The sequence below is a fragment of the Hydra vulgaris genome, chromosome 15 (assembly GCF_038396675.1).
Source record: "Hydra vulgaris chromosome 15, alternate assembly HydraT2T_AEP".
In the NCBI taxonomy this organism is placed as follows: domain Eukaryota; kingdom Metazoa; phylum Cnidaria; class Hydrozoa; order Anthoathecata; family Hydridae; genus Hydra; species Hydra vulgaris.
In genome coordinates, this window is record NC_088934.1 from 51,647,501 (window position 1) to 51,790,000 (window position 142,500).

At 28.0% G+C, this 142,500-nt stretch overlaps 6 protein-coding genes, 2 long non-coding RNA genes and 1 pseudogene across 8 annotated transcripts; 2 read left to right on the top strand and 7 right to left on the bottom strand.

Moving 5' to 3' along the window:
- Positions 1 to 10,813: 10,813 nt before the first annotated feature.
- On the bottom strand, positions 10,814 to 11,443 carry LOC136092048 (uncharacterized). The gene has a single exon (XM_065819767.1). It carries the CDS (start codon positions 11,441 to 11,443, stop codon positions 10,814 to 10,816), a length of 630 nt encoding a protein of 209 aa, XP_065675839.1.
- Positions 11,444 to 23,208: 11,765 nt separating this feature from the next.
- Positions 23,209 to 23,369, bottom strand: LOC136092499 (U2 spliceosomal RNA; annotated as a pseudogene).
- Positions 23,370 to 27,716: 4,347 nt separating this feature from the next.
- On the top strand, positions 27,717 to 35,738 carry LOC136091417 (uncharacterized). Its single transcript, XR_010643977.1, has 8 exons — positions 27,717 to 28,223; positions 28,373 to 28,555; positions 28,756 to 29,235; positions 29,319 to 29,511; positions 29,610 to 29,751; positions 29,937 to 30,126; positions 33,250 to 33,346; positions 35,542 to 35,738. It is a non-coding gene; the product is annotated as an uncharacterized LOC136091417 (long non-coding RNA).
- A 2,751-nt stretch (positions 35,739 to 38,489) lies between these two features.
- LOC100198645 (uncharacterized) lies at positions 38,490 to 39,068 on the bottom strand. Its single transcript, XM_065820163.1, has one exon. It carries the CDS (start codon positions 39,042 to 39,044, stop codon positions 38,550 to 38,552), a length of 495 nt encoding a protein of 164 aa, XP_065676235.1. The 5' UTR covers positions 39,045 to 39,068; the 3' UTR covers positions 38,490 to 38,549.
- A 6,649-nt stretch (positions 39,069 to 45,717) lies between these two features.
- LOC136092049 (tigger transposable element-derived protein 2-like) lies at positions 45,718 to 47,344 on the bottom strand. Its single transcript, XM_065819768.1, has 4 exons — positions 47,234 to 47,344; positions 46,744 to 47,062; positions 46,294 to 46,689; positions 45,718 to 46,028 (listed from the first exon to the last, which is right to left on the bottom strand). Exons 1-4 carry the CDS (start codon positions 47,342 to 47,344, stop codon positions 45,718 to 45,720), a joined length of 1,137 nt encoding a protein of 378 aa, XP_065675840.1.
- A 5,106-nt stretch (positions 47,345 to 52,450) lies between these two features.
- On the bottom strand, positions 52,451 to 58,243 carry LOC136092397 (uncharacterized). The gene is made up of 2 exons (XR_010644387.1): positions 57,824 to 58,243; positions 52,451 to 52,677 (listed from the first exon to the last, which is right to left on the bottom strand). It is a non-coding gene; the product is annotated as an uncharacterized LOC136092397 (long non-coding RNA).
- A 1,998-nt stretch (positions 58,244 to 60,241) lies between these two features.
- LOC100202201 (enhancer of mRNA-decapping protein 3) lies at positions 60,242 to 61,845 on the bottom strand. Its single transcript, XM_065820563.1, has one exon. It carries the CDS (start codon positions 61,573 to 61,575, stop codon positions 60,292 to 60,294), a length of 1,284 nt encoding a protein of 427 aa, XP_065676635.1. The 5' UTR covers positions 61,576 to 61,845; the 3' UTR covers positions 60,242 to 60,291.
- Positions 61,846 to 69,231: 7,386 nt separating this feature from the next.
- LOC100211366 (charged multivesicular body protein 4c) lies at positions 69,232 to 100,030 on the bottom strand. Its single transcript, XM_065820536.1, has 5 exons — positions 99,750 to 100,030; positions 72,562 to 72,739; positions 69,923 to 70,034; positions 69,662 to 69,785; positions 69,232 to 69,577 (listed from the first exon to the last, which is right to left on the bottom strand). Exons 1-5 carry the CDS (start codon positions 99,928 to 99,930, stop codon positions 69,510 to 69,512), a joined length of 663 nt encoding a protein of 220 aa, XP_065676608.1. The 5' UTR covers positions 99,931 to 100,030; the 3' UTR covers positions 69,232 to 69,509.
- Positions 100,031 to 124,701: 24,671 nt separating this feature from the next.
- On the top strand, positions 124,702 to 126,336 carry LOC136092050 (tigger transposable element-derived protein 4-like). Its single transcript, XM_065819769.1, has one exon. The coding sequence runs from the start codon at positions 124,702 to 124,704 to the stop codon at positions 126,334 to 126,336; it is 1,635 nt and encodes a 544-aa protein (XP_065675841.1).
- The last annotated feature ends 16,164 nt before the right edge of the window (positions 126,337 to 142,500 follow it).

The window sequence follows — 142,500 nt, forward strand, 5'->3', positions numbered from 1 at the left end:
TATGTTACTAAAATAAAAATCGAAGATACGAAAGTTCATTCTATAAAAACCATAAACTTACAATGAGAAAACAAAACTAAATTAAGGAAATGCTAACGACGTGTTATAGATAACGTATTTATATCACTCCATTTGTACATTTTGTAATGCATTTATTTACATATATAGATATACTTAAAGCATTTTAAAATATGCAATTGAATACATGTATTTAATGCATCTAAAATGCATTTAAATGCATTTTTATTCTCTAATCTATTTTAATATCTATTTATTTTTTATCACAATCCGTAATTGATTTCTAATATACATAAAATTTTGAAATAATCATACTATTGCAAAATAAGAGTGTTTTGCAAAAAATTGCGACGATCGGAGACTGGAAACAATGTTAAACCTAAAATTTGGGTCCTTGTGCCCCATGTATGGTTTCAATAAAAAAAAAAAAAAAAATTTCATAATATCTTTAACTAGGTTAAAATTAATCGACAGATTTAAAATTTCATACAATAATCTCTTCTTGTTAAAAAGTTCTTATTGTTTTTAGTTTTTTATTCAGCAACTAACTGCAAAAAATAACTTTAAAAGGTCACAACTTTTAAACGGCATATTTTTTTGGAATAGTATTTAAAATTTGCGGATAAATTTTGATTCTAATAATATGAAAAGAAAAATAATTCATAAACGTTTTAAGGGCGTTACGTTAGGGGCGTGTTCTTAGAGTTTTAATATAATTGGGTCCGATCAATGGGACACAAATAAAAAGAAAGTTTAAGTTTTTTTGTTGTGGTTTTTAGTGATATTTAACATAACAAGTTAATAATAACTGTTTCATGTTTTACAAACTAAACTTTTTACAATAAATTATATATATAGTTAATCAGTATGACTTTTAGAAAAGAAAGTATAACGAGAGTTATATGCAACAATAACTTTATGCAGTCTTTTCGAATAATTTTTGAAAACCTATTAAATTATTTTCCCAGAGCTGAGTAAAATTATGATGAAAAATTCAGAGGCTTGTTAGCTTCATTGTGGATAATTACTTTTTAACTTTTTTAAATATTCTTATGTTTGTTTTACTAAATCGTGTTTATAAAATGTTACATGTTTTACTTTTACAAACTACTGTTTTAATTTGAATCACGTCAACTTAAATAACCCTCAAAAGCATTCTTTATTGCTATTATAATTGAAATCAGTTAATTAAAAACCACTTTTAGTTTTAACGAGTTTTGAATTTTATGCATTATTGTAATTTGTGTTTTGTTACGTGTTGCGTTTGTAATACCGTTGTACTTTGAAAGTTTAAACATTAATAATTATTTTATCTTTGAAATGCCGTATTCAATGCTAAGTCACAGTCAAAGTACGAGTAAAGTTTGCTTAATTTGTTTTGAAATCGGAAAAAATTAAAGTAAAATACAAGAAGGAAGTGTAGTTTTATTGGGAATTAAAAAATATTTCATTGACAATATTAATTTAAATGATAACCGTTTTCCAAATGGAGTTTGTGGAAGATGTCGAATTAATTTAGTAAAAATAGAAAAAGGTAATACCAATACAGTTTTATGTAAACCATTTGATTTCTCTAAGATCAAAGAAACTATTCTTACTAAAAACCAACATTTTTGCCAACGTGATATTTGCCTTACTGCTAGGAGTAATCTAATACGTGGATTAAATATTAAAAAAAAGGAAGACCTAAACTCAACATGAACGTTTTACCCTATTCAGGACCAGGTAAAGTTTGTAAAAGATGTTTAAATGTTATTGGACCAGGATTAGCCCACATCTGTTGTATTACAAAGGGAAGGGAAAACCTAATGAAGCAATTAGATGAAGATAAAAAAATAGTAATTTTATTATCAATTTCTTATTAAAACTAAATTATAATAATAATTCTAAAGTAATAAAAAATTTTATATTGTTGATTTTTATATAGACGATAGAGGTGCTGCATTGCAATGTTCCAAAACACTTAAACAAAAGTTTGAAAATAAGGGAATTTAATTAAGGTTACGAGACGCAGATTTTCTATTAGTTTATAAAGACCAAAAACTTCTTCTAAAGCTTTGTTTACTGATTCACCGATACATATAAGTGAAGTGAACAAATTAAAAAATGCCTGTGGTCTCAGTAACACACAAGGGGCAAAGTTTTGAGCATTTTTAGAAGTTGGAAAGGTCGCAAATCATTTGAAAAAAATACAAGAAACAAACTGATTGAATATGACACCATTTTAAATAAATACTTTAACGTAAGGTTTGTTAATACTTGATAAGGGTGAAAAGGTGATGGCTTATTGCAAAGATATTTTAGGACTGGTGGAAAATGTTGTCAAAAAAAAGAAATATTTCAAGAGAGAACATTTTAAAAGTTGGCATTGATGGAGGAGCTGGATTTTTGAAAATTTGTTTAAATATCTTAGATTGTTGCGAGGTATCTATAAAAAAGATAAAAAAATTTAGTTATGAAGAATGTAAAGAAAAATAGAAAGATGGTTAAAAAACTCATTATTATTGCACTTCTAGAAATTTTGCAAAAATCTTACGAAAATATAAAAATAATAATCGATTTTATTAATTTAAACAGTATTAAATATTTTTGTGCTTCTGATATAAAGTTGGTCAATTTTTTTTTTGAATTTGAAACAACAGCTTCAACTCATCCTTGCCCTTGGTGTATGGCTAGCGAAGATAAGTTTCAAAATTTTGCATTTCAAGGTGAACATAGAACACTTAGAATGATTAGATCATCATCTAATAATTACAAAAATGCCTCCAGAAATAAAATTAAATAATCAAATTTATCTGCTGTACCATATCATAACTGTGTAAACCAACCAATTATCGATTTACCAGATGAAACAAAGGTTATAAAACTTCTTGCTCCGATAGAGCTACACCTACTCAGTGGATACACCAACAAACTTTTTAATTATCTTGATTCAAATTCAAAATCTAAAAAATTTTGTTGTAAAGCAGAGGAGTGGAATAAAAAAAAGATCAAAGTTTCATGATGGGCGATTTAAGGGAGGGCAGTGTTCAAAACTTCTTGATAATATAGATATTTTGAACGATTTGATCAAGTCTTTTTCACTAGATAATGATGAACATCTTTCTTTCATACTACAGGCATTTAAAGGCTTGAGAGAAGTTATATTTAGTTGTTTAGCAATGACTTTATAACCCGACTACGAAATGAAAAATTATCAAGAGGCCTACTATAAACTTGAATTAAGAGTATTACCTAAAGTACACACTAAAGAAAAACATACAGTAGAATTTCTGAAAATGATGTCAAGTGATTATCCAAAAAGAGTTCTAGGCTATTGGAGCGAAAAAGCCTCTAAATTTGTTCATCAAATTTTAGTCAGTTCTGGGAAAACAGTTACAAGGTATCCAATTGTACAAAAATTATTCGAAAAGATTGCATAAAGCTATTGTTGCATATATCTCTCGTTATACTTTCTTTTCTAAAACTCATACTGATTAACTATATATATAATTTATTGTAATATACTCTCGTCATACTCCACAAAGAAGCTAACAAGCCTCTAAATTTTTTATCATAATTTTACTCAGCTCTGGGAAAATGGTTTACTAGGTTTTCAAAAATTATTCGAAAAGATTGCATAAAGCTATTGTTGCATATAACTCTCGTTTACTTTCTTTTCTAAAACTCATACTGATTAACTATATATATAATTTATTGTAAAAAGTTTAGTTTGTAAAACATGAAACAGTTATTATTAACTTGTTATGTTAAACGGCATTATACCGCTATGGTAGTATCACGGTATCACCGTGATGTTCCACTATACGAAAAATAAAGATTTAAATTTTTTAACTTTTTTTTTTACATATTTTTTCAGTATTTAATATGCTAGCATGTGAATCACATGATAACATAACACTGTAATTAAATCATAGTTGCATTTCAATGTTATTACTTTAGTTATTTAAAAACTAATTTTTTATTCACTTATGATTTTTATTCTCTTAAAATGTGTTTTGTAATTTATTTTTTTTAATTCTAATTTCTAAATTTAATATAGGAACTTTTGTGCAATTAACTATTTTCAACGTGTTGCTACAGCTATTAATATTTATAATATTGTTAATGTTGAATTTTATTAAAGCAAACACTTAAGTATGGCATTAGTTCCATTAAATATCTATCCATTTAATCATAAAAGTACCTTCCCTCTAAAATCAAGACAACATATCTAAAAAAAGAATAGAGCTCTCTTCATCAAAAAAGTTAAAAAATTTATCCAAGATAAAAACAATAAAGTAAAGTTTCTGTTGTCTTATTGATCTCTATAACTAATTTTCGTGTCATTTTGACCTTATCCTTTATACCTCAAAATTTTTGCCTTTTTTTGCCATTCTTGATGTTCTTGTTACTAATAATATTGATATTGTTCTATATAATTTTGTTTTACTTTTTGATTCACATAGTAGAGACTGTCATGGTTTTTTGACCAGTGAAGGTACTGCGGTGGTCATAAAATTTTTGTTTCTTTCAGATTTGTACATTTGTTTAAAACAGTATAGTAGATCTTTAACCGGTTCTAAGGAAGTTCGCTTGGAGTTAACATCTATAAACATTGAAGTGATTGACATTGGTAGTACCAATGCGTTTAGTACAAAAAATAGTTTATCTGTTTATTCTAAAGTCAATTATGCACAATTAACTCCACATGAAAGTTGTTATAAAAATTTAGAGTTAAAGTGTCATGTATGTGGTTTATGATTAAAATCATTATTAGCTTATGTTATTCATTAACCACTGTCATGATGCAAATATTTGTTTTCTTTGCATCAACAACTGCTAAAGAAATTTTAAAAGCTACTCTTCTTTCAAAAGACATGCAAGGACTGTTCATTATAATCAAACAGTTAGTACGCTTGCTCTGTCAAAATTTAAAGACAGTGATATATCTTTTACATGTGCAAATAAGTTATGCAAACAAGTATGTAAGGGATTAATTCAATTTCTTATTTATCTAAAAATTCATAGTGACTCACATGATAAAATTATGTGTCTATTTATAAAATGCAATGAAACTTTCAATAATCCAAGTTCATTAGCATCCCACTGGACAAGAAAACACAAAAATTGGGATGCACGTTATATAAAATCATTCTATTTAACATTTGTTCCAGATTTCCCAGGGAGTATTAATGATGAAGATCATGAAACAATTTTAGAAAATTACAGTCCCCTTGAGTTGTGTGCTACAGAATGTTTTAAAAAAAGTAAAATTATTAAGTTTGAAGATTATATATATATATATATATATATATATATATATATATATATATATATACATACATATATTTATATATATATATATATATATATATATATATATATATATATATATATATATATATATATATATATATATATAATTTTAGGTGCTCTAAGAAGTCCTAATGGTCTTATCACAGAGCACCGCCGCATGGAGAATAAAATTTAATAGATTGGCATATATATAGCATATGTTGAAACATATGCTGTATGATCAGAGCTCAAATGTATCAGGGTTAGTCAGTTTAAAAAAAAAGAAGTGATTTTGTAATTTCAGATTTTGTTAACTTTATTGTTATTATAACCACTTTAAAAAAAATTATTATAATCTTTATAGTATAATAATTCAATTATTATTTAGATGTTAAAAGGTTTGCACTGAACCTGAAACTGCATGTTTAAGTGAAATCATCTTTTGATACTGGTATATGTAAGCTGGTAAAGGCACGTTAGACCAGGCAGTGCAAGGCAAAGAATTTTATCTGTAGAACCAAAAATTTCATATAAACCAAGTTCATGGACAAACTCAGTCCTTTGAATTGCGACAACAACCCGAGGGATGTTACAGCTTGGATCTATTAAAAGAACTAATGTTTTTCCGAAAATTGGAAACTCGAAATCTTTTGAAAATTCACACAATAAAAAAAGATTTTTCTTGTAGTGTGTGCCACGAAAAACAGCGTGCATTAAAGCATCATGCGGAAACTGACCACATGTACTTAGTATTACACCGTTTATTAAAGAATTGAAATTTGTTCTATTAAACGGAAAGAAATCAATAAAAAAAATATTCCTGGGTTGTAATGCTTGAATTGTTGTATGCTTGCAGCAATTGATAGGTGTTAGTCAAAGTTTTGCATAGGTGTTTATAATTATGATAATTTCGAGCACATCGTCTCGAAATTATGCTTTGAATGCATGATACTGGTAGAATGTGTTTGACTTGCAATTTCAAAAAAACATAGCTCGGCATTGCACATATATGTATATATATATATATATATATATATATATATATATATATATATATATATATATATATATATATATATATATATATATATATATATATATATATATATACAGGGCCGCCGCGTGGGTAAGAGGCGCCTTTGTGCCAGATTATTTTCAGCGCCCTTCCCAAAACTAAACCCCAATGTCAAAAACTATGACTTGTTATGAATTTAATCATTAAAATATTTCCAATGAATTCTTTTTTTTTATAAAATAATTACAGGTTATATAATACGATAATATACAGGTTATATACATACAATATACAATACTAAATCTAAGCAATCAATAAAATTTGCTTGTCTCAAACATATTAAGAATTAGATTACTTTATAATTATTCATCACTCAAAAATCAAAATACTTTTTACATATTTACTCTTCTAGCTTTAGCAGCTACAAAGTTCTTTATGAGATCGTTAATATCTATGGAATCCAAAGTATCGCTTTCTATAGATATTATGGATAAGTCCGTTAATCGTTCTTCTTTCATGGTAGACCGTAAATAGTTTTTAATTAGTTTTAACTTAGAGAAACTTCTTCTCCAGAAGCAACAGACACAGGTAATGTTAAAAAAATGCGTAATACAATATATTCAGGAAGATCTCATTTAATGCATTTTTAAAAATGTAATTTAAAACTTCGTGAGGAGACAAGTTAGGTTTTATAAAAAATTGAATGGTTTTTTATTCTTCGTTTAGAGCTATATCTATATCATCAATATCTTCATCGTTTAAGTTTGCATCGTCGGTTAATTTTATATGCAAATTTTTGCAGCGTTTCAATAAATCCTCATTATCCCAATGTTTTAGTTGGTTGATGTTGTGTATTATTTTAAAATCTTCCTTGTGTTGTTGCAGTTGTTGAAATCGTTCTGAAATTGACGATATAGTGGTGTCCAGAATCGCGAAGTAGAAATTAATTTTAAAATCATGTTTTGCATTGTTCACTGTATCATCTGATGCTTCGTAATCGAATAACTTCCTTTGTTTTCGCTTTCGAGTTTCAGGGAAATCAGGCTCAATATCAAGTTCTCTAGATTTAGCCATTGCAGACGTCATAAGTTTTTCAAATTTCTCATCAGTTCTAAGACTTATTAAGATTTTCTGTTACTAAGATTTTCTGTTACTAATTGTAAATCGAATGTGGGCTTTTGCATTATTTTGCTGACAATATTGACAAGATTCAATATATCATAGCAAATTGAGACGGAACACAAAAATTTAAAAGAACACATTTTTGAAATTATATTATTTGCTTGAGCTCTAGAATCCATGTCTTTTGTGTGGTCATTAGTGATATCTAATAAAGCTTGATAAATTTCTGACCATTACATTTTTAGAGGTTTCAGGGCTTCTATCCGACTTTCCCATCTAGTTGCAGAAAGTGGTTTTAGGGTTAAGTTTTTAACGTATTTTTTTAATACATCCCACCGATTCACACTGATTGAAAAATAATTATATAGTTCTTGAATCACACTAAAAAAATATACCGTCTCAAATGAAATTTTAACAGCATCGTTCACTACTAAATTTAATGAGCAGCGCATGGAACGAAAGAAGCTCGTGAATTTATTTCAAGAATTTTTTGTTGGAGTCCATTATGTCTCCCACGCATATTAGCTCCGTTATCGTACGACTGTCCGCGTAAATCTGATATATTAATGTTCATTAATTTCAAATGGTGGATGATGAACTCGAATAAACCTACACCGGTTGTATCAATTACACTTTGGAATCCTAAAAAATGCTCACGTATTTTTGCAACATTTCTAGATTTATTGTGATAAACAAATCTTATGACAATGGTTAACTGTTCAGTATGGCTTATGTCTTGTGTTGTATCAAGAATGATTGAATAATATTTTCAAGAGTGGAGCATTTCTAAAATCTTTTTCTTAATAGCATCACTTATAATGCTAATTATTTCGTTTTGAATCTGATCACCTAAATAATGACTAATATTCTTTTTCTCAGACGTTTGAACGCGATGTAAATGTTCAGACATTATTGGATCGAATTTGGCTATGGTTTCTATTAATTTCAAAAAGTTTCCATTGTCGTTTTGAAAAAGATTTTTAGATGAACCTCTAAATGCCAAGCATTGTCTTGATAAATACTGTATTATATGAATAATTCGTTCCACGACCGATCGCCAATTTTTTTTTCGGTTTCGTAGAGTCGTTGCTGCATTGCATCAATAGTACAATTTTTTTTGCGCGCCTGATAATTTTGATTTTTTTTGATTCCAGACATCTAAGGATTTTAAGTTAAAATTTATTAAACATTAATATTTTAAAATTCATTTATATTTTGTGCCATAAAAAATTCTATACACGAATTTAATGCACTGGTAAAAAAGTTTATTGTTCTCAAATATAATAGAAAATACAATATTGGGTTTCATAAATCAGAAAGTATTCGTTTTTTGTAATTGTCAAGTATTTAAAAATATTTCTTAAGAGAAAAATTTCACGCGTTTATTCTTTTGTGACAATAATTTAATATTGTAAATTATACTTACGTTGAAATTTTATAATGAATGCCTGATGAAAATCAATAAATATTTGTTTTACACAGAAGACAAATGCAGTCCCAGGACAAAAATTCTATAGAATTCCTATAGAATTTCTATAAACTTTTGAAACATATTGCCTATAGAAATTCTATAGCATTCTATAGAATTTCTATAGAATGTTTATTAATTTCTATAGAAAATGCCATAAAACTTTTTTTTATATAGAAAAAAAAGAAGAAAAATAAGTTCTATAGGAATTTTTATAGAAATTAACAGAGATTCTATAGAAGTTCTATAGAATTCTATAGAATTTCTATAGGCCATATGTTTCAAAAGTTTATAGAAATTCTTTAGAACTTTTTTTCCTGGGGTGGAGGTCTTGACTAGACGTAAACATCATAATTAACCTATATGTTACATTTTACGCAAACGTCGTACATGAGCATGTGTGTGTATATGTGAAATGCCGCGCGTCGCGGTGACGCCATTATCGAACGAAGTTCGATCTTCACCGATCTTCACCGATCGCATCGCACGAAGTCACGAGCGCGCTTTCATAGCGAAGTAGAATAAGGTATACGTTGCGCCCGCGTTTCCAGTATCTCTCTAATAAATTCATGTCACTTTTGTTTTTTTATATATTTTTTTATTATTTTTTTTTTATTATTTTATTTTTTATTTTTATTTTATTTTTTTTTTACTTTTATTTTTATTTAATTTTTTATTTTTATTTATTTTTTTTATTTTTATTTTATTTTATTTTATTTCTTTTTTATTTTTATTTTTATTTTTATTTTAATTTTTATTATTATTTTATTTTTAATTCATTATATTTTATATAATGTCATTTAATTTTTTTATATTCAATTTTAATTTTTTTTATTTAGTGAGGTAGCGCCGAGTGAAAGAGGCGCCTGACGGCGTCTTTTTCACTCGGCGCCCTTGAGCGGGGCACAATATGAACAACAGTAAGCGTCGGCCCTGTATATAAAGAGAGAGAGAGAGAGAGATTAAATCATCGAAGATTAAATCATTGAAGAATAAACCATTGTTGTAGCAGTGTTGTTTATTTGTATAAGTAATGGAATTTATTAAAGCCAGCATCATTAGAATCCATCCCTATATAGATGCAACTTTATTAGAGCAACTAGCAAGGACTTTAGAGCTGGACGTTGGAGTGGAGACTGAAGCAGATCATCATTTGGTTACATTAAAAGACTTGTTTGGGCTAAAGCCAATACAAAAACAAAAACTAATTCAATCATGGTTATCAAATAACATAGGTAGGTGGTCAAAATTTCTTTTTAAAATTGTATCAAGTTTAGTCTTTATAAAATAATGTTATATACTTTGTAATATCGTACTGTTACACAACTATACTAAGTAAAAATATAATTATGTATATATTACTTAGTATACATGCTTGGGCGCTAATTTACATCTCTACCCCCTATTTTATTTTTGATTATGATAGAGAATTTTATCTTGATTAAGAATCGTATAAAAACATAGACCTGAAAACCAAAGGAAAGTTCTCTAACTTGATGTTGAAGTGTCAAAAAATTATACCAAAAACGCTAATATTCGCCATCTTTTTTGAAACATGACTAAGTTATAATTAAGGCGGTAAACATTATGAACTTAATCATTAAAAAAACTTGATAGCCCGGTTTTTATTCCGCTAAAACATTCTATAGGTAAATTTATTGTGCATTTTCTTTTTATTTTAGTATTTTTTTCTTTAAAAAACTTCGAATTTCAATAAGTTTTATTTTTTATTTTCAGATTGAATACATATTTTTTTAAATATAATAATAATTTAGATAGACAAATGTTACTATATACAAAAATAATAATCAAACGGGATATTCATCTACAACTTGGTTTCAAAAGTGAAAATAAGAATGTTCTTTAAAACGTTGCGCCCACATGAATTCTGACAAATAATCATGAATCATTCCTCAATTTGTGGGTCCAAACATAGCTTTAAATTTGGCTTTGCTTCTTTGCCACATTACCTCAACCCTGTTTGTTGTAACATTTGTTGCAGGATCAACAAAATGTAAAGTATGATTTACTGTACCATGTTGAAAACCTTGCGCTGCTAAACCTTGGTATGCTGCCCACATATCGCTCCATATTTCAGTTCCAGGACGAATCCATCGTATAATGATGGGTAATATGGTTGCTGCATCGCGGTGTGCTACAGGAATGAGTAACCCTTCTTTAGTTGCTATATCGTACGCACCAAAAATCCATTGATCTTCTTTAGTTCTACCTCGGTTGTATTTCCTTTTTGAAAAAAGTGATTCATCTATTTCCACTATTGAGCCTGGCCCTCCTAATTGCACACGGTTGTTAAGGAAATAAGTAACAGCAATGTCTCTACAAAATTGATTCCAATCAACTACAGTTTTATTGCTACCAATTTTTAAATCCTTTTGTATGTCTTCTACTGAAAGGCCACGACTTTTTCCGGCGCTACGAGTCCAAATATAAGTAATACCTATTATTTGCCAAAGTTTCAGTTGAGATCTTTCAAAAAAACTTCCAACACGAATACTTATTTTCTTTTTGCATTGTTTTTGCATGCATCTCCAAATCTTTCCATCGACAATTGGATGTTACATCGAGGACAGTTCATATTTATAGCAAGTAAATCAAACTCTCTGCACCACCGGATGCACTCGGTATCATTGTTTTTAAACCTGCGACCAATTTCCGGTAAATTAATCCTACCAAATTCGATAATAGTTGGTCGTCTAACGTTCGCCATTTTAATTTTAAAACTGAAATACAGAAACATTTCTTATTATAACTACATTTTATTTTTTGCAAATTTTTTGCATCGGAATTTTTATGAATACATTCGGAATTTTCATGAGTATTTTAATTACTTTCAAACTACAGAAACCTGGTGGCGTAATTAAATAGTGAAATTTAAAAGTGTTATAAAAAAAGATGGTAAACATTAGCGTTTTTGGTATATTTTTTTGACACTTTAACATTAAATTAGAGAACTTTCCTTTGGTTTTCAGGTCTATGTTTTTATACGATTCTTAATCAGGATAAAATTCTCTATCATAATCAAAAATAAAAATAGGGGGTAGAGATGTAAATTAGCGCCGGTAACTTACATAATTACAATCACTTTCCATATTTCATTTTATGAAAGTTAATTTTATAATAACTGTTAAATTTAATCTTAACTGAAACGATTATTTCAAATTACAAATTAAGTTGTATTTCATTTTCATTAAATTGAATTATAGCAACATCGAATTATTTTAGACCTTCTGATTGGTGCATGTCATTTAATGTACCAAGGGAAAAAATAGAAAAGAAAACAATTGAAAAACTAGAAACAGGTGAACGTCTTTGTACAACAGAAAAAACTGCAATGGTGCCGATTTTATTGGATGAATGTCGAACAGTTTGAAGAAAGCCGTTGAAGAATCACTTGGATATTATTGCATCCATAATTGTTTTAAAATATTAAGAAGCATTGAAGGATGAATACAATGGTATTTTAATATGTTGTGGTCATGACAGTTTGACATTACAATCAGTAAATCGGTATGATTATCTTCAACGCCCACATGGCGCTTTGCCAGAAGTAGATTTTAAAGAAGAAAAAACATCTGCTCAAAAAGATGAAACTAGACAACCTTCTATGAAAAGAAAGCGAGACAGTTATGGATGTCTCAATGGGAATCCGAAGGACTACTAAGCTCACAGTCTACTCCAGCTGAAAAGTTGTACAGATTGCAGTGAAGTGTTATTTAATAATATTAAAGTATGCTGCTACCAGAATTGATGCAACAGTTTCCAGAGCTGTTTACGGTAATTCTTGATGATGTTTTATCTATCTCAATTCCATATCACAGTGGACCAGAGAGACCGCCAGGTTTTATGTCGTGTCAATTGAGTCAAACTGTTTTTATTCAAGAGTATTTTTAGTTTATTTGTAGAAAAAAGGGTTTTTGAAATTAAAATAAAGTGCTAAGGGCCAAAAATGGGCCAAAACAGGGTGTTAAGATAGTTTCCACCTACCCATTTTTTCAATTGATTATGATTGAAAATATTATACTGATTAGAAATCATATAAAAACATAGGTCTGAAAGTTACTAAAAAGTGGTCTTTTTTACATTAGAAGTTAAAAATATATGAATTAAAATATAAAAAACCAACTTCTTTTAAAAAATTCCTTTTTGCGCCTTTAAAAATTTAATAGAAATAAAATAACTATTTACGGTGTGAAAAAACTGGTTTTTATTATCATCAATTGCTGAAAAATGTTTAAATAATTATTATATAGAAATAACACGAAATTATAAAAATATAAAATAAATGATAATTTTTATTTATAAACAAACGTTAACTAAAAATAACAAACTAGGCAACATTAAAAGTATAATTCTTTCGCATAGCAAATAAAATCCAGGGTGCGCGATTATATAAAGAAATTTATATAATCGCAAAAAAGATAACTTAAAAAGGGTTTTATATGTGGATATTGTGCTTTTATATTACTTTTCTTAAATATATATATATATATATATATATATATATATATATATATATATATATATATATATATATATATATATATATATATATATATATATATATATATATATATGTATATATATATATATATATATATATATTTAATTTTTTTTTTATTATCTTAAAGATACCTATAAATTTATATTTTATTATTTATAGTATAATATCTTATATTGCAGATTATAAAAAATATAGCTTATCTAGTTCTTTTTTAACTTGTTTAAATGGAAAATATTGTTTTTCAACGAGATGCTGTATGCTGCTGTTGTTGGCAAATGTTTGGAGCCAGATCAAAGTCTTTAAGTAGTGTAAATTGAACTGTAGAAGAAATGATGAAGTTGTTTGTTTATTCAGGATATTCTCTGGATGTGTGCAGCTATCCTAATGATATATGTTCTGGTTGTCACAGAAATCTCTACCTACTAAAGGCTGGAAAACCTCATCGAGGTTTATGGGGAGAAAAGATTGCTAAAGTAAAATAACCGTTAACTGAAAATAACCGTTTTTTTAACACTTGCCTATTAATTACAGCTGCATGGTTCAATGATACTTCCTTGATTTCTTTTCTTAATACGAACCATTACTCTTTGACTTTTTAAAATTATTTAACAACAAACATTAAAATTTTAAAAAGTTTCATTACTGTAATAAATAGTATAGTTTAATATATAAACATTTATTATAGAAATTATCTATTATTCAAATTCTAATTCTAATAATAATACATTCAAGAAAAAAACTGTATTCACTGTAATAAATAGATATAATTGAAATTTTTTTTTTCCAAGCATAAAAAAACATACTGTGTTGCTTATGTGAAAAGACCTCAGAAATATCTGATTGGCTACCACCAGCACCTAAAATTTATCATTAATAGAATTAAGCTATAACATTAAATATCTAAATTTAAAGATACACAAAGCTTTCTCCAATACTTACCTTAAGAAGAGTTATCAGCTGAATCTTCTTACAGTTTAGCTTTATACCTCTTGCATTTTGTTTTTCTTGCAGTATAGATACATGTCAGATGTCATAAATAGATAATTAGCTGTATCCCTAGTATTTTCGGCAAAAGAAGTTAAACGTGCATGATCTACTCGTGCAGTTTTGTTGGCTTTGTTTCTGGCTTCAATGGCACTCTCAGGCAAAGAACCTATTGGATACTTAAAATATTCGATGAAAGAAACACCATGAACTATCATTCTATGCACAGACTGGAATGGCTTTTAAAAACTGATCGTAAGAAATGAGATTAAACAGACGTTCAGATTTCTGCTTAAAAATTTTTACATCTGGTCTTGTGGTTGTACTGTTCATATCAATGAGCAGGTCCCTAAATAGATTGATCATATTGGTATTCAAATTTAAAATTTAAGGGACTTTTAAGGGACTTCACTTGAAGAGCTTCAAGTGAAGTCCCTTAAAAGCAGGATTTAAGTAGTTTGCTGCAGCACTCAATAAGCTTCCAATGTGACAAAGAGGAAATCTTTTCTCAATGCAGCTTTTCAAGTTTTTTGCATACAAGACACCGTAGCCATTTTTTCCATCCGTCTCAATAAATTGATCATTGATTTCCACTGTGATGCACTGATGGTCTTTGAAGAAAAAATATCTTCATTTGCACATAAGCTGATAATTGCACTCTTTAGATGTAGGACAGATGCCATGCAATCCAGTTCACTATTCCATCTTGTGTCAACAGATTGTCGTAACTGTCTAAAATTGATTCCTTGAGCGTCTGATTCTGATTTAAGAAACTCAGCTGCAACTGTTGACTGGTGAGTTAAAGAAGCCAAATCTTTGCATGTTTGCAACGCATCATCCATTCCAGCAGTCATTCCAAATGAGTCTCGAACTGCACATTGCAAAATATAATTTTTGCACAAGTATTGGTCAAGGCGCATTGACAATTTGACTGCAAGTTTTATGTTTTTTGCCTGGTCGTTCACGCAGTACATTGACAAATCAGCAGGCAAATTTAGTTCTTCTAAGAAAGAATCCAGCTTTCCTTCAATTAAGATACCTGTGTGTCTGCCTGGGAACTGTTGGACATGGGGTGTCCAGTGATGTAGTCTCCAATTTTCGTCAAAAGCATGAAAAGTCCAAGAGATGTAGCAGTCCTGAGCTCTAGAAGTCCAAAAGTCAGAAGTAAATGCAGCACTTTTTAGATTTGGCGTAATCTCCGTTATTATGCTCTTCATTCCAGCTTGATCTTCTCTTGACCGAATGGAATGCTTTCTTAAATATGTTGTTCTGTGATGAAGGCTCAGTTTAGGGTTTGGAATGTCAAACCATTTCTTGAAACCTCTTCTTTCGACTGCTGAAAAGGATGCCAGATCAATGCAAAAGTAATCCAGCGTTGCAGAGTCAAACTGTTTTTGAATGGAATTGTCTTTTTCATATTTGGACTTTGTTTCAAGCATTTCGACCATGGTTCGTTGTTTCTTCTTAGGAGGAGGAAGAAGAGAGTCGTCAGTTTTTTTCAGAATACTCAACGTAATCTTGGCTGTGTTTTTTTTCGAGGTGACATCGTCACCTCGAAAAAAAACGAAGTCTTTTGTTTTCAAAGACTTTTTGCACGCCTTGCATTCAGCACCGTCACTTGTTTTTTGAAAATATCTCCAGATTTTGTTTTTTCTTGGTGACATTTTTGATCGTTGAAATGAGACAAGAATATTTCTTTTCAATATGAAAAATATGTGTCAAGTTGAATTCCACTGGTAAACTAATGAAATTAAGTCCAAAGTGCTCAATTTTATACAAAAAGTTTTTTGTATTTAAAATCTAATTAAAAATATTTAAAATCTAATTAAAAATTTAATTTGTCAAAATATTAATTAATTAAAAAAACAAATTATTAAGCATTTTGTAAACTATAATAATTTTTAATTTGGAAAATAATATAATATTTAAGTCTCGTTCTATTTCTCGCGAGAATTTTCTATTTCTCGTTTCTCACGATAAGTCCCATTTCTCACGAGAAACGAGAACGAGAAAAGATCTCGCTCATGGTTATTATTTTACTGTACAGAAACGGAATAGATTCACAGTAGAAAATCGGGAATTTATATATAAATTCACGGAATTCTACCGTAAATGTTTTCCGTTTCTGTACCGTGAAATCACGGTATAGTATTGGCGTTTATGGGTATTATACCGTGAAATTCACGGTATAATACCGTGAATTTCAAGGTAAAGTTTTACAGTGTATGTCATAATAGAACAAGGAACGGTGGTTTCGAAAATGCAATCCGTTTCTGGTGTATTTTTTTTTTTTCGTAAGAAATATTTCCACTAGGGTGTGTCAACTATCCAATTAAATAAAAAAAACATTATTATGTAAAGTATTGTGGTTAATATATTTACTATTTAGTTAAAAAATATTCTATATATTTAATTTCGCTTGTATAACTCCTGTATAACAAAACTATATAAAAAAAGGTTTTTAAAAAAAATTTGAATACCAAAAAGTACCAAAACAAAGTTGTGAGACAAAAAACGATTTGATTTCCGTTAAAAAAAGAGAAGTTACAATGTTTGAGACCGTCCATAAAGTGCGTACACTCGGAGGGGAAGAGGGGTTCTGTAAAATGGCGTATAGGAGATGGGAGGGCAGTGGGTCAATTAAAAAAGAAAGGAGACACTAAATTAAAAAAATATCGTAAAATGTCAGATAAATAGGTTAAAAGCGTAGGTACTTTTAGGGAGGTGGAGGGTACTCAAAAAAGCGTATTGCAAAATGCGGCGGGGGAGGGACCCCTTTAAGAGATTAGCGAAGTTTAAATATAGGAAGTGTGGCCAACAATCTCTTGTTCAATCTATAAATGATCTAAAGGCTACATAGAAAATTCTTTTTACTTATTCATTTTTACTCATTCATACTTTTATAATATTCATTTTAGTATCACATATTGTATCTTTACAAAAATATTATTTTTGGCGTCAAAGTTTTTTTTACAAATAAATTATTATTAAATAAACTTTCAAATCAATGAAAATATTTACTATCACACGAAACACTTTTAATTATAAAAAATGCATTTATATTTCCCAAATGTTAGTGTTTTACGGGTAATAAAATGTTTACAAAAAGAAGTTTGCGAAGCAAAAATGTCGGCTTAATTATTTGAAAAAATGATGCTAAAAATTCAAACCCGCATAGAATTTCAATAACTGGGCGGCGCATTTGGTCTATAACAATGCGTTAAACGTCCTTCTATTTATAGTCTAGTAAATAGAGACCTTAAAATTGGTCGAATGGAAACTAAGTAGTGCAGAAGCAGTTTTTAGCCTAAAAGCCTCTACTACCTTTCAATTGTAGAAATCCAAAACCCCCTTGAGCGTTTTTCACAATCTGATGTCAAAGTGAGGTACCTAATGCAATAAATTTCAAAAACATGGTTTTCTTAGGAAATACTAAAACAGCACCTCTATTCAAATTAAAAATATGAACTTGTCAGTTACTAATTTGATCACGCTTAAGTTTATATTTATCAAATGTAAATGTAAGTTAACAAAAATATAAATTTGTTAGAAAAAATTACTTCATTTTGCCTAAATACAAAGGTTATAAAATATTATTAATGACTATTATTTGTCTATCTTTTCCTGATTTCTCATAATTAAAAGAAAATCGAACATCAAGGATGAAATTTAATACTGCTATTAATTTTCAGGGGGTAAAATTAATTAAATAATGGTGTATTTTAAGCCAATTTTGCCTAAATTAGGCTTTTTACAAACTGTAAAATGTTATTAATGATCTTATTCTCATTTTTGACGAATAAAAGAAAAGTGAACCTGAACGATTAAATTTAGAACTGTTATGTATTTTCAGTGGTAAACATATTTAAAAATGGTGGATTTTTGGCCAATTTTGCCCAAATAATGCAATTTCTTGGTTTTCTTTTTATCTTAAAAATATAAAAATCATATAAAAAGTATAATCTGTATATATATTTTACTATATATAGATATATATTTTACTATATATTTATCTATATATATAATAGTGATAATCATTAACAATAATGCAAAATAAAAATATAAAAATCATAATAATATCAATAACAAAATATATAACAGGTTAAAAGAAGGAAAGAAAATGAAAAGAAGTTTAACAACTTGGAAAGAAAAGTCAAAGAAGGAGAAGTCCTTGGAGAGTTTTGTTGTGTACCAGAATTTTTTAAGCACAGTATTTATAGGGAAATAGAAATATTGAATATGCATTAAAATATAATAAAAAGAATTATTAAAAAAAAAAAAAAAATTTTTTTAAAGAATTAAGCATAGAAAATATTGCATAGAAATTAGTTTATTGTTTATTTACTACATGTTACATGGTTTAGTAACAATGCCACAAATTTTGGTGGTGATTAGTTCATTGATTATTTTTATTGAGGATAAACTTTTTCACATGGGTTATGAAGGCATTTTTATTTGTCATTTTGGAGAACCTTTTTTTAGTTTTAACAGGAAGAGAGTTCCATCAGTGAATTGATTGATACTTGATTGACTTTATGCCATACTTATGTGTTTGTTTTAAAGGTATAGAAAGACTACAATAAGATACAGACCTAAGTTTATAACTATGAATATCATTTGTGAATTTAAAGTAGCTAGTGAAGCAGCTGGGCGTTTTATTGTGGACAATGTCCCATACAAGAACACAGTTTGATAATTAGATAAGTTCGTCAAGCTTTAAAATTTTAGAAAGATTATATAGTATGTCAGAACTAAAACTGTTAGGTTGAAAGTGAATTATTCTTAAAGATTTATTCTGGAGATTTATAAGTTTTTCTTTTTAAAATGGATGAGCTTTGTCTCCATATCTGACAACCATAGCGTAGATGAAAGTTAAAAATAGCATGCCAAATATTCACAAGGGTTTCGTAATTCACAAAATGCCTTATTTTGGTAAGCATTCCATTTGCTCGACTTAGTTTGTTTGATATGGATTTAATTTGTTGAATGAACACAAGATTTTCATCTAAATAATATGCCCAGATATTTTATTTTATCTACAATATTTAGTTTTTAACCACTAATTCTAAAATTAAGTTTTTTGGTAATTTTTTTGCCTTGAGGTTTAAATAGAACTAATTCAATTTTTTTGACATTCAAAAATATTTTGTTTGATCGCAACCAGTGATCTCAGGTCATAATTTAGGTACTTATTTAGCTTTTTTAAAGACTTATCTACAATCAGAAGGTTAGTGTCATCAGCAAAATGATACACCTTTGAGTATTTAATACAAATGTTTAAATTATTTATAAAGATAAGGAAAAGAAGGGGACCCAGAGTTGAACCCTGAGGAACACCTATAGACGTAAACTTAGTAGTGGATGAGATATTATCAATAGTAACACTTTGTGGACGATGGTTTAGATGTGACTTAAACCAGTTCAGAGCAAATCCCCAACACCATAATGATACAACTTTAATAATAGAATTTCATGGTTGACAGTATCAAAAGCTTTTTGCAGATCAACAAACACTCCATCAGCAAATTGTTTTTGACCCAAAGCCTCGCGTATGGTTTCAGTTATATCTATGAGTGCTTGGTTAGTAGAGTGTTTCTTTCGGAATCTAAATTGCAGACTATATAAGCTATCTGATAGATTTAAAAAACTAAGTAACCTATTATACATGAGCTTTTTAATTAGTTTACCTACATTTGAGAGTAAGGATATAGGCCAATAGTTACAAGGATCTTGTTTACAGCCGCTTTTAAAAATTGGAACAACTTCTGCAACTTTAAACAAGTCAGGGAATATCCCTGATTCAAAAAATTAATTTATTATAATACTCAAGGGGAAGCTCAATTCTTGAGATGCTAAGGTCATTATTTTTGAAAAAATGATATTGGGTCCGGTGCTTTTTTGTGGATTCAAGAGGAAGATATAGTCATTTACTTCTTGAGAAGTAACTGGAGTTATAAAATATCAGGATTTTGGTTTTTTAGATAGTGGCTGAAGTGAAATCTAGGAGGTATAATTTCTTTAGCAAGATTATCTGTAATTGAAGAGAAGTAATCATTAAATGTGTTTACAATTATTTTCTTGTTAGTTATAGTTTTATTATTAATATTTAAACTATCTATATTATTGTTGTTCTTTGATTTAATATAAATAATACTCCTTATTCCTTTCCAGGTGTTTTTAAGGTTATTTAGATTTTCATTAAAGTAGGTTGAATAATATGTTTTTTTTGAGTATCGCAGTAGGTAACTAGTTTGATTTCTATAATATTTGAATTTTTGAAAGTATTGTAGCTTTAAATTCTCATTTTTACATTTTATAAACTTCTTGTGCAACTTATTTTTAATTTGTATTGACATAATGATTTTATTAGTAACCCATGGCTTTGATAAAGGTTTATTAGCTTTTTTGGTAGACATTTTGAAAGGGGCATGATTATCAAGTAAACTTTTAAGTGCATCCAAAAACTTAGAAGTAGAGTTATTGGCACAATAGTTCCCTTGTTGTTTCATTGAAAGCCAATCAGTTTTTGTAAGGTCTTTAAGAAAACTTTTTTCATCAAAATTTTAAAAACATCTACAATATAGTTTGGAATGAGACTGTTTTAAGTTCTTGCATGGAAAGGATATGAACTGAATAAGATGGTCAGCAAGGTATACTGTATAACTAAACGGTATAACTTGTCGAGTAGTTTTGTATATAAGTGATATTGAACTCACTAGTGTTCATACATGGGTGACGATTAATGCAACCTACAATAATATTTTTTTCTGATGGCATTAAAATTTCAATAAAGGTTGATTCTAGTTCTTTTTTTTTTCTGAATTTTGAGGTCAGATCTCAAGTTATAATTTAGTTCAGATTTTATAAATATAATAGTTCCTTCTTTATTAGAATGAGAATCAGTTTTTTTTTTTTTTTTTTTTTACCAACCAACTAGAGTGACCTACAGCTGAAACCAGACTTACACAGGGCCCTAGAAAGCGGTGTTATTAAGGAGCCGAGACTCCATATTTTGGCCCATTTAAGGGTTTTTTGGCCCATTTAAGGCTTTGGTTAGGCCCACTTAAGGGTTTAGTTGCCACTCAGCCGAAACTGAACAGCGCCAACTTAATGGCTTATCTCCATTTTACGTCCGGAGTGGACGGATCGCCTTGAGGTTTCCGGCTGTAAAAGGAGACACCGAAAAAGAGACTACGCCAAGAACCTCTTTCGACAGTCACGGTTTCGATCATGTGCTGTTTATGCTATCTAACAACACCGTAACCAATGCACGAGTTCAAGCGAACTTCTGCCATTATTAATATCGCGCATGAAAAAGTCCTGGAACGAATTTAGAAGGGTAAATATTTATTTTCTCAGTCGCGAATTAGTAATAAAATATATAAGATGAAAGTTAACTGTGCTGTTATAGGATGTACCAATAGTTCCTATAAGCTAGAAAAGTTAAATTTTGATGAAGAGATTTCATCACTTCAAAAAACTGCTTTGCTGCTTCAATTTCCATTGCTCTCCCATACTTTAATGCAGGTATATCTGGGTTCACAAATGTTAGCCCTGAAATACTTTGGTGTAATGACCACATATCAACTTTAATGCCCATGTTAATTTTTTCATTTTTTTTAGAACATCATGAGCTTTTGAAGCAGTTATAACTCGCTTTCGAAAATTAAACCATAGCTCATTTGTGCTTTGACCTACAGTCATATGCTCTATATCAGTAACAATTATTTGAGTCATACTTGTTTTCATGTTTTCACTGAAGGAAAAATTATTGTCTAACATAACAATAATATCATCCATGGTCAAAATTGTAGGTTTGATAACATTTGAAGACACAATAAGTTCTTCCATATAATAAATGTCAGGTTTAGGTACAACAGAAGTTATGATACTATGAGGAGCAACGGTTTCAATTGCTTTTGCTATGTCTGTTAAATTTAAATTTTTTAAGCCACAGTTAACTAATGGGTTGTAATTACGCTTTTCATTTGATACTAGGGAACACTTTTTTCTTCCACGCCTACCAAATTCATCACGATCAAATTTTAAGTCACATATTTTTGATGGTGCTACTATGCTGCGGTTGGGAAGCCACTCTGATTTTGAACTAGTACAAGCTACATTCGTCAAACCATTACTAACAGCAGCCTCAATTCGAAAGAGGGTTGCAGCAACATGATTACATGTCTGCGATAAACCAGCTAGACAAGTACAATGTGCAGAAACTATTTTAGCAGTTTTTTTATTAAAAATAATCCATAGCTTGTTCCCTTTTAAATAACAGTATTCACTTTCTATTCCAACTTGATGGTAAAATAAAGGTTCAAGCCAGCCACATTTAAAGTAACTATAGGTTTTACACGTTTTGTAGTTACTTAAGTCTTTACTGGCTATTTCAGCAGAGTTAAATAATAAATAATTGTGTATATCAGGATATAATAATATTGGCCAACAAGTTAGGCCTTCGTCTTCTGATAGCCAGGCATTACTGAGCTTAAAAGGATCAAGTAATTCAACACCGTTAATAAAAAGTTTTTTTTTGTACTCAGTATTTATATCATGTTCCACCTCTTTAGCTGTTTTAATAGGCATAACATTATTTTCCATTGCACAATATACTCGAGCTGCAAGAATTTCTTTCTTTCCAGATATCTTCAAGCCACGAAGACGTAAATAAGACTTCAATTCTTCAACTTTCATACTACATACTATATCATAATCCATTTTGATCTATATATGTTTTATATTTGTTTAAAAGATTATTGACTTAGTTTATGTTGTTTGTTTATACTTCGTTTACTCAAGAATTAAAAGCTGACTTGATTTATTTCCCTCATAAACTCGATCCAGTTTTTTTTTTAAATTCTCCGTAACGCGGCTTGAATTGGTGTATTGAGAGATGTTCCGAAGCCGAAATAAGAACAGATACTACACTTGATCTTAGCCATTAGCCGAGAAGCGATACCTTCAAAGACATAGCCATTTAAAGTGATATCAGTTCTAAGTGTTTTGTTGTGATTTAAGCGAGTTTCAGATATAGCAATGATATTGGGTTTATTATTCATAAGGGAAAGCAGATGTTTTAGATCATTAAGGTAATATGCCAGGGATGATATATTAACATGTAAATAGGTTATGGAATTAATACTAATAGCTTTGTTATACTCTGTTGTATCATAGACTATGATACAACAGAGTTACAATACAACAAATACTTTTACTTATAATTTATTTTATGACACTTTATCTAACCTAAATAATCTTTTTCAAAATAAACTTGACAATGATAATATTAATTGTAAATACTATGACATAGTATTTACAATTAATATTATCATTGTCAAGTTTGTTTTGAAAAAGATTATTTAGGTTAGATAAAGTGTCATAAAATAAATTATAAGTAAAAGTATTTGCACCATTTATAGTGACCTTAATATCCTTATCTGTAAGAGAAGAGTATGGTAGAGTGTTTTCCAAGCAATTAAAACAGTACCAATAGCCAGTTTCAGTCATCAAAGAGTTGTAGAATTTTTTATCAACATTATTACACCTAATGTGAATTCACTTATTGCAAGAGTCGCATTGTATAGCTTTTTGATTACATGTTACGATCTTATAACAAACACCACAAGGAGACTTAACAACCATATTATCCACTTCAGCATTTAGGATAATGAAGATGAGAAAAGGGTATTTGGTTGAACTAAACTTATATTTGTATTTTTATTAGGTTTTTATTTTTAATTTATGAGATTTATATTTTCATTCCTAATTTAAGAGTTTTATATTTTCATATAATTGTATATTAATATTAATTGTAAATACTATGACATAGTATTTACAATTAATATTATCATTGTCAAGTTTATTTTGAAAAAGATTATTTAGGTTAGATAAAGTGTCATAAAATAAATTATAAGTAAAAGTATTTGCACCATTTATAGTGACCTTAAAATCCTTATCTGTAAGAGAAGAGTATGGTAGAGTGTTTTCCAAGCAATTAAAACAGTACCAATAGCCAGTTTCAGTCATCAAAGAGTTGTAGAATTTTTTATCAACATTATTACACCTAATGTGGATTCACTTATTGCAAGAGTCGCATTGTATAGCTTTTTGATTACATGTTACGGTCTTATAACAAACACCACAAGGAGACTTAACAACCATATTATCCACTTCAGCATTTAGGATAATGAAGATGAGAAAAGGGTATTTGGTTGAACTAAACTTATATTTGTATTTTTATTAGGTTTTTATTTTTATTTTTAATTTATGAGATTTATATTTTCATTCCTAATTTAAGAGTTTTATATTTTCATTTCTATTTTTTTAATTTTATATTTTCATTTATGACTTTTATATTTTTATTTTATTAGTTTTATTGTATTTTTGGTTTCAAATTTTAGTCTATATATTATATTTTATATACTAGTGAACACTATGCATTACCGTGTTTGAGTATTTTGATGAAAAGTAAGAATGTAACAAAATTTTAAAAATAAAGAATGTAACACTTTTGAAATTTATAAATTCTAACAGAGATAAGTGTAAATTCTAACAGAGATAATTGTAGTCTAAAATATAGTTACTTATAAGAGTCAGATAATAATAAATAATATGATAGATATATTTATAAATACTATATAAGTTTTATGATACTGTATAAATAATCTTTATATTTAAATAATAAGTATAAATAATTTTAAGATAATAGAGTATATAGTATTGGTATAAATATAAGTATATAAGTTTTAAATATAAATAAGATTTATAATATAACTAAACTGCTTTAGTGTAAGTATAAGTTATAAAATAAGATAAATATAAATGATAAAATAAGGTATATATGACAAGATAAAACTTATATATACATATAAATATGTACATATATACATACACACACACATATATATACACACATGTGTATATATATATATATATTTATATATATATATATATATATATATATATATATATATATATATATATATATATATATATATACATAAATATGCAAATATATATATATATATATATATATATATAAAACATACATGCAATTCAAAATATATACATATAATATAGACAATTTATATACTATGGAGTAATATATAAATCAAATTATGGGTATTTAAGCAGAACTAACAAAAGTTAATAATGAACAACAACAACAAAAAATTAAAACTGGAGTAATTTTCAGTCAACGGTAGCTTTGACTAATTGAAGGAAATTATTAGTCGCCACAAGATTAGCTCTTTGACTAATAAGACTGATAAAAAGTCTATAACTTGATGTCTACAACTGTGTTTTGATAAAGTTAATTGATTACTAAAAAGGAATAACTCTTAACTTACCACACCTTTACAAAGAACTAAGTGTAGGCAGAAACAGGAAAACTACATGTTGTAGTTTATTTCAATTTTAAAATTCAATACATATAAAACATGTTTGTTGATATTTAGCTGTTAACCTGAAAAAAAAGGTTATTTTATTCTATAATTGGTAAAAAATGTTTACCCCCTAATAGCAACTGATGGTAAATAATATTAAATAAAAAAACAAATTTTGATAAATTACATGTTTATTAAGCTATTAATTTATTTTACATTAAATACTCCTGAAGAAAAAAAAAATCTGTCTGCTCTAAAAAAATGAAAAAGAAAATTTTTTTATAAAATGTATTTCATACTTTTAAATTTTATAAATAGTTTCTTGATGTTATTTTTGGTATAACCAATGATATAATCAATGAAATCAAGTGTGCTTTTTTTGAATTTCTGTGAATACCTCTGTATGATATAAAAAAATTCAATACTCTTTGCTGGCTTGAATATTAAAGCTTATATGTAACTGTACAAAAAAACTGTTCTGTAGAAAAACAAATATCACTTCTTTTGCTAAATTTTCAAATTGCATATAATTTTGTATTGAGTATGCTTCATAGAATAGGGACATTCCATTTGACAAGAAACACATTTAGAAATCTTTTCACATTTACAATTTAGTTTTAAACGCAGGATTATCTAGTAATTAACAGATTACAAAATGTTGTACCACATCTTATTGGAGAACCAAGAGTAAAGAGGTAGAAAAAAGAAACTTCTTCTTTCTTTTCTTTTCTTGATTACTCTTTTTCTATTATATATTAAATTTTTACCACTAAATTTTTTTTTAATCTATTTTTTTCAATTATTACAATAAAAACAAATGCTATAATCATTTGCATTTTTTTGATGCCACAATCCACTTTTATTTGGTCAAATTATTTGACATCAATACTTGTTCTTGCTTTTAATGCAAGTGTTTATATGTAACAGTACAAAAAATTACTGCTCACTAGACAAACATAAACTTTTCTTTTTTTGTTAAAAATTTCAAATAGAGTAAAAATATCCAATTGTCATCTTTTATATATAAGTTAATCTGCCAAACTTTTTTTTAAACCTTCAAAAAGTGTTTAATGGTTTCAGGAAGAGGTTTTATTAGAGTTATGTAATAAAAAAAATATCAGTTCCCTCAAAACTAAGGATGAAACAAAACATTAAAACAAAATCTCATTAGAGTTTATATATTGACATGAAACATGTTAGCTAGTTTTGCAATCAGTACAAATTTCTTTTTTAAAAAATTTAATGTTTAACTCTTTGTAATTAACATATAAATCAGTTAATAAATAAAGTTCTTCACCAGTAGTCTCGTGCAACTGCATATAAACTTTGTGTTTGAGTATGTTTTAAAGCCAAGAACATTATATTTTATGAGAAACACATTTATAGATCTTTTCGAATTTTCAATAACAGATTGTTTTTTTCCATTTCTTTAAATTAACAACAGATAAAATCCCGATCACCAAGATAAACTTTATTGACATTTTGAGATTTTTACAAGTGAAAATTTTCTTGTATTTAGATACCTTTTAAATGCTTTGAAGTGAACTAAAATAAAATTATAGGTTATTGAATTAATACTAATAGCTTTGTTATACTCTGTTGTATCATAGTATTTACAATTAATATTATCATTGTCAAGTTTATTTTGAAAAAGATTATTTAGGTCATTTGTTTTTATAATTTTTTAAAATTTTTAAAAATTAAAAAAAAAATTTTTATGTTAAGACATTCTTCCTGATGAACCTACTGATGGTGAAACACAGTGTTGAAGTAATCAAAAATTAGATAAGTGTTTTAACTAATTTATTATTGCTCTGTTCTTTTAGAACATTGAGCACTCTGTTTGTAGAATACACTAACATAATTTATATATATATATATATATATATATATATATATATATATATATATATATATATATATATATATATATTACCTATATTATCAAATGATCTAAATTCATTACAATAATACAAAAATGCCTCCTGTAAGAAGAACTAGACGGTGCAATTTATATGGTGGTAGTCCTTTCCATCTTCCTATTACAGACCTAGCAACTTATTGCGATGTAGCAAGATTTTTCTACCAATTGAGAGATTTAGAAGGCATCAAAGACAAAAATGTCATTATTCAAAGAACACTTTGTAGTTTAAAAGAAGTTTGGTTCAATTGTAATTTCAAATTAGTTTTATTAACTGAAAAAAGTTTGATTGTTAAACTGTTAAGATTTTATAACAATGTTATTTCTTGGAATGGAAATAAGATTAAACCTTTGGCCAAAAAGTTATCGGAAAAAAATAAAAATTAACTTTTGACCTGCTAGCATGTAACTGCAAGCTTGAAGCTCTTCCCTGTTATGACAGGAATATCAAATGCTTAGGTTGTTCAGATGTGCATCTTTACTGTAGTTGTGTTGGCAGTAAAAAAGTAAGTTGTGAAAATTGAAAGTAATTTCGAATTGGACTTTGCATAACTTATTTAATTTTTATTTGATTGATTAGTTTATTTTTTATATAAAATTATGTGTTCCATGAGTTATTTTTAAATAGTATTTAGAACCACAAAATATTATTTAGATTCCTATAGAAGAGTGCTCCTATATAAAAGACCAAAGGGAGAAAATTGGTACTAAAGAAAAGTTTCAAATAGGAGGTATTGATAACTCTATTTTATCATCTACCTCAAATAAAAAGTAAACTAAAGCATCTGATGAAGAAATTTATATTAAGGAGTTTGACACAATCATGAATTCAGATCAGGTAATAAAATTTGATGTTTAAACTTTGATTGTACGATACAAACTGTATATTATTTATATAGAAATTACAGCATATTTTAAATAAATAACTGATAAATAATTCTTTAAAGTATAATGTTATAAAATCAATTCTTAAATGGTAATGCATTTAAATGTAAAATTTGCATTATTGTGAATTTCGATTTCCTTTTTTTTTTGTAGAGTGAAACTTCCTTATCAAGTCACACTAGATCCAAGCACTATAACACTACCCACTATCTCAAATTTGCATTAGAGGTAATTAGATATGGAATATCAGATAAAGCGGGGGCCGCCATAGCTAATGCTCTACTTCAAGATATTGGTTCATATTAGCAATACATTAATTAAAGCTTTGTGCCCAACATCCCTTTCAAGTATTTATTGTCCTACCTACTAAAGTTAATACTTTTAATGATAAAGTTTGATAAATACAAGTCCATCTAAATGAGGTTATTGATCCAAGTAAAATGAAGAGAGAAAGAACGAGTGTGTTTGCACGCTAGTTTTGAACAATCTAAGTTTTCAAATATAAAGGCAATTGGTATAGATAGTAAACGTAATAAAAACTCATTGGTTTATGAAGAGAGAGATATTGATGGTGAAATAAAATTTACAAATCCACCAGCACTGTAGACCACTTGACATTTACAATTGAATCAGGTAAAGGCCAATGTTATCTCTTTAGTTATGATTTTTTTTTTAATTTTTTTTTTTCACTAAAAATATATCTTATTTTAATCAAGGCAAGTTGCAAGGTCAGTACCTAAAACACATAGATATACCTAAAGGAAAAGGAAAAGATCTTGCTGAATTTACCTGTGATGTTCTCAAGGAGTTTAAAAGCGATGTATCAAGGCAATAATTTTGTATCAAGTAACCCTAACCCTGACCGAAGTATCAAGGCAATAATTTTGGACAATACAAATGTTAATACAGGTATTTTTTTTTTCAAAACACCTGCCTGAAGTATCAAAAAAGTTAGTATATAAAACTTTAGTTAAGTTTTATATTTGCATAATAATATATCATTTTAGGTAAAGACAATGGTTTGTCTTGAGAAAATGTTGCAAAGAAGAATTCATTTAGTTGACTGTCTTCTACATGTTAATGAGTTACCATTGCGTCATTTAATTTCTAAACTCGATGGTTCTTCCAATAACCCAAATAATTATTTGGGTAATAATAACACTATTTTAAGTTCTTGTTTGTGATCATATTAATAGTAACATTATTTATCACATTTTTATTGCTGCTTTACTTTACTTTATTCTAATGTATTTTATTATAAATTAACATTTTTAATAAAATATTTTTTATAATATTAATATATTTGATTAAATAATATTACTAATATTTTAAAGGACCAGTCGCAAAATATTTGACAGATCCATTTCATTTAAATTTAACTGTTGACTTCATATAAGTTGAGACATTGAATATCCTCCTCCATCTGTTATTAAAGAACTCTCTAAGGATCAAAGAATGTTACTAGAATACAGTATTGGAATTTCTAGAGGGTTTTCAAACGAAAAGTATCTGGGAGAAAAAAAGGTGTGTTGTTTTGTTAATTATTTGTTCTTGATATTTTTTCTATTATTTAGTTTGTTAGAAGTTTATGTATATGTGTATTTATTAAAAAGCTATATAATTAACTATTTAAAGTCTAAAAATAATTAATTTTTATATATGAAAGATTAAAATTATAGGCCTTATTTGTCATAAAAGGTAGCTGACAACAGCAGTGCGGATAATGGCACTATATGCAAGAACAATCAATCCCAGTAAAGAGCCTAAAATCTTTGTTGAATATATTCAAACAGTATACTCCAATGTGGTTCAATATCAAAAAGTCGAAGAGTTTCACCGAGGGACCTAAACTAATTTTCCAATTTGTTCAGCGAATTTTGAAGCTGGATACTGAAGTTCGAGATATTACATTGCCTATTATTTATAGAAACTCTTTTTGTCTCTAGCCTGAGAATTTTATTGCTGCTCTACTTTATTCTGAAGAACAAGTTTATAGAACAATTGCTGTTATAAAAATTTTAGAAACAAGAAAAACTTCTATGAAGGAACCTAAAAATGGGTTAAATGATGGTATTAGGGTTAATTCTATTCCAATTATTGATTGTAAATGCAAAAACTGGTCAAAATTAATAAATTTGTATGATATAGACTGTTTTGAGCCCCCTTGTGTTGAAAATATATATTAAATGAGGAGCTTTTACAGATGATTCCTAATCGAGGAAAGGCTCCCAACTTTTAGTGCCACTCACAAACAGTTGAAAGAGCCGTGAAATTGACTTCTGAAGCTAGCCAAAGTCCATCAACCTCAAGAAAAGAAATGCTATTATTCTAGCGAAATGCAAAAGTCGAAACAAGCGTAAAATTTTTAAAACAAAAAAAGATTATGTGTTGTAGTTGTTAATATATTTTTTTGATATTGATATCGATTTGGTTAAGCATTAAAGTTTTAATATATTTAGTAGTTTACTTAAAATAAAATGTGTGCTTAATCCAAAGAAGCATAATAAAATGTTGTCTTTTTGGGTGAGGGGGAGAGAAGGATTGTAAACACCTGACACACCATTTAGTCGCCACCCATAATAATAATTTTTTTCTTTTGCTTCCGTAATTTAGAATAAACCCTGATAAATAGTGCTAAGTTATAGCACTATAGTATAACAACAGTGTTGTTTATGTTTAAATCCGTTCTTCAGTTAGCGGCTAATGTTTATTGAAAACCGTTTGTTTAAATTATGATAACAATTGTTTTCTAACGCCCTACAAACACCCTTAAACACACCTTTAAAAACTAAAAATATTTTAAAATACTTTTGGTTCATATTAGCAATACATTAATTAAAGCTTTGTGCCCAACATCCCTTTCAAGTATTTATTGTCCTACCTACTAAAGTTAATACTTTTAATGATAAAGTTTGATAAATACAAGTCCAAATAAGATAGAATCCGTAATACCTGAAGCTTTTATATTTTGGGTATAATGTTTTTATGGTCTAATGAAGGTACTCCAGCTTGAAAAAAATTTCATTTTCCAAAAAAAGTTGAAAATCACTGGTGTCTACTGTAAAGGGTTTCAAAATATGCTACCTGATTTTGATCAAATATCAACATATAATGGAAAAACGAAAATCTTTGCTTTAAAGCGCATATTTAAACTGAAATTGCGAAAGCAAAATTTAAATTAAAAAGGTTTCTTTTGAGAAATTTAATAATAAGCTTTAGTAAAAAACTTTTCTTTTTTTTTTTAATTTCTATAAACTTCAATTTTCTTTAATTACTATAAATTACTATTTAGAAAGTTCTATCGTTATAATTCAAGTTTAATTTACAAAGTCAATATTCAAAAAAATATTTATTTAAATAGTATATAATTGATAAAATTAATAAAAATTCACCAGAAGAAACTTGTTGGTGATTACATACCCGAAAAAATGATATACCCAATAAGTTCAAATATAAGTTTACTTATTTGCATTTATATTTTGTTATCTTTTATCAATAAATATAGTATTAGGTTTGTTATTGATATGTATAATATGAAATACTAAAATTTCTGATAATAATTGTATTGATATGTATAATTGTATTAAACAAAAATTTTTTGCAATTTTAAGATTACTATTAATCTTTGTTTTGATATAACTAGTTAGTATTTAAAAAAATAATAAGTTCTTTGGTGTTTGTCTTTCTTATTGTGGTTATGAAAGGAAAATGAGCAAATAAAGAAAATAGTATAAAATGTATCTATTGTGTATATAAATATTATATGAGATGTTTATATATGATATATAAAGTTAAATAAATATATTGTGTTTTATAGTTAGTATATATGTTTATATCATGTTGTTTCCATGTTTTCAAAGTGTGTGATTTGGCAAACGTGTTGAGCAAGATTTTACATAAAGTTGTTATTTATGTTACTAATGTTGTTACATTTGGCTTACCTTTACGTTGGTGTCTATTGTTAAAAATTATAAGTGGTTTATTATTGAAACTCACTGTTTTTAATCATTCACTAAAAGCCACTCAAGAAAAATCATTTTGCTGTATATACATTTTGTTTATATCTCAATTTGAATTTTTAGAACCATGGCGTACCAACATGAATTGTTTTCTAAAAGCTAAAATGAAATAACAACATTTAACAACTTCTACTCTCTTATCATGGCATCTTATCTGTATCAGATATATATTGATTTTCGATTCATATATGATGTTGTTCTTTGTATTTACTTATTAATGTATCCATTACATTTTTTCATTTCAGATTTATCATATGATGGATTTATATGATATAAAAGAATGAATATATGTAAATTTTTATGAAACTTTTAAAAACATCTTCTAAAATTAGTCAAGTCAATGTTCAAACTTCAATGTTGCATATGTCATTTTTAAGTAGTTTCTAGGCTTTTCTAAATGTGTTTCTTATTCAAATGGTTTTACAAGCAAGGTCTGCAAGTAAATTTGAGCTGAAAATTTTTTTTAGCCTTTAAGGAGAATTGGCGTTATTCTTTGTTTAATTTAATCTGTTTAAGTATAGTAGTTCTAATAAATAAATGTTTGTTTGTTCTTAGTTTTTTACTTATCTGTTTTCAGATTCTTATAAACTAGGCAACTCAGCTAAGCAAACTTTGTTTTATTTTTTAGTGCAATTGGAAAGAGCTGAAAATTATTTTTTAGAGCAATGGAAAAGAACTGAAGTGTTGTTTAGTTACTTCACACGGTATAACTGATAATGATTTGAGTAAGTTTACTATTTTGTTTTATTTTATATTGGATTTATTTTATAAGTAATTCTAAAGTAATTATGTATATATATATATATATATATATATATATATATATATATATATATATATATATATATATATATATATATATATATATATATATATATATATATATATATATATAATTAGTTTAGAGTAAAATATACTAACTGACATTGCTTCAATTTTTTATACAAGATTGTGCATTTATTAATTTTGTGCATTAAGGTAAAAATAATTATGTGCATTGTAGTCTAGATTCTTTGTTAAATTAAAAATAATTGATGTAAATATTGTTTAATATTTTTGATAAACAGCTTATGTATATAAACATATAAAAAGATATGGATTTCAATCAATCTTAAGTTTAAATAAAGTCTTTGATTAGAAAAGATCACAATTTGTAAGATTCTTTTACGTTCATTTATTCAGTTGTAACAATAGTAAGATTGCTGGTAATATGTTTAATGATAATAGTGAAATTGAAATAGATAGTCTAAGGCTCAACGAAGTTAATAATGTAAATGCTGATAGGCAACTTGAAAATAGTTGTCAAATGAAAAAAATAGATCTTGGCAGGATGAAATTAATCGTTGTTGAAGTGTAAGAAATGCAACTCGGCGTGCAGAAAACTTACTTGACAGAATTCAGTGTCAAGCAGTGTTAATGTCTGTTAATTTGATTTTACTTTAGACACTTTAGAATAAAGCAAAGTATGAGTTTAACTATTTATAGTAACAATTAACACTTTTAATTTTAACTAATATAAATTTTTTTTATAATTTCTATCATAATTATGTTCTTTTTTTCATTTTTTTTATTTTAGTTTGTCTTTCCTTTGTCATCTCTTGATTAGTTAGCTTACTGTTGAAACATGGTTTTAATTTTATAAATTTAGTATGATGTGAAATTTACTCTATTAATCATTAATCAACAGAGAGAAGCTGGAGCTTAATTAAGAAATGCTGGAAATTAGCTTTTAATCAAGCTTGATTAAAAGCTAGGTAAAAATAATTTTGTTTACTGGTAACATAATAAAACCAGTTACTACTATTTATTCCGTGTTTTTTTACTTTTGTTAACATGCTGCTTTGCAAACACTTTCTTTCTCTCTCTCTTAGATGAGAGGGAGATTTAATAAAACTTATGTAATTACTGAGGTCTTATGTATTTATTAATACCGCAAATGATAATGACCATTTATAAGAAATATTTTACGAGTTGCTTGCTTTTTTAAGATATAGTGGTTCAAATAGTTTAACTATAATTGTCCCTTGATTGTTTAAATATTGTAATAAATAAAATCTTTTTAGTCCGAGTATAGTAATAGTAATAGGTGCTGTAACGACTATACTATGCGGAGCATAAAGTTTAACATTTATACTTTAACAGCCGTTAACAAATGTTAATCTAGACTAGCTTTAAAAGAATTTACTGTCATTGCAGAAATCACTTTTTCAGGTAAAGCATTCCAATGAGGTATCACTCTGTTCGTAAAGAAATTGTGTCTCAGGGTTGTTTTTGCAAATTCTCTTTCAAATTTTATTGAATGACCTCTTAGACTTTGGGAAGAAGCTTTATGAAGCTCTTTATACCAAAATATCTTATCAATCCCAGTTGTTATTTTGAAAAACTCAATAAGATCACCTCTTGTACGTCTTGTTTCCAGAGTTGTGAGACCCAACTTTGCCAATCTTTCAGTATAACTTAAATGTTTGAGTTCAGGTGCTAGCTTTGCTGCTCATCTTTGAGTTTTTCCTAGGTCATTGATATCGTTTTTATTACCTGAACTCCACACTGGAACTGAAAATTCCAGATGTGGTCTAACCAGCGATGTGTATAGTTGCTTTACCATTTCAGTATTACGATAAGTAAAGCTTTTTCTTATTAAACATAAGATTCTTTGTGCTTTACTTGTAGCTGCTTGAACCTGATGATTTTATTTCATATTGGATGAAACTGTAAGTTAATAAAATATCTTATTAAGTTGTGGTGTTATTTGCCAGTGTTACTACATTATGTTGTCTATCCTTTTTATAATCTTTTTTAATTATTCTGTAGCCAGAATATATATTTTCTGTTATTATTATCCTAATTCTACTAACAATAAAATGCAAATAGTACTTTTTTAATTAAAAATTGTAATTTTTTTTTTAATTTCTTTTTTTAGGTATTTTCAGGCTTTACTTTACTTTCCTTTTCTGGTACCTGTGTTGTGAAAGATTTTAAAAAGAACTCAACTGATGTTAATGCGGTCTTTATGTCGTTGACTATAAGCAATGACGTTGCTGATGGGAGTCAAAGTTAAAATATTTATAGATAAATTTGTATTTAATTTTTTAGATAATATATCTAGTTATTAATGTATTTTTATTGTTATTAATGCTTTAATAACTCATAACCCGTATTACGGGTTGCTTACTGCTAGTCATTATCATTATGTTATGAATTCATATTAGTTAATAAAATTGTATTGAATATTCTCTGGTTATCGTGTTTTATACGTGTTTAAATGCGAGTTTGATACTCAGTAGGCGTCGTATTGTATACCTGCCGTTATACGCATCTGATGTCTATTTTTAATATGCGTTCGACACGATAAAATGGCTAACAAATATTCGTAAATAACGCGTATTCTGGAAAGTTTTAAATGCGCGTTTAATACCAGGAAAATATCGTATTGAATATTCTCTGGTTATCGTGTTTTATACGTGTTTACAAAAGCTTCAAATGCGAGTTTGATAATCAGTAGGCATCGTATTGTATGCCTGTCTTTTTACGCATCTAATGCGTGTTCGACACGATAAAATGGCTTCATACATACCACAACAATACGTAATTAAACAAGTTTCTAATGCGCATTTACAACTAAATTTGCCCACTGGGTAGGAAGAATCCATTAAACGGAAATAAATAAAATACTGACTGTGGTATTAAAATATTTAGTGGTATTAAAATTTTATAACTATAATTTATTGTTCTTGGTCGTAACTCTTCATTTTTATTTTTTTAATTTGTTTTTATTTAGGTGCCCTAAGAAGTCCTTACGGTCTTATCACAGAGCACCGCGGATGAGCATTTAATTGGAAGTTGAATCACGGAAACTTTGTTTCTGAGGCAAGTGCGCCACGGCTGCTCAAAGCATTTTGAAATTCATTGAGTTTTTGAGAATAGTTTTAAAACGTTATCTTCAGTCTCATCCCAGCTCTTCTCATACTTTCAACAACATCTTTTATCCTAAAATCATCTGGATTCTTCATCTAATATTCTATTAAAAAAAAACATAATTTTCCCCCCTGTTTTTAAGTAGCTAAATTTACTAAAAAACTAACCTTATTGAGGTCAACCTTTCCTGGCTCTCCCTCATCCCCATAGTCAAAAAATTTCAGTTCCTCCCACTCCCTCCTATTTTGTTGACATAGTTAACAGACAGCTCTTCGGAAGACGTAATTATTTGAGTAATTTGTAAAAATAGTAGTAACAAAGTCATATTGTTTTCTGACAAAGTATAGAAAAAATGTCAATCAATTTTGAAACTGCAACTAACACATTGCCTCAAATACAAGGACATTTTACTTGGGGAATTTATTTACAATGGTTCGAAATCACAGAGAGTGATATTAGTAATTTACAGGAGTCATGAAAAAAAATTTGATTTTAATATTGAGTATCAAAATTCTAAAAAAATTTAGGATACAGTCAAATAAAAAAAATAAAAATTGTTTAAAATGTTAATAATATAGTCTAGTTTTTATATTTGCTGTTAAAATATAAATTATACAGTCTAGTTTTTATCTTTGCAGTTAAAATATAAATTATACAGTCTAGTTCTTATCTTTGCTGTTGCAATAAATTTTTTATTAATAGTTTATACAAAATTTCATATTATTAATTGTACTACCTTATATATTTAAAGTGTACTTCTAAATGTATTTATAATTTTAAACATGTCGACTAAATTAAATAGAGATTGGCGCATTGGAGCCAATCTAATTATTTTAAATTTTTAAACTTTTTTTGTCTTATTCCCTAAAAGTTTTTAAAACTATTTTCTTCAGAATTATCACAATTATTGCCATTGTTTGTTTTTTTTTGTTGTTGTTTTGAAAAAAAAAATATCAAAATTATCCTTTTTTCATTTTTATTACATTTTTCGTCTTAGATTTTAGCAGTTATTAAATGCTTTAGTTAAAAAACTATTAAATGCGTTAAAAATATTAAATGCGTTAGTTAAAAAACCAGGAATTTTTTTACGCAATTAAACAGCAATTATTTACAGTTAAATTTCGTAACTAAGGTTTTCGCTCAATCGTTTTTACATATATAACCAAAGTCATACAACACAATCCCAGACCTCTGTCGTTATGACTATGATAAAACTAGCAATATTGCCAACATATATGTATGTCTGCTTTGCCTGCTTCAATAGTTGCTGCTAATTTGGTCTACGAGTATATATTATTTATTCATAATAAAGGATAAATCATATTAATATGATATGGTATATATTGTAGCTATTTATCATAAAAGTAAACTTATTTGTTTACGCTCGTTTTAATTAGATACCATTTTTTATTATTTTCAATATAACTGAAAATTCCTCCGACAGCAGTTTTAACTGTAGGGTATAACAGAGATAGATTTTGGCGTTAACAGCTTTACGATAACTAAATTTGCTCCTACCGTTAAGCAAATGGAGAACATAAAAATACAAGTTTATTTTAACGCTGGCGTTAAAAACTGCCGAATAACCTTTAATCAGTCGTAGGCTTAACGTTGGGTTTATCGAAGAGAAGTGGATATGGCTGCAGGGCTAAATAAATCTTTAGAACTATGCTTTTTTTTATTGAATTAAAATTGTTTATTGCGCATCAAGCTGGGTTCAATGTCTTAAAATTGCTTTAAAGATTGTGTAGTTATTGTATATTATAAATTTATTACATGTAATGAGTTTTTGATTCAAATAAAAAAAAAGTCATGCGAAAAAAAAAAGGAAAAAAAACCATTATCACGATTTTTAAAAAAGTTCTAAAGAATAAAAATATTCTAAAGAATAAAAATAATAAAAGTTTTAAAGAATAAAGAATATTTAAATAAACAAGAATGAAACCTAAAAATAAGACATGGTAATATTACACATGAATAAATAAAATAGATGGGTTGAAATAATTAAAATGTTTATAAAAGAGTATTTGGAGGAACGACTATAACAGGAACTTCGGAATGATGAAGTACATAGTCACTAGTACTGCCTAATAAGGTTCTTGACCATTCTCCTAAACCTCTTTGTCCCAATACTATTATATCTGCGGCTTTGTTCCTCGCTAACTCACAAATCATACAACCGACAGATTTTGAGTTATCATCCACAACCGCCTCAGTAAATTCAATATCGTTTTCTTTGCAAAGACATCTGAACTTCTCGACAACATTTTCACTGTCTTTAATACTTTCATCTATTTGATTTCGGTTTTCTTCGCTTGTTGGACAGTAACCAGATAAAATTGCTGCTATTGGCAATTGAGGCATCTGGTGTATATGAAGTAGTATTAAAGTATCACCTTTTCGATGGTAATTATTTGCGTACCATTCAAATGCAAGCTCGCAAGGTTTACTGCCATCAATAGCCAAACAATTCATTCTGCTAGTTTCCAGTTTTTTTCCAGTTTCCATTTTTATAAACTTCACTTCTTTTTATTACTTTACATATAAAAAAATAATTTTTTTTATGATTATTTAATAATATTATCAAAAAACTAGCGTAATTATAAATAAAAAATAAAGCAAGTAAACATAATGCTTAACTATAATTTTGTTTATATACCCACATTAGTCCATTTACGGTAACAGCAAGTATATGTACGTGTAATGCTTAATATAATATTATATAAAGTTGTTTTTCTGGGTTAGAAATTTTTTTCAATGTCACCTATGAGAAACAAAAAACTTTATAACCAATTATAATAATAGATTTACCTCCTCCATTTTCGATTTTTATTACTTTGTTTAATTTGAACAGATATTTTTTCCAAAAATAATGCACGATGAAGAGTTGTCAAACTTGAGTATTTTCTAAAGCTACATTAACGTCGTAAATTATGTGGTTATTGCCATTTAATGGCGGTTTTGAAAAAAACACTTTTTTTTTTATCATTTTCCTTATTATTATTATTATTATTATTATTATTATTATTATTATTATTATTATTATTATTATTGTTGTTGTTGTTGTTGTTGTTGTTGTTGTTATTTTATGTTGTTTTATATTTTTAGAGTTCCTAAAATAACCCGCACTTATTCGTGCAATTCTTTCTTGAAATAGTTGTTGGTATTGTGGTACGGAAGAACTTTAAAGGAGAAAAAAACAATTAACTGAATGACGTATGAAAATAATATTACGAAAAAATATTAATTAAAAAAGTATTATTTATAAATAATAATAATTTAAAGAATCAAATTATATTTCAAAATTTCTATAACTAGGAATAATTTTAGCATAATATAAATTTGTTTTTTATTTTTTTAATCAGTAAGGTGCTCCAAAATGTCATTACGATTTTATTACAGAGCACCGCTGATTTTGTATTAAAGGCTATGATTTTTAGCAATAAACTAAAAATTACGCCATAAAAACAAACAAAAATAGTTTTAAACCGATAAAAGGTGTAAAACTAAATAGTAGAAAAGTAAACTATTCATTACTGAAATAATTTATTACTTCTATTTATTTATTTTTAAATTTCGAATTGTCCAATAAAGCAATAAAGTCAATTAAGTGAGATACCAATTAAGTAGAAATATATCTTTTTACGTTAAAATCAACAGTATATAACAATTTAATGATGTATAACTTATAAATAACTTTAATGATGTGTTAAGAAAAAAATTCAATGATATATTATACATATAATAATATACAATGGTGTTTTAAGAATAACTGAAGGGTTAAAGAAAACAACGGGGAATGTCAGTTTTTCGCAAACTGAGATAAATCAATTTTAATTTTCAAAGACTTCCCTAACCTTTTTTTTTTTACAAGAAACAGCCTGGCCTAGATTTATTGTTTTCAATTGACCTTACAAAGAAAGAAAAAATGTACTAGTTTTGATTTTTTTTTCAAAAACTGTTGTTTTGCTATAGAATTTTGCAGCTTTTATCTAAAATTAAGCTTTCCGGTTTTTGAGTTGCAAAATGTATTTCTTTACTAAGGCTAGCTTTGAGCAAATTTAAGCTGTAGTTTCTTTTTACAAGCCTTGACTTTTTTTATCCCAGCAGCCTTTTGGTCCAAAGAAATCGTTTTTTAAACGTCATGAACGTACGTTGTGAACTTCTTTAAACGTACAAAATAGGGGAAAGGCGCCTATGATGGCATACTTAACTTTGAAGCTTCATTATTCAGTATCCTGAAGACCAATAATAAAAGTTTTGATATGGATACATTCCTTGTTACATCTAGAACAATAATTACCTTGGGAGTTTTCATCAGTTTTATTTTTTTTATAAGTTATTCTTATTGTAAAAAAAAGCACAAGTATGCCATCATAGGCAACCACTGCTCCTATGATGGCATAGGGGAGGATGGGGCTAGTTAGGATCGAGGGTAACTTAATGATTTCATTTAACCTTAGAGTCTTCCCTCAGAAAAGCCAGAAATTACTCGAAACCATCCTAATTTACCATTTCATGCTACACACCAGCATTGTAAAATTTTGCGCATGCGCATAGGATATATTGCGTTTTACGTATTTTTTTGACCAAAAAAAATGTTGAAGCATCGCTTTTTTTTAACTTTACTTAAAAATAAGTTTTTCTTATAAAAAAAAAAAGGCTTTCCTAACTCGTCAATATTTCAACACCCCCAACTCGTCAGTATGCCATCATGGGTAAAAGTCATCATTTTTCATTAAAACAAGCTGTGTCTGCTTTGTTCAAAAGATAAAATTAAAGTAACTATTCCACTAAATGCACAAAACTTGAATATAAAATGCAAGAAAATTTCATTTTTGCACAGTTAATAGTAAAATCACAATCTTAAATATATAAAGGAAATAAAACTACAACAGCACATCCCAAAATCGATTTTTGTTGATTATAAAAACAATATTTGTGCATAAGGGACGTTTTTTCACTAAAACTAATGTAAAGTCAGTATAGTCATGTAGGTCTAATCATTTTTTTACCAAAACCAATTTTAATGGAAATATGACCGGTATGCCATCATAGGCGCTATGCCATCATAGGCGCCTTTCCCCTACGTGTTTTGCGGACCAAATGCGCGCTCGGATAGTTTAATTGATTTTTAATGTTAAAAATTATCATTATCCTGCTGCACACTGAGTCAGAAAGGTGAAAAAACGGCAAAAATTATATAACTATCATACATTAACATGTGATACATCAATATTATTGTATTTAGGGTTAAAAAATTTAAATTTACTGATGAAAATAATTTTTACGCGTACGTATGACGCGTACAAAGCGCGCTTACGCGTGTAAGTGTCTTTTACGCGCTCAAAATATGCCTTAAATAAAAAAACCGGATTCCTTGATCTAAAATACCATATTAAAGGATACCACATATTTTTTAACATAAATTTTTCTTGTGCCTAAGGTTCGTATTTTATGACACATTTTTGAGATCTCAGTAATGAAAATCTAAAATTAAAATTTATTGTCAAAAATGTTGTTAATAGTTACCGAACATATAAACATATGACTTTAAATTAAATTTTGAACAGTTTTTACCCATATCTTAAAAGAGTGACACTGAAGCGATACTTTTTTAAACGAGTTTTCCGATAAATAAAATAAAATAAATAAGTCTAGGAAAAAGGCATATAAATTGGTGAAATCTTAAAAATTATTCACAAAAAAATTAATTAATGTATTTTAGTGGTATTTAACTAAAATTATAATTTAATTAATTTTTTTCTATCAATAGTTTATGCCGTTTTTTATGGATTTTGACTCACTGTGCACTGAGATAGTAATAATTTTTATTTTATCAAACATTAAGAAAAATCCACTACATAATGTAATTACCATGATATATTATAAAAACTAGATGTCCAACTTTGATTCAAAAATAACGCCGCTTTTGCCCTTTTTATAAATGACGGATCAAAAAGAAGGAAAGGAGTTAAAGTTTTGAATAGAAAAGTAAAACGACAGTCGCTTTTGAAATATTTTTTATAAATTATAATACATTTTAGCAAACCTTATTTAGACTTATTAAAACTTTTATAAGTGTTTTATAATTATAAAAAGATGTTTTTGAATTATCTTTAACTTATTAAGCACTTTTGACGCTCTAAAATTGCATCTTTAACTTTAATTCCACACATTGGCTTCAGTTTTTGTCCTTTTTACAAATGGCGGACTATATTTATAAACAAAAAAAAGCGGTTTCATTTTTTATCCAATAAAACCCCGCAAGTTAGATATCTAGTTTATATAACATATTATTGTGTAATTAAAGAGCAAGTCAACATCGACAAATATTAAGAAGAAACCAAATAATATAAATAATTAGCATATGTATAAAATTCATTTAAAGAAATACATTGTCAAAAAATGATAAACTAGTTTAAATTTCAAAATTCAATTTCCGCTTCATCATCAAATTCAAGGAAGTAATTTACGGGAGGTTATTAATTATCTCTTTGATATGGAAGATAGCCGTAAAAATCCTGTTAGTCTTGCTTTCAAAATAGTCTTAATTTGAGGGGGGTGTAAACTTTATAAGGTCATAAAAACCGATCAACAAAAGGTTATTAAATCAAACTTGAAATTTATCAATGAACATAAATAAAGTTTAAGATTGGAAAAAAAATGCAAATTTGATTCGTTGCCCTCCTATTTGGAGCTGGAGGGGGGGAGGGGGGGAGAGGGCTAAAGTTTTGGGGTTTTTGTTGTTCCTAGCAATCACCGCAATTTTTACACAGCACCCTCATTCCTCATATATATAAACATACTTAAATATGGAGTTTTCTTCATGTTTCAAAGTTGCTTAGCTCAAACATCAAAAAAAGTTGTCTACGGCCTTGCTTAATTACAAAGTATTGAATTATAAAAAATTTTAAGGGGGATGGTAAATTTTATTAATAATAAAACAATAAAAGCACATTAAGTATACACTCTAAAAATTAGAAGAAATAACATTGTCGAACTTGTATGAATATACTTAAACAAAAAAAAATTTGCAAAAAAAATTACTAGTTAATCGGTAAGATGAGGTTTTACCATCTTTGGAACCTACTTATCTTATTTAACCATCCCCTTTATAATTTAGTATCTCGTTAATAACTAATGATAATTTTATTAGTTATAATTATAATAAAAAAATGTTTAATGCATCTCTATTTCTCGTTTATTCTATTACTTTTTTGCAATTACTGTCTGGGGAAGTACAGGTTAATATAAGCTACAACGTCTCTACCGCCGTCAGAAACACGTTATACTTTGAATATAATTTTGCTGATCAGTTTTCTCATTCAAAAATATTTTCATGAAAATGAGAAACGAAATAAATGTTTATAATGTTTTATATTTTATTTATATGTGGAAACTCGATTTATGCCCATCAGTTTATCAAGATTTATTTATACTGAAACCCACAAACGCCTTAAAAAATAATAGTTTAATAAATAAACCATTCTGTATAACAAAGTTCAACCAATTCTGTTTTTCATATTGCGCACAATATCACTGGAAGAGGACTGTATTACCTCATTTTGATTTGGTTACTTTTTAGTGTTATTACGACTTTGAAATAATTTGTCTGTTAACTAAATCGAATAATATATTTTTCAAAGTCGACCAAAGTCTACTAATATATTTTGGAAGTCGACTATGTCGACTAAAAGTAAATTTTGTCGAAATATTTAAATAATTTTTTTTTATTATAATCATTTATTTGACAATTTATTTTTTATGCGCTAAAAAATCTTCTATTATATTATGAAATAAATAATACATTATGAGAGTAAACAAAAAACTAGGTGGTATGTAATACTTTTTTAATTGATAGTGTTGTTAAACGAGAGCGTGTATTTTTTTTGATTTTAATTAATTTATTTAGGTCAATTTAAATCGATTAACAAACAAAACAAAAAAGAAACTACAATCATAAAGTAAAGAAGAAAAATCAATGATGATTTTATATTCATATTATATTTCTTGGTTTAACAAAACACATCGTTCAGCTGGTTTAAGTCTATTTTGCCGTTCTGTAATGATTTCTGCAGCACTTGAAAATAGCTCTTCCGAAGGTGTTTATGAAGCAGTTTTACAAAAGAGTATTTTCGCTATCTTTGACAAAACAGGAATTTAATTACTTCTATAAAATTTAAAGGGACATGAATTTTATATTCATATAAAAAATCACTATGATTTTCTTTAACAATTAAATTTAATATATGACAAAAACAAAGTATGTGTAAATATTAGTTAGGTCTTCAAGACAATGTTTGATATTCGCAGCAGTATCATTACTTAATGAAAGCGTTTTATCATTTATTTAGAATTAGCTTGATTTGCTCTGTTAAATATAGGCTGTATGAGCTTTTCGGGTTATGCCTTTATGCAATGCAAATCAATTTCAAAAAAAAATTGATTAACAAAGTGGCGCCTGTGTACAAATGCGAGGCTAGTGAATATAACTAATTAAACTAAGGAAACATGACATATTAAAGAGAAAAAAATATTAAAAAAAAAATCTTTATAAAATGTTTATAAATTTTTTATAAATGTTTATAAATCTTTATAAATTCAATGTAAAATATGTTGAAATATATGAAAATGTCACATATAGGGGTTTTTGCGAAGGTTGTTTTTAGAAAAATTAGTCAATTTTTTAATATTTTAGACAGTGAATGTTTGTGCCGTCTTTTACTGTTTATATTAAGTTTCGAAAATTAGCGAAGTTAATTTTTGTAAAGAATTTTACAAGGAATGCGAATATTTAAATAAAAAATAGATCTGCATATGTGTTGCTTGAAGGATCCGCTTTTTTTAATAGAAAAATGAATTCAATAAGACTAATAATGAGGAAGAATTATAATTGTTATAACTATATATAATAATTATAACTATTTTGTTTGATAGTAGGAAAGACATTACATAAGTAAAAATAGAAGTAGAATGATTCAGCTGTTTTTTTCTTTGGTATACAGTAGTCTCTCGCTTAATTGCGCAAATTGAAACAGGCACTGCAGTGCGCAATTAACTAGGAGTGCGCAAATAAAAAAAAGATAAGAAAAATTTAGCAAACTAAATTATTAACTATATAAACAAATCTTTATTAAGAAATATATTATGCATGACGGAAAAAGTCATGAATTGTAGACTAGTATGCATTCTGCAGCTTTTCTCGTTTAATTTTCATAATTACTGATCGTATGTTTGATGATAGTTGTTCATAGCTATTCATTAATTTGTCGTTGTTGTCTTTTAAAATTGCTTTAGCTTTTTGACATTTTAATTGCTTGCCAATATTGATCAAAGATATATAATGTATAAATTCAATACCTAAGAAGTCTGTACCATCGTCTATCTCATCATTATTAGCTTCTTCTTCATCATTATTGTTATCCATAGCAACTGCCTTATCATTATTTTCTTGGAGAGACAAACAATCTTCAACATCTTCCTTGATTGCTTCAATACACGTTGAAGAATTCATTAACAGTCAATTGATTCAAAATTGCTGATATCTTCTGAACTGATCATATTCCCTATTCCTTCAATTTCGTTCAGCAGCAACAGCATGTTAAAAGATGCGAAGTCAGCCTCCTCAGAGCATAGTTCAGTGTTAACGGGACTGGAAATCTGAAATAATTCTGCCTTGTCTTAGCAGCGTCAAGAAGATGTGCGGGCTTCCCGTATTTAAATCCTGCTGCACCTCTTTTGCACAAAAAACTACTTTCTTTCAGACATTCCTTTGTATTTACATCGAGGCTGTAATATGAAAATGTGTCTGAGAGATATATATATTGATATCGCTTCTTGAGAGAGACAGTAATCCCCATATCAAATGGTTGCTTCCAATTTGTGCAATTTGGAGGGAAGAAAACAACTTTTATAAGATTTCGCTCAAACGTCTCAAAATGTCCAGGTGCATTGTCTAATAATAAAAGAATAGGCAAGCCAGTTTTGCGTTTAACTTCAGGATAAGAGACTTCATTGAACCATTTCCAACATATAGAGACATCCATCCATGGATTTTTCTGACAAAAATACGGTATAGGCCATGTTCTACCGACTATACAAGCAGGTCGTGCAGCTTTTCCAATCATAGAACAGGGTATTTTGTGAGATCCTGTTGCGTTGCAGCAAACAACTAAAGTCACTCTTTCTGTAGATTATTTTTTACCTCTTGTAGTTACTAAGCTTTCAGTAGGCATTAACAGATAATATCTAGGCAGTAAGCAAAAAAAAAGTCCAGTTTCGTCCATATTATATACATTTTCGGGTCTGTACATTTTAATAACTGAGTAAAGGTCCTCAAGTTGCAAAAGAAGAAAAGGATCATCTTTGTCAACTTCAGCTCCTTCTCCAAAGAGATGCATTGATTTTAAGCCTCGACGACGATGAAAATTTGCGAGCCAAGAAGCTTGAAATTCTTCTTTTATATTTAATTTTCGCGCTATTTCTTTTGCTTTCATAATTGCTAACGATGGAGGCACTTCAATCTACGAACGACGCAATGCATCAATTCAAATATATAGCTCATTTTCTATTGCTTCAAATTTTCCAGACAATAATCGAAACACTTTTTTTCTAGCTTCTTCTGTCATTAGTAAACTTCTTTTTTCTATTTGATCTCGATTATTTCAGAGAGATCTAATTGAATTTTCAGTTACATTATATTCTCTTGCAATCGCTCGTTTGCTTGGCGCATCACTTTTTTTAAGTTTAGCTATAATTCTGACTCGTTGATCTTCTGATAATCTTTTTCCTTTGCCTTTAGCCATAAGAAGTAAGGATAAAAAAGTTGAAATAAGAGAACTGTGAATAGACGGCTAAATTTAAAATAAGTTTTTTATTAAAGTTTTTTTAATGAGACTTGACTGATAAATCGTTAAAACTTATTATTATCTGTTTAAAACAAGATTTATCATTTACTTCGATTCGAATTCGAATTCGAATTATTTATCTATTTACATTCTGATAAAATCATTATCTCAAAATATTTATGATAAAAACTAGTTTTTAACTTAACACAGGAAAATAATAGTTACGTTTTCTGATCTAATAACACTTTCAATAAAAAACTCAGTAAAAAATTGAAACAAATATTTTGGGCCTAAACGCGCAATTAACTGGGATGCGCAACTAATTGGGTGCGCAATTAAGCGAGAGACTACTGTAAAAATAACATTACGCTACATTCATGGAGCCACTAAAAAAATCAACTGAAGAAGGAAAAAATTTCAAAATAATTGCCAATTATATGGTCGAATGAATGATTTAACCTGGTGTTGATTTCAAACAGTAAACAAAGAACTTGAAAAATTAACTGGAGGGACCACATAGGTCTAATTGAAAATAAAATATCAAAAAATATAGGTGTTTTGTATAAAGCCAAGCAGTTTTTAAATCTATCTTGTTTAAAAAACTTATATTTTTCTTTAATTCATTGCTACTTAAATTATGCAAACGTTGCTTGGTGCAGCACAAACGCAACAAAAGTAAAAAAACTGTTTAGTAAACAAAAACAGGCTATAAGGATAATTACAAACGTAGACCGTTTCTCTCACACTCAAACATTATTTAATAAACTTAATATTCTAAATGTATATAAACTAAACCTTTACCATATTCTTATCTTCATGTTTAAACTTGATAAAAAAATATCACCAATGTTATTTAATTCACTTTTTGAAAAAATAAACCACATATACCCTACCAGATTTTCAAAAAACAATTACATTCAATCCAAAACACATTATTCAGCAACCAAATTCTCAATTGCTAACCGAGGTCCTAAGCTGTGGAATACAATATTAAATAATGAGCTGAAATCTAATTATTCTTTAAACCAGTTTAAAACAAAACTTAAGCAATTACTGATGATACATGAAAATGAATTAAAGTTCTTCTAAAAAGCTTTTTAAACTAGCAAACAAAAACAAAAATTAACCTACTAATTACTCTTTAATATTATATTTAATATTCTAAACAATAGTCTGCTATTGAAAATGTATTTCTTATCTTATAAGTTTTGAATTTACAAACGATTTTTTTAAGTTTTATTATTTGAAATACTAATTAGTAAAAATATTGTAAAATTTTATAATTTCAATTTTTATTAAAAAAAGTTATTGTAAATTCTTTTTGTAATATTAATACTTATATATCATCTTATTTTACTAATCAGTTCTTAAATATAAATACTCTTTGAATTACTAAATATTTTAAACGTTATATATTTTATTTTTTGCATTTTGTTAAAACATTTTATTTGATGAATATGCATTTTTTTAGGGGGGGGGGGCTTAATGATAAGATGAATTTTGTCTTCTTCAAGCCCCAGTCATGTAAATATTTGTTTTTATAAATTACGAGTGTAAATTATTTTCAATCGGCAAATACAATACTAAAAAAAAAAAAAAAAAAAAAAGATGAATCGATACAAGCATTGCAATGCTTGTATCGCCCAATTGTAAACGCCCAATTGGGCGTTGTTTCTAAAAACGTTGATACTGGATGGGATAAAGGTGTCATAAAATTTGTTGAATTAATACTTAATAAAAAATTGAACTGGCTTATATACGCTCTTTATACTAATGAAATACCCCTCAGAAATCTAATAATTAAATCAGATGGAAAAACACATCTAAACAATAAGTGATCGCGAGAATTAGGAAAACTGCTCGAAGCGGTTACATGCGGTTGCAGACAAAAACATTGAAAAAGTAACTTAAGGTAAACCATCTATTGTTATTGTCAGACAAATTACTTAAGGATCTTTTGGTAACCAAGCTCACGGATGCAGAGCTGTAACAGCAATAAGATTTGGAGTGTTATGTATGTAAAAAATATGTTATTTGTATTATGTATGTAACAAAAAGTGTTATGTTTGTAACAAACTCTATGTAAGAAATTTTCACTTTTGTTCTGTTCCTGGATTGAAAGTGTTTTCCAAATCCGTTAGCTCTAGAAAAGAAAGAAAATTGCTATAATTTCAGAATAACTTTGCTTCTGTGACCAGGATAATAAAATTGTGAAAATCGCTTGTTTTTGAAAAAATTATTGAATTGCTTTCAATATTCCTGAACTGCTAGAGTTGTCCAGATGTGTCTATAATACTTCTAAACACTCTAGAACGTTCAAGAAACTTCCAGAACTTTTGAGAAACTCTCAGAACTTTCTAGAACGTTCTTGAACGTTCCAAAAGTAGCTGTACAAGTATAAAAAGCACAGGTGTCTTGAGCCAAGATTTGATTCCAATTCGTGTTATTGCAGACTGAAAGGATAACGATTCGTAGTTAAAGAGAAGTTATTTATTTGATATGACATCTAAAGGTTGTTTGTATTCAGCTGATTCATTCTGCTACGTGCGCGGACAATTTAAAAAGATAAATGCTAAAAAGTATTCCGTGGAAGTAAGTTGTATAATGTGCGGGGCCTACAAGGCTTACTTCGGCGTGCCGGTCGGGAACCAAGACCGCATTTCACATGCAAATATTGCAGGAAAACACTTGAAGGTAAACTGAACAGTTTCTTCTCGCTTAGATGTGCTTTAATATATTTTCATAAAATTTCAATGCTTTAGACCTAGTTCATTTCAAGGAGTTGAGGTTTACAGTTTTTGTCATAAATCGTGTACTCTAAGCAAATACGTTCCATCTTAAAATTGTTCCATAATTTGTCCTCAAATTATTATAATTCTTATGTACTATTATTCGTTATGTTACAGTAGTTGGTACAGAAGCGAGAAGCAAGCCATAAAGTTTTCTATACCGCGAATTTTGCGAGAGCCAAAGGACCACTTAAGCAACTGCTACTTCTGCATGGTAAACCCAAAAAGTTGTCTCAAAAAAACCCAGGTTGGATATCCAGACATATCTTCTTCCAATATGCCTATTCTGACTCCTCCTAAGCAACACCGGCTATTTTCAGGAGACATTAGCAAGTCAGATAGCAAGGTAGATACTGTAGAAATGGACTACGATTCTGCAGATGAAGTTGGGGGTAGAAAACCGTACTTACCAGAAAGACTTGAACGAGTTATTGAGAGTCACAGATCAGTAGAAGTGGCATCAAAGATTCTCCAACTTCTTCAGTTAGCGTGATGGGCTGTACATCTGCAACAATATTACCGGTCTATTCCAGGCTATAGGTATCACACGTAATCCAATTGAATGGCGCCCTTTCATAGACAGTTCATCCTAGAGCTTCGAAGCCGCGCTGAAACAACTACCCGTTATCCCTGATGGCCCACTCTGCGCATCTCAAAGAGGACTACACCAGTGCCAAAATGTTGCTGAGTTCATTAAAGTATGATGACTACGAATTGGAGGTAGTCGGTGATTTTAAAATGGTATCATTCCTCATGGGTCTTCAAGAAGGTTTCAAAAAATTTCCTTGTTTCTTCTGCCTCTGGGACAGCCGAGACACTAAGACGCATTATCGTACAAAGGAATGTTCACAACGGACCAAGTTTTCTGTAGGGAATGTGAAGTGGGAACCTCAGATAGAACCTCATAAATTGCTTAGGCCACCGCTGCACATCAAGTTAGGCTTCATTAAGCAATCTGTCACTACTCTCGACAAGGAGTCAGCAGTTCAATACCTCCAATATCTTTTTCAAAGCTGTACGAAGCTACGGTCGGGGCTGGTATATTTGTTGGAACACAAATTAAAATGATTATAGAATGTGATTTTGCAATGTTGTTGAACAGGACGGAGAGAGCGACTCGGAGCAGTTTTGTTGCAGTTATTCTGGGCTTTCTAGGTAATCACAAAGCTGAGAATTATGTAAAGTTTTTACAGACTTTTATAAAGAATTACGCCAAAATGGGATGCATAATGCCTATGAAAGCCCATATCCTTGATTTGCATTTCAAAAATTTCAAGAAGAACATGGATGCTTTTTACGAGTAGCAAGGCGAGCGCTTTTTTTCTGCTTAATGAAGTCATTTTTTTACATACTTTAGACAAGCAGTTGAAATATAACACTTTCAATCCAGAAATAAAGGTTGTTTTACTTTGTGTTATCTGAAAAATTAACAAACCTTAAAATATGCCCCGTTTCTCATTTTAGGTGGCTCATTACAGCTAATTGTTTTTTGTTGATTGCGGTTTTCAATTAGTTGATACCCAGAATCTTCATTCATACTGATGCTGATAAATTGACGAATCTAATTGAGTGGAAAGATTCAGTATACGATTTGTATACTAAATCTTAGATAGATCACTTTATCAGCATCAGTACTATGCATGAGGTTATTTAGGACTTTTTACTGAATTATTTCTAAACTGTGTAATGTTCTAATCTTTTTCGTCTATAATCTCAAGTAATAATATCGAGATCCTTCTTACCAGGAATCTTTTAACTTTATTTGAAACCAGCAAGGCAAATATTAATCTATACTATAATGGTTCGTATGCACAAAAGCCGAACTGATATGAGTAGGTTTTTGCAATGCCCGCATAACGGTCAAAACTCTGTTCAAGTTGAGAGAAAAATAATTTCAGCACCTTTTTTTAAATGTTGAAAACTTTTAGTTGAATTTTGAAAGAGAATATTCATTTCTAATGGCCATGAAACCTACAAGAATCAAGGCTAAGCAGGAAATTTTTTCACTAGACTTTTCAGTAAAAAAAATTTAAAGCTATTTTGACAAAAAAAATTTGGAGTCGTTGTGTTTCCTGAATTCACATTTCAAAACACACAAAACATATTGCATTACTCTAGCCAAAAAGTTCTATATGACCTAAAGGAATTTGGAACAAAAAAAAAGGCAAAGCTTTGATAATTATGAACACTTTTTAACTTATGTGTTTTAATTTAATGGGGTTCAAACAAAAATGTATCCGCGACAGCTAATTTACTTGACAAATTATAACAAATCTTATCATTAAGTACGATTGAAATTTATTGCAATTGATTGTTGGTAAAAATACTCAAAGCAAATATTGGAAAGTGAAGACGGAAAATTCGACATAGTAATTTTGGATGATCAGGTTGGTTTCAGTGATGTTGGGACTACTTAATGCCGGCTGTGAAGAAGATCAGCTGTTCATTTCGTGTGCTATATTGCAGGTCGAACGCGTCAGTCCTTTGTTGCAACCATTAAAGCTAAAAAATTAAAAAAGATAAATATTTTTCTTGTGAGCACGTAAAACAAATATTTTCAAAAGTGTACTAATTTAAAAACTAAAATGTTATTATTAAGTCATTAATTATAAATGTTTTTTTTTAAATTAACTTAATACAGGATTTTCTTTTTTTGTTTGTAAAATTTGCTTTAAAAATAAAGATAAGTTACGACATTCCACTTTCATTTACACTGTGTTCACACGTATATAGTATTATTTTTGTAACATTCATGTATTATTTTATCTAACATTCAAATTCACCTACTAATATCGACTTTATTTTTTAGCCATGTTTTATATGACAGTTGCAAAATGTCATTATCGAGACATCTTGAAAAATGAAAGTAAAATTATTTAATTATGAGCTACATTTGTACAATTTTAATTATAATCGATGCCTAGAAACATTATAAAGAATATTAAAACTAGAAAAAGACGGAAACACCGCTTTCTTCAACACAGTAAGATGAATAACTTAGAAAAGACAACCACACTATTATTGCTATTTTCCAATATTCAAGAAATGGTTGCATTCTCATTTTTTTTTCTTGTTATATATTGTAAACTGAATATTTAGTTATTTTTTTATGGCATTATAAATATTAGGAAATATTTTTCATGAAAAAAGTTATTAACTTCAAAACTAATTGAAGAAAAAATTACATTTAAATCAAAACACAAACATTGAAAAACTACAAACGCAAATGCAGCCGTTCGAAAACAAACTATGATGTATTCTGCCAACTTTTGTGCTCATTAGATTGATTATCAGATTGTGCTCATCATATGGTTTCTTATTTAATGTATGTATGTATGTTTTATAAACTGTTGATGCATTTCAAATTTTCAATGTTGCACTATTTTTTGTGTTCATTATTATTATTTTTTTTTTTAATTTTTTGTTCTTTAATCATTACAACTTCGTAATATAGGGGAGACCGGGGCTAGTTGGCTCTGTTTTTACTCTATGAGCTCTGTAGCCCTAACAGTACATTTTTTTAAAAATATTAAAGTGTAGTCTTAAAGAGTATGGATTAGGGTATCTTATAAAATTTGCATTCATTTAAAAAAGAAAATTCTTGGGGCCTTTCCGGACCCTCAAAAAAAAAAAAAATTTGCGCCAACTTACCCCACCACGGGGTAAAATGGCACAAACTATAAAAATGATTATTAATGCACTATTAAGTGCAAAATTAATAGAAATTTTTTTAAAATTAATTTTTGCAACAATTTTATCCCAAAATTTAATATTACTTTTAGCTGGTACCAAATTTTAGTCCGTATAAAAGCCAAACAGTAACCCACCTTTTATCTGTGGAAAAAAAAACTAAACAAAATTTTTTTTAAATTTTTTTGTAAGAATAAATATTTTCAATATTGTTAAAAATAAAAAAAAGAAAAAGAAAATAATTTTATAAAAATAAATATTTTTTTCCATAGTAAATGCTATGAGCCAACTTACCCCGTAAAAAATTTGTCAACTTACCCCGAAAGCTTTTTTTTTAATAAACAGTCTATAGATCCTGAAAAACGGCAGCTTTGAAAAAAAAGTCTGACTGGATATAGTAAACCAATTGTGACTGGAACTTTCACAATAATTTTTTTTTCATACGATTAAATATTTTCTTTGTAGAGTAAAAAGGAAGCGATGTTCTAAAAGTTACGTTTTTGTCCAAAAAACGCATAAATCTCAATATCTCCCATGCGCATGCGTGAATCCCGACAATACTACAGTGAATGATGAAATAGTCAATGAGGATGTTTCTGAGTAATTTTTGTCACTTTCTGATGAAAGGCTCTAAAGATAAACGCAGTTCGTCAACTTACCCCTGCGGCCAACTAGCCCCGGTCTCCCCTATAATAAAAATCGTTTGCAGAGTAGGGGAACATGGGGTAAGATGACGAATGGGGCAAGATGACGACCTACAGTTATCTCTTAAGCAAAACTAAATATAACAGTTGACTTTAGCTGAAAAGAAAGTAGATTAATTTTACTAGATTTATCAATGGTTTCTTTTTAAATATTATTTTTGTGACGAAAGTTAAGTATTAAAAAAGTTTTTCCGACATTGAGAAAAAAACTTTTTATCCTCGTTTTACTTGATTTATTACATCGCTACATCACCAGCCAAAGGTAAGCGAGAAATTTTTATTTAATTTGATTAAACTGGAAGCCATACAAGAAGTATTAGTCTATGATAATTTGATTATGTACTGATTCTGATTCATTTTAAAGATTGTATTAGCCTGGGGCAAGATGACCGGGGCAAGATGGCTTGTCCGTAATCTATATTAAACGGAAGTTTACTTGTACTGTTTGCTATTCTTTTATTGTTCAGTCATTATTTTATTACGAAATACAATATTTGTTTGACAATAGTTTTATTTTGTTGCGTTGGAGTTTGCTACAAACTGATTACTAGGTTGTTACTGTTTTTTTTTTGCATTGACCGATATAAATGTATAATTTATTAGTTTTAAAAGTTACACCTTCATATGTATTACTTTCTTAATAAAAAAGAATTTGTGATGATGGTTTTTGAGGCGTGTATAGCTTCATAGAGTTTTCTTTTTTTAAAGTTTTAACCTCTTTAACTCAAATCGTCATCTTGCCCCGTATGCGGGGCAAGATGACGATTTGAGTTAACATCGTTTACTAAGTTTTTCCTTAGCTATTTTTTACTTTTAGAGTGGTTTTTTGATACATCAGTGACGCGGAATGATTTTTTATCATTTTTAAATCAAGTTTTAATTTTTGGGACAGATATTGACTAAGATACAGGCGTTTTTCGAAACGTTCGTCATCTTGCCCCATGTTCCCCTATAATAAAATGATAAAAATTTACAGTATAGTGTTACACAAAAAATATATAAAATAATACTGTAGAGTATTGAATATTATATTATAATGAACGCGGGAAACTTGCAGAAGACCGGAGGTCTTGTCATCAAGAAACCGCAATGCGTAACTGATATTTTATATACATATATATATATATATATATATATATATATATATATATATATATATATATTTATATACATTCATTTTTTTAATATAAATACTTTCTTTAATAACAAAATATGTTTAAAAAAATGTATTCAGTTTATATTCAGTTTCGATAGAATAAAAATAAAAATACTAAGAAAAAAAGAAAGCAGACAAAAAAGAAGTTAAACAAATTTAATTTCAACACACATAAGTATATTAGTAAATAATTTGCTATATAGGGAATACATAGTCGTTCATGTATTTGGAATATGTTGAATAATATACAATTAACAGCTTTTTAGGAACGAGATATATAAGAGCTTTAAATTTTCAGGAGACAGTATAGAACTAGCTTTGTTGAGGTTTCCAATGTTTTTTGAAATTTTGGTATTTAATATATCTATATGCGCTTTCCATGAGATGTTCTCATCAATAAGTAAACCAAGAAATTTAGTTGCTCGAGTTCTCTCAATTTCTTTAGTACCTATATTTAGCGAAGTTAAACTGGGTGGTATTTTTTTTAGGTTAGAATAAAAAAGAATTTATTTTGTTTCTTCTGTGTTTAGCAATAATTTGTTCGATTTAAACCAATTTTTTAGCTTTTCAAGTTCAGTAATATGCATAGGATGCATAAAAGAAATTAGTATCATCTGCAAACATCATGATATCTAGTTTGTTTGAGGCTGAAGGAAGATCGTTAATGTATATTAAAATTAAGAGAGACGTAAAAATGGAACCTTCGGGACACCACATTTTATTTTAAGTAATTTGGAGTATTTTTTTTCATGAGCGTTAACGCATTGTTTTTTGTTGAGCAAAAAATTTTTGAACTAGCTAAGGGCAACATTTTTTAGCCCATAATTTAATTATATAATATCCCTTAGATAAATCAACGAATAGTTATTTAATATCCCTTAGATAAATCAACGAAGATTCCAAAGACGTATTTTTTGTTTTCAAAAGAGTCATTTATATTTGTTATAAGATCAAGAATTGCATGTTCAGTTGAATGTTGCTTCTGGAAACCAAACTGTTTTTCATTTAAGATTTTTTTATTTACTAGATATTTGTATAGTTTATTGTATATAGTTCTCTCCAAAAGTTTTTAAAATACACGAAGAACCGAAATAGATCTGTAGTTATTTAGTGTAAATGAGTACCAGGTTTTTAGTATTAGTATTACCTTTGCTATTTTTAATTTATCCGGTACAGATCCTGTAATAACTGAAGACTTGAATATTTCATGGATGGGTTGGTTTATCACCGGAAACACATTTACAACTATGTAGCTTTAAATGTCGTCTATCCCAGGAGCCTTATTCATCTTAAGCGAGTTTTTTGCAACAGTTTTTTAAACAGAAAGGTTGATTTAAGATATAGGTTTCAAAGAGGTTATCAGGGCATTAAATTTTGAAGCTATGTTGGGACCTATGCTTGCAAAACAACTTTCCGAATTTTCAGCGATAGAGATTTTATCGATATCATATACCCGATAAAACTATCATTATCGATCAGTTTCGTTAATGATAGTTTTATCGGGTAAATTATTTGATTTTGTAAAGTTTTTCCCTATTATTTCTTTTTCTATATTCCATATTTTTTTGAATATCTTCTTTGTTTTTTGAAGTTGTTTTGAATAATAGATTTTTAATGAATTCTTTCTAATTTTTCAAATAAATTTTTGTATTCCTTGTATGTAGTTAAGTTAATTTCATTTCTATTTTTGAAATATTTGACATAAAGTTTTTGCTTTGTTTTTGATGATTTTCTAATTCCGTAGGTTATCCATGGGCATTAAAATTTTGTCCAATTAAAAGTGAATTCTGACCCACTGTGCAATGGTATAAGTAAAAAAAACACAAAAAAATAAATAGATTTGGCATTATTTTGACGCAACGTTATTTTAACAATAACGTTACAATAACATATGTAATAACGTTAATTCCACAATGCAAAAAAAAAAAAAAAAAAAAAAAAAAAATGATAACTTCTCTATTTAAAAAGGAATCTAAACGGTTCTTCTTATTTATAGATTACACTATGCTTAATTAAGTTAAACTCAAATATAAAAATTGAGAAAAATTAAAAAAAAAATTATCATCAAAATCAATATAACAAAGTTTATTAATATTACCTTTCTCTCTTGGTATGTGTGTAATATTTATTTGTTTTTAGCTACTGTAGAAAACGTAAGCCGTTTAGCAATTACTATTTGCTTCTTTAAGTATTAAAACTTATATAAAACAATACGATATAATATCTCGTTTATAAATTTACGTCTATCTAGTTTATATAATTACTTTATAATAAAATATTTGTAAATTACAAATTTATTAAAATGGTGCTCGGTGATAAGACATTATATCCTCTTCGTGCTCCAGCTATTTATTTTATTGTATGTGTATGTATAAATACAAAATGAGCTAAAATAAAAAAAAATTCTCGGCCAGCACAATTAGCTTTACTTTCGGAATTAAAACCGGCATACAACGTTTTTGTTACGTAAAGCAAACACGTTTATTGCACGGGTAATTTTACTCAAGTTCAACGCGTATTTTACAAATTCAAACGTCGCGTGCTTTTATACCTGGTTTCGCATTTGTTAAGGAAGTTTTGCATAATATTATAAAACGTTTCCGTAACGGTGAAACAATTATTATCTTAACTTGTGTTTCGGTAAATAGTAACAGATTCTTTTTATTTGAGAAACGCGCTACAGAAAACCTGCGTAACTTATTTTTTGAGTTGTTCCGGCTGGGTTACCTCTAAGTTTTTTTTTTGCATTAAAAGAATGGTAGTATAGGGTGATAGAAAATCTATACATTCAATTTTGGGACTTTTTCCGTTTTCCATGTTGGTTAAAAGTCAACTAATAGCGCTATTTAAAACATTTTTTACAGTTTGATGGATCGTGAGTTTTCTTATCAACCACCTTAGTTTCTTTAGATCATCAAAGTTATATTTTAAAATCTCTTTTAAAAAGGATACGATGGTATGCTGGCACTTTTTTGATTTCAAGATAAATGTATTCAAAGTAGATCTAAATTTGTAGGGTAGGGTACAACCTAAAAACTAAATAACTAAGTCAATACTCCTAACTTCATTTAAAAATAAGGTTGTCTATGCTAAGGCAAATATTTGTAAATTAAACGTAAGAATGTTTAAACTTGAGTAACTATTAGTAACCTTATCAATGTTGACCTGTAGATATTACCGGCCGTTCATTAGTTTTTGACCGTTATTGTCTACAGGTACGATGGTTAGTGCATTTGTTTGTTCCACCTAGCCATCTGCAATAACCTTGTTATGTTTTAATTAACTTATAATATTAATATAATACTCCTTCAAATATTCATTAACAAAAAAAATTAATAAATTTCCATTCCTTGATTCCGGAGAGTATTAAAATGAAACAAAAATCAAAACAATAACTGAAAATTTAAAAAATATTTTTATATTTAATAAAAGAAATCTAGAATGTAAACAAACATTAATTTTAAGAAACTTTAATAATTTTATTAAAAAAAGCGAATTATTTATTAAATTTCAATTAAAGAATTCTAGCATGAAATTAAACATTTTTTTTTTTAAATAGCAAAATATATTTTAGGGAAAGAAGTCAAACCCCAAAGAATCCAGATTTTTACATCTCTATGAGTACATCATTTGAAAACGGTTTTGTGAATTAGTTATGTAAAATTTATACAAATTTAAATTGCAAATGACAACTACTTAAATTAACCTTATTTTTCCAAAAACTAGGTCTAATAAAAAACACATGGGACTTAGATCCTTTAAAAACTTTTGTTATCAAAAGGTAAAGAGAAGAAACTAAAGAGAATATTTGGCTAAACCAAGAGTTAGTTAACAAAGATTTTAAAAAAGATACAAATAAGGAATATTTTTTTGACAAGTACTATTAAGTACTATTAAGTAACTTTGGCAAGTACTATTAAAGAAGTATTTATAAAAGACCATTACAGGTCCTAACATATTAGATGTTTAAGCTGAAGTTAACAAAGACATAAATCCACAACAATGTATCTATACTTATCTAACTCCATCCCTCCTTTTTTCAATATGAATTTTTCAAAGAAAAAAACCAAGAAAAAAAATAAATAATAATAATAAAAAAAAAAATTACTGACCCAATCCTAACCCTCCATTTTAGCAGCAAATCCATTGAATGATTTTCCTAAACCAATCGATGAATGTACTCAAGACCACACAGTTACCTAAATCAGTGTAATTTCAGGTTGCCGATCTAAATGTGCTTTTATATTTGTATATATATTATACACACATAAATATAATATATCAAAATAAACAATAAGTCAAATGACTTGAGTAATAATAAATATTGACAATATAATAATAAATATTGAAAAACTTAAAAAGTTTTTTATAAAATATCTTGAATGATCTGAAATACAAAACTATTTTATCTTAAGAATTTTCAATTTAAGAAATTATTTTTTTATAAACTTATAAACTTTTATAAACAAATAAAAATAGAAACATAACTCAAACAAATAAAGTAAATTAAAAAAAATTAATAAGACAAGGCATTTATTAAAACTTTTAAAATCATATAAACAAATTTCAGCATTCATAAATTGGAATGTAAAATTTATCTTTAAATGGTGATATGTATTGAATTCCTACATCAGCAAAAATGCCCTTAGGAATACCAACATCTGCCAAAAAAATACGACTACTTTTTGGTAAGTTAATCAATGGTAAACCCATTGCCATTGTCCATTTTATATCAGGAGCTTCTAAGGATGACTGAATCAAGCATGGATCAATTGCTAACAATGGTGCCTTGTTTTGATTAGCCCACGAGATAGCATACGGAAGCCAATCAAAGCTTTTTGGATTGCTTTCTAGCCCCATCATTGCATCTATAACCAAGTCAACAGGCTTTGTAGGTAAATCTTTATAAGAATGAATAACCTTTCCTCCTGATTTAAGAAATAAGTCTAGTTGAGATTTTATATTAAGAGTTTTTTCTGGTAAATAAAGAACAACTTTTACAGTATGGTTAACTAAATGTCTAGCAGTACATATAGCTTGCATACCTTGTGTGTGAGAACCAGCTAAAACAACAATAAGAGGTCGTTGGTGGTTATTATTGGGATTTATACGAAGAGATCCACCTACCAGTTGAAGAGTCATTTGACATACACATATACCAGCATTTTCAATAATTTGCTGGATAGTGAGACCTGCATTTACTGCTTCTGCAAAAAGTTTTTTTTTCAAAGCTTGTGTTATTGCTGGAACAATGAATCCATCTTCAGTTGAATATTCTTTTCCTGCATGTTCTAATGGTACTTTGATATGTCTTAAAGATAAAGGTTGACTCTCAAGTATGTTTTCCTGACATTTCATTTTTTTATCATAACTAGGTATCCCATTTGGAAGAGATTCTTCGGAGTTTTGAATCATTTGCTCATATACTGCACGTTTATCAAATTTAGCTAAATTTTTTTCAAAATCAAAATCAGGGTAAACTTCGACTTGATCCAAATTCAAACTTTGGGACTTTAACTTTTCTTTATTGTACAAAGAGAAACTTTTATTTGAGTCTCTTGGAATTTTGCTATTTTGCCCATTCATTTCAAAACATTTTGATTGTTTAGGTTCATCGGTTACTTTTATTTTTTCGCGTAGTATTTTTAAATTTTGAATGTGATTACGAGTTAGAGTTATTCTGGGAAACTTCAAACTTGTTCCATCAGGAAACAACTGATGAGCATGAATAAGTGTTATTAACTGTTTTGAAAAATCAATATGACTTACTTCACCTTCATAAACACTGTTATTACTGCAAGATAGAGAAATATAAAAGCCAATAAACGTATTCGCGTTTTTATCCTCCATACCACTTGTCGATTACAATTTATGGTCAACTTTATATAAAAACTATTTATTTTTAATTTCTTTGCAACATTTTTATATGAAAGTTTGAAGAAATTGTGCTAGTAAACTAAAAAAGATAGCAAAAATAATTTGAAATGACTAAAACTTCAACTATGCGTTCAAATAATTAGAGCAAAAAATCTTTATTTTTCTCCAAAAAACTGCTCCAAAAACATTGAGAAAAAGTAAAATTTGTCAAATAAGCGTTTGTAATATTAAAAAAAATTTTTTATGACGTCATCAAGTCTTTTAAAGACGAGTTCCGCTCTTTTTAATTATAAATATCGGCATATAATTACCATTCCCAGCCATAATTACCGCCTGCAGTTTAAAAATTTTTCTGACTTGAAATTTCAATGCTTAAGAACCAACAATAAATACAAATATGGCAGCTCGTTGTAACGGTAACTGCATTAGATTTATAAAATTTAACGACTTTTATCTTCTGGTTTGATTTGTTTTACGATTTTAATATTTTAAAGCGGTGCATTCGTCATTTAAACTCGGGCAAGAATGGGTAATCAGACTATCTTGTTACGTTATTTTTTCATATTAATCGATAATTAAAGAACCCTTAAAAATTAAGAAACCTTTTTAGTAATAAAAAATCTTATTATGTCAAGGATTTTTTTAAGGTTCAAACGTTATGATTATATAAAACTTGTAACCCCCTCAAATTGAGGGAGGTTCAATCTTTATATAGTCATAATTTTTGAATGCCTAAAGATTATTGTATAAAATTTAAATTTTATCAATGAATTTAAGTTTAGTTGGGATAACCATTAACAAAAAAATTTTTATAAGCTTGTTTCTCGCGCGTTTAAAATAGGGAAAGGGAATTAGACTAAAAACTATTGGGTTTTCTTGTTACCAGACTGCAATCATTGCAATTTTTTGTAAAGCATCCTTATTTGAGACAAGTATATAAATATAATTGTTTGGAGTTTGCTCTAGGTCAGGAAGCTAGCTGTCTTAAACTGCAAATAAACCCACCACTACTTCTTACAAATACTTTGTATACTTTCCAAGAATAAAGAATATAATTATAAATATAAAGAATATATCTCCTGTATAAAGAATATAGTTTATACAACATATTGAATACTTTATATTATAATATTATTCAATATTGAGAATGTTATATACCTATATTATAAAATAATATGTTAAAAATCTGACTTCTCGACTATATGCCGGGGACCACGCTTGTGGAATTCGGTTCTTGACGAAAATACGAAAAAAATAAAATCTATTGCTACATTTAAAAGAACTATAAAAAAACACTTACTAAATTTAAACATTACGTACATTCTCTCATTTTTTTGAAAAAAAAATTCGAAATAGTTTTGTATTTTTAATTTTTTATGTACTTTTTTAATTTTAATTTTGTATTGAATATGTATATGCATATGAAGCGAAGTAAATTTTTTTTGTTTTTTGTTTATTGTCTTTAATATGTATACGAATATGTACAGATTTGTAATTTTTTATTTGTTATTTCATATTCTAACTTTATCTTAAATTTCTTCTTTTTTTAACTTTAAGTTCTTTTTTTTAACTTTAAGTTCTTCTTTAACCTTCTAAAATTTCTAACCAATTTTTTTTTTTTTAAACTTAATAATTTCACTCTTTTATGTAATATTGGAAAATGTAAAATTTAATTGTATTTTTTTTTTTTTGTATTTAACAAAGGGGCTTGATGATAAGTCATTTTGACTTCTACTTGCCCCAGTCAGCTTGTAATTATATATATTTGTTTAAATTTATAGATAACATGGTAAAATGTGTAAAATGACGAAATTATGACGAAATAAAAAACAAAAACAAAAAAACTTGCTTAACATCTGAAGAATATTATAACGCATATGTAATTTTTTAATGTGCAATTTTTTTTTATATAGATTGTAAAGGGCTACATGATAAGATCATGTGATCTTCTGGAAGTCCTACCAGTAATATATTCATTGTAAATTTACCTTGTTCATATTATTCTGGAAAATAAATTACAAAAAAAAAAAGGAATACCTTTCTACGAAATAATTTCCCTTACATAGGGAACATTGGTTAACCGCATGTTAACATTAACACATAAAGAGAAATTTCATCCTAAATAATTGTATATTCAAGGGAAAATAAAACCCAAAATTTAACATCCATCAACGTATTATATAAATATAACAAGAAAACAACACATTCAAGTATTTATTTTAAATTGTACATTGAATAATCAATGTTTTATTGTTCCAAAAGTACCATCAATCTGCGATAGAAAAATCTCCCAACTTATAGCATTTTTTTTTTTGATTTGGATTCATTTTTTAGTTTTTGCTCTAAGAGCCTTACAATCGCTCCTCTTCAACACTTTAGACTTTCCACATTTTGGCTTTGGGGAACAGTAGGATTATTTTTGGAGTTAATGATTTTTTGGATGTTTCTAGAATGTTATGTATACCTGATTGTAATGATTCTACTATATCTGTTGTAACAGTAAAAATAGGAAAATAATTAAAATGGCAATGGGTAAATGAGGAATATAAAATTTTTAAATAAAGTGGATTTACAAAGGTTTCGCCCTATAAATCAGGCCGATGCTTTTTGAAACATTACTTTCCAGATACTTTATCTCTCTATATACATTTCGTTATAATATATATTATAATATATACTTTATCTCTCTATATACATTTCGTTATAATCCTTATTTTTGAGCAATGGTAATCCTTATTTTTTAAAAAAAAATTATAGAAAAAAAAAGTAAACATATTTCTTGTTAGATGTTTTCATTCTTAAAAACTATTTGCTCAAAACTTAGTTAATGTATGTACTGAAAACCTCACGATAAATATTTTATAAATTATACTCAATATTCATTGATCTCTCTATACTACATTTCGTCAAGGAGGATACCAAGAACTTTTAATAAAGCTTCTCTTTCTATATCGCAATCCTTAATACGTTCATGATAGCAATAGAAAAAAGTATACTTTGTTTTAGTTAATTTAATGATATTTTTAAAATCTAAGCCATTCCGCAAGACTTTATAGTTTTATATTTAACTATTTAAACAGTATTTTTATATCATTATGAGCAAAAAATAGATTTATTTCTGTACTGCACCTCATCCATTATAGTATCAATAAATTAGAATTTTCCGACAACCTTCCAAATCATTGAACCCCATGCTATCAGGCTTCTCCGGGTTTTTTTTAAACTTTTTGGGAATCATCAGACTTTTAAAGTTGAATTTCAATTCGTCGCTTCACAATATCTTTTTTCAGAAACTTAACGGCATGTTTATAAACTTCTTAGCAAACTCTAATTTTCTTTTCATGTGTTTCTTATTCAAATATGGCTTATTATGCACAAGTCATTCTTGAAACTCCTGGTCTCGGATACGATTTCTGATAGTTTGAATTTGATTCTATAACCCTCTTCAGCTTGCTCAGCCGGTTTTTGAAAATAAATAAAACGATTTTTCTTGGTTTGAATAATTAAGTTTCTACCAAAACTCTTAGAAATATTTTTTTGCGACCCTGCCCTTCTATTGTGGTTGCTGTTTCGATTAAATTATACTTCTTATAAATATATGTTAAAAACACGTCCTTAATTTTAACTTGATTATAGATCAAAAGAGCTAGAACTTTTTCAAAGTAATTAAACCTATAAATTTCTTGAAAAACATTTTTTTTTACTCAATGTTTTAATTTTATCTTACTTAAAGACTTAATTAGTAAAAGTAGCAAAAAAATTATATGCTGGTAGTTTTTTAGCTTTTTTTCTTTTATTTTCTCAAGGAATTTTCTATTGTTCAAATATTTTTGCAAAAGAATAATTTTAGCACCAAGCAAAGTTTTCACTTAAAAAAAGCATTCAAAAACTTGAGATTTCGCTGGTCTGGAAATTAAAGCTATTCTTAGGATTCCATATTACAGTAAAATCTCACTTATTCGAACATTATCAGAAAAAATAAAAATTCGAATTAAAGAAATTTTCTAATTATAGAAAGTTGACTTTTTACGTCGACATTTCACGGTGACTTAGCATTTAATCGAATTATGGAGGTTTTCGAATTAAGGAGATTCGAATTAGAGAGATTGTACTGTATATCGCAATTATATTATATAACATATAAAACTATGATAGACATATTACATTTTAGAAGATTGCTTGTAATCCATAGGAAAATCTATGGCGTTTTCCCTATAAAAAATCTAATCGTTTATCTTGCAGACCAGCAGTCGTATTCACTTCTCTCTGTTAAATTTAACAGAGGTTTTTGTCTGAAATTTCACTACCATATTTTAAAGTAAAGAAATTAAGAAAACTTTAAATTTGTTTAAATAAATCTAATACTAAATAAAAACATTTATGGTTAAAACGAAATTTTTAACTAACGCTCCTATAAGCTTAACGGGGAGATGAAAATACGGCCCCAGATGAAATATCTTAAAACTAACAACCTTCTGACGGCAATTTTTAAAAAATTGGCTAAACTTTAGTAATATTTTGATCTAAATTTAAGTAGAATTAACTAAAAGTGAAAGGAATGCAAGTTACTTAACTTACATACCCACAAAAGCTATCTATCCGCTTGTGAGAATCCACAACGGCTGATGAAACAATTGATTTATTTACAATAACAAACAAACAAAATACCCTTAAACTTAATTACAATTATAGCCTCGATATACTTGATTTAAATATATTATATTACTGATGTATCTTTAATTTGGGTTTTAATTTAGACTTAGAAAAAAAAAAGTTTTGACTTTGAACAATAATCTTCTACAAAAGAGTTCTTTTGATGGAAGATAGGTGATACTATATTCCGTCAAGTAAGGACATTTAAGGTGGTCCTCCACAGAAAAGGCTAACTTTTGATCGCAAAGAATCTTTGATTTAATTTTTTCACCAAAAATATGGTTTTATAAACCATTTATGAAAATCAATTTATAAAAAAAAAAAAAATGTCTCGATTACCCAATTATTTAAAAAATGAATGAAAAAACAGCAATTTTTGTGACAAGCTAGCAATCAAAATATTTATCATATCAAGCTGAAAATTGGTGTATATACTCATTGAGGTGTATTAATCCGGATGAGGGAAGCATTTTATATTATTCACAGTATATAAGAAGTTACAATATTTGAAAGTTATGATGTTTTAAAGATTTGTATTCTAGGCAAAACTTTATTCTGAGGAAACAACAAATATATAAAACAAAAGAATAAAACCATAACTAAAAGATAAAAAAAAACATATCAAAACCCTCAAGGAATATATTTTAAGATTTTTTCTTTGTCATCTTTGTCTAAGTAACCCTTTTTAATTGTTCCTAGTTGTTTTCTTCTCTTTTTCACACGGTCGGTGGAATTTTGAAGAGACCGCTTTACAGTTACTTTCTTCTTTTCATTAAGTTTCATAGAGATAACATATCCTGTTAGTTGAAATTTGTTTAGTACAGAGAGGATTCCATTAGGACCTTCATTAAATTTAATAACAGATAAATTAACTGCAGACTCTAAGACCGCTCTACCCACATAAAATATTTTTTGGGCAGCGTCTTCAAATAATTTGGTCGAGTGCCTCGTTGGAATTTGGGTCTTACCATGAAGACAAATTTTTAGTAAATCATCTGAAGATAAATCAGTAAAAATTGGTTTTAAAATGTTGAAGACTGCAGCAGAAAGATTTACTTGCTCTACATAAGTATTTACACTATTAACTTTGTCTAAATGATATTTGCACCAAGTCTCAGTGTCTCTTGGGCTCATACGGTGTCGACATTCCTTGTCGTCAAAATTTGTACAATGAAACAAAACGGCCCAAACAGTTTTCTTCATAGCATATAAATTTTCAAGATTATTTCTTATGGCTAGGTCATAGAAGTTCTGCATAGAATTAATCACAGATTTATTTAACCTTCCTCTTCCACGGAGTGGTGTGTTCGTTCCCTTGTATGTCTTAACAACCTTACGAAGTCTAGTGCCCATTTTCTTCTGTAAATGGCTAAAGCATTCCAATTTTGTGATCTTTATGTTCAAATCTTTGTAAGGGTCACTTTCAACTACATCTTTGAAGGAGGAAGTGTCACCATCTCCAAGGTATTCATTGTAAAAAAATTATTGTTTTCAATTGAGCGATGGAATATTTTGACTGCTTCAGCAGATTCCATAGCACCCGAAGAACCAACATGGTTATTAGTGTATTGATGATTTACAAACCATTCTGCAAATTTTGGAGTTGACTTTTTATTTTTCCAATAGACACAGTCATGGAAAAATTTTGAAAGTACTTCAACATCAATACATTTTTTTTATCAATGATTGCTGTTACTACTCCATTAAGGGAGGAATATCCTCGGGTTTGCCAGATTCCATCAACAGTAACACACTTTTGATTTAGGCAATCAGAATTAGAATGCTAGATTTCAGCAACTTTTAACATGCTTTCACCAGCTGCTGTATGATATGCTTCCTTTATAGAATCTTGATTGCGACGATGATAACAATTGTTTGTGATACTAAACACGTTCAAGCAAGAAAAAAATCTTTCCACGGTTTCAAACCCCACACCAATCTCTCGAGAGGCAATAATGCTTCTAATGTTTATTTCAAACGGTTCCTTTATTTTTGAACTTTCCTCTTTACTAATATATTCATAGGGTTTTGAGGTAAAAAATATCTCTCTGTTTAAACAATACTGACAGCGTATTTCTAAATAATGGGCAAACCCCTTTCGAGACGTCAAATTGTCAATCATTTGTATGCTTTTGTTGCGACTAAATCATTTCCCAAATTTTTCTATAGCAGTTTTAAAAATCTTGAAATTTATTAAAAAAAAATAATCAAATTTATAATTGTTATTATTTTTCTTTACATCTGATTCTGAAGACTCACTTTCTGTATCAGAAATAAAAATCATCAACACCATCAGCAGTATTTGATGTATTAATTTCAACATCTTTTTCTTAGTTTTGTTGATCATCACTGTATATGAAAGACCTGTTGTGAAGATGCTGATTCGTTCTTCTTCTTTTCCTATTATAAATCTTCTTATTCCCTTTAGCCATAATTTTAAAAACAATTGGTTTTGAACCAATACAAATGGGTTTGCAAAATAAAAAAATATATTTTAAAAGTCCTAAAATTGACAGCACTTAGGAACAACTTTTACAGGCTGTTTTTATAACTTATGACTTTAAGCTGCGTATAACCAAAACGAGGTTATATATTCACATCAATTATTACCAATAAAAAATATTTTTTGACTAGTTAATAACCTAAAAATAGCTCAAAACGTGGTTGCTATGGGCATTTCTAAGGATATATTTTTTAAGTACTTAAATATAACAGCTAATATCTTTTTTTATAGATTTTGTTCCCAATCCAAAATTTCACAAGTGATGAAGGAATAAAATAAGCATAATAAAAAAAAAGAAAAAATTTTTTTTTTTTATAAAAATAAGCTTTTGTGAGTGGAGGACCACCTTAAGCAACTCAGGTATTCATAATGGCAATTATAAACAAGTGTTTATTAACAAATGGTGAAAAATGGACGCTTACTAGAGGTACTATTACAATAGAAATTAAATTCGTTAATAAATAAAGCTGTGATTGCTTAATTTTTTGTTAAAAAAGACAAATGTTACAAATTCAAACAAACAGAAATCTAGTTAGGTATACTTTGTAGGAGTATATTTCAAATTTATAAAAAAAACATATTAATGCTAACATATGCAAAAAAAAAAACATTAAAATGAGATTAGAAGATAATACACAACAACAATATATATGTATATATATCTAAACCTAATTTGACTAAGAAGCCTATAATTTTTACACATATACCCGCGAGAGTTTAGCCATATCGCCGTACTTGATTATTTACTTTATCAAGACGCCCATGCAGCTAGTTCAGCCATGTCTTCATCGATGTCTTCTTGTTTCGATTTTGATTTCGCTATAAAGAAATTTAAAAAAATTAATAAAAAATATTAAACAAGTTTATATTAATACTATTTTTTTAAGTAAATACAAAAACTACTAGGTTTGGGGAGATCTGTTGTCGGAACATTTGGTAAATTGACCCCCTTTGAAGGGCCAACATCTAGAAGTTGTTCTTCCAGGAGTTCTTGCTCAAGTTCTTCAAGCTCTCCCATAAGCTCATCCTAAATACAGCAACAAAACAACAAACGATTTAACTTAAGTTTTACTGACTTGGTTGGCAAAAATTAATAAATAATATAAAATAAAAATATAACCAGTTTTATAAATAATGTATAACTATTTAGAATAAAAATATAACCTCATCAATGTCTTGATCGAAACCTGACGTAGAAAATACATCAGATATCTCATTAGCAAGTCGAGTTTGTTCTGATATCTCATCCATTAAATCATGAACATCGTCAACGTCTCTTAATAAAAACAAAAAAAACAACAACATGAAAAACCATAGGAGAACCAAGCTTAATATAAGTTATGTTTTATTTACCTACACTTAACTTTTCTAAATGTTTTTTTTTTTTTAAAATTTCTATATCTTAAAAATAAAATCGTGCCCAGGAAAATACTTTTAATAATAATTTAACAGATTCAAGATTTTTATGCGTCATATTTTTAGTCGTACGATGTCTAAAATTTGAAAGCAAAGTTAGTTGAATTTAAATTATCTGACAAAATCATACTTTTATAGTAATTAGTAAATCATTCATGTTCAATAATAAATCCTTTATCTATTATATTAATGCAACAATATCAAATTCTTATCACAACTGAATCAGTTTTTTTTTAAAAAGACGAATTTGCTCAAAACTTCTTAAGGAAATTCGCCCTTTTAAAAAACACTGATTTAACTGTAGTTCTTATAATTACATATAAAAATAACTTAATAAATTTTTGCAGCACTCATCTTTTAACAATACATTAACTAATAATCATTCAACCCATTTTCAGAATTTTATTTGCAAAAAAAAAGCAATTTTCTGATTTCTGGGTATTCAGCTATTGAAAACAGGTTGAGACAACCTGGATTAAAGGTTGCCTGTTCTTTAGTTGTTGTAATCCTGCACCAGGTTTAATGCTCACTCAGCTCTGTCATTAACTATTGACAGACTATCAACATAATTTTATACAAATTATTTTCACTTGTTCTTCACTTTTATCTTTTTGTTCAAGAAAGCATTTACTTCAAGTGGTAATGTGTTATTCACAACATTACTTTACTTCAACTTTGATGTTGTGAACACCTTTTTTTGGTGTCGCTGTTCACAACATCATCATCAACTGACGAGGAAAGAGAACAAATAGTCAAAGAAATAAAGAAGGAGGAGCAGACAAGAGAAAAAAAAGGCAGAAGATAGTAAAAATACAGCAAAAACAAAAAAAAAAGCAAGAAAACAACTTTTGACATTATTCAGTCAAAGAAGAGGAGACAAAAGCAGCACCGCTTAGTTCCAAAAAAATCCAGACTGGCAAAAGTATCTATAGGGTCCAAAGATTTGTTTATGAAAAGCTCTGATGTTTATTAGATTTAACAGTTAAGATATAAGCAACAATGTAATTAAAATTAATTAAGTGCAGCATTAAAATTAAATTGTTTTTACCAATTAAATTTACTTATTGACATTTGTTGATAAAATTGATCCAGATACAACTAAAAATAGTAAATTTCATTTAATAAGTACAGTTTATCACAAGTAATATTTAAGTATTGCAATAAAACTATTTTTGAAAAAAAATAAGTTTACAAAAAAAAGAGGGAAAATTTTACAACAAAAGGCTAAAAAAAAATTTCTAAAAATTATAGACTTGGCATTATTTCTTAAAGTGTGCTGCAGTTACCAAAAAAATTGAGACATTTTTGCCAACATTTATCATATCTAAATGCTGGTCCCTAAGAGTCATCAACACTAAGATCTAAACTTAAAACTGAGATCCAAACTTAAAAATTCTGAAAGTCTAGCAAATAGCAAAAAACTCTGGTAAGAAATTTCGAAAAAGGTAAGGCTCAACTGATAGAAACTGATGAATGATTATTCGTAAAAGATAACAATTAGGCGGTGGTAACGGTTTTTTTATGTTTAATATTTTTAGGTATTATAGTCATGTTTTAAGTTATTAGAGAACTTGATTATAGTGATATTTGATCTTAGGTAGTGCATGGCACCCAATGAGCCAATGAGGTAATAAAAGTAATGAGGTATGCAGTAGCCTTAATGTGGCTAATTAACTTGAAGTTATAAAAAAGTGCTCTTTATGTGACCTCAACTGGTCATGTCAAAAGCACTAAATGGAACACCATCCAGGTGCATTATGACATTGTTAACACTGTTATTTTTAAGCTGTTAATGAAATCAGTCACTAAGAGCTTTTACAGAGTTAGAGATTTCGACAGTGGCATAGATGTGAATCTGTAAGTTTTCCAGTGGCATAGATGTGAATCTGTAAGTTTTCCAGTGGCATAGATGTTGTTATAACAGATACAATGAATCGTAAATGCCTAAACAATGTAAACTGTTGCCACACCATTTTCTCTGCACAGTAATTGTTAAATGTTTGCTAGAAGTTTGTTACAACTTTTTTCAAACTATTGTATAGGAAATCTATCAAAAGCATTTACTTGCTCACAAATATTTAAATTTTTTTTAATTCTGTAAGCATCAAATAATATAAAGTTGTTATATCATTTGATACTTACAGAATGTAGTTCTTAAAAAGAATTTTTTTTTAAAAAATTTAAATTTGTCGATTAATTTCATATATTTAAAGGCAAATAATTACAACATACTATACATAAATATTTGTTTTAATTTCTCTAAACTAACTTTTTGATGAGATTTAATTATGAATGTAAACATGTAATAAACATTAATCTTAATAAGAACAGATAAACAAGAAAATATCAGTAAAGATACACAAATTATAAGCAAAAAAACAACATACAAACGTTGATGAGCAGATTTTAAAGCTTTAGCAGCAAAGCCCATACTTTTCAGCACTTCTGTATTTGTATTACTGCTTTCTAAAGCTTCTACTTGAAACTCTATCGTAGATAAAGCTCCATCATTTTGTTGCAACTGCTTTTCCAGTCGTTTCTTTTTTTTAAGAGCATTCAAGGCAACTAACAAATAAATAACATTGATTCAAAATTTATTTTATTTTGTATCATAAATTTCATGTTAGATAAATTTTGCATAACTACTATTAAGAAAAATACAATAAAATCCTGGTAACTTGAACTCCAAGGGACGAAGGAAAAACATTTGACTTTTTGACCCTTATTTCACTTTAATGAAGTAAAGCATTTGTTCTTGCTTTCAAGGGACTATGGAAAATAGTTCAAACAAAAGTTCAAATTAATCTGTGCTCAACTAACCAGGAACCAACTGTATTTGAGTACATAATATATACTATTTATTAGAATTAATAGATGAATTATTACTTAACTAATTTACTTTTTAACTTATTTTAATACACTATATATATATATATATATATATATATATATATATATATATATATATATATATATATATATATATATATATATATATATATATATATATATATATATATATATACATATATATATATATGTGATTTTACTTAACTTGAACATGGCTGTTAATATGTTTTGAAAATTTGTAAACGCGCTAAAAAACTTAACTTAACTACAAAGAAACTTAAAAAGAAAACTTATCATTAAAGACGCAAATAAATCTTTGTAAAAAAAAATAGCGAAAAACAAAATAAAAACAACTTAACTAAAACTAAAATAGCAAAAATAAAATTAAAACTTAACTAAATAATAAACTATAACGATAAGATCTTCGCCCAAATGTAAAAATAATTATATAAAAACTATATAAAAATAATTAACATAAATAAAAAATTATACTTTTTTCAATGATACTTTAACTAAGATCTTTAGCTACTTTATTTAAAAGCGTTTTGCTAATATATAAACGTTAGTAAAGATAAACATGTCGAAGTTATTTATTTTCAATGTAATTAAAAACCAATTATTTCAGCGCATTTGTTAAAAACCACAGTTAAATCATCAAAACAAAATATTATTTGCGTGGTCATATATAGGCTTGAAATCGCATATATATATTATACATACACACAAACGCACACACACACACACCCACACGCACATATAAATGCAGCATAAGACGCAAGCGGATAACACCATACAAAAAGGAAGTCGCAGGGCTTCAGTATATAGATTGATCAAATAGCCTGACCCGCAACAGAGTGCAATAAATAACCCATGTCCTATCATGTTTATATTGATAAATACTAAACATTCTATGTACATATTGTAGTGTATATGTAATCTAAACCAATGAAGGAGAGCTTCATCAGGCTCCTCTATGTTGACCCAGGTAAGCCGCTCAAAGGAGCTGATCAAGAAAGCTATGATACAAACTCTTTAAAGAAATGTACAGAAGATGAATCAACTGCTTCCTGTGAAAGAGCATTTCAATGTTTTGTTGCTCTATTTGTAAAAAATTTTCTCTTTCAATGCAACCTTCGATTAGATGAGGCAATTGTCGCTGGTTGTGCTTCCACAGAGATTATAATTTGTTGCTGAACTTAGTAGAGTGAGGAAAATGACAGTTGACTTCATCAATCTGGTGAGTAAATTTGAACTGTTGGATTAGGTCATCTCTTTTCCTGTGATCCTTAAGTGATGTTAGTTCCAGCCTTTGTAAACTTTATTTCATATGGTAGATGTTTTAACTAAGATATTGTTCTCGATACTTGTCTTTGGACTTTCTCTATCATCGCAATATCTTTTTTTAGGCGAAGAGACCAAACCTGTACTGCAAAATCTAGATGTGGACATATGTATGCAAGGCATATGCAAGGTTTTCCATAAAACTAGTTTGCAGCTATGAAAAGCTTTTTTGAGACAATTAAGTATTTGGTTTGCAATTGAGACTGCTGTTTTGACTTGAGTTTTGACCTTTAAGTCATTGGAAATAATAATTCCAAGGTCTTGTTCAACTATTGTTTCGTCCAATGTACAACGAGTTCCATCTGACTGCGTCATTGTATATATATATATATATATATATATATATATATATATATATATATATATATATATATATATATATATATATATATATATATATATATATATATATATATATATATATATATATATGGGCAATTCCACGAGAAAGAGAAAAAAAAAAGAAAAAAATGAAAACTCATACTTATCTATATAACTCTTTTTTATAACTATTTAAAAATACTTTAAAGCAAAAAAGTTATTAAAAAAAAAATCATTTTATCATACCATACCTTTTAAAATTATAGTAAGGTTTTAAAATTGTAAGGATTGTATAAACATGTTTTGATGCTTACTTACAGTCCTGTTCCATAGCGTTAAAAATCGCATCGTATATCCATAATTAATAACTTTGATAATGCTATAGTGCATTTTTTAACATAATATACTTGGTTTTTAATAATTATTTATACTTTTTTTTTTACATCATCAATTGTGTCCTTTTTCTGATTGTTTTTAAACACTGGACTTTTTGTTGCAACCGACATGGTTATGACCGCCACGACAAAAAAACATCAGTAAGCATCACGGCAGTCATGCTAGGTAGAGTTAATTTTTGAAAAAAGTATAGGACTTTAATGCTGTAACCTTTACATACTAAATTATATGATAGTATTTCACATTTCTGGAAAGGTTCAAGTTATTTCCATTTTCGGTTTGTTTTTAATAGCTTAAAGAGTGTCAAATGTTACGACAGCCACTCTTGCAGAATTGCCCATATATATATATATATATATATATATATATATATATATATATATATATATATATATATATATATATATATATATATATATATATATATATATATATATATATATATATATATTCAAATCAAAAAGTTTAAATTTAAATAATCAAATCAAAAGGTTTAAATTTAATCAAAAGGTTTAAATTACATAAAAACTTTAAAAGTGACTAAGTGTCAGTCAAGAAAGTTATAACCATTGTAGCATTTTTACAGTAATATAAAAATAAACGTTGAAGAGATTTTTAAGCACTATAAACAATAAGGTAGTTCTGTATGTAATTAAATACCAAGTTTCAAATATTTCTTTGTTAAAAACATTTTAAGTAGTAGCTCAAGACCTTTAAACTCTAGTTGGGTCCCCTAATATTATTAGAAAATATTTCTTCAAAAGTAAGTCAATCTGGGTCTCTTGCATCGAAGTAAGCAAAACTAAACAAAAATTTCAAAAAAAATACAGCCCTTAATTTTTTTTTTTAAATGATGTTAAAAACCATATAAAAAATGTTTTTACGCAACAAAACGATATTATTTATATAAAATGGTTATTATTTATTTAATTTATTAAAATTATTTATAAAATTTTACCTTTTTTGAGACACAGGTTGATATATACTGGAAAAAAAGTTTTTGATAATATAAGAAACACATCTAATATTTAAGAGTTTTGAGCTACACCTAAAAATATTTTTAATAAAGAAATATTTGAAACTTGATGTTATTTTACAATATAGCACACTTTTAGGGGGTAAAAGATGATATTTCTCAAAAATGTTGCTTTACAAGCCTATTGACTAAAAAGACTTAACTGCCTCAATATAAGATTAGTTTCGACCTCATGACCAAGCCTAAAAAGCAAATAATTGCATATTTTTTTAGGGGGTAAAAGATGATATTTCTCAAAAATGTTGCTTTACAAGCCTATTGACTAAAAAGACTTAACTGCCTCAATATAAGATTAGTTTCGACCTCATGACCAAGCCTAAAAAGCAAATAATTGCATATTTTTTATAGATGCAATAAAAAATCCTTTCAAAGTTAAAAAAAAAATACTTCAATATTTTTGAATTTATGTAACAAAAACTGTCACCAAAAATGTTAGACTGTGAATTACTTAAATCCATTTTACCTTTTTTTTGGTAGTTCTAAAGTTTTTAGAACTGGGAAGAAAAAAAAATGTTTTCTTTATCCTAAAAATACATATGCAGCAAATTATTAGACATACATATAGTTGGCAGGACACCAAGATGATTCCCAGCCGATTTGTCAAATGAAGGCTAACACAAATTAAACTATCAAATCATCTTTTTTTTTTCTTTATATAAAATATTTTCAGTTTAAATTTTAAATAAAACAAATGAAAGCAATTTAATTGGACTTACACCTGTCTGTGGCAAAAATGAATAAATTTTATATTCAGTTTTTTAAGATTTTTTAAACATACCATACCTACTTTTTTCAAGTAGGTATGGTATGTTGTAATTTCAAGTATTTATATTGTTTCTTTGAACTGTGTTATTATATTTTATCGTGCATTAGAAAAAGAGGGCATGGCTTGGGATATTGCTCTTGACATATTTAAAGCTTTCGATAAAGTTTGACAAACTGGTCTTCTCCATAAGCTTGCTTCGTATGTTGTAGCTGGTAAAATTTTTGAGAATATCAAACCATTTCTTTCTAACTGCTTTATTAAAGCCATTTTTGATGGCAACACTCTTTTTCATTTTCAGTAACTTCTTAGGTACCTCAAGATTTTATCCTTGGTCCTGCTTTGTTTCTTAACTCAGGCCTTGTTAAGAAGCATTAAGTTTTTTGCATTAAACGTACGAAACAGCTAATTTTACATAAGAAAAGACGACCTACACATTAAGTCCTTTAGGTTAGGCTACATTTTTTTATTTGGAGCATTTAAAAAGTCTATTCAAATAATTTATGCAAGAGACATTAGGCAGTAATTAATAATTGTAAAAAACATTTCACAGCAGTTGTGAAATAAGTTTAAGCTCAATTTGCACTTTGTTTATATTTTTAGCTTCGTTTATTTTAGTTTCAAATCCATATTTTTTTAAAATCCTATTACTAAAGTGCCGATATACAAAAGTGCTTAACATGCTTACAACTGTATATAAATGGAATTTTTTTTTTTTAAATATCTTAGCATTTAACAAGGCTGCAAACAACCAATGTTAGAGTTGGAAGTTACAGAAAGAGAAAAGATTATAGAAGTTTATAGAGCAAGATAACGATTGACAGACAACTTAAAAGATTGCAAATTATATGAATCAGGAAAGCAAGACGAAGGAAGCGAATTCCAAAGAACTGATGTTTAAGGAAAAAAACTAGATAAATAAGAGTTTTTAAAGCACTTATGAATAGTCACAGTAAAAGGATGAGACTTGTATGACGAGTAACACGAGAATAAATTTTAGTAGATGGCATAAGAGATGCTAGCTCTTTAGAGCAGTGCCTATTATAGTATTTGTAGAAAAGAAAAAGAGAAGCAACATTACAACGATGTGATAATGGTAGGAGAAATATGTTTACAACGAATTTGTCTAAAAGAGAAACCTTGTCTAAAAGAGAATGGGCATCATCAGAAGATCCGCCCCAAATATGGCAACAGTATTCCATACAAAGAAGGATTTGAGATTTATTGAGATAAAAAGTAGTATCTGGATTAAAAAAGTGTCGAGCACAACCTTAGCAGATGCTAATTTTGCAATCAATTTGATATATGGTTTCCAAGAAAGATCCAAAATAAAAGTTAATCCAAGAAGATGAAGAGTAGATGACAAGTACATTACCGTTCATAAATAAAGGAAGATTTAAATTATTACGATGATTGGCTGAAAAAAACTGGGTTTTATATGAATTACTCTTCACCAGCCACAGTGAGCCCCAAACTGTAGCAGAGGTGAGCCCTTTTCAAGCTCAAATGCCCCCTTCAAGCAATCAGAGAGTGGTGGCTTCTTATCAAGACAAGAATAAATGGTAGTATCATCAGCGAACAATGCCACCCTAGATGTATAAGGGTATAGGGCCTAGGATAGAACCTTGAGGAACCCCTGAAGTTAAAGGATATGAAGAAGAGTGCTGTCCATCCAGGACAACTTTTATACTACAATTGGAAAAGAAGGATTCAATTATCTTAAAGATGTTGCCTGATACACCGTAAAAAGAAAGCTTATGGAGAAGACCAGTATGCCAAACTTTATCAAAAGCTTTAGAAATATAAGAGCGATAGCCTTAGCCTCTCCACCTCTACCTAATGCACGATAAAACCTATCTGTTATTACTGTTAGCAAATCAGCTGTAGAACAAGAAGAGTGAAATCCATATTGATGTTCAAAAAGCAAGTGATTAGATTCAAGATGAGAGATTAAGTGTTTATTAATTAAGGACTCAAAAACCTTGCTTATGATAGGAAGAAGACTAATGGGACAGTAGTTAAATGAGTCAGATTGCTCTCCAGATTTTTTGAAAATAGGGATAACAGATGCTGGTTTCCAGCAGGCTGGAAAACAAGACTCTGATAAACATTTGTTAAATAGTTTTGAAAGTGTAGATGACAGCTACGGAGAACACTTCTACAATACCATAACAGGTATGTTGTCCGGACCACAAGCTGTGGAAGAATCTAAGCAGGAAATCACTTTAGATACAGAAGCTGGAGTGATACGAATGTCAAGCAATGGATCAACCTGTTTGACGACTATATCAGGTAGAATGCAATTAGTGGAATCAAGAGATGATATTGATGAAAAGTTCTTAGCAAACAACTCAGCTTTGTCTTTAGGTAGGTGACAAAACCTGAACCATACAAGAGAGGTGGAATAACAAATTTGCCCTCATTATTGATACTGTTAAAGATTCTAAAGAAGTTAAAGATTAAAGTCATGAGAGCCTAAATTTTGAGATGAAATACGAGATTTCATGGCCTGAAAATAGCAGGCTTTGGCGTTAGACAAAACCTTTTTACAATGGTTTCTAGCAATAGTAAACTGAGGTCTGATTTCTGGAGAATTGTTTTGCTGATAGATATGGAAGTAATGGTATTAATTAGAAATTGCAGCAGCACAATATGAGGAAAACTATGGAGAAGAGTGAGGCTTGACCTGGAATTGTCAAGAGGGAATAAAAGATTCCATGCCAGCCTGAATCCAAGAAATAATGTAAAAAGCACATTTGTCAGCAGGAAGACGAAAGATTTCCACCCAAGGGCCATCACCAAGAAAATCACGGAAAGAGTAGGTAAAAAAGGTAGTTGTAAAAAAGGTACGATTATAGGTTGATTCAGGTGATGAAGAAGAATGAGATATTAGTTTTAGAGAGATCAAATTGTGATCAAAAGCACCTAAGGGTGAATATGGAGAAACTGAGCACTGACTAGGATCAGAAACAAGACATAAGTCGAGTAGAGAAGGTAAAGGATTTAGGTTGTCTGGAAAGTGAGTTGTAAAGTTGACAATTTGAGCTAGAGATTGAGAAAGGCAAAAATTGTGGGACTTAACACCTGCAGAGTCACTGAAACTAAAGCCAAGCCATTCAGTGTGATGAGCACATTAAAGTCACCAACAACAACAATATTGGCTGATAGATAAAGAGTGAGGGCTTGGTCAATTTGATCAGAAATAACATCGAAAAGAGTGCAGTCTTGAGATAAAGGACAACGATATAGAACAAAGATAAAGGCAATAGAGTGAAGTGGTGCTAAACAAAAGCACATAAAAGAATAGTCCGTGAATTCAAACCTATTTTCCAAACAAATGGGTGATTTCTTATGAATGTAAATGCCCAGTCCAAGCATATGAATATTGGAGTCTTTACAAATTAAAGGAAGATAACCATCAACACTAAGATCGCAAGATGAGACAGCTGAACTCAAATTAGTCTCTCAAAAAACAAGTAGGTCTGGTGAATTTTGAAAAAAGATAAGACTTAACAGAATTGCCTAATAAACCACAATCAAGCATGTAGCAACCCTCGGAATTAGGAAAAATGAGGTTGGCAATAAATTTCCGACCTCAAACTCTTGGTGGTTGGCATCAGGTTGGCAAATAAAAAAAATTTGTCTCAAAAGGGTTACCATAAAACATAAAAAAAAGGTTGGCAATTTTTTGCCAATCTCAAACACTTTAAGGTTGGCAGTTAGGTCAACATTGCCGAATACTGACCTTAATTCCAAGGGCTGTGTAGGCAAAATTATTTTAGAAAACATTTTTAAAAAAAAATTTAAAAATCTTTTAAAGTTTTAAGAAAGTTTTGAAAAATTTTAAGAAATTTCAATTATTTAAGGAAACAAAAATAGTAATATTCAGTGCTTTTAGGATGGAGTTAGCAGAGTTTAGTTATACTATATTGTTTAGTCCTAGAAGCAATAATATAGTTCCTGATGCAAATACACATTTTTTGTGCCACAACTCAACCTCAAACAAACCTAAGCAATATATATATATAACTGCATATGTCACATCACTCATATCTGTTTAATTTAAAAATTTACATATTTTTTACAAACAAGTTTTTGAGCTGATAATGTCAGTGAGCTGATCAAATTGATACATGCATTGGAGGATTCATTGATCCATATTAAACTGATACAAATAATTTAAAATCCATTAGATGTATAAAGTATCCAATTGGATCAGCTTGCTAACAATTGCAGATCAATTTTTAGTATAGATTTTAAAGGACCATTTCCATCTTATTCTTTTATAAAATATTTAAAGTTTTATATGAATATTCTTGGATCCATTTGTCAACCAATGTCCAAATATCAGTTAAACAACTGTTGCAAAATGTTAAGATTTTGTAAACTAACTTAGATACCTATTAAAATGAAAAAAATTGCAACAAGAAGTAACAAACTAGTAAACTAATAGATCAAAATTAATAAACTTCTTTAGAAATCTCCCAGTAGTTGACCAGGGTTGTTTTTGTACTTGTCTTTAATGAAGTCAATAATAAATTATCTTTTGGAAATTTTTATTAAATAAGATTGACTGCTCAGTTGTCTTAGAAGCAGTTTGTATATACACATCAAAAACTTTGATGACATTAGGCGTCCAAGAGAAATTATGTCTTAGCTTGTTTAAAGTTACAAAGTAACCCATTTACTTGCAAATCAGATGTCAATAAATAAATAAAAAAAGACAAAGATCTGTTAAATGTCAAAAACAATTAATGAATGGGATGTTTATTTTAAAAATACAGAGATCATAGTAGCAAGGATTCACTTTATTCAAAATCATAAATGTTAATAAAAATACAATAAAAAATCTTATTTCTATAGAAAAATAAGCTAATAAGTTAAAATTTCTAGTTGGAAAGTCCTCACAACAACCCACAATTACCTACAATAAGTTTTTTTTTTGTTAAGAGAAAGAGCTTCGACATTTTGCTTCGAGAAGAACTAAGGATCTTATCACAAAGCACTATGGAAGAGCTATTTAACTGCGAAGTTCACACCTTCCTTACCAATGTCGTTTAAGTGGTCAGAACCTCAGAACACTTGATTCTAAAAACTACAATCACCACAACTAGTAATTGTTACAAATTGTTACTTATATGGACTAATTTCATATAAAATGCCTAATTTGTTGTATTTATAACTAGACATAATGATTACATATTTTATTGATAAAATTAAAAAAAATATATTTACCATGGATTCTACTTTAATAATAATAATGATTTCATCTAATTTAACAATTGATTGTTTTATCAACATAATCACTTTTGTTGAAATTGAAGTAGAGGGCTAACATTTATAATGAAAAAAAAGTAATAAGAAATTTGAAATCAGCATAAAAAAGCAATTAAGAAAAAGTGGTTAAACTATATAAAATCCGAAGAAAAATAGTTTGACCACCTCCCCCTCCTACTATCAGTAAAGAAAAAAATGATGTTATAATGGTTTATTTGGGAAAATATTTGTTTGGCACTATAAACCTACTACCTAGATGTTAGAAGTTTGGAAATTCACTATTATCAAACGAAACTAATTGTACACCCTATAAGAGGATAATTCAGTTTCCCTAGGTGCTCATCATGTTGAACTTTGCTACTTTTATGATTAACTCCTAGTCTCATTTTTCTGAGAAATTTTGTGCAAACAAACAAAAATAAAACAAATAAAAACTTTACAGCCAATAGTTTTATTTTATCTTGTTGATAAAATCAAACTATAGGATGTAAAGCCAACATATGCTAATATTTGGTACCCAGGTGGACAAGAGTTGACTGTTGATCACTTCAAGATCTTGCATCATATTCTGTTACGAAGAGAAATCTTATATTATTGATGAGAACAATACTAATCTATATAACAAAAAATACAATTGCAGAAATACTAGATGTAAATAACATTGAGCCATCTACTGATATTTTGTGATGCTTTACAAGAGTTTGCAAACTTTCTGGAAAATATAATGACTTTATTTTTGATATTAAGATTAGAATAGACTTTCCTTGTTTATATTGTTTTTGAACTATTTGTGTTATGGAACTTTATCAACTCTTGTATCTTTAGATTAGTATAACATTGTTAAAAAAGCTTTTATCAAGTAGTCTTTTCTTTTATAAATTCATCATTGGGTAGTTCTATGACAAATCCGCCACATATTAAACCATAATTTTTCTTTTTTGTTTCATATTTTGATACTTGATTACTATTTATAACACTTAATGCTAAATTTTAGCCAAAAATGTTGAGCAGTTCCACAGACAATAAACTTATTATTCAACTGATTTTCTAATAGTTTTACCTTTTTAATGTTTTACCTACTAATTAGATTTCAGAAAAAATAAATTGGTTGTTTAAATTTATTTCCTTGTATTATTAAGGTATCTTTATTTCGAAACGAATTTTTTTTTTTAAATAAATATTTAAAAAAAATCTGTTTATAAATTTTTTTTGATTTATCTTTTCCAAATAAATAAATCAAAAAAATATCAATCACCCTGCATCGATGAACTTCATTCATAAAAGAATAATTTCATAGATGTAGGACAAAAATTGAAAATTTTTAGTCAGCATCTTAGATACCTTTTAAATTTTAACCAGTACCTATCAATCAAACAAGAGAAAATGTAAAAATTGAGCTTCAAAACCCAATCGGCTCAAAAGTTATGACAATTTTGAAATTAAGCCTAAAACATCCTATTTTTTTCTATATCTGTTGTTATAGACTTTTGTAGTAAATATTCTGCTTCATCACAATGGGTTGTACTTACACGTACTCCCCAAGTTGCCCAGGTCTCATAGATATGAAATTTTTTCAAATGCAAGAAGAAACCTTAGGCTATTATTTAATAAAAAGTGGTTTTGGTCTTTCAAAGCATAATAAAAATATGTCATTTTCAAGTTTAGATAAAAAAACTCCTTATTAGGGCTCATATTCTCTATAATACATTTTTTAGCAATACTTTTTGTGAGAATAATTTAAGTTCTAGTGAAAGAAACTGATTGAAATTCGGTACCTCATCATTTTTGAAGGTGCTGAATCCAAAGGTAAAAAAAAAAAAAGTTAATTATATTAGCAACAAATTTTACTTCTCAAATTACAATAATGAAATTCTTGGGAGCTATTTTAGCTTTAATTAATCTTACTTTTAACTAACTTCTGAAAGTGCACAATTAAATATATTTAAATACTTTTAACTTTATATTAAATAGTCCAACTTAAAAATAAAAAATCAACTTTTAACTTTAAATAGTTTTGTTAACATTTATATATATAGTTCTTATTTTTTTATTGAAAGATGGTGATATTTTTTTTCTTTTTGATGATTATTGGTTTAGCCACATTTGTTTATTATTTTTCTGGACAATTATTAATATTTGTAGGTTATTTATACTCATTACTATATAGAATTATAATTATATCTATATAGCTAATATATCTATAATAACATAATTTATTCACATATTTATAAATATATAACAATATACCTATATAACTATCTATATATCTCTATAGCTTATATTAGTGATAATACAAATGTTATATAATTTAATATTTCAATTTATGTTATTTATTATATATTTACATAACTACCATTTTTTATCATTTACACTTTATTTATTATTTGTACATTTATTTTTGTTTATTTTTTTCTTTGTACTTGTTTTAACATTTTATTTGCATATTTATATTTATCTATTCTTTTCTTCGTGATTTTTTTAACATTCTTCCCAAGTTGTTTCCATATTATATTGGCTTGTTAGTGTTTTTGTTAGTTGTCAACATCTACTTAATTTCTTCAACATTATCTACTTAATTTTGTATTATATATATATATATATATATATATATATATATATATATATATATATATATATATATATATATATATATATATATATATATATATATATATATATACACACACAGTGGTGGCCAAAAGTCCTGGAACATCATAGTTTATGTTATGAAATCAATATATTTGTGTGAAAAACAATTTATTAGTAAAGTTTTTTATTTTTTTCAATAAAATAAGTGTTTATAACAATTTTAAAGATGATAGGTACATGCACATACATGATAAAAGTTCAATATTTAATGGAAGCATAGTTATAGTCAATTACCATTTGGATACATTTTGGCATGCTGTTAACAAGTTTTGTACAATAGTCTGGTGTAATTTCATGGATCCACACTGATTTGATTGCTTCAACTAAATCATTATAGGATCTAGGCTTTTTGGCAGCAACTTTTACTTTCATAATATGGCAACAATTTTCAATAACATTAAGATCTGGTGATGACCCAGGCTAATTTTCAAGGGTTTGAATTCCTTCATCAGCAAACCACTTCTTTACAATTTTGGCTGTGTGGCATGGTGCACCATCCTGTTGGAAATAAGTGCAGTTCAAGATCTGCATGAAAGGTGGCAACTTCTCCTTCATAACATCCAAATAGACTTTGCTGTTTATTGTGGTATTCTTGGGCATTATCCATAATGGCCCACGTCCTTTGGCAGAAATAGCACCCCAAACCATACAAGACACAGGAGCCTTGACACTGCTAACTGTATATTTTGGGATATATCTACAGTTTTTTGGTCTTCTTACAAAGTTGTTTGTAACGTTAAATTGTTTAATACATGTTTCATCAGAAAAAAGAACTTTAGACCAATTTTCTCCAGTCCAATTTTTGTAGCGCTGACAAAATGTTTTTTCGATATTTTAGGTTTTTTAATGATAAGAAAGGTTTTTTTGCTAACTTGCATGCCTTCATTTTGAAATCAACCATAAGTCTTCTTCTAACTGTTCGGTCACTTACTTTTTTCTCAATAAAAATTTCTTTTGAAATCTCGTGTGCAGATAGCCGTGGATTTGCATGGCTGATCCAGCCAATAAGTTTGTCAGTTCTTGAGGTGGTTGCTCTGGGCCTGCCTGATCTCATCTTTGAAGTAAAATTTAATTGGGGCTCTTATTTATGCCTTTTTAAAGTTCTACTTACAGTTAATAATGAACAACCAAGATTTTCAGATATTTCTCTTTGAACTAAACCTTGTTCATATAATGCAGCAATAATTCCTCTTTTTTTAGGTGAAAGTTCTGGCATAATTAGCTGATAAATTGCTTATGAATAATAAAAAACGATAATAAATTGCGCAATATACAAATATGTAACTATAAACATATTGCTATGTAAAAACAAAAGCATCAAACTTTCAAAATTTATACTTTAGATCAAAAATAAATTTTTTTGGTCGTTAAATGTTTTGTTCCAAGACTTTTGGCCACCACTGTATATATATATATATATATATATATATATATATATATATATATATATATATATATATATATATATATATATATATATATATATATATATATATATATATATATATATATATATATATATATATATACTGTTTTTATATGTGCTTATGCAAATCCATTATACTTACTTATAACTAACTACTTATAACTACTCTCTCATTCATTATATCCTTAATCAGTCTTAGGTTGTTTCATTAACCTCAATAATAAAACATAATAATATTCTGCCTTTCAATTTATGAAAAATAAAACACTTTGCATCTTTTGTTTTAAAACTGTAACAGATAACCACAAAGCCATCTTTTGTGGCTGCTGCAGTTCATGGGTTCATGCTAAGTGCAATCAAATAGATTTGTTCACTTATAATCTTCTCACTGAAGACTCTTTAGAATGGTATTGTTTCAACTGTATATCTAAAAACATGCCATTTGGTCTGATTACTGATAATGAACTCTTAACAACATTATCATGCAAAAATCCACAAACTGTATCATCAAATTATCTCCAATTCATTCAAGAACCATACTTAAAGAATTTATTACAACCTCTGGTTCTGCTATAAATTGTAAATTCTATGATGTTATTGACTTTAATAAAGCTATCAAACTTAATTCAGATCTATATCTTCATCTTAACATTGCATTACTTCCGTATCGCATTGATGACCTGTGCAGTCTTATCAGCACATTAAATATTATACCCATGGCAATAGGGATTACTTAATTCAACTTATACCTTAATGATACCAATATAACAGACATAACTATTAATGGATTCAATTATGAGCATTGCCCAACTGAGGCCAAAAAAGTTGGGGCTCTTTTATATATGCAGTCTAATTTAAGTTATTTAGTTCGTCATGACTTAAAGATTTACTTACAAAAATTACTTGAGTCTGTTTTTGTTGAAATCATTAGGCCCCACAAAACAAATGTCCTAATCGGTTTTATATATCGTCATCCATCAATGAATCAAAATAAATTTAATACAACATTTTTAACTCCACTTCTTGAAAAGTTAAGCAAAGAACAAAAATTGATCTTTTTAATGGGTGATTTCAATGCAGATCTACTGAGCTATAGTGAATCTAATTCTATTTCTAACTACCTTGATAACTTATGTTCTTACTCATTAAATCCTTCCATAATCCTACCTACTGTATAATAGCTAAATCTCAAACACTCATTGATAACCTCTGTATGAACTTCTACTCTTCTGATCATCTCCCAGGTAACCTGGGAACTCAGGTTACTGGCACATCCAGCCAACCAAATAAAGTTAAAATTTCTAGACGATGTCTAAAAAAATTTGACCCTAACAAACTTATTCTATAAATTTCTAAAATCAACTGGGAGCTTATGATTTAAAAAGATGATAATATTAATGAATCCATCAATCAATTTTTAAAATCGTTTAATAGGGTTTTAGACCAATATGCTCCCTACAAAACTTTGACAAAAAATCAAATCAAACTTAAATCTAAACCCTGGATCTCTAAAGGCTTACTTAAATCTATTTCTGTAAAAAAACAAACTCTATAAAAAATTTGCAAGATGTAAAAACATCAATACTTAAAATAAACTTTTCACAAAATTTAAATTCTATAGAAATAAAATTAGCAACTTATTAAAAAGTAGTAAAAAATCATACTACATAACTTATTTTAATAACAACATGAACAACAAAAAATACATGGAAAGGCTTTTATGCATATATTTCAAACATAAAAAACATAAAAGATATCATAAATATTAAGGGATCATTACATAAAACACCTACTCAGCTAAATCTGAATGAAAATATCACCACAGACCATGCCACTGTTTCAAATATATTTAATAACTACTTTGTCTCTATTCGTGAAAAACTACTCAATGAAATCATGCCATCAAAACGTACTTATAGAGACTTTCTTAATTTGCCTAATGCTAATACTTTCTTTATTGATCCTGTGAGTGAAGATGAAGTATCTAGTCTTATTAATAATTCTCTTAAAAGTGATAAAAGTTATGGACCTAACAGCATACCTACATTTTTTACCTACAACCTTTTAGCATTATGATAAATAATTCTTTTAAAAGTGGCAAATTCCCTGAAGTTTTTAAAGTAGCTAGAGTCATTCCAATTTATAAAAAAAGACTCTCTACTAGACTTTTCTAACTATCAATCCATTTCCCTTCTTTCCAACCTAAGCAAACTTTTTGAGAAGGCTATGCATTACAGGCAATACAAGTTTCTAGAAAAATTTAAATGCTTGTACCAACATCAATATGGATTTTGAAGCAAACATTCCACAACCCTCGCATTTATTGAAATTACTGAGAAGCATGTGGGGTGTTAATAGATTTGCAAAAAGCTTTTGATACTGTGGATCCCTCCATCTTCTCACAAAATTAAAATACTATGGAATAAGAGGCATCCCACTAAAATGGTTTCATACCTCCAAAACAAGAACACAGTTTGTTTCCATTAATGACACTAAATCTGATTTACAGAATTGCTTAAATGGTGTCCCACAAGGTTCAGTTTTAGGACCACTTTTTTTACTAATGACTTAAATACTTCTTTTAAATTTGCAACTGCTGACTATTTTGCTGATGATATTAATATGCTACTAGTTGACAAATCACTTAAAAAAATCAACAAATATATTAATCATGATCTTGGTAATCTTGTTTAGTGGCTTCATTCTAATAAACTTTCTCCCAATTCTAACAAAACATAGCTGATCATCTTTAAATCCAATCTGGCACCAGTTAATAAGCACTTAAATTTCAGACTAAGCTGACCAAAAATTTATCCTTTAGACTCTATTAAATATCTTGGGATTAAAATTGATTCTAATCTTTCTTTTCAAGGCTATTTGAATGACTTAGCAATGAAACTCAGCAGATCTAATGGAATGCTAGCCAAAGTCTGGCATTATGTAAATCTAGAAACTCTACTAAATATATATCATGCTGTTTTTGGGTCCCATCTAAGATGCGTGTCAAGTATGGTGACAATCCCATAAACAAATAATTTTAAGGTTATTTTATCTCCAAAATAAAGCCTTGAAAATAAGATATTTTCAGTATAATAACTTTAAATCTAATGTGCTAGACCTAATCTCCAATATATTAAAATTAGGTAACCTTGTGGAATTCCTTACCTGCCAATTTGTCTGGAATTATCATCACAAAAATCTTCCCCTATCAATCAACAATTTCTTTGCAAATTGTCACTATCCTCGGCGCTCCATCAGTAGCTTAAACTTAGTTATTCCAAAACATCACTCTGCTAAATATGGAGATAAATCCATTAAATATCAATGTATTAGCTCATGGAACTACCCCCAATCTAAAATCTCTTAATTCAAACTCTGAATTCAAAATCAAGCTTTTTAATTATTTGTTACAAAAATACAATTAAATATTTCTACAAACTAATATATAAATTCTTTATTATATATCAATTCATCTGGTTTTTTATCTGCCATTTTTAAACTTTTTTATTTAATTTTTTATTCTAATATGATTAATATTAATACCAATATTTTGGCATTCTTTATTTATCTATCTATTTATTTCTCTCTTTACATTTAACAATTCTCTACTTCGTACTAAATCTTTGTTGTTGCAGTCATTATTTACTAAATTTTTGTTGCTGCTGTTATTGTCTTTATTTATGAAATTCTCCTTTTAATATAATTGTTATCATTTTGTTACTATTATTATTATTATTATTATTGTTGCTATTGTTCTTATTTTTGTTGCTGTTATTGTTATTATTGTTCTTATTACAATTATTATTATTATTATTGCTATTATAATTATTATAATTAGTAATCTTGATATCAGTTATTATTACTATTTTCATCATTGACTATGACATTATGTTGTATATTCAGGTATTTACTTTATATTAGTACTTGTACTATTGTAAATATCCTTGAAATTTTATAACTTATTTCGAAATATACTTGATTTGATATACATTAAAAAAGTCTTTCTCTTTTTTAAAATCCCCCTACAGTTTGTCTAAATTTTAAAATAACATATCTTTATTACGCTTTGAGAGATCAAAACCATCTTTTTTAATTAAAAAAAAAATTGAATCATTAAGATTTGGGCAACTCTGGGAGATTATGAAAGCATAACTCAGACCTTGTTCAGAAGCATTGTGCTCTTCCCATTTTACATACAAAATGACAATTTAACCTATAGGTTACAATATTAATGTTATGCTTTAAAACTTTTTTAAACAGTTTTTAGTAAAAAATATTTTCACAACACTTGTGAAATAATAATTTTAATTTTTTTTTTATCTTATAAACAAATTTTTCAAAAATTTAAAATGCTTCATTTAACAATGTTTTTTTTTTCTACTTGTAAAATTTCAAAAGCTTATAGCTGCATATAAATGGGTTGCCGGATAAACCGTAATCAAGCCTCTAGGCAAAATTATTTTTTTAGTAAACTTTATATAAAAAATTGATGAAAAGATGATTTTTTTGTTTTTGTTTCAACTTGCTCTTTAACAAAAGTTTTTTCATTATCATTAATTTTTTAGATTAATCATAGAATGAATGTCGATTAGACATAATTAATAACTTTATGAGTAGAAGGTGAAGATTTTGTTAAAGCTAAAAAGTTAAAAAAAGAATTGTTAATAGTTTTTTTTTGACTTTTAATAAATTCATCCATAAACAATTGCTCCCTCAATTTAAAATAAAAAAAAGCTAAATTGTGAGAAAGCAAACATAAGACAAAGTCGTGTATATGTAAGGTTCCCATTCTCCACTTTTTTCCTTAGGAGCGTGGCGCTAAACTAATTAAAATTGAAGTTTTTACTGCTTTCTCATATTTTTTTTTTCAAACAATAACTAAATTTCATATTTCATAATTTTTTTCTATAACAATATTGGGGTTATTCCATGCCAAGTGGAGCATAGGTCCCTCAGGGAGCATGTCAGATTTTAGTGAAACCTTTTGATTTTGTACATATATATGAGAGAAGCATGTTTTGAAAATTTTAGATCAATATCTAATATGGTTATTGAGAAAACACTATTTAAGTAGTGGGATATTTTAAATAAAATTTCACTCTACAAGCAAAAAGGTTTTTTTATTATGATTATTAATCTCAAACTACAACAACAAAGTTGTGAGAATTGGCTATATAAAGACTATTTATGGTAGTTGAAAATATTCATTTTTTGTAAATTTGTCATAATTCTTTTTTAAAATGTTGTTTTTGAGTTTTAACAGTTTACTGGTAATTGATTCCATCGTTTAATTATCCTGTTTGAGAAGAAGTTGTACCGGATATCAGACTTGTTTTGTTCTGTAGTTAAATAGTTTTGTTGTCTTGTACCGTGATCATATTTTTCTTGGCTTTAACTTGAATAAAAGTTTATTTTATTTAGTCCATTTTTAATTTTGAATTGTTGTATTTGGTCTCCTCTTATACGCCTTTCTTCAAATGTTGTCAGACCAAGGCATCGAATCCTTTCCTCATATATTTTACATCTAACTTCTCAGACTAGTTTAGTTGCCCTTCTTTGGACTACTTCAATCACTTTGATATTTTTTATTCTATTTGGAATTCAGTATGAAATTTTGGAATCCATACTGAAGCACCATACTCTAGATGCGGCCTCACCATTGATGTAAAGAGCATCTTACATCATCTGTATTTATATTAATGTATTTAAATAACCAATATGCAATTAGACATTGCTATTATAGAGTTGATTTGTCAGTCCCATTTCAAGTCAGAGCTGATAATCACTCCCAAGTCTTTTTCAAATTCTACCTTTGATAACTGATGCCCATTTACCTGATAATTGAACTTTGGATTTGATTTTCCAATGAGAATTACTTTACATTTGCTTTCATTTAAGGACATTTGCCATGTTTCGCACCATTTTGATATAATGTTGATATCGTTTTGCAAACTGATCGAATCGTTTTTGTCTTTGATGATCCCAATCATTTTTGTGTCATCTGCAAAAAGTTTTGGATTATTTTTGATTTGTGATGCCAAGTTGTTTATGAAAATAACAAACAGTACTGGCCCAAGAACTGAGCCTTGAGGAACCCCACTAAGCACGTTAAGCCAATCTGAAATGGTGTCTCCTTGTATGACACGCTGTTTATCCAAATGAGCATTTTATTTTATTCAAATTATTCATTTTATAGCTAATTATCCAAATGAGCATTTTATTTACTATTCCATATGCTATTAATTTTCTTAAACAAAGTCGTGTGTGTGGTACTCGATCGAATGTTTTGCTTAAGTCTTTTATTATTACATCAAGAGAAATGCCGTTCTCGGTAGCTTTTGCGATTACATCAAACGATTCAAGCAAGTTTGTTGTGCATGATTTTCCCTGAATGAAGCTGCGTTGATCCTTTGATATTAAATTATTTATGGAAAGATGTTCTACTATTTTATCCTTTATGATGCTCTCCATTACTCTACAGACCACTGATGTTATGGAAATGGGCCTGTAATTTGAAATATCCAAATGACTTCCATTCTTGTAAATTAGCGTAACATTAGCTAGTCTCCATAATTCTGGTATTTTACTGATATTAAACGATAATTTGAATAAGAATAGAATTGAGTGAGACAATGACTCAGAACAGTTAGACAGTACATGAGGATAAACTCCGTCAATGCCACTTGATTTATGTTTGCTTAACTCTTAATTTTTTTAAACCACTTCCAATTTGAAAATATTCTTAGTGTTGTCATCACATTTGAAGTTAGTTTGTATCAGAAAATCTGGAAGTTTGTCTAAATTTTCTTTGATAAAAGACTCCTGAAATTTTAGATTAAGCATTTCAGCAATTTTTTAAAATTATTAATCAAATTGCCCTCTTGATCCAAAAGCGTTTTGATACTAATTTTGATGCTTCGTTTTTTGTTGACGTAAGAATAAATCATTTTTGGATTCGATTTTGCATTTGCGGCTAATTTTTTTTCATACTCAAATACTACTCGTTTCATCTCCACCGCTACTATTTTTTTGTTTCCAGGTATTTAAGTTTCAGATCATGTTTGAAACCACTTACTTTTAATTTGAACCAGAGTTTTTTTTGTTTTGTTTTTGGTTAGCTTTATACAATTTCTTAAATGCATCAATCAAAAAGTGTTAATTAATAAAAACCTAAAAATTAATGGGTACTTATTTATAATCTCTAAAGACTCTAAATTTTCCATAAAATTATTACTTTTTAAAAGTTAAGTTATTGTTTTAGTTAATTTTATAATACTGGTATGTCAATCTAAAAAGTACTAATAAAGTTAAATAAATTGTAGTTTTTTAGAACTACTTAATAATGAGTAGTATGCCTGAGCTCTCTCCTTACTGTATTGGTAAAGCATTATAAGAGCAGTGCTATCTGGTCAAGTTTAATAAGCCTGATAAAAGTAAATGTTACCAAGAACTGTCTAGACTAAACCAAGAGCTTCTTTCTTTGAGAGGTAAAGTAAACCCCATAGATTTTATTCGTAACTATTACAAGAATGTTTACTTTAATTTAATACAAATACCTTTGGTAATAAATAAATGTGAAACAATATTTAATAATCATCTTTTACTTAGAGTTATCAGTCTTTCATATGCAAAGATTTTGGTTTAATAACTGGTCAAAAAATTTGCACTAGTTGCAGAAAAACCCTGCATTGCAAACATCATGATACCAACCCTCGGAATTAGGGTCGGCATTCGGCAATGCAGACCTGAAAGTGTTTGAGGTCGGCAAAAAATTGCTGACCTTGGTTCTATGTTTTATGGTAAGACCTTTGTATAAAATAATTTTTGCCGACCTGATGCCGACCTCTAAAAGATTGAGGTCTGCAATAATTTCCCTTAATTTACCTCAGTCCGGGGGTTGTGATACAAAAGAAAATGAACTCCAAGAAAAATAATTTTATGCTGACAACCTTACATTAAAAGAAGACCTTAATTTAAGTATTGCAAGTTTTAGATCCTCACCTCTCAAACTTGTTTCAAAAAAAGTTAGAGTTCATATGGAAAGCGTAAAACTGATAATATAAGAGCTCTTACACAAAAGGGTGTTGCCAATGTGCTAGGTTTAGAAATAGCTGCACTTGGTGAAATTGAATCACCTTCAAAAATTGTTTGGAAAAAATAAACAAAGATTTAGACAATATTATGATTCAAAAAAATTAAAATTTAACAAAACATTGTCAAAATCCAAAAAATCACACTTCTTACACTTACTGCAGACAGTTGGTCAATAGAGAAAAGTCAGAAGTATTTTTTGACTTCAAAAAGATCTGTAGGACAAGCCAGAAAAAAAAAAAAAAAGTGGAATATTATCAAAACTTTCTCCAAAATCGGGTAGAAAACTTAGCAGAGTTTGTTTAGTTCTATCAATGCGATGAATATTCAAGGGTTTGTCCAGGAAAGAAAGGGCTTGTTTCAGTTAAAGTAGATGATATAAAGCAACACATCCGAAAACAACTTCATTTAGTTAATACGAAAGAACTTCATACTGAGTTTAACAAAAACAAATATCTTAAAGTAGGATTTTCAAAATTTTGTGAGCTAAGGCCCAAGTGATGCATTCCTGTGGGTGGTGCTTCTGGTCTGCATGCAGTTCGTGTTTGCCAGTACCATCAAAATGTAAAGTTCCCTGTACAGAAAATTTCTAAAATTGCAGATTATAAAAGCTTATTGAAATTAATGGTCTGTAGCATTGGAAATAGAGATTGTATGCTGCATAGCTGCTATAAATGTCCCGGAAAAGAGATTTTATGAGATTACATTGACACTTTGTTTAATGAAAATGAAATTAGTAGAGTTAATTTTTACCAATGACAAAAATCAAATTTTCAATGTACTTTAGCACCAGCAACTTTACGTTTAGATGAATTTACTGAAATGTTTTATGAACAGTTAGATAAATTAAGATAACATCATTTTAAATCAAAGAGTCAAGCCACCTACTTCCAACATTTGAAAACAAATTTAAAAGAAAAACCAGCTTTTTTCATATTAAATTCATATATATATATATATATATATCAAAAAAACAATCTTCATATTAAATTTATGAAAAGGTCTTCTTTATGTAACAAATTCATGTGGCCACGCAGAGATGATCTCTATTGGGTACCCTTGATGCATATTTTATGCAAAGTACGATCTCTTAAGGTCCAGTCTAACAGAAGAAGATTTTATAATATTGATTTAAAAAAATCAATGAGATTATTTTATTATTCATGAGATTTAATTTTTTGTGAATTTTATTAATTTTGTTTGTCTTTAAAACGTTTTATTGTCTAAATAGTTAAAAAAAAATTATAAATAAGTGCCCATTAATTATTTTGGTTTTTATTAATCAACACTCTTTGATTGATGCGTATAAAAAAATTTTATGAAAAAAAGGTGCTATCTTAGGTAACAGATGCTTTGCAACGTGGATAAATTTAAAAAAAATCTTGATTCGACTCATTTTGATGACCTATAACTTTTGAATGCAGCTCTTTATTCAACTGATTTTTTTAAAAATATTTATCCACCACGTATAGATCAACAGGCAATTTGATTTGGAATAATTTTTGAACTAGTTTTTAAGATTAAGCTTTTTAAATCACAAAAAATTTTAATCCCAAAACAAAAATATCTATTTTAGCCTGCCATTATAGAAACAATTAAAATGTTAGAATTTAAATTTTTTGTTCTTTTAAAAGTATCCATAGCATACTTGCTATCTTGAAATAGTTGAAGTGTAAAACCAACTTGTTTCAAAGTTATTAGTTTTTAAAAACGATGAAAAAAATCTTTTTGCTTGTAGAGTAAAATTTCATGCAAAATAGCCCACTACTTAAATAGTGTTTTCTCAAGAATCATATTGGATATTGATCTAAAATTTTCAAAACATGCTTTTCTCATATATTTGTACAAAATCAAAAGGTTTCACTAAAACCTGAGATGGTTTATAAGAAATCTCATAAAAATTTGCTCTACAATTATTTTTAACGTGGTTTCAAATTAAATTTAATACCGTACTTTAAAATACATAACTGCCATAATTTGACTTTTAACAATATAAGTATATATGATAATTTTTTTTTTTAAACATCTTCGTTTCCAACAAGGCTGCAAGCAACCACTAATCAAAGTCGGAAGTTACTGGAAGAAAAAAGATGAAGATTGTAGAGCAAGATAACGATTGACAGACAACTTAAAGGATTGCATATTATATGAATCAGGAAAGCAAGATGAAGGAAGCAAATTCCAAAGAACTGATGTTCTAGGAAAAAAACTAGATAAATAAGAGTTTTTGGAGCACTTAGGAATAGTTACAGAAAAAGGATGAGACTTAATTGAATGACGAGTAACACAAGAGTGAAGTTTAGTAGATGGCACAAGAGACGCTAGCTCTTTAGAGCAGTGCCCATTACAGAATTTGTAGAAAAGAGAAAGAGAAACAACATTAGGATGATGTGATAATGGTTGGAGGTTGGCTGAAAGAGCAGGTCCAACTATGTTTACAATGCATTTTTGCACCTTGTCTAAAATAGAAAGGGCATCATTAGAAGATCCACCCCAGATATGGCAACAGTATTCCATACAAGGCCGAATTTGAGATTTATAGAGATAGAGAATAGAAATCTGGAGTAAGAAAGTGTTGAGCTCGCTAAAGAGATGCAACCTTAGCAGAAGCTAATTTTGCAACGGATTGGATATATGGTTTCCAAGAAAGATCGGAAGTAAGAGTTAATCCTAGAAGATGAAGATAATTCATAAATATAGGAAGATCTAACTTATTGTGATAACGATTGGCTGAAAAAAATTGAGTTTTATCTGTATTGAAGTTCACCAGCCATTGTGATCCCCATGCTGTAACAGAAGTGAGATCCTTTTCAAGCTCAAATGCCCCCTCCAAGCAATCAGAGAGTGTTGGTTTCTTATCACGACAAGAATAAATGGTAGTATCATCAGCAAACAATGCCACCTTAGATGTGAGAATATCTGGAAGATCGTTAATGTAAATTAAAAAGAGTATAGGGTCAAGGATAGAACCTTGAGGAACCACTGAAGTTACAGAATAAGAAGAAGAGTGCTGTCCATCGAGGACAACTTTTATACTACAATTGGAAAGAAAGGATTCAATTATCTTAAAGGTATTGCCAGATACACCATAAGAAGAAAGCTTATGGAGAAGACCAGCATGCCAAACTTTATCAAAAGCTTTTGAAATGTGATTTGAAATGTGATTGAAATGTGATGGCCTTAGCCTCTCCACCTTTATCTAATGCACGATAAAACCTATCAGTTATTACTGTTAGCAAATCAGCTGTAGAACGAGAAGATCGAAATCCATATTGATGGTCAGAAAGTAAGTTATTAGATTCAAGATGAGAAATTAAGTGTTTGTTAATTAAAGATTCAAAAACCTTGCTTATGATAGGAAGAAGACGGGACAGTAGTTAGATGAATCAGATATGATATAAATATGATATAAATATGATATAAATCATATATGATATAAATATGATATAAATCATACATGATATAAATATGATATAAAATTTTGCATTACACTTTTCCTTTACAAAACAAAATCTCATAACAAGGCCTGATAACTCATAGTAAGAGAAAAGAAAATTGACCATTTTGAAATCGAAAAATAACTGTCAAATATTTTAAATCACATTATTTTCTCAATATTTTTGAATTTAGCACCCTCACAAATGATGGGTACCAATTTTTAGCCATTCTCTTTCACTAGATCTAAAATTATTAATTAATAAATACAACTATAAAATCCATAATGGCAGCCTTGATAAAAAAAAAAAAAAGGCTTAAGAAAAAAGGCTAAATGTCATAACTTTTAAACTTTACACTTTTTTAATGTAAATTGATAGGTAACACTGATTAAAATTTAAAGAAAACCTGAGTGAAGACTAAAATGATTATCTTCCTTTTACATAAAATTACCTATAAGCTAGTTCTACTATTACTACTGATATCTGATTATTGAGCTTATAAAAAGTAATTAGAATATGAATTACTTAAAATATTACATAATTTTTGTTCTGAAAATAATTTTAAAAACAATTTGCAAAAATTGTGTTTTTTGCTGTTTCTAAACCAAATATAACTTATATTAAAAAGTATATAGTATTAATAATATTTCATATAAACTTAATTAAACATTATCTTCTACACATGCAGCTTGTGACATTAGTTTTCAAACTAAAAATTATAAAATGCAAGCTGAGATTATTATATTCACAAGATAATTTGCCTTTTTAATGCTGATAGAAGGATGTTTTAGTCAACTTATATAAAGACAACATAAAATAAAAGATAAAAATACTTTTGGTAAAAGTAAATAATATTTCATTTATACATAATATATATTTTTGGAAATTGTGGAAAAAAAACATAATAACAATGCATTTATTTATGAGCAACTCTAAAATATCACCCACAGAAATTGGTATATTTTTTGTTAAGCATTTTTAAACCAATGAAAATATCAATGACCAATTTACTTTCTTTTAAACATCATCTATATCAACCTTTAAAGTTAATCTTAGTTTTCAGCAATTTTAAATTAACTGCCGACCATAAAGTGTCACAGGTTTTTTGCCAAACCTTGTTCATATGTTGTTATAGTAAAACTATAATGATATTGTTTATTTTGTGCCAACCAAAAATTCTTTCATGTTGGAAATTTATTGCCGACTTGAATATCAAGTCTAATATTGAATCATGCATGAAACAGAGAATTAAACATTTTAGTTGTTAAATAAACAAAATTAAATCTTTCTGAAAATAAGGATTTTCCAGTATGCTTTATTTTGCAACTAATACTTTTTATATTAGTAAAGATTATTGTATAATGTGAATCATGCACATAAGAAAAACAAATCACAAATGGAAATTGTTAGTTTAGATTATTTTGTTGCGTGTATAAGAAAAATTGCTTATGAGTATTTAAAATGAAAGAAATATTATTTCTTATTTTTAACATATTTTAATTAGAAAAAATCAATTTATTTAAAGTCTAGCAAAAAGAAATAATTAAAAATATTTTCTCCTCACTTAAGTAAAAAACAACTTTTCCAGAAATAACAAGTTTCTATTATTGAACTTTTGTAAAAAAAAATTTCTTTTTATTAAAAAAATTTGTAAAATTATTAATTAAAATCATTTGTGCTGCAAATTAAATAAATATTGTAAAATTTTACTTGACTATATTATTATTACATTACAGTTAAGTAAAACTAAATAACTATTACTAATAGTTTTTTTTATTTTATTATTACTTTTACTTATAGTTATTTAACATACTTTTTCAGGTTTAAAAATACAAAAAAAATGCTCTTTCAATTATTTAATTAGAAGTGTAAAGGTAAAAATATTGCATTTTATTTGTCTAAAACTACATTATAGTCTCCAATTTACTCAAATAAGTTTCAATAGGGTAGGATTTAGACTAGAAAGTAAATTACAGCAGAAAAAAAACCTCTTTTGTTTCTTGTTCCGGCTTTCTTAGCTATTTCAAGTTGTTCTGCTATTTTTTTTTCCAAATGCTCAGACTTTTTTGTTAAAAGTTCCTCTGCTTGTCTGAGCCTTTGAATTGCTTCTGATGCTGTTGGCTCATCTTCTTTTTTTTTTGTACTTCCAAAGATTTTGGCTAAACTCATTTGGAAATGTATTAATATAAAAAGCTCATATTATTATATGCAATTGTAAACACAGATACTGTTTCATTTACGCTATCCACCATTATTATTTAATAATTACGTAATAAAAATTTACGAAACAAAAACTTTTATGACTGGAAATTACCGCCAAATAATTTATCCTCCCACCCTCACCTTTTATTTTGAGTGTTCAAAAAAATATTAAAAACTTTTCAAGTTAAATATTTAAAACTTTTGAAATTGTGAATAGTAGAAAACAAGCAAAATCAAGCACATTTAAGAGACAAAGAGCAAAAAAATGGTTGACAAAAAACTTTTAATGTGTAAATTATATGCGCAAGAAAATAAAGACAGGTGAGAATTCTTGACGTTCAAGGATAAAAAAAAAGTTTTTGAGTATGAAAAGCGGTTAGATTAAAAAGATTATTTTTGTAACTAAAAAGTTGTGTATTGGAAGGTGAAATGACACCTTACTTTAGCAGCCACCATGGCGCTGTTTGTAAAAAACAGAAAAAATTGTAATGTTACGACAATATATTAGAGCCTCAAGCAACCAAAATTACGTCATTTTAACTATTGCCTAGAGAGGAAAATTGAGAAGAGGCATTGGGGCTGTCCATAAATTATGTCAATAAAATAGGGGGGAAAGAGGTCTGAATTTTTTGGACATTTGTTGACAGGGGAGAGGAGACGAGGTCAAGACAAGTTGACGTCAACAATGTTACTTTTTTAACAAATTTAGTTACGCTACATTTAGCTAAATTTTGCAGCGTTTGCAGTCCTGTGTTACACACTCGCTAAATCTTCAGTGTTTTAATAAAGCTATTTATATTCTTACTTTTCCTATTCCTACTAAATAACCACACGTGAGATGTTTACTCGTAACACTATAGTTTTTTTTAAAGTTGTTGTTGGTTAGCCTGCTATGCAAACAAACAAGATTTATGTAAGTAATTGGTCTACACTATATTATTTAAACGTTTATACCAGGGGTCGATAACCTACGGTTGATGCGGCTCTTTAGCTCTATGCATAGATATTAATATAACATTGAAATAAAAATTTGGTAGATGATTTGAAAAAAGATTTGAAATGAAGATGTTGGTAGCTATTTAAAAAAATTCTGTTTTAAATTTCAATATTATATTTCAATATTATATTGATATTTGTGCATGGAGCTAGAGAGGCACATCTTGACATCAAAAGAAGAAAAAGAAATACGAGGCTTGCAAGTCGCAGGTTGCCGACCCCTGGTTTTAACGTTTCAATAATATAATGTAAACCGTGTACTTACATAAATATATTTTGTTTGCACAGCAGACTAAAAATTTCTAAATTACAACTTTTAACTCTTCTGTTTCAATAGGTTGCCGACCCCTGGTTTATACAATTTGTTAAATGCATTTTACATTTGTTAAATTTATTTTATTATAGTAAACTCTATTAGAAGTAATTGGCTTTTAGGGGCTGTTCAAATAATACGTGACAGTCTTAGGAGGGGGGGAGGGTATTGGAAAGTGTCACAAAATATCACATGAGGGAGGGGGGTGGTTTGCTACAGTGTGACGTTTTTTTATCACTGCGTAATTTTTTAAAATTGCGAACTCCGAGATAATTATATACAATACGAAAATTTTCAAGAAAAATGCTATGCAACGACTTCACAAGCTAGCGTTTATTGTTTAACGGAGTCATAACAAATGAAAATTAAAAAATTAAATTAGCTTTTTTTTAAGTTACTTGTGGTAATTGCAGACATAAAAAGAAATTTTTATTCTACAAACAAAGAAAAACCAGATTGTGGGCGATTATTTAAAAGCAATTTATGTTACCGTTAAAAATCTAAGTTTATTTTTTAACGAATATTTGTATAAATATACTAAAAATTTTAGTATTAATAGTTGTTTAAAATTTGATCTTTAAACATAAATATTATTCTTGATCGTCATCTGATCTATAAATGTTTTAGTTTTACAATACTTTAATTTTTAATGTTATTGTTATTATTACTTTTAATGTTTTGTGTCACTCTAATGAATTTGTCGAACTACTTTAGTTACGTTATCATTTTGTTATATATATATGTTAAGTTATTTAGTTACTTTGATATACAATTTTAGTACTACTATTAAATAGTTGTACTATTAATAATGTTATTATTAATAATATCTTTACTATATACATATTTAACGTAATGGTTGTAAGGAAAATTAATTTCTTGTTGTTGATGTTGTTATAGATTAAAAATGTCTAGTGAAAAAGAAAAACTTTACAAATCTTTTTATGAAGGATATTTGAAAGCATTTGCAAACAAACCAAAGCAAAAGTCTCAAGAAGAAACAAATAAAATCTGGTCTGAGATTAAAACAAAGAGCAAAACATTATCCGAATTAAATGTAGAAGTTGAAAAAAAGTTAAAAGAGCTAAAACAAATTGAACTCCGAAATAAAGTTGGTATTTTATCTTACTGGACAAAATTACCGAACCAAGTACCGAATACACCAAAAAAGCGAACGGTTGAATCTAAATTCACTTTTGATGGCGTGACTGACGCGACCCCATCAATTACAACAAGTGAAGAGTGTGAAAAAGAAAATTCCAATTTCTCAAAAGTTGTAACAAAACAAGCCCCGAAACAAGATCAGTTAAAAAATGAAATTTTTATTTTACAAAAAGATATTGCATATCTGACTGAAAAAAGAAATTGCAACTTGTTGTCACAAGAAGACTACCAAATATTAGGGCAAAAGCAAAAACTTTTGGTAGAAAAAAACCGAGATCTTGTACTTTGTCAAAAAGCCACTGAACGCCAAACAGCAACCAGACTGAAAAGAAAAAAAGCTATAGAAGCATTAGATCCAGATATTAGAAAAAAGTTGTGTGGAATTAAAAATTTAGTATCAAAAGGTCGACCTGTAATCAGGACAGTTTGATAAAAGCAATTGTAGATATTGCCATGAAAGGGTCTGCTTCTGATGATAGGAGAAGAACTGAAATGGTTCGAAGTGTAAAAACATTAAATGACTTGGTTGAAGAATTGAAAAATATGGTTACAATCTCTCAAGATCAGGAGTTTACTTAAGAGTACTTCCAAGCAGATCATTGAGCACAGAAGGAAAAAGACATGTTAAAACTGCACCTGTCCGGTTAATAAGAGCACAAAATTCTGAGCATAAATATCATACAGACACAAAATTTGCCAAATCATCCATTAGTGCCCTTGAAGAAATTGCGGCAGTCTTGGGTCCTAAAGAAGTGACGTTTCACCCCCAGGATGATAAAGCTAGGGTACCAATTGGATTGACAGCTGCAAGCAAACAAGCACCAATGATGATGCATATTGAGTACAAGGTAACTTTAGCTGATCATGATTTTGTAATTGCCTCTCAACACAAACTTATTCCTTCAGTAATTGCAGCCATAGAAATTAAAAAGGATTGCATGGAAAAACAAGCAGTCACATACTCTGGCCCAACATACATAGCAATCAGAAGTGTAAAACATGATTCATTAACAGCACTTAGTCACTTAGAAGACATGAACAGAATAAACCATCTTCCTGCATTTAAAAGCAGCTTATTTACTGAAAATGGAGTTAGCAAACCAATCATGATTATAACTGTTGATGGTGGGCCAGATGAAAATCCAAGATATGAAAAAATAATTCATTGTGCCAAGACTTATTTCAAAGAACATGATCTTGATGCAATGTTTGTGGCCACTAATGCTCCTGGAAGAAGTGCCTTTAACAGGGTTGAGAGAAGAATGGCTCCGCTAAGCCATGACCTAGCAGGAATTATACTACCATTTGATCATTTTGGAAGCCATCTTAATTCAAGAAGAGAAACAACAGACAAAGTTATGGAGAAGGCAAACTTTGCCAAAGCAGGTGAAGTTCTTGCACAAATTTGGTCTAGCACAGTCATTGATGGATTTGAAACTAAAGCCGAGTACATAAAACCAAATAGTGAAAAATGTGTACAGTTAAAACATTTTGGAGCAGAGTGGGATGCTAAACATGTCAGAGAAAGTCAATACTTCCTTCAAATTGTAAAATGTAATGATCAAAAATGCTGTGGTCATCGTCGCAGCTCACTGTTTGATCTTATTCCAACTGGTTTTCTTCCACCACCAATTTCTTTGTTCCAAGGAGAAGATGGTCTTGAATGCAATAATACAAAGAACAACTTTGCATCTCTCTTTTTAAACTTATCACTTTGCAAAACAATTTTGCCCACGACAGTTACAAAAAAGTATCCCAATGGATTACCATACTACTCATGTCCAAGAATTCAAAATTCCTTATCAAAAAGAGTTTGTACCAATTGCAGTTTATATTTTGCAACTATCAAATCAATGAAACAACACAAAACAGTTTGCTCAAGTATTGGATATTCGAATGAAATTCAAAAAGTTAGACCTCAACGCTTAGTTGCCCAACGTCTATCTGAACTCATGTGTGTCTTTTTAAATTCGGACAAAGAAACAATCAAGTGGTATGATCAAGATGATGTTGATACCTCTGACCTCAACTGGCCTTCAAAAATTATTGAAGAACATGGAACTCCAATACTTGAAGGTCAAAGTTCGATTTGGGAACAAATTTAGGTTTAGACAGATATTCATCAATTGTATTTTTTTATAAAAATCACAATTAAAATATAAACTTATAAAAATTTTTTTTGTCACGTCACACAGGGGGGGGGAGGGGTTCTTCAAAATGCCACAAAATGTCACATTGTGGAGGGGGGTGTTAGAAAAACGACAAAAAACACGTATTATTTAAACAGCCCCTTACTGTAAAATTGAATTAGGTCTACAGTCAAAGTGAGGAGGATCGGAAAATTGAATTGTTGCATTAATATGAAATATGTTCATGATTTAAACGTGTAAGGTGTATACATTTTTGTGAACCCTTTAATCTTTATTATTTTTTTTGGAGTAAGTTTTTGTAGATGTAAACTGGAAATATGTTCTTAAGTTAAAAGTTTAATAACTTTTTTTTCTATACGTTTTACTTTTATTCATTTTTTGTTCGGAGCAAGCATTTGTAATTTTAAATTCTCTAAATCTTTTAAGTTCTCTTAATAGTTTACTTTTAATACCTTTTTTGTTTTAGTTGTAAATTAGTCTATTCAAAATATTGTTTTGATTTTTTTCAAAACAATATTTTGAAAGGGGAAGGGGTGGTCATTGAATGTTGTCGTAATTTTTAAGGGGGATTTCTGAAAGTTTAACGAGTTGTTGACAAGGGGAAGGGGAAGGTGAAAATTGCCAGAAACTTGTTGACGTACTTAATGGACAGCCCCATTGTAAATAACTCGATTAGAGTGTTGGTATTCAATAACATAGAAAAATCAACAATATTATAATAGTTATTAGAAGTACATAACTTCTAACTTTTTTGGATTAAAACTCGCCAGCTACTGCAAGCTCCAAGCTATTATAGAGTTTAGACTATATTTAGGATATTGCTATCTCATGCACTACAGATGCACTACAGAACCTTTCTTTGATAACTATTAATGTGGTACAACCCCATTCAAAAAATTTCTTTAAAATAATCAAAATAAAATTGAAAAAACCATCACCCAAGTTGAAACACGCATATAATATTTTTCTAAAAAAGAAAACTTGATTTCCCAACTTTTGCCTCACTTATTCCATAAAAATTACGCAAAATTGGGTATAATTTAAAACAAGATACCTCCATTTCTATAAATCATTTAGTTCTAAAATTTTCATATTATGTTCTTAAAAGATGTTGAGAGGTTATGAACCAGAATCATGCATTGAAGATGCGTAGAACATTTTAAAAGCAATTTTTAATAGATTTATAAAAATTTTTAACAAAAAAGACAAGAAAAAAAGGTATTAAATATACTTTGACACCATATTTCTTTGTAATTCTTTGTTTATTACCTAAGTCAAACATTAACAAAAGCACTCTGAAAATTTTAAGTTAACAGATATTCGCAATCTTAAAATATCATGTTTTAAAAATTATACAATTGCTAAAAATGAGGTTTTGAGAAAAATGCAAAAAACAAAGATAAAGTTTGTTACATTACAAAAAAAAGGCATGAGCTCATTAAAAACATTCACTAGCCATAAAGCACAAAATAAAGGAGAAGCTGAAGTATAAATAAGATATTGTTGTTTAGAAGCTTGCACAAGTTGTATTTTTCTCGTTTAAAAGTGCTTTGCTATGGCGTTGCTATGGATCTCAAAATCCTAGAACGGTCAAAGTACACACATTTTTACATACTTATATATTTATTTTATTAAAAAAAAAAATCTTAAATATGCTCTATACACTAGAAATATCAGTATTTAAAAACTTGACTTTTTTAAAAAAAAAATTCAAAATTAATGGGGGTGCACCATCTTAGGGAGTCAAGAGGATGGCAATCTATATTGATTGTCAGAGAGAAAGGACTCAAAATGAGATAGTAGAAAATTTTTATATAAAGAATAAAAAATCTTTCTAATAATAATCTGAAGGTTAGTTGGGCACTCTACTGTAACTTCATATTTTAACTGTTTTTTGATTTGTATTGCATGGTCGATGATTACCTTTAAGCATGAAACTACTCGTAAAAGCTGTATTTTCTTTGTTTATATATATATATATATATATATATATATATATATATATATATATATATATATATATATATATATATATATCATATATATATATATATATATATATATATATATATATATATATATATATATATATATATATATATATAAACAAAGAAAAAATATATTAACGAAGAAAGAACAACTTTTTCTGTGGTACTTTAAGTTTCATGCCTATACGGCAATCATCAGCCATTGAATACAAATTCAAAAACAAAAAAAACCGCTAAATTACAAAATACTGTGTAGTGGGATCTTAACGTCGCTAAGAAAAAACAAAATATTAGCTAATCAGCGGTGTCAAAAAAAGATAAGAGGAATTTATTCTTGTGTCTGCATTTTGAAATCAACTCATTTCGTTTATTTAACAAGTTTTTACCTTTATATGTTAAGATAAGGAATTTTTCGTATAAACAAAGATTGCAAATTTTTGACGAAGTGTTATAAGGATTGCAACGTTTTACAATTTTCCACTTAATTAAGGGTGTAAACATTTTGTCTTTTATGTCCCAAATTTCTTTAGACAATTCGGTATCATTTTTATATTTATTAATGTTAAATGATTTTAGATGGTTAGCATAGCGAAATTTAAATGGAGTTTCACATAAGCCAAAATATACTTTTTCTTTGTAGTCAGGTTCATTTGACGACACGGTCGCTTGATAAACGATGTTCTTTGACAAGCACTGATTGTTTATGGGACAGATGGATTTATTGACACAGTTGCATGTTTTTCTCTCATCTTTACCTTGGCTATATAATATCCTGTGGTTGTGCGAATTAATGATAAACTTAATGTTTGGCATACATGAGTAGCTTATTTTAATGGTATTTCGATTAAATATCTTACGAAGTTTGTGACCAACCGGAAAGTGCAGGTCTACCATGTTCAAAAAACGACTTCCTATTTTTGTTGCAACATTGGTACTAAAAGGTGGGTTGCACCAGATTATGTTTCGCTTGTGATTTTTGAATGAGATCTGTTTTTTATTTGAATGGTAGGTAAATTTGCAGATAAAACCTGATTTAAATAATGCATCTTGATAAGGATATATATATATATATATATATATATATATATATATATATATATATATATATATATATATATATATATATACAGAGCCGTAACCGCAGGGGGGGGGGGGGGCGTGGCATAAGCCCCCCAATAATTTTCAAAAAAATATTTTTTTTACGGCCATGCCTTAAAAAAATTATTTTTTTTCAATTGAAGAAACCCCAAGCCCCCCAATATCAATATATATATATATATATATATATATATATATATATATATATATATATATATATATATATATATATATATATATGTATATATATATATATATATATATATATATATATATATATATATATATATATATATATATATATATATATGTATATATATATATATATATATATATATATATATATATATATATATATATATATATATATATATATATATATATATATATATATATATACAATTCATAAACATTTAGCGCTCCAAGTTCTTTAAGCAGAAACAATTGGCACTGGTGTACAGAGAAGCATTTAATATAAAACGAATTGCTTGTTTTTGCTTTTATAAATGTGTGTCGGCTACAACAAAGTTATTAGTGAAATTTTTTAAAATAAAAATATCTTGATAAAAGTGTTTTTTTATCTTCAATACTCTCGAAATTATTGAACAAGTGTTCAACTTAATTTTGTAGTGTCTGTTGGAGAATGGTATCTGAGGTTCCAATGTTTCCAATGTTCTAAATTTTGGTGATTGATTTGATCCCCCCTACTACCTCAATCCACTCTATTAATTTCCCCTACTACCTCAAGCCAGTCTATTATTTATACAGTTGCAATGTTGAATGGAATCTGAGGTGTTTTTTTTTTATTATATGATGGTTATGAGAGATAACAATTGATTTCATGTTTAGCATACAACTGTAAATCACCTATAGAGTATTTATGTTAACAATCTTGTGGTATTTATGGCTAACTGGAAGTGTTTTTCTATTAAATCCAAAAAGACTTAAAATATGAAACAAAATACAGAAGTATTTCAACATCCCCCAACCAACCAAAAATTCTCGATCCTCAATTCTTTACTACTTGTATTACAAGGCTGATGATTGCCATTAGGCATGAAACTGTTAGTACCATAAAAAGGTGTATTCTCTTTGTTCATAAATATGAAAATATTTTAAAGAAAAACACACTATTTTTCAATCCTGAAAGGATTTGTAATTTACATACTTTTCAAAAGATAAAATTACATTTTAAAACTGTGGGATATAAAATTAAAATTTGAAGACATTACATAGATATATTAACAGACAAATAGAATTGTTACAAACCAATAAAATTTATAATTCAAATTTTGATAAATAGCATAAGAATATATATATATATGTATATATATATATATATATATATATATATATATATATATATATATATATTAGAGGTGAGCGAATATGTATATATATATATATATATATATATATATATATATATATATATATATATATATATATATATATATATATATATATATATATATCTATATCTATATCTATATCTATATCTATATATATATATATATATATATATATATATATATATATATATATATATATATATATATATCTATATATATATATATATATATATATATATATCTATATATATATATATCTATATATATATATATATATATATATATATATATATATATATATATATATATATATATATATATATATATATATATATATATATATTAGAGGTGAGCGAAACTCGAAGTTTCGAGTTCGAGTTTATTCAATAATCGAACTCGAATCGAATGTGTTAAGTTAATCGAATATAATTCGAATTTCAAACCTAAAGTTCGATAATTAAAAAGTTGCTGTAAAATCGTATTAAAACGCTTCAAAAAGTCGCTGTAAAATTATATTAAAACGCTTCAAAATGGAGGACGAGAGAGTAAGGAGGGTTATTTGGAATTATTTTGATAGGCGTAAAATTAACAATATTATTTTTTGTTTTTGTAAAATTGGAAAATGCAGTCAAAAAATATCTTGTCCTACTTTATCTACAACTGGCTTATTTACTCACCTGAGAAGTTATCATAAGAAAGAATCAGCAGAGTGTGCCCTTATCAGCCGAAATCGCATTAACTGGTAAGGTGGAGAATCTCACTACGAACGAATGGAAACTCGCCGAGAGTTATGTAAAGATTTTAACTCCTTTTGAACAGGCTAGCAGAGAGTTGTGTGGTGAAAGTAACCCAACGTTATCAAGAAAAATACCAGCTCTGCATGGATTACACTAGAAATTGCAGAATTTCATCAGTGATATTGCAAATAGAAGCTCTGGAGTTTCACTGGCACGGAGACTTGTGGTATTTTTAGAAAAAAGATTTCCTTCTTTTGACGAGGTAACATAAATAATTATTTATATACTGAGACTGTGTATATAAGTGTTTATTTCAGTGTTTAATCAATCTTTTTTTGATATTCACTGTCATTATCAATCACGCACTAATTTTTAATTACTTATTTCTACATAAAGCTTTCTTTAACTTCAATTGGATTGCCGACAATGGTCATACTTATCAATTATATTAATACCTATTTATCTATATGCCTTGAATTATTTGACAGTTTCTTTAATATTTTATAAGGTTCAGCAAGATGCAGTTTGCACATTGGTAGATCCCGGGTACAAGTCACTTTACTGGTAGCAACCTGAGAAGCTGGCGGTCAACTTATCAAAGCTTCGTGAATTACTCAATGAACTTTCAAAAGTACCAGGTTCAGAACCAAAACCAGTCCAGTCTCAGCACTCAGTGACGGAGTCTACACTAGAAACACAATCAACAGGTTTGTGGAAATCCCTCGATAACATTATGACAGCAACTGCAACTAACGACAATGTTGCTGATGCTAATGTGTCAAGTACGAGTGCGCTTGATGATGATGTGAAGGTATACTTGAAAGATATGACTATTGGGCGCAATGGTTGTCCCCTGACATGGTGGAGGCAAAATAAAAGTCAATTTTCTTGTTATGCTAAGTTTGCTCAATCACTTCTGGCAATCCCTGCCAACCAGTGTCAATTCAGAGCGTCTGAAGTCAACATCTAGGAACATTGCTTCCATTAAACGCTGCAGTCTTCTATCAGGGCATGTAGAAGAGCTTACCTTTCTTCATAAAAAAGTATAGACTTTTAGCATTAGGATAAGTATGGTTTGTTGATGATGACATTTTAAAATGAACTGAATGTTCACTTTCACTAGTTTGTTTAATAATCTCAAACTCGAACTCGATCGAAGATAAAATACCTAATCTCGCACAGCTCTAATATATATATATATATATATATATATATATATATATATATATATATATATATATATATATATATATATATGTAAGCTATTTTCTATATTATGAACCGTAATATCAGACAAAGCAATAACTACATAAATATCAGGTAAGTATAACCTTTTTAAAAGTTCTCAATAATAGACCAAGAGCCACATTTGAGAAACCTAATTTTTCCAATTAATTCTAAATAATTCCAAAGTTTGATTCAAATTTCTCGAAGAATTTTTAAGTAAACATTTACTCGATTATGGCAAAATTTTCTTTTAATTTTAAGAACATATTCGCTCAATTAAAGAAGTTTTATTTTGATTTATATTGTAATTTTTATTTTTCATTAATATTATAGCATACATAAAAAGAAAAAAAAGATCTACAAGTAAACCAACAGTTGTAAAAACTTGTAAAGTTTTAATAAAAATCTTTTTTTTTTATTTAATCGATTTATTGTAAAAATGCAAATATTAAATTTTTTTTTAAAACTTAAACACAACTCAAATGTAAAACTAATTTAAAAATAATGTAAAAACTAATAACATTTGGAAATATTTAACTTTTTTAGTTAGTTAAGTTACACGTAATGGTCCACCAACAGCTAGCCGAGCTAGGTCGTAAATGATTAAGTGGAAGATGATGCGCTGAGGTAATTATTTATTTTAATTTTATTAATCGCCCTCAGTAAATATGTTTACAAAGTAAAAATACAAATTATCAAAAAAGTTCAAAATCAAGCAAGAAAAAAAAGGATAAAAATAAAATAAAAATAATAAGATAATTTAGAAATGTTTAAAAAAAAAGTGTTTTCAAAAACCGTTCGTTATTTATTAATCAACAAAACAATAAAAAATCTAGTTAAATCAAAAAGAATAAATTATGAAAAAAAATTAGCTGAGTCATCAAAAGAAAATCCAAAACTATTTTATGCATATGTTAATTCAAACAGAAAAATAAAATTAGGCATTACTATAATAACAGATAAAAATGGTTCTTTACAAACAAATTTTGCTAATGTCCTCAATGAAAACTTTCATTCAGTATTTGTTATAGAAGTTCCAACAAATATTCCTAACATTACAGTAAAAACAAGCAAGATTTTAGAATTAGATATAGACTTAAAATCATATGGTATTTTTGCAGTAATTCTAAATTGAATAGAAGCCTATTTACATAATAGAAAGCAACAAGTAATTTTAGGGGATTGTGTATCAAAATGGCTAACAGTTGAGAGTGGAGTTCCACAAGGTTCTGTCCTTGGGCCTCTTTTATTTCCTATTTTTATAAACGATCTGTCAGACACATTAAAAATTAATATTTAATTATATGCAGATGATAGCAAAATTATAAATATTTTTAAATCAGATGATGATATTCGCATAAACAAATTACAACTTGATATTGATAATATTATGAAATGGTCGTCATTATGGTTAATAAAATTTAACTATGAAAAGTGAAAAATTATGCACATTGACTTTAAAAATCCATATATAACTTATTTAATGTTCGACGCTGAAACTCAACAGAATAATACCTTAGCAACATCAAAAGTAGAACGAGATTTAGGAGTAATGATGCAATCTAATTTAAAATGGACCAGTCATATTGATAAAGCTGTTGGAAAATCAAATCAAATGCTTCTCTTATTAAACGAACTCTTATTAAACTTTTAAATATTTTGACTCGAATATGGCAAAAAAATTATATACGACTTTTGTAAGACCACATCTTGAGTTTGCAACCCAAGTATGATGTTCTTATCTGAAGCAAGACATCTTAAAGTTAGAAAAAGTACATAGAAGGGCAACAAAACTCGTACCAGCTTTTAAAAAAAAGCCATATGAAAAAAGACTACAGTTATTGAAATTAACAACTCTAGAAGAGCGTCGTTTAAGAGGAGATCTTATTTTTCAATATAAAATACAGAACGGTTATGAGGAAATAAATTGAATATGAGGAAATAAATTCAATATCTAAAGTTCAATTAAAGCCTTACAACTTTCGTAGTCATAACCAAAAGTTAACAAAGGCATACTGTAAGAGTAATGCTAAATATAATTTCTTTTCGTGTAGAGTCGTAAATGCGTGGAATGGTTTACCACCGCATATTGTCAAATCAATATCAATTGATTAAATCAAAAATAAACTTGATAAATCAGATTATTGCAAAAATTATTTATTAAATACTAAATAATATTTATATAGGAAACAATAGGAAATAATGCTATTTTTAAAACATTTCCCGGTGGGCACAGGACGTAAAAAAGACGTCTTTTAAACGTCTATTGAACGTTTTGAACGTCTTTTGAACGTTCAAAAGACGTCTTATTTAGGTCCTGTGCCCACTGGGTTATAGCTGTTATAGCACAACATCTTCTGTTGTTGTGCTCCACAATTGATTTCATCAATTTTCACAGTGCACATTATTATTATATTATTATTATTATTGTTATTATTATTATTATAGCTAAGCATTCCAACATTGAACTGCTTGAACCAAAATAATGGTGATAGCTGATCGAATTTTGCTATGCGACAGTTGCTATGAGACAGTTGACACTGTTTTAAACAACTAAGAGCATTGCTGTTGTGTGTTTCATGGGCAAGGGTAAGTGGAGCAATATGTCAGCTAACTTAGTTGATGTTGTTCTCAATTTTGTATTTTTGGATGAGGTTGCCGTGTGAACGTCTGTCGAGTAGAGAGCTGAGGCCGAGTTTAATGCATCGTAGTTGAAGCGCTTTATTGTTATTTGATTGGATTTTTGATTTTTCTTTTTAACATATGTTTCGTTGTTTATGCAATTATAAAAAAAATAAAATACAAGGAAAAGTTTTCAAATATAAAGAAACGTTTTTCATAAAATCAAAAAAAGGATTTATATAAACAGACAGGGGCTTAAGATACATAGATAAACATGACCAGAGTCACCACAATATTTTCATAGAATCCCCATGTGGGCTTTGGCAAGTGTAAAGTAAAATAAAATTGTTATATAAATTATAACAACTTTTTAAAAATAAAGAATAAATTTAATATAATTAAAAAGGGTTTTTACTTGATTTTAAAATTTCTCTTTTGTATGAAACTTAATGAATTTCCTGATTTCACCATATTGACATGTGTGTTTTTAAAGCTGTTCGATAACTTAGGTGCTAGACACTTTATGCTGTATTCTTTATATTTAATTAACTTACGAGTCTCTCATTAGATCTTTTTTAGTTTCTTTTAAATTTTGTTTCAAGATTTTGCGGCGTGAGATTTTTTAAATTCATTAAAGGCTTTGCATGTTTAAACTTATTTTTTTATATATCTTTTGAAGTTTAGGAAATTGCGCGCCCACACAATCTTACCATAATTATATACCATAATGAATTACCATAATTAGTTACAATAATTAATATAGCTATAAATATATCAAGTATATTAATTTAGGACTTTGAGTTTTTATGAGTAAACTAATTCTGTTCATCACGTCAATTGTTTTTTATATTTTTGAATCAGTATAATTTATGTGGGGAAGCCAAAATAAACTTTTACCAACAAAAATTTCTAGGTACAAATCATTAATTTGTTTATTGTTTATAAAGGTGCCTGGTTTTACCTGGTGTTTTAAGTAGCAAGTTTTTCCTGGTATTTTAAGTAGCAAGTTTTACCTGGTGTTCAAAGTAGCAAGTTTTCTTGCGTTTTTTTATGAAGTATGTATAATGAGTTTTATCTACGTTTATTGGGAGCATGTTAGCTCTGAACCATTTTTATTTAATGGCTAGATGATATGTCTTTAGTCTTTTAACTGCAGCGATCATACCTTAGTTGAAAAAATGTTTTAACAATTATTCTTAAAGATGACAAAAATATATAATAAAATTAAAAAAAAAACTTAAAAAAAAACTGTAAACAACAAACGTTTAAGAGAGAAATAACTTTTTTTAAAATTTTTCATAACCCTAAATCATGGTCGACGACACGGGTTTCGAAGTGGAGAGGCACAATCGTCTGTTTCTAAAAAAAGTTTTGTTTGTGTTTTGTTTTTTCGTCGGTGCTTTCGACTTTTTTCAGAAATAGACGATTGTGCTCCTCCACTTTGAAACCCGTGTCGTCGGCCATGATTTAAGCTTATGAAAAATAAAGTTATTACTCTCTTAAACCTTTTTACAGTTGTCCAAACATGTTGTTGTCCTATAGCAGTTTTTCTGTTATTATTTTTTAAATTTTATTATATATTTTTGCTTACTGTGTTTTCGCCGGTACGACGTTTATGCAATTTATTTGTTTTAATAAAAAAATTTAACAAAAAGTTTTGAAGTTTATTTTTGAGAAAATCTTTAAATATAATTGACAAATACAAATAGACTATAAAATTTTTTCAATACCATAAAACTTTTAAATCTTTAATTTTGAACCTTTTGTTTGGATATAAAACCTCATAGGTTAGACCGCAGGCCATCGACAACACTGTATCGAGCAGTTTTGTAGTGGAGTCATGAATTCTAACCGTTTTACAAATTATTGTGCCTTTTAAGGTATAATAAATTGTTGGTTAAAATTTATCAACTGGTAAATGCGCAGTTTTTAAGATATCACTCTTTTAAATTTTAATTATCTACCTTATCGTGTGTTTCGATTCCTATACGAATATTTTTACTTCTAGTCAATTTAATGGTATAAACAAAGACATAAATTTTGAAAACCATTAATGGTTGTGTTCCATAAATTACACATCATCAATATTTTTAAATTTCATAAATAAAATGTCAGCAGAATGTTAAACTTTGTTCCCGCTTGTTAATTTAAGTTGAAATGATTGGCGGATTGAATAAGTTTACACAATGCCACTTTATGTATAAAAGAAGTCAAGTTGCTAGCAAAAAGAAAAATTGCTTCTCTTAATTTCATTAGAAAGATTGTTTTATCATAATCAAGATCTTTAATATTACTAAAGATCATTAAATATATATTTGTATATATATACAAGTACTTTCGCAGGAAGCACTCACATTTTATTATTTAAAATCTTATCAAAAATTTACTGAAAAGAATGAAGTAATCTGATGCCAATAATAAAAGATGATCTGGTTAATCAACAACATCAGAGCTAGAATGTCCAGTAGAAAAAGCAACAGTTATAATCCCATATGTAACAGTAATAATTATTAAAAAATTATTACTAGAAATTTGTATAATTTGTAAAAAGGCAAAAAAATACTTGAACAAAGTTTAACATAATACTTAAAGTATGTCAACAAAGTAAAATTGTCTCATATAACATATGAAAATTTTTCTCATGTAATATACCTATATAAAATAAATATATATGTATAAATATATATGTATATATATATATATATATATATATATATATATATATTTTAGTACAAGTTTTTAATCCAAAATAAAATAAAGGCATTCTGCTTCGTTCTTCCAAATAGTTAAACGTTTGGTTTTGCATTCATTATCACCATTCATTATCATCATTTTTGCATACATCTTTCTGTCTGTTCCTAAGACTTTCATTTCTTGATGTCTTTTTCTTCCCAATTAAAGTCTTTTCTTTTCTTTAATCTCTAATGGTGTACTTCTTGCAGTTTGAAATGAAAATAATTCTCTGAATTTGGCCTAGGCATAGGCCAAATTCAGAGAATTATTTTTTTTCCCATTAGGCTTTTCCCATTAGGTTTTATATGCTGTACCAGCAGATTGCAACACCATCCAAATATATCTCTAAGATATCATAGTAATATTTTTATCAACACTTTATTTCTGCTTTTATTTGTTCATTTATATTTATTAGCCAAAAGTATATTTTTTACGCCAACAATCAAAAATTAATCTTTCATACAACATCATTTCTTATGAAACCATTGCTTTCAAACTGTACAAACAATAAAGTTTGCTCCAGCTCCTATACCCTCTATCCTATACCCTTTTGCTTCAATTACATCTTACTAATACTAAATTCTTCGTATTAATTCTTCGTAATAATTCTTCGTTGCAATCATCCTGTTGTAAAAAGTTATTTATAATAATCAATAAATATAATACTATATATTGTTCAAATAAGAAAATTATTAAATAAAAAATCTTCTAGCCCAAAAGATTTAATGATTTTCCAAAGTAAAGCTCCAAGTTAGTGGGCCAAAACAATATTCTTATATGATATGTATCGTAGCTAGGATATTTTTTGTTTTTTCTATTATTTTGTAGCATTTTTTTAAAGAATATATCTGATAATTTGCAATAGTTGCACTCTGACTGTCATTTGGATACCAATTGATAAAATTGACTTCAGAGCATCAACAATCAAATATGTCTGCTGTTTTAATAAATATTAATAATGAGAAATTTATATGCTTAAGTATTATAATAGTGATAAATAATCAGTGACTCGTGAGTATATATGTAATCGTGAGTATATATGTAATCCTTTTAAAAAATTAGCAATATAATGGTTGGTGAAGATTATTAAACACAGTTAGAATAATATGAGAAAATGTATTTTTTTATTTATTTGACGAGTGTTGACCAAACTTAATTAAAATTTTATAATATATTAAAATATAAACATAATGTGATATGTAAAATTCAACACTAACATTTTAATCAAACATTTTTTACAGCTCATATTGAAGCAATATACTAGATCAATGAAAAGGTGCTCAAAGAAGTAGTTTTAACAAAGGTTAAACAGCTTTTAATTTGCGAGACAACTAAGAACTTGGAATATGGGCAGTACATAACTTAGCTAAATAATTCTTTTGTTATTATTCATTAATAACATATTGTTTTAAAACAAATAATAAAAAAATTCTATAAAATGCTATAAAAATGGTTTATGCAACATCTAAGTTATGCGGAAAAAAATATGCAGAATTACTTTTTTTAAGCTGCCAAGCAATAAAGTAATGAACGAAATAAAACTGAATGAGTGATTTCATGTCTGATGAGTGTATAATGCAACTGTGTGAGTGATTTAGGTTTATTAGTGAAGCAGAAGTCAACATTAGATGGTTTATGAATCTAGAGCTAACCCTGACTGACGTTAGAAAATGTACCGAACTTCATAGAGTGTAACTTTACTTCTGGTTGTGAAACTAAACGCTGTTTGTATATAGTTCAACTTCAAATGTTCAGATCAGTGTAACTAAACAATGTGGGAAAACACTGATTCTGTGATGTTTTCAATGACGGCTTTTATGATTATGACAAATACAAAGCAGACTTGATAGAAGATTTGTATTACAACAAATCAAGTTCTATTAGCTAATAGTTTTCAACTTTTATTCTTATAAATAATTTAAAACACTTTTTCGTAGAGAACCAGATTGTAAAATATTATTGTTCTGCCTAAATCGACCATAAATCAATAAAGTCGATTTTTTCTATACGATAACAACACGTTAATACGATAACTTCTTTTAATACTTATAAAAATTTTTTGTTTGTTTTTAAATCATTTGAAATTAAAGATCCATTTACATTAAAGAAAAAAAAGGTCTTTGAATTGAGAAAATTTTATTTTAGAGTTTCCACAACCTAAAACATTCTGCACCCCGAAAGTTAACTTTAAAGCATCTTTTTATATAATAGCCCGTGGCCTATTTTAAAGTTTAAGTACAATTTACAAAGTTCCTTTGAATCCAAACAATACAACAAAAGCTAAGGTGAAAGATAAAAAAAAGTAATAAATTTATCACATGGTTTCAATAGGAACAGTATTATTATTAGATAGTATTAGTTCGCGAAAGATGATTTAACTGATTATGACAAAATAGGTTTTTATAAAAAATTTCTCCAAGATTTATCTATTTTGATAGGAGTTTTTTACACTTTATTTAAAGTTTATCATTTTTTTTAAAGGTATCATTTTTTTTATAAGGCGACTTAAAAATACAAAATAAATAAAAAAGATATAAAAAAATAAAAATATATATTAAACTTTTTTTATTATTCAAGATATAAAAAAATAGAAATAAAAAAATAATAGATATAAAATAGATATAAAAAAATAGAAATATATATTAAATTTTGTTATTATTTAAGGATATATCATCACTATTTACCCAGCCCCATAAAAGCAGTGATATTTACATGATATCATATCATGTAAATGGTGTTGTTCGATCGCTATTGACAGACAGAATAAAGAAAGCAAAGTTTTTTTCTATTTTAGTTGATGAAGCTTCAGATGTTAGCCAAACACAACAAATGGCTGTAATTGTTCGATATGTGGATGAATTCTGTAATGTAAAAGAAGATTTTCTAAAATTTGTTTCTTGCAATACTGGCTTAAGTAGAGTTTCTTTATCATACAAGATCAAGAAAAGTATACACAAACTTAGTCTGGAAATGTCTTATTGTCGTGGGCAAGGTTACGATGGGGCTGGTAACATGGCAGGCCGTCTTTGTGGTGTAGCAGCATTAATTTTAAAAGATTTTCCTAAAGCTCCATACGTCCACTGCTTTTCTCATCAACTTAATAAATGTTGCCAAAGCATGTGCAATTCCTTCCATTCGAGATATGATGGATCATGTTCGAATTGTCTCTGATTTTTTTAATAATTCTCCAAAAAGGTTAGAAAATCTATCTACAAAAATTAGTGAGCTAAATTAGTGATGTCCGACATCATCTTTTCAAAAGACAATCAATGTTTGTAGAACCAGGTGGATTGAAAGAATTGATGGTCTTGAAGCCTTTATTGAATTATATCCAGCGATAGTTGCATCTCTTATTTGTATCAAAGAAGATGTGACATGGAACTACAAATCCAGAGGTGATGCTTCTGCATATGTGGCAATATGTTGTTCTTTTAAGTTTATCATCACCTTAATCATAGTTAGGAAGTTATTAGGCTATACAAGACCACTGACAAAAACTTTGCAAAAAGTAGATCAAGATTTCTCAAAAGCTCGTAAAGATATGGAAAATTTAAAGAATACTCTTAAATCTCTTCGGAGCTCTATTGATATTTCACACACAGAATGGTACAAAGAAGCTGTTAGCATAGCTGCAACTACTAATACAATGCCATCTAAACCAAGAACATGTGGTCAACAAACACAACGTGATAACCATGAAGTAGATGATATAAGTGAATATTATTGAATAACTTATTCAATTCCTTTTCTTGATCACATTCTAATACAGCTAGATTCTTTATTTTCTTTAGAAAATTTAGTATTGCTAGATAGTTTCTCCATTATATCATCAAATTTAATTTCTGAAAAGGATTGGAGGAAAAAAGTTAAAGAATTTGTTTGTACATACCAAAACGATTTACCAGAACCAAGATATTTTTATGCTGAATCGGATATGTGGGAAGTTTACTGGAAAAATCACTCTGATAGTGCTCCTAAAACCATTTCAGATTACGTTACGTTTCCTAATATTTCTACTATACTTCGAATCCTTTGCACATTACCAGTCACAAAATGTACATGTGAAAGATCATTATCAGCTCTAAAAAGAATTAAAACTTCCTATTGCAACACTATGGGGGATGGTCGTTTAAATGGCATTGCCATGTTGCACATTCATTGAGATTTTGAAATTGATTTAAATATTGTTGTAGATAAATTTGCGACTGCATTTCCACGAAAAATGGAATTTAAAAATATATTGAACTCCGATGAATAGATACATTTGCTAATAAGTTATATGGATTATATATATATATATATATATATATATATATATATATATATATATATATATATATATATATATATATATATATATATAGAGAGAGAGAGAGAGAGAGAGAGAGAGAGAGAATATATGTAGAATATTTTTATTTATTACTGATAGAATATTTACAGGATATTTTTATTTATCACTGGTAGAATATTTACAGGAAATTTTTTTAATATTTATCTTATAAGGTTTTGTTAAAAAAGTTTATAGGTTTTTTTATTTTTTATGAAGTGTATTTTTCTTTATATTTATTGAGTTCTATATTTACCATTATTTTGTTTTAGTTGCCTACTGTTGAAATATGGTTTGAATTTAGTAAATTTTTATGATTTGAACTTTACTTTATTGATCATTAGCCAACAGTTTAGGATGTTGAATACAATTAAGGTAAGGATAAATTTGTTTACTAGTAACCTTACAAACAGGTTTTTGCGGTTAAAATATTGCAGTGCGTTTTTTCTCCTCAAACGCACCAAACGCCATTCCTTCACCTTTTAAAAAAACTTAAAAGTGGTAACTTTGTCGTAATTTTTTGTGATATACTAATAATGAGTTCCGACACCTTTTTTTAGAAAAAAAGCACTGCTATATTGTTTATATGATTAATATAAATAATGTTGCAATAACCTTGCAATAAACGTGTATTAAAACTTTTCATCAGTTCTTTTATTTTAGAATAGCTCTGATGCTATTTTTCATACTATTAAACTTTGATTACAATACCCGCTAGATTAATGTTGAAAGCTATCAAAAAAAAATTTTCATTAAAAGAAAATAAAAAAAAAAAGGTCCTCTATTGCTGGGGTTATCTGGTTTTACTTTTGCTACAGTCAATATTATTCCTGAATCCTCCCCTGATATGTATCTTTTAAATATAATTTATATTTCAGTTTTCATTTAGTTCTTGTTGCATTGATTTCATTTCTAATTTTGATTTTACTTTAAAATTATTCCTGTTTCAGTTTTTTGAAATTATATTTCAGTTTTTACGATTTCAAACGTTTTACTTCTTATTTCAGTTCCTAACCTCCTAACCGCCTAACCTCCTAACCTTCTAACCTCGTCAATATTTTACTTCTTTCAAAATGTTCAGCAATTTTTATTAAGATACTAATATATTAATTATCATAACAAAAGTTGCAAGAAAAAAATATTGAAAACAATTTAATAATTAAAAACTTTTTCTGGCAAAACTTGTGCCACACGCGCACTCGCAGTTTTTTTCCTGTACTACAAAGCTCAGTTTTGTGATCATACAAGTTGTCCTCTTTTTTTGTACTTTAGATAATTTCTTAATTAATTTTTTATTTATATTAACAAAACCAGTTATTTGTATTTCTAATTTTACTTAACGATAGGAAAAAGATCTCCGTATAAAAAACACAACTAACATTTTCACAAAATTATGCCATTGATTTTTTGATGTTAAAAAATTGGTACCATCATCATAAAGATATATCTTAAAACTCGTTAATAAGGAAGATTATTCATTTAAATATAAAAAACATAAACGGAAAAAGAACCGAAACCCTCTGAAACACCATAAAACATTTTGTATAGTTTCAATTCTAATTTAGCCATAACGTTTTATTAAAACGCTGTCATTAATTGTATCGAAAGCTTTTTGTTTGTTTATTTGTTTTTTTTGCTTAAGGTCCCCCTAGAAGAAAACGGTCTTTTCACAAAACACGGTTTATATATCTATGTATCTATGTATGTATGTATTAATATATATATATATATATATATATATATATATATATATATATATATATATATATATATATATATATATATATATATATATATATATATATATATATATATATATATATATATACAATGTCGTTGACATATTTAATAGTATGTGTAATAATATAAGCATTAAAACATCAAATACGGTATCATACTATTTACTTCTTTTTTTACGTGGTATTTCGGCTTATATAGCAAGAGCTGTTATCAATTTTTTTTTTTTTAGTTTTGTTTTAGATGCCCCAAGAAGACCTAATAAGCCGTGAACTTCCTATTTAATTGTTATTCGCCGACCCTCTTGTCACAGAGTGCCGGGGAAGAACATTTAAATAGGAAGTTCACGGCTCCTTTTTGAAGAATACACACTTGGCCAGAATCATCTAAAAATTCTGTATAAATAAAAAAAAGGCAAAACTCCTTATGGGTTAAATATAAACATATGATTCATGTTTATAAAGATTTTTGGGGCCAAGTTTTTCATTTTTGGACTCCATTTTAATTTTGAAGTGGTCATAACCACACAAGTGGTTATTTTAGGTGTTGTCAAGGGTGGTCATGGGGTTTCTCAATGGTTTTTAAGTTATATGGGATGGTATTTTTAAATATAGGTAACTGCTACCAGGGAATTCAAATCTGGGCATATTCTGTCTTTAGAAGTAGTCATGACCACTCAAATGGTCATTTTAGTGGTGGTTAAGGGTGCTCCTGAGATGTCCCGATGTTTTTCTATCAGATGGAATATATTATATGTCTAAATATAGGTTATTGCGGTCAGGGAAATTGAAACTAGGCATTTTTGGTCTTCAGGAGTGGTCATGATTGCTCAGGTGATCATTTAGGGGTGATCAAGGGTGATCCTGGAATATTCCAATGGTTTTTCAATTAGATGGTACATGTTGTATGTCTGAATATAGGTAATTTATATCAGGATAAATAATTCTGGCCATTTTTGGTCTCCAGGAGTGGTTATGATTGCACAGGTAGGTCTGGTTATTGGTTGTCAAGACACTTCCGTGATTTTTATTTATTTTATGTGCCTAATTTCTTCAATATTGTGATATAAACAAATAACGTTCAATAAATTTGAACTTTATTACCATATATATATGCATATATATATATATATATATATATATATATATATATATATATATATATATATATATATATATATATATATATATATATATATATTTATATATATATATACATGTTAAAAAAGTTCAAATTTATTAACGTTATTTGTTTATATCACAATATCGAAGAAATTAAGTACATAAAATAAATAAAAATCACGGAAGTGAAAATATATTTATATATATAATTATTTGTATATATATTTATTTATTTATATTTATATATATATACATTTATATATATAAATATATTAGGGCGGGTCAAAATCAGACTTTTTTTTAAATTTTGACAAGCAGCACTATGTGGAGTTTTGAATTGGTATAATAAACTTTGTAGACTTAACTTTCTTTTTACACACCTCCCCTAGGGGTTGCACCACAAACCCTAATTTTTCCTAAAAAAAAAATTAAAATTTTTTTTTTTTTTGGGCTATAGGGGAGATGGGGGCGCATTGATCGCCGGGGCAGTATGATCTTTTGGCTTTTACTCGTTCATTTTTGCCTTACTAGAAGTGAGGTTGCAATTTAATTAACCATTATGCTTCCCTAATTGATTATTCGTAATATTTTTTCATAAGGTTATCAGCGTCAAAAAAAATAAAGAAAATATTGTTTTTCGTCATAAAAAGTGATTTTTTTAAATCGTACTATAATTCAAATATATTTTTATTTAGATGTCTGTATGGGTTAACAACAATTTTATTTTAAATTTGTAAGTGTTAGGTGTATAATATAATATATAATTTTTATTTGGCTGCAATTTATACAGTAGATATTGCTATCAATATGTTACCTATACCTATTGGGGTACATTGATCTTTGACTATGTGGGGCCCATTGATCGGAGGATCAAAGTGCCCCATAGAAGACGAAGTGCCCCATGTTTTTGTTTATAAGCAATACAGTTAAACGAATGGAATTGTATTTATAATTTAAAAAAAAACTATATATAAACAAACAATACTTTTTAGCATTTCATTTTTTAAATCTACTTATGTTATAAGCTAGCAATAATAATACTATTATTTTATAATATCAAAAGAATAATATTTAACATAATAATTAAAAAATATTTAACATAATATTATTATGTTAAATATTAGCATTTATTAAAAACATATGTTTTTATTGATATATTTTTTTACAGATCTTAAAATGGTTAGAAATAGAATTAAAAAAACAAATAAAGTTGCTATACCAAGTGAAACAATGAAAGTAGCTGTTAATAAAGTTTTAGAAGGAACACAACTGAATGTTGTAGCACGTCAGTTTAACATAGATAGAATGACTTTAAAAAGATATTGTCGTAAAAAGAGGCTTAATCCAAATGAAGCTTTCAAGCCTAACTACAACAATAGACAAGTTTTTACAGCAGATGATGAAAAAAGTTTATCAAGTTATTTACTAATTGCATCAAAAATGAACTATGGCCTTTCAACTAGGTCAACGCGATTATTGGCATATGAATTTGCTTTAAAAAGCAATAAGATATGCCCATCATCATGGATCAAAAATAAAATTGCAGGCATTGATTGGTTGCAAGGTTTTATGAAAAGACAACCAGAGTTGTCCCTACGAACACCTGAAGCAACGAGCTTCGCTCGATCAACAGCTTTTAACAAACACACTGTAAGAGAGTTTTTTCAAAATCTTAAAACGGTAAGAAATCGATATAAATATAATCCTAACTGTATATATAATGTTGATGAAACTGGTTTAACAACCGTTCAAAAGCCGGTAAAGGTTTTAGCTGGTAGAGGAAGCAAAAAAGTTGGAAGAATCACATCTGCAGAACGAGGAACATTGGTAACTGCATGTTGTGCCTCTAATGCTATTGGAAATTCCATTCCTCCATTATTTATTTTTCCTAGGGTAAAGTTTCATGATTACATGATTAAGGAAGGACCTCCTGGATGTGTGGGATTTGCAAATCCTTCTGGTTGGATGAACTCTGAAATTTTCATAGAATGGATTAAACATTTTGTTAAATATTCAAACTGTTCTCAGGAATCTCCAGTTTTGTTACTTCTCGACAGTCATGAAAGTCATATTTCTGTTAAAGGCTTGGAGCTTGCAATTCAACACGGAATTACAATGATAAGTTTTCCTCCCCATTGCAGCCATAAATTGCAGCCATTAGATAGAACTGTTTTTGGACCATTGAAAAGGTTTTACAATTCTGCATGTGATAATTGGATGGTTTCAAACCCAAGACCAATGACCATTTATGATATTGTTTCAATAGTTCGAGAACCGTATACAAAAGCTTTCTCACCATCTAATATACAGACAGGATTTAGAGTAGCTGGCATTGAGCCATTCAATTCTGAAATTTTCAAAGATGACGAATATTTACCATCATCAGTTACAGATAGAGCTGCTCCAGATACAGTTACTATCACTCCTGTCAACAACATGGAATCTGAAATGATACCAGCACATGTTAATCACATAGAGTCTGAAATAACTATAGTAAATATTGAAACAAGTATTTTAAACAAAGTGTCAACAAGTGTTGCTTCTATAATCTCACCTGAGGTTTTAAAACCTTACCCAAAAGCATCTGCCAGAAAAAAAAAAGTTAAAAGTAGGCAGTTAAAAACAAGGATCTTGACTGATACTCCTGTCAGAAATGAAATTCGTTTGTCAAAAGAAAAGAAAATTTTGAAGCAAACCAAAAATCAACAAAAAGTCTCCACAAAAGATAAGAAAGAAACTAAGAATTACTTGCTTAGGAATAAAAAACAATGTAAACCAAAACCTGCTTCACAACTTGACTTTCACAAATGATGAAATATTCTTAATCAAAATATTGTACTTTTAACAAGTTTTGTAAACTTAAAAGTTGTATTCTTATTTCAGTCTTTATATTTCAGTTCTTATAAATTTCAAGTTGTTGTAAAGTTTTAAACGTATATAAAGCGGGTAGCTTATAGCTGCTGTGATTTATACATTTTTTAATTAAAAATTAGACTAGTGGGTTTAACTGCTATATTTAAAAAATAATTAAAAATTTTAGATGTATTATATGTTATACGATATTACCCTTTGACTAAATTATTTACAAGATTTAGTTATAGAAGTGTTAAACGTTTAGATAATATTACGCATATAAGATCAATGTGCCCCTAGTCGAAGATCATAGTACCCCATAGTTTGGGGTACATTGATCTTTTGAGAGGGTTGTTTAAAAGTTAAAATTATTCATGTTTATCATTTTTTTAAATCAAAATATTTATATATTCCAAAAGCCAGATAGTTCTACATGTGTTTCGTAGTTAATAAGTTTTTACATCTCTTTCAGGTTCTGCGCAATTTTCAAAACACTGCTACGGCGATCAATGCGCCCCCATCTCCCCTACATTCTTTTAACAAAAGGAGTTTAAGCAATAAAAAATTGTTGCTTAATTTCCGAATTGTAAACTTCATGCCTTAAATAAAGTTTCAAAATAAGATATCATGTCAGCATAAGAACTTTTGCTATGTAAATTTTTAGTTTATTCTATTTGTTGCATTTTAATCTCTATACGTAGTATATTTAGTGTTTGTGTATATTTTTGTCTACTTTTTATTTTTAGTCATTGAAAATAAAATATAACTAGTAATAAGCAACACATTGTATGTGTTGTTTATTACTAGTTATATTTTATTTTTAATTACTAAAAAACTGACAACTTAACATTTGGACAAAGCTCTAAATTTCTAAACATTTTATAAGATGAATGAATTAAAAACAAAAAATGGATGCATAAAAAACTATAAATTGTGTTCAAAAATTTAAAAATAGAATTATCAGAGTTTGCCTTTCAATAAAGAATTATCAAAAATGGATTTAAATTTTTTTTTTTTTTGTTATTCACCTCCGAGAAAGCCGAGAAGGCCACTACAGATGAGAAGGCTACTTAATAGTGGTTATAACCCTCTCTCAACTCTATAACTCCGAAACACAAACCTTGACGAACAAGGCCGCTGCGCGGAGAAACAAGTTGAATATATGTTTATTAAATATTAAATATGTTTATTCGTCCTCGAATGTCCCTATCAAAGTTTCACATACATCACAAAAGCTATTTAAAAACTTAGTCTTTGTATAGCTTTTCGTGTATACCTGAATATTCCTGACATAATATAAACTCAAAATGTAAGTTAGTATTTAAACTAGATTAAGGTATTAATCAAGTTATAATTATAGTTTAAGATAATTTTTATAGTATAAAAATTATTTTTCACTAAACTTGTTTAATTTAATTTTGATTTAGCGATCTTAGTGTAGGGTAGAGCGGAGCATATCGGGACAGTAGGGCATAACGGGACAGTTATTACTGAAGCTGTATATCTCAGCTAAAAATTACTTTTTTTCATAATTTTTTTTGATAAAAGATTTTAAATTATTGCGCTTTTTTAATGTAAAAAAATTAATTATAGAAGTACCGAAATACATTAAAAGTATCAAAATAAATTAGTAAGTTTGCGAAAAATAAAATTTCCTTATTTTCTGAAGCGACAAAAAATTTATTTTGAACTAATGCTGATTTGCTATATTTATAAAAAGTTTTTTTCAGGCAGTATTTTTTGTTCTCTTTTAGAATCTAGTTTTAAAAAAAGATCTGGAATGGAATTTTTTGAATAGTTTTAATTTCAGTAAAATGACTTTTGTGGGACAAAGAGGGACAACAAGTTATTTATATAATTAGCTATACTACTACCATTTTTTCTGCAGCTTGATGATTTTATTTTTAATCTTAATATTTTCATTATTTAGAAAAAAAATATTAATAAAAAACTCGAAGAAATTGTTATTTTTATAACTTAACTTCGATTATCAGTGGTGTTTAATGCAAACAACGATGGCAAAAAATTATATAAGAAAGATCATTCATCCAAAATGGGATGAAATGCAGTTTAGCTGTGAACAAAAAGGTACTTAAAATTCAAAAAGCTGCTGATAAATATGGCGCATTTAAGTTTGCTCTACATTGGCATATCATTCTAATAAGACAGCTCATCAATGTTACCAATTAATTTAAAATCAAGTAAAAAAAATCAAAAGAAATTAAAAAATCAAAAAATCAAATTAAAAATCAAGAGTTAGTTACTATCTTTGATTTTTAATCTTGACTTTTAAAAAAATCAAAAAATCAAATTAAAAAATCAAAAAAATCAAATAGAAAAAGAACATTAACAATTATTTGTAATCAAAATGTAAATTTAGTCTCTTCAGTTTGGTATAAGTTAATTCCAATAGCTGTGTTTCTATTTGATTTTAAATTAATTTCTAGAAAAATATATGAACCGTAACACTTCATTTTTTTCTGGTGGACACCATATATATATATACATATATATGTATATATATATGTATATATATATACATATATATATACATATATATATATGTATATATATATGTATATATATATATAGATACATATATATTTATATATATATATATATAAATATATATATAAATAAAGTGCCAGAACGACCGTTCTAGCACTTTTATTTTCTTCATGACACCACTGAATATTTGACGTTATGACCTCATCCGTCACATCTTCCATCACTATCAACGAAAACAACTTTTCTAGTCAGTGAAATTTAAAACCAGAAAACGGTATTCCAGAAAACGCAATCGATGTTGAGAAAAATAAATTACCTAGTCCTTTTAAACGACCAACTATTTGCTGAGATTCTACTCTGCAATTATCGAGACAAATTATTTAACATAATGCTGTAAACCATAACTTATAACTTCATCGATAGAAAATTATACGGATCATCGCCTGCTGGATGGCAAGGTTCTTACAAATTTTTCTAAAAAAATAAAATTTTGTGCGATTTTATTTCATACCATTAAACTGCTTTTTGTTATCTTCAGTGTTCACAACTTTCATCATATAAACAAAATTGTCTAATTCTAAATATGACGTTTGCAAGTTAGAAATATCTTTAATAGACTCTATCATAATTGCATAATTGTCTTAATTGCAACATTTATTTTGTTCTCCGTGTCCGTGTTAAAAATACTTCGTTAAAAATGTGAAAAACACTTTTTGTTCGTTAAAAATGCTTCGTTAAAAATGTTAAAAATACTTGTTGTTTAAAATACTTTTTGTTCTCCGTGTCCGTGTAAAAATACTTCGGTTTAAGAATAACCACTATCCTTAGACGTTATTGATTTGAAGGTTTTGATTAGGCAGCAACATTTTTGATTACATTATTAATAAATTTTTAATTTTAATGCGTTAATTTTTCGTTTTTCGGAAGGCAGATCTTTATGCTGAGATAACTTTACAAATAATTCTTTTATATAGGAAATGCGGAAAGCATTTTTATATAGGAAATGCGGAAAGCATCTCTTTCATTTTATTCTATGTATATATAATCTGTGTACACATAAGTATATGTACACTATACAATAATTATTATTTTTAAAGTTTAAACGGTCAGTGCGTATAAATAATGTAATTGTAATTGTTTACTTTTATTACTTGTCGGTATTTAATCTTACGTTTTTAAAAACATGTCTTTTTAAGAAGTTTTTAAAACTTAATTAAACTAAAAAAAAAAAAAAAATGCTAAAACATCATCTGATGTACTCAAATTCTCCACGTTCTGTATATAATAAAATTGTACTCGTTATATAAAGAAAAATCAAAGTAAAGAGTAAATAGAATAATACTTAGGGTAAATTAAATTAAGTAAATTGCTATTTTAGGTTACATATGATTTACTGATTATTTTAAGAGAAAATCTTTAAACAAAATAAATCAAAATCTGTGTGATCTTGACGATTAATAAAAACAATTTGCGCAAATTCATATTTTGTTTATAATTTTTTTTACGAACGCGTTATAGAACTTAGTGAAAAATAATAAAAATAAATACAGCAGCACTTCCCCCCCCCCCCTTGCGAGTTTGGTTTATATATATATATATATATATATATATATATATATATATATATATATATATATATATATATATATACTGTTAATTTTAATTTTTTTGTCTGTAACTGTAAAATTTTAATGTTATCTTTATCCAATTAACACAGTCTACCACTGGTAAATTTGTTTAGCATAACTTTTTGTAATGATTATAAAACTCCAAATAAGAATGTATGCTTTATTTTAATTTATATTTTTTCAATCTTACCTCCTTTTAACACTTGCTAAATGGATACATTTAGAAATTTTAAAAGCTAGTACTTTTTAATATGTGAATAGGTTTAATACCAATTTCAGATTCATAAATTGCTAAATTTGTTTTTTAATTACAATTTTTTAACTTTATTTCCATCATCATCTTATGCGGTAGTGGTGTAGTGGTAAAGCGCTCGCTTCATAAGCAAGAGGTTCCGAGTTCGATTCCCACCACGTCCCCGGTAGTACCGCGCTTAACTTGTTTCTCCGCGCAGTGGGCTTGTTCGTCAAGGTTCGTGTTTCGGAGCTATATTGTTGAGAGAGGGTTATAACCACTATTAAGTAGCCTCCTCATCTGTAGTGGCCTTCTCGGCCTTGAGGAGGTAAATAACAAAAAAAAAAAAAAAAAAAAAAAAAATTTGTAACAAGTGGTAAGTTTAACAATAATTACTTTTTAATGTCTATGTATTTCTCGAGTATTACAATATTTTGTATTACAACTTTTTAACTTTAGTTCCATCTGCATTTGTAATGAGTGGTAAGTTTAACAATAATTTTTTTTAATATATGTATGCATTTTTGGGCAATTACAGTATTTATTTTTGATTGAAACTTTATTAATCTTTAGTGACATCTTCCCCTACTACTACTTGTAAATTTTTAATTTTTTAAAATTATTTATTTATTCAATCACTTTTACAATTCCTTGGTTAATATCAAGTTTTACATAATTTCATTTAGTACTGTGTTTATTTACAAGTTATTGTCATTTACATATGGTGAATTTCAAAGGTATAGGTTCCAGCACCCTAGACCAACCAGAAATCGCGCGTATTTGATTTGGAGCAATTTAATTTGGCTTATCATCCTCCTAAAAGTGGTGCTAGAAGCTCAAGCATAAGAGAAGTCGTGGACGAAGACAGAATGGTGGCAGCTTTGTGGTCAATAGTGGAATTCGCAATTATTAGACACCACTATTCCTTTTTTTATTAAAAATATATTTCATAACATTAAGTTTGTTTTTCATTTTGTTCAAATTTAATAAATAATTTAAAAACAAAGCATTGAAGTGTAATAGTTTTAATTAAATATTTTGTTTTTCAATGTGAATAAAAAGACCGGGTGAATAAAATTAGCAACTGCTTTTACTCAGTAATTGGTCAGCTTTACGTGAGTTCAAAGTATTTTTAGTAAGATTTTATTTGCGTAAAGCTGACCAATTACTGAGTAAAAGCAATTGTTTATTTTTAGTCACCCGGCCTAAAGTTGTAGTATAAAAATAAGTAAATTGGTATATATATTTACACATATTTATAGATATTTAAAGTAGGTTTTCGGATTTCATATCCCTTATTAAATACAGTGTTAAATATATTATTAATTTTTAAATGTTAAGAGGACTGGCATACCTATTTACTATTTCTATTTTAGTTTACTAATAACTATTTGTTTGACTTCAATAACAGTTATTTGATCGTAAACTAGTTTGGCTTATGTTTACAGTTCCTAAAAATTATAAATTATGGCGTTATTGTGGTTGAAATACTAGTTTCTTTTAGCAATTACTTGCTGTTATATGGTTTGTAAGAAATTTTTTAAGTAGAATTTATTTATTAAATTTCTTTACATGTTGCATTATATAATCTTATCAAATGTTAACATATATTATTATATATATTATTGATTTACTTTTCACAAACTTTAATTAAAATTATAATGTAGCAATTATCTCTATACTTTTTACAGGAATTATGCATCTAAAAAACAGTGGATGTGTTGCAGGATGCATTGAAAAAGTACTTAGTTACAAACTTCACCTTGGATGGCGAAATACACACACACACTGTAAAAACGGACATGTAATTCTCTTATTCACTAATAACAGTGAGTCATTTGTCAAAACTCTCAAACAAGTCAATGAGTTATTTAGTTTAAAGACTATCTCTATAATGTTATTAATGCTTCTAAAAAAATAACTCAAAATTATGAAAGGGATTGTAAAAATTTTATTGATTTTTGTAATTAACCATTTATATACCACGTCCAAAGCGTGTCAGTGAGACAGACAATGCATCTTAAACAGAGTAGTTCATTGGTTATTGTTTCGAAGTCTTCTGTTCTGTCATCTTATGTCATCTTGCTCCATTACCCTTAGTTGATGATGAACATATTTTGTCGGTAAGTTCTATAGGAAATAAAAAAAAAGAGAGAATTCATCTAGAGAAGAAGTAACCCCAAAGAAAGCCAAACTCATCTCTAGGTTATCGTATTTATCTTCTTGGTTAGCTTGCTCAATGAGAGAACACAAGATAAAAATAACAAAAGTTCAATCTAATATAATAGCATGCCGTGTAAATTAACAATATTCAGGCAAAATATCAAAAAAAAAAGAAGATTTGAAAAGCTTTACGGACAGAAATTAGAGAATTAAAAAAACAAATACAAACATATCATTACAGTAGGTTAATTCGCAATCATAAAGCGAAAAAAAAGACATTGAAAGCAAAAGAAAAACAAAACTTAATGCAAATAAAAGTGAAACATAATACTGATGATAAGGCAAATAAAATATAATTGCACGGCAGCCCAAATTGTGATAGCAATAAACAAGACGAGGTTTAAGGATTGCAAAGTCGATCCACAAGGTTTCGTAAATATTTTAGACAATAATGAACTACCGCGAGGTATTATAGCGGTATCGTCGAAACCGTATAGACATTTTTTTTCCATACTTGTTTCATTTTTATGAAGCGCTATAATGCTTTTCTACTTTATCTGACTACTGGGTTAGTAAAATATTCAGCTTACAACCAATTTTGCAAGAAGCATTTTGTAATACAACTGCTATAAAAGAAATGAAAGTGCTTGCACTATTTAGTAAACTTCTCAGTGGACCTTGACTGACTAAGTTTTATGTATCAGCTGATGATGCAAGTTTTGATCATGTCAGTGGTATCCAGTGGTATGACGCTGACTATTCAAAATCTGTCATTTATGATGTTAGAGTTAAAAAGGTAAATAAGAGATTACGAGACATAATTTACACTATATTCTTACTGTAAACAAAATGAAACTGATATTAAAGCTGTTGAAATAAGATGAAAAAATGCAGCTTGCTGATGATGTTATAACAGGAGAATTAATATTTTCCTAATTTGAGTATAAAAATTAATTATAGGCTAATTAATAATTTTATAATTTCAAGTAGAATAATAAGTAGAACGGTAAATAATTGTAATATAATAACAATAATCAATTATTAGATGCCGACGTCGAGCCAACTTGTTTTATATCGGCTAGAAAAATTACGTCGGCCTAACGTAGGTAATACAATGTTTTTAATATGCGTTGTGGTTTTAAGCGCTTTGCTTACTCAGTATTGAGTAAACAAAGCGCAGAAAGCCACAATGCTCATTTAAAACGTAGAATTTCCTACGTTATGCCGACGTTAAAAATAGCACACGTTGGACCGACGTCGGGGCAACGTGTGCTCATTTTATAGTATTTAATTTTCATTGTGTTTATTTTTGAAAAAAGGAACCACTATTGTTCCGTTTTTGAAAAACGTAAAAAATAGCACACGTTTGACCGACGTCGGGCCAACGTGTGCTGATTTTTCTAGTTTTTTTATTTTTGGTATTATGTTTTTTTTTGAAAGAAGAAACAATTATTGTTCCGTTTTTTAAAAATTATCATAAGATTATCTAATTATATTTAGTTTATTTTTTTTTAATTATTATTTTTGTTTTTTGTTACCTAAACTTACTTCTATACTTAATACATTTTCTACATATTTAAAATAACTAAATATGGCAAAAAAAAAAAAATGCTGTTTATGGTCTGCATTTTTGTCAAAACTGTAAAAGAAAAATAGCTGGCAAACTTTTGATATAATATTTTTTTATCACTTTTATACTTAGTTACGTTGTTTTTTTACTTTTACATATATTTATTTTACTTTTTTTTTTTTTTAATATTACTTTTTTTATGAAAACTTATTTTTTTACTACGTTTAAGCATTATAAGTATAATATATATATATATATATATATATATATATATATATATATATATATATATATATATATATATATATAAACATATAAAGTATAAAAAATTGAAGTTTCACTACCATTTTTTATAATTTAATGCTTAAACGTATATTCTCGCAAACAACTTTTTTTATTAAGTTTACGTTTTTACGTTGTTTTTATTGACGTTTTTTTAATTACATTTATATTACATCTAAGCATTTTACGTATTTGTATATGTATAATAGGGTGTTTCATATTTTATCAATTTTTGAAATTGAACTTGCGAATCGATTTTTAAATTGAATATTTGTATAAAAATAAGTTTGAGCAAAAAAAAATAAAAAAAATTTAATTTTTAGGGTCCCCGCCAGTTCGATTTTGGGCCAAAATTGTCGGGTGTTTTAAACGCCTGGCGGGGACCTTAAAATTTATCTAAATTTATCTTTTTTTTTTTTTTAAATGTTATATGTTGGATTGAATGTTTATCACATAAAAGGAGCATGTCGAAAAAATAAAGAAATTAGTCTACATAATATTTTGAAATTGGTGAAAAATCCAAATTTTCTTTCACAAAAACCTATTTTATTACTCGGTGGCGTATAAAAAACTTTTTTTATACCCTAATAAACTGTTTCCAAACCCGGAAAAAACTATAATTTGAATAGTTTTTTTATTAGTGTTAAATGAAGTCTAAAAAAAATAATAATTGGATCCATGGAGTAACATGCCCCGGACACTAACCTTAATGGCCCCTACTTAATAAACATTAGAGAGCAATAAATTGAAAATCCGGAAATTTGATCGGAAAATATTTTTAGAAAATGTATATACCAAGGTACTTAAATAATAATTTAAAATTTAACAACTACTTTCCAATGCGAAGACAAAGTATTTAAACTAAATTTGCGTTACTAATAATAAGTGCTTTAATATTTTTTTAAATAATATTCAAAATGACTAAAATTACGAGACTAAAAGCTAGAGCTTGTTTATTTGAAGAAGAAAGCCTGATAGAAAACTTAACTCAGATAACTTTTGCAACAAATAAAGAATTAATTCTTAACTTTCAGTTTAAAAGATCTAGTAACAAGTTAACTCCATCCAAAAGGTTTATTGGTTGTACTGATGGGCCCGATAAATTCGCAAAGTGCTCCGCACTTGTCAATTGCCCTGACAACTGTATTCTTTTTGCAGTAAAAAAACCATGGTTAGACGGAGGTTATAAAGATGGATTATTAACGGATAAATCTATAAGGTAAGTTTTATAATTTCAATTTATAATAAAATAGTTATTATAAATTTGTATAATCATTCGAACTTAATAAGCTAGTAGATGATTAAGGTTTTTTTGTAGTACCACTGCAACTAATTTTTTTAGTTGTTTTTACGTGTAATAATTATAGCTTAATAATGCAAAATATAGGTGCATCTTAAAGTTAATATTTCTATTTTATTTAATGTATTATCTTAATTTTTTCAGGAATAATATTACTCGTTTAATCGATAGTTGGGAGACATTAAAGAAAAGTAAGAATAAAGACTCTAAAGCAGCAGTGAAATCTAGGGAAGAATTCAAAAAGAAGGGGAGCAGGTATTTTGGATTGGTAAAGATAATATTAAGGAAATTTAAAAAAAAACGAGCCTTGATAAACTTTCATACTATATTGATATCCAATTTTTAAAAGACCAAAAGTCCAGTCGTCTAATGACTTTGGGGAGCAAAGACATGAGATATAAAACGGTAAATAAAGATAAGAAGCCTTTAAAAAGTTGTAATATTAAACAGTTATCCCAAATAGACGAATCAACTACAGATCTAGAGCTTCTCTCAGATATCAGTGACGTGAGTACAGAATCAGATATTTCTTTTGATTTATCGCAACCCGGCCCAAGTAACGCAAAACAAGAGTTAATGAAAGGTTTTGTTAAAGATATTGCCATGACATCAGTCTCAAAAAATATTTCATCAAGAGATCTAGTGCATGTATGTACGGATTTAATCGTAAGTTCAGGCGGAAATGTGGCTGATTTTTCAGTGTCTCATTCAACTATTTGGCGAGCTCAAAAAAAAATCTATTCGGGAAAATGCTGAACAATATAAGAAAAATGTAAAAATTGCTACCGCTAAAGCTACTTTTCCCATAATAGCACATTTTGATGGAAAAATTATCGAAGACATCACAGAAGGTATAAAATCAAAAAGAGATCGATTTGCGGTCTCGGTAAATATTGATGGTAAAATGAAGCTCCTTGGCATTCCAGCAATTGATCGTGGTACTGGACAAGCTAAATACGATGCTTTAGTTAAAATACTGGATGAGTATGGAATATGTGATGACGTGAAAGGTTTATGTTTTGATACAACAGCTACAAATACAGGAAGACTTTCTGGTACAAATGTCAGGTTTAGTCATAAACAAAACTCAATTCTACTAGAGCTGGCTTGCAGGAGGCATGTTTATGAGTTACATCTAAAACACTTCTGTGAAAGACAGTGCAGTGGAAAAACTAAATCTCCAGAAAACCTAATGTTTAAACGATTCCAATTAAACTGGAATGACATTAAAAGTAGCATTGACTCTTCAAAGTTTGTAAAATATGACACTCAATCTATTGCTATCACTTTCTTAGAAATCCATAAACTCGATGCTGTAAAATATTGCGAGATTGCTCTAAAAAAAACACTTTTCCCAGAGGAGACTACAAGGAGTTATTGAAACTAACCCTAATGTACTTATGCCCTGAAAGAGATTTTAAAATTCAAGCTCCAGGGTGCGTGTCTCATGCACGTTTTATGTCCAAAGCTATTTATTATCTCAAGATTCGGATATTGAGTTTGCAACTGTCTTATGAATTGACAGACGATCAAAAGAACGAAGTGCAGTCTACTGCTGAGTTTATCTCAATATTTTATACCGTCTGGGTTTTAAAAACCTCTTTACCTTACGCTGCGCCTTACCAAGATATAAAAGCCTATTGGCAAATGACAAAATATAGAGGTTACGTAGAACAATATGTTTAGAATTCTGAAACAATTTTTAAATGGAATTGATGCCACAATGGTTTCAATGGAATCACATTTATGGTACCTTGATGAAACTTTAATTCCGCTGGCTCTTCTAGACCAAGGTATTTCTGTTGCAGAGAGAGAAGAAGTTGCAAAAATGGTCTTTTCGAAACCAGTTCCTGAATTTTTTCGGCATTCCGAAAAATTAAATTTGTTAAAAACTCTTAACTTTAACCTAGAAAAACCACCAAGTATTGCCCAACTAGTGGGAAAAAACTCTTGGTTCATATTTAGTTTGTTAAACCTTACTAAGCTAAATGATAAACTTTGGTTAAACAGCCCGGCACCACTATGGGAGTATATTGAACAGTTTAAGATTTTTTCCCAGTTTGTTTCCAACCTTGCAGTGGTTAACGACGTTTCTGAAAGATCTATTAAAGTTGTATCAGACTTTGTAAATAACGTTCACAATGAAGACGATCGTCAGGACTTACTGCTCGCTATTCACCAAAGGAGAGAAAACCTTAACAAGGCAAAGACTAAAGAAGATTTGCAATTAGCATATCAAGCAATTGCAAAATAGATAATATAGTTTTTAAATGATGACTTTTATTTAATGATGTAATATTGATTTGTAAATATGTATTTTTTATTTAATTATACTTAAACATATCATTCTTTTTTATTTTTTATTTTTTACTAAACCAAAAAAAACTTTGCAACAATACCAAGAAAATCATTTAAAGTTGAAAAGCTACCATATACTTTCTAATCTTGAGGCAATAAAACTAATAACAACAATACCACTTTTAACAATGTTGCAGTAAGTTCATTAAGTCTTTTTTATTATAAAAATAACTAAAATAAACAATTGTTATTAGGCTATTAAGGTTAGCGTAAGGGTTAGGTTACCTCATAGGATAAAAGAAATTTTTTTTAGACCTGTATATACCTCATTTGACACTATTATTAAAAAAAATCTAGGTTATTGATTTTTCCGCGTCTGGAAACAGTTTATTAGAAAATCAAAAATGTTTTTTATACGCGATTGAGTGATAAAATAGATTTTTAAGATGGAAAATTTGGATTTTTTACCAATTTTAAAAGATTCTGTAGACTAATTTCTTAATTTTTTCAACATGCTCCATTTATGTGATTAATATTCAATCCAACATATAACATTTAAAAGAATAAAAAAAAAATTTCGATAAATTTTAAGGTCCCCGCCAGGCCTTTAAAACACCTATCATTTTTGGCCCAAAATCGAACTGGCGGGGACCCTAAAAATTAAATTTTTTTTTTTTTTTTTGCTCAAACTTATTTTTATACAAATAGTCAATTTATAAATCGATTCGCGAGTTCGATTTCGAAAATTGATAAAATATGAAACACCCTAATGTATAAGCATTATACGTATATGTATATCCAGATATGGATGTGAACAACGCTCAATTAAGTTTACGTTTTTACGTTATTTTTATTGACGTTTTTTTAATTACATTTAATATTACGTTTAAGCATTTTACGTATTTGTATATGTATAAGCATTATACGTATATGTATATCCAGATATGGAAGTGAAACACGCTCAATAGTTTAGCGCGTGCATATAGTTAAAAATCTTTTAATTGTTTTACACGACAGGTAAACGTTTAAAAACTTTTACTCAACAGTTTTACTTAACAGTTTTACTCAACAGTTTCACTCAACAGTTAGTTACAATGTTGTAGATCTTTTTCTTTTTTAACGACCCTATAGTAATTTGCTTAAAAATCGCGTACTTTTGAAAACCAACTGTTTGTTATGAAAGTTAGCGATAAAAGTATTAATATAATTAAATCGAAACAGTTTGTATCACGAGAAGAAGTGGTTTAAATAGCATTGAAACAGTTTGTATCACGCGAAGAAGTGGTTTTATGAGAAACGAAACTGTTTGTATCACGCAAAGAAGTGAATTTAAGTTAAAATAGTCACAAGCAAATAGTAAGTTTCTTGAAATGTTTTTTATACAATTTTATTTATATGTAGTATTACAAAATAGTTATTTCAGCATTTTTTTAATTATTTTTTAAAAATCTCTAATATGCTTTTTAAACTATGTTTATGATTTATTAATTTATTGTTACTTTTATTAAATATATCCAAAACAAAATTACGAAAGCGTATTTGTTTGTTGTTTTTGTAGCTAGTATTGGATCTTATTATTTTTTGTTTTACATAACATAAATGAATTTAAACAAAAAAATCGTCTTTAAAAAAAATTATAAGTTTTAGTAATAAAATTATCGTTTTTTTTTGGTTTAAGATTTAATTTTTTAACTTTCAAGTCTTGTTATTAGTATTGGTTTTTATTATTTTTTGTTTATATATTTAATTTTGTTATATATAACAAAATTAAACAAAAATAAAAAGTAATAAATTATCGCCTTTTTTTTAGTTCATGATTTAGTTTCTAACTTACAAGTCTTGAAACTATATGAAACTTAATAAATATTAAAGGTTAAAATAAAACCAAAAAAAAACTACAAAAAAAGGCAACAAATTATTGGATCAATTTAATTAAAACAAGTATAATTTAAGTTAATAATTTCATCAAATTTTGTAATTAAAATGCTATTACTTAAGTAATAATACAAGTTATTGTTACCTATTTGTAAAGAGCATAAAATAGACTCATTCCCGTGGCGAGAGGTTCTGAATCACTCCCCCCCCCCTAATTTATCTTTTTGACTATAACTTATTGTCAAAAAGATAAATGATTAGTTTTTACCAGATGGGGTTTTATAAAAGAGGTGTGTGTGTGTGTGGGGGGGGGGGGGGAGTATTTCTTCATGCTATTGAATAGCATATACACATATGTTTTGTATATATACATATGCATATGTATACATGTACATATATATATATATATATATATATATATATATATATATATATATATATATGTATACATGTATATATATATATATATATATATATATATATATATATATATATATATATATATATAAATATATATATATATATATATTTATATATATATATAGATATATATATATATATATATATATATATATATATATATATATATATATGTATATATATATATATATATATATATATATATATAATATATATATATATATATATATATATATAGATATAGGTGTCTGAACAATCTTACTGGACTCGTCGACGTGATATTGTTAAAAAAGTTGTATTGGCAACGGACACTTGCAAATATTCAGATGATGAAACTGTAATTTCTTTACAGACTAAATTTTAACATTGTAGTTCCTACTCTGGAATGGCTGAAACTGCAAGAAAAAATTCTGATAGTAATAGTGATGAATATTTTGATTGGGATAATGCAATCTTTGATGACTCGAGTGTTTATAGCGATTTTGAATGCGGTGAATCTGATAATTAAAGTGCGATTGAAGTAGGTTGTTTACAAGAGAATCTACGTAAATGAGCTATAGAATATGGTATTACAATTGCATATTTAACAGCCTTATCAAAGTTGTTGAATTTGTTTAACCATGATTTACCTTGTGATGGTAGAACAATACTTCAGACCCCAGTAACAACCATAGTTCGTAAACTTCTATCTGGTGGTCAATATTTCGACTCAGGTATTAAAGAAGGTTTGCAAGAATTAATTGTTAGTATACCAAACACACCAATGAAAATAGATTTGCAATTTAATGTGGGGATGGTGTACCTCTCTTTAAGAGCTATAATATTTCAATGCGGACAATTCTGTACTTGGTCAAATTCTCCCATTTAAAGAACCCATTTGTTGGTGGTATTTATAGTGGAGTTTCAAAACCACCAAGTTTGTTGGAATATCTCGAATCTTTTATAACTGAATATAAACAATTAAAAGAAAATGGTTCTGATGTAAACAATGTTCATTATACTTATTAATATTCACAGTTTTGTTTATGACGCACCTGCTCGTGCATATATAAAAAATATAAAGGGGTGTTGCGGATATTTTGGATGCGAGAAATGCGAGCAGGAAGGGGATTATGTGGGTAAAATGACTTTTCCTGAAATAAATTCTAAATTACGAACTGATGCTTGCTTTGAAGAAATGAAGAAATGAAGAAGTGTAAAGAAGAACACTATTTACAACAGTTGTATTCTCCATTAATTGGTTTAAAATTTGGCATGGTAGCTTGTTTTCTCCTAGATTACATGCATTTAGTACGCTTAGGAGTAATGCGTCGATTGTTGGATAAAGGGACCTCTAGTTGTTCGATTGGATAGTAAAACGGTTTAATTACTCTCAAAAAGGCTTCTGCAAATGGTTTCTTGTATTCCTAGAGATTTTGTTAGAAAGCCAAGAGCATTGTCTGAAATTTGCATGTGGAAGGAGACTGAATTGCGTCAATTTTTGCTCTATATTGGTCCTGTTTCTTTAGAAGGATTATTGCTTAAGCGGTTGTATGATAATTTTATGTTGTTTTCTGTTGCAATTAGTATTTTGTGCAGTCCTAAATTGTCTAAGACGTTATGTGATTATGCTAATCAGTTGCTCATAAGATTTGTGCTTAATCTAAAATTTGTACGGTAATGGCATGATGGTTTATAATGTGCACTTATTAACTCACTTGGCTGCAGATGTTAATAAATATGGGCCTCTTGATAACTTTTATGCATTTCCCTTTGAGAATGCTTTTAAAAATATAAAGCGGTTAGTAAGAAAACCTCCTTATCATCTACAACAGAATGCACATAGGTTAAAAGAGAAAAAATATCT

Bases quoted from the DNA above. Each gene is read 5' to 3' on its own strand.
- LOC136092048 (XM_065819767.1), bottom strand. From the start codon at position 11,443: ATGCAAAAACAATGCAAAAAGAAAATAAGTATTCGTGTTGGAAGTTTT.
- LOC100198645 (XM_065820163.1), bottom strand. From the start codon at position 39,044: ATGGAAACTGGAAAAAAACTGGAAACTAGCAGAATGAATTGTTTGGCT.
- LOC136092049 (XM_065819768.1), bottom strand. From the start codon at position 47,344: ATGGCTAAAGGCAAAGGAAAAAGATTATCAGAAGATCAACGAGTCAGA. The intron at 47,063-47,233 runs GTAACTGAAAAT...CGTCGTTCGTAG, and splicing joins CGATTGCAAGAGAATATAAT to ATTGAAGTGCCTCCATCGTT. The intron at 46,690-46,743 runs GTAAAAAATAAT...GCAACGCAACAG, and splicing joins AAGCTTAGTAACTACAAGAG to GATCTCACAAAATACCCTGT.
- LOC100202201 (XM_065820563.1), bottom strand. From the start codon at position 61,575: ATGGAGGATAAAAACGCGAATACGTTTATTGGCTTTTATATTTCTCTA.
- LOC100211366 (XM_065820536.1), bottom strand. From the start codon at position 99,930: ATGAGTTTAGCCAAAATCTTTGGAAGTACAAAAAAAAAAGAAGATGAG. The intron at 72,740-99,749 runs GTTTTTTTTCTG...TTTATTTGTTAG, and splicing joins CGGAACAAGAAACAAAAGAG to TTGCCTTGAATGCTCTTAAA. The intron at 69,578-69,661 runs GTAGTTTTTGTA...ATTTCTTTATAG, and splicing joins AACAGATCTCCCCAAACCTA to CGAAATCAAAATCGAAACAA.
- LOC136092050 (XM_065819769.1), top strand. From the start codon at position 124,702: ATGGTTAGAAATAGAATTAAAAAAACAAATAAAGTTGCTATACCAAGT.